The 121,998-nt window shown below is 32.0% G+C and overlaps 3 protein-coding genes across 12 annotated transcripts; 2 read left to right on the top strand and 1 right to left on the bottom strand.

Annotated features, from left to right (window-relative positions):
* Window positions 1–2,613: 2,613 nt before the first annotated feature.
* On the top strand, window positions 2,614–7,547 carry LOC134685110 (uncharacterized protein DDB_G0287625-like). Its single transcript, XM_063544555.1, has 3 exons — window positions 2,614–2,841; window positions 4,812–6,190; window positions 7,123–7,547. The coding sequence occupies exons 1-2, from the start codon at window positions 2,790–2,792 to the stop codon at window positions 6,185–6,187; spliced, it is 1,428 nt and encodes a 475-aa protein (XP_063400625.1). The 5' UTR covers window positions 2,614–2,789; the 3' UTR covers window positions 6,188–6,190; window positions 7,123–7,547.
* Window positions 7,548–12,479: 4,932 nt separating this feature from the next.
* LOC134685109 (glucose-induced degradation protein 8 homolog) lies at window positions 12,480–24,768 on the bottom strand. 2 transcript variants are annotated; one of them, XM_063544554.1, is made up of 5 exons: window positions 24,732–24,768; window positions 21,925–22,067; window positions 20,371–20,567; window positions 15,990–16,187; window positions 12,480–14,499 (listed from the first exon to the last, which is right to left on the bottom strand). In XM_063544554.1, the coding sequence occupies exons 2-5, from the start codon at window positions 22,049–22,051 to the stop codon at window positions 14,332–14,334; spliced, it is 690 nt and encodes a 229-aa protein (XP_063400624.1). In that variant the 5' UTR covers window positions 22,052–22,067; window positions 24,732–24,768; the 3' UTR covers window positions 12,480–14,331. The 2 variants fall into 2 exon arrangements, with proteins under 2 accessions (XP_063400624.1, XP_063400622.1); XM_063544552.1 differs by lacking the exon at window positions 24,732–24,768 and adding an exon at window positions 24,541–24,677.
* LOC134685107 (rho GTPase-activating protein 39-like) lies at window positions 24,639–118,966 on the top strand. Of its 9 annotated transcripts, XM_063544545.1 has the most exons (16): window positions 24,716–24,896; window positions 30,935–31,111; window positions 45,786–45,887; window positions 72,020–72,158; window positions 80,341–80,433; window positions 87,271–87,354; window positions 91,673–93,089; window positions 96,569–96,840; window positions 105,269–105,427; window positions 108,165–108,237; window positions 109,017–109,164; window positions 109,544–109,703; window positions 111,257–111,370; window positions 111,803–111,960; window positions 114,183–114,444; window positions 115,223–118,966. In XM_063544545.1, the coding sequence occupies exons 2-16, from the start codon at window positions 31,068–31,070 to the stop codon at window positions 115,415–115,417; spliced, it is 3,420 nt and encodes a 1,139-aa protein (XP_063400615.1). In that variant the 5' UTR covers window positions 24,716–24,896; window positions 30,935–31,067; the 3' UTR covers window positions 115,418–118,966. The 9 variants fall into 9 exon arrangements, with proteins under 9 accessions (XP_063400617.1, XP_063400615.1, XP_063400614.1 ...); XM_063544547.1 differs by lacking the exon at window positions 30,935–31,111 and having other exon boundaries at window positions 24,639–24,896; XM_063544544.1 differs by lacking the exons at window positions 24,716–24,896; window positions 30,935–31,111 and adding an exon at window positions 36,579–37,757 and having other exon boundaries at window positions 109,544–109,679.
* Window positions 118,967–121,998: the final 3,032 nt, after the last annotated feature.

The raw sequence follows: 121,998 nt of genomic DNA, 5'->3' as shown, positions 1-121,998 counted from the left end.
AGCAGAGGGTAACTGCTTAGAAATTGATAATTTGGAAGTTGAATTTGTCACATATATTAGTGTGAAGTCGTCCATCTTCGTGTCAATATTGAGGAAAAGATCAAGGTATGATTCAGTCCTTTTAGTATCAGTAGTATTCTTAATTTCAAGTTCACTAGGATATATGAGATGATAAAACTGACTGAAATGTGGGTTAGTTAGTGATAAGACATCATCCATATATCTGATAGTAAAATTTGAGTATTTTGCAATGGTGCTTTTTCATTTAGTCTTTTATGTGGTTCTGATTGAATTACTGTTCCTACGAATACAAAATCAAGTCGACCAGAAGGGGTGCACAATTAGCATCCATTGAAATACCGACTGTCTGTTGAATTATCATAAACTCAACAACAACAAAATGTCGATGCCTTTTGATAATAAAATCAATCTTCACAAAATAAGAATTATTATAATCCAAACAAGAAATTTGTATTTACGATTCCCACTTGTTATAGAAACATTTCTGTTAAATGAGATCTTAAAGTATATCTTTTCATTGAGCATATGGAATAGTAGTGTAGAGCGTAGAAAAATCAAAGGTCTGTATGTAGCTGCAAAATTACAGAGATTGTGATCTAAGATTGAGCCGTAGATCTTTGGAATTTTTGAGAATCCACATTTGATTGACACAGTTGCATGGTTGAATATATCTCATTACAATATTCTTCAAGGCCATCTTTCACTGTAGATAGAATATATAGTAGTCATCACTTTAGGAAGATGTTTATCATCCTTGGTGATCCAGCTATGTATCGTTCTCTTTAAGAAGTTTTGGGAAGTTTTATTATACAGTATAATGACGGATGTTTTTGGGGTTGTTTTTTTAATTTATTTTTTTAATGTTTATATCATATGAAGGAAGGATAGATTGGTGATTTTGTTCAATTTCATCCTTTGTAAATAATGTTAAAGAATATGTAGGATTACCAGTTGGGATGTTTATTCCAACATCTTTTGTGAGACATTGCAAATAAAGATTTTTACATACGAAGACAATATTATTAGAGGCTTTATCTGCTGGAACTACGACATACATGTCATGCAAAGAGGATAGAGCATCCACAACCTCCGGGTTTTTGAATGGGTTGGTATAACACAAACATATTGTCGGGAAAGGTTTTTGATTTATTCACCACGCTATAATTTCTTATATTGCTTTTGTACAATAGTTGGCCGATTTCAGAATAAAAAGCAATATAATATTGATACATTTCCCCCCTAGATGGAGCATTGATGATTTTGTCTATTATTTAAATGTTGGGATAACATATTATCGGGAAAGGTTTTTGTTGCATTCATCACGCTGTAATTTCTTATATTGGTTTTGTAAGAAATAAAGTTTGACCATTGCATAATTTACTATTATAATATTGCAAATATTACACCAACTTGAATTATGTTGTGTCAAAGTAATAATAATATATATGCGTTACATAAACAAATTACATTTTTTAAAACCAGATTAAGCAACATCAACACCTTTCTTTATGGCAGCATATCAGAACTTTACATAATTTATATTTCAATTTTCTTATATCATCATCCATTTGTTTTTATAAAAAAAAAGCAGTAGGTAATGGATTTCATTGGTGCACTCCGATACAAGGATTTAAATGAACCATATTTGTTTCAGTTTTCAGTAGATAATATCAAGATAATGTCATGTATTTGTTGATTATATTTATAGTTTGAATAAAGAATAAAAAGTATTAATGGCTATAGCTATCAAAGATAATACTGGTAGTGATAAAGTGATACGGGAAGACATTTTCATGGTAATCAAACTTCAAACTTTTTAGCTACCACTACTGAGGGATTTATAATGTGTAATGACTGAACAACGCGTTAATATTACATTGTCATGTAGTTGTTACATATTGATGTGCACATTTACTGGTGCAAAGTTAGATTTACAGTATTCTGTGTGCATCCTGTTTACCAGGCCACTATTCCCTTTAACTGGTCGTACACATAGATAATGTATAGAGAAAAGAGAAAAGGTCGGAAAGCATTTTTGTTAGGCTGAGAATTTTATTAAGAGTTCATATATGAGATTTTACAAAAAAGCTAGTGATATTTCAATATTTCAGATATTTTTAGTATCTTTGTAACCAGTTTTGTCGAAAAAAATATTATTATTATTATTATTATTATTATTATTATTATTATTATTATTATTATTATTATTATTATTATTATTATTGAAGAAAATGATGAAAAAAAGGGAAAAAAATGTACCAAAAAAATTCGTTAGAAGTAATTACCGGACAACACTGGCAAGTTTACTGCTATCATTTTAATAAATCAAAAACCACAAATAACTTAGATAATCGATAATGACTGCATGACAAAATAAAAGAACGACAGGTATTTTATTGGCATATAATCATGATATATAATTGCATAACCTGCATCCATACTAATGTTATTCTCACCTTTTACAGGTAATTGTGCATACCAATATGTAACAACTATCATAAAATGCAATATTGACATGCTTGTTTCAGACATAAAACATTCTAATGACTATATCATACTGTATATTTATTACAAAATAATTGCTCGTAAATACTTCACAAAACGTCATCAGTGACCATTTCTTGTATCTTACCAAATATAATATTTTCGATTGTCTTGCCAGCATGCTCGTCACATAGTAAAGTTCTGTTTTGATTTTCTATTATATGATGAAAATAATAATTAATTTATGTGATTTAATTTTAAAAGATACATAAATTAATTAAAAGATGATTGGAGTTCTATATGCTGTATTGTTCGTTTTGATTGCAGATGTAAAAAGTAAGTTTTTATGTATTTCAATTTCAATTTTATATACACTTTATTATTTTGTCAGCACTCAAATGATTATTCTTACGTTTTTATTAAATATCATTGTTTAGTTATCCGTACAAATGATTTTCAGTAGTCCACAATTCTAGACAACTTAGTCAAACAAAAAATATATACATTCTTAAAAGATATCATACCCTGTCGGATTCTTTTTAGAATTTTTTAATCGATGGATTGTATTATGATACATTACTTGTCATGAGCATTAACTTGTAATAATATAAAATGAAAATTTGTGGTATAATTGTAAACGAGAAAACTCTACACCCTAGGTCATGCGTGTGATCTTTAACAATGAGCAAAACCCATTAGATATAGTCATCTACAAAAGGCCACTTACATGACAAAACTGTGTGCTGCTTTTGTACTTATTTTGTTCTTGATGGAACATTCTGACTTTCGGTTACAATGTGTATTTCATTAACCCCCAACAAAATGTATAATGATACTTGTAGAATTTTCTATTGTAATCTTTTATGAACAAAAATTGCTTAAATGGAAAAATAATAAAGAAAATAGCCAATCTTGTTGTGTATTGTATAATCGCATGCATTCCTGATATTTTAAGGATGTTCGCTTATTTCTGGACTTTTCCCTTAAATAAGAAATCCTCGGGTTTTATCCTTGTAGTTCAATTAAAAAAAATCCACGCTAACCCCTATTTTTCAATTTATAATTTTATTACATATAGTATATAAAGCCCTATTTAAAAATGTTATAAAATTCTTGTTATTTATTCATAAATTTTTTTTTAAAGAAAAAGGGTGCCAATGTTAAATGTTTGAAAGGTCTAGAGAGTTATTTCCCACCAAATTTTCAATGGCTTATCTCGAAAACAAGCACATGGACCCTTATTTTTTTATTTTTTTAGTTTCTTTATTTATATACTATTATTTTATTTTTCAGTCTTTTCAAAAACTTGTTACATTGAAACAGAGTATAACAATGAGTATTAAATTTCTTTACAGAAAAATATACTGCATTAAAATAACTTGATCGGGGGACCTTGGTAGCCACGTGGTTTAAGTAGTTCTACAACTGTTATCACTAGCCATTTAACAATGAGGCTGTGAGTTCAATCCCTGCTAGTGCGGATGCACTTGATTCCAATCTTTATTGACTAGGATTATCAGTTTTTCTATCGAAGGTCTGTGGTTTTCTCAGGGCACTCCGGCTTCTTCATAAATAAAAACTGGCCGCCATGAAAGTCCAAAAGTGGCGTATTAACACCAACAATCAGATCAACAAATCATTTGATCTGTCTTGTTATAAATGGCCACGTCACTCGTCCACAGTAACAATGCGATGATCATAATATTACCAAATCCAACAAATATATATATATATAAAAAATGACACAGAAATTAATAAATATAGGTCATAGTACGGCCTTCAACGATGAACAAAATCACTGACAGCTAGAAAACTACCAACAAATCAAAGGTTAAATAGGTTTGTTAAAAACATGTTTTGAGTTAAGTCTGTCAATTGATATTTTATCGTGTGTTTTTCTATGTTGTGATGTTATGCTATTGTTTCAGAAAAAGGGAGAAGGTTTGGATCCATTAAAACGTTTAATCCCGCTGCAAATGTTTGCACCTGTCCTAAGTCAGGAATCTGATGTACAGTAGTTGTCGTTTGTTTATGTAATATATACGTGTTTCTCGTTTTGTTTATATAGATTAGACCGTTGGTTTTCCCGTTTGAATGGTTTTACACTAGTAATTTTGGGGTCCTTTATAGCTTGTTGTTCGGTGTGAGCCAAGGCTCCGTGTTGAAGGCCGTACTTTAGCCTATAATGGTTTACTTTTTAAATTGTTACTTGGATGGAGAGTTGTCTCATTGGCACTCACACCATATCTTCCTATATCTATTACCATGTTTTTGTAATTTTTACTATGTCTTCCTTTGATTTTCAGCACAAGGCACGCAGAGTAGGAACCTTCTATTTGTGAACAGACACGAACCAACTAAAGATGGAACTTTACAGACAAAAACCCAACAAACAGTAGTGGTATCTCCAGAAGTAGTGATCTCTAAAAGACCTAGTGGCAAAATTTCTCCGGCAGATATCAATACTCTAAATCTTCCATCTCAGTTCGAAAGCGCTTTTTTGCCTGTAGGGTTCCTTTCAAACCCTACTTTAAATAATGCAATTGGACCAACTGTTATAAGTCCCATATCAACTACCAGTCAATCCATCAACAGTCTTATTGCATCAGTTAACAAACACACAACCCTATTAACGAAATCTATTCAAACTGATTTGCAAAGGCAGACGAATGCTTTAACTGGTTTGATAAAAGCTTCAGCCGAGAAAAAGATGAACTCCGTGTTGTCAGATGTTTTCGGTGGATTTCAAGGTGAAAGGAACGACAAAACCATACCTGTAACTAATTCACTTTTCAGTGGATTTCAAGGTGAAAGAAACGACAAAAACATACCTGTAACTAATTTACTTTCACTTTCAAATACTAACATTCAACCATTCAAAAATCGACATCAAAATGTCAACCAAATAGGAAACTTAGGAAGACGTATACCTCTGGTTCTTCGAAATTCGAACGATTTGGTTCAGCAATCACAATTTGTAAGAACACCACCTCGTCCCGAGTCTTTTAGACCCATAGTCGTATCTAGACAACCAGCGTTGACAGTATCGCGATCTAGAGAACCGGCGTTGACAGCATCGCGATTTAGAGAACTAGCATTGATAGGATCGCGATCTAGAGAACTAGCATTAATAGGATCGCAATCTAGAGAACCGGCGTTGACAGCAGCACGACCTTTAGTTCTAGCTCCAACAAGGTTTTCAACAAACCAAAGAAACACTGACATCAGGACAAGGACACGACAGGCCATGGATACAACTGACACTAGGTCAAGGACACGACAGACCATTGATACATCTAACACACGAACAAGAATACCGTTAAATCCGTCACGGCCAAGATCTGAAACGCAATTGCAACAGTTACAACTCAGAAGACAGTCTATGGTTACTAGAAACAGATTAGCGCAATTACAAGTAACAAGGCAGCAAATAGCACGGGGACAGAATACACCCATTCAACGTCAACGGGCACAGACAAGACCAGTAACAAGACAAATGGTCCAGACGCAACAATCTCGTCGATGCCCCTCGCAGGATGATTGCAGACCAATAGTTCCAGCCACGTGCAGACGAACATCGTATATAACAGACGACAATGGAAGGCGGTTATGCAGAGGTTGTGATGAGGACAGCTGTGCATTTGCAGGATTTGAAACAAGATGGGGTCATGGATTTGGTTGAATGGTGCGTTGATTTTTAAATTTAATCCAAACTAAAATATATAATACAAATAAAATATGATTTGCTCATATACAAAGAAGATGTGATACGGTTGTCAATGAGACAACTCTCCACGATAGACCAGACGACACCGACAAATACCGGTATTGTCTTTATAGTTTGATTGTTTTACAACAATAGCTCTCGTTTTGAGATTTTGGCTTCCTATAGAGTAAACCTATGAACATTTGAAAATGATATAATGTTTAAGAATTGAATGCTTCTTTTTGTAAATTTATTGGGGTGTAAAAGCGTTGACCGAAGTACATTTTGTATGAAGCGCGGAAGCGCTTCATACTAAAAATGTACGCACGGTCAACGCTTTTACAACCCTATAAAGTTACAAAAAGAAACATTCAATACTTATAATTTCATTTTTCAGCTATGATCGTGAAAACACGAATTTTATATTTTTTGTATGTTATTCACCTGTGCACTTTATTGTGGGACCACGTGTTATCTTGAATGAAAAGTTTTATTGAGTGATGCAATTGCTTACGGAATAACAAGTGATGTGCAGTTAGCCAATCAAAATAAAGTATTATAATGAAACATACATCTAATGTAATTATAATTTAATGCAAGTGAAGTTTTTCAAAATACAAATTCGAACGATTTTCTTCCTCTTCTATAAAAATAGGTAGATGCGATATGTTTGCTCATGAAACAACTTTGATGAGTTTTGTTTTCTTTCAGATTGTATAAATGACTATTTTTTCGTGGCCTTTTTATGTACATTGAGGTTTAAATTGCTATGCATAATTCGTGCCATACACCTATTTAGAAACATCCATTTCTAAAAAAAAAACAATTTAAGGAACTAATGTTGTGATAATTAAAGTATTTAATGAAAATAGATAAAATATTGATATAATGATAATGGTATTTCATTTCAGATTACTTATTCTATTGGATGATAGCAAGACGCTTCCTGCTGCAGACAAAGAAAAAGGGGGAAATATTGTCTTTGTTGATTATTTCGTCTGTTTAAAGATGAAACGGTGCTGAGTAAATTATATTTTTATACGACATATGTGAACAAATATATATATTTACTATTATAACTTTTTTTCAATTTTCCCAGTTCAAATCTTTGCGAGAAATAATTCATACATTTATCAACTCGTTGGTCAAATAAAAAGATGTCCGTTTGATGTTTTAGTGAAGAGACAGGAGGATTTGAACACGAATATGCTGGCCTGGCAAGGACTGAAACTGAATAACCTTGCCAAAACAAGAATGAAAATGATAGTTTCCTCAACAGAATACACGATATTAGATGTGTACAAAAAAGAAAATAAATGGAATGAACAGGAAAAAATTTGTAAGGGTTCCGCGGAACCCAGTGTCTCGCCTACTTTTGCTGTTTATCACACACTCAACAAATATATTGATGAAAAACATAGGCCTCTCGATACTGTCTTTTAATTGTCAGAAGCTTCTGTCCAAGTTTGGTAAAAATCCAGGATAGTTTAAGAATCTTTAAAATGTTTAAAAAACACTGTAATTGCAGACTGTATGTAATGTTAACTGGAAGAAAAACTAAGACCATTTATAAGTAAAATACAGAAAAATTGAAATTTTCACAAATTTTACGTCGGGATACTATCTCATGAACATAAACAAGCTTCTGTCCAGATTTGGTACAAATCAAAGATAGTTTAGAAAGTAATTTAATTTTTTAAAACTTTAAACACTGAGTGAATGTAATGTTTCCTGGCAGAAAAAAAACTAAATCCGTTTATAAGTAAAATACGGAAAAATGAAATTTTATTTTTACAAAATTTACCTCTGGATACTATCTTATGAACATAAATAAGCTTTTGTCCAAGTTTGGTAGAAATCCAATATAGTTCAAGAAAGTTATTAAAATTTCAAAAACTTTAACCACAAAGTGAATATTTGTGGACGCCACCGACGACGCTATGTAGGATCTACGGGGCGCCGAATGGGACTCTTGTGGTTTTGTACTCAAAATTCAATTTTGTACTGACAAAAGTGACTTTTGTTCAACAAAAATTAGTTCAGTTTAACAAAATTTGTATCATACTACAAATTTAAAATTTTGTCATACAAAATTATCTATCAGCGGACAAAAGTCACTTTTGTCATGACAAAATTCATTTTTGTTACACAGACTTGACTTTTGTTACCTAATTTAAAAATTGGGCGACAAAAGTCAACTTTGTATTCAAATTAGTTAAGTTTGGTTTCTGTGAACTAATTTGCATACAAAATCGACTTTTGTTACACAAAATTGACTTTTGTGAGACAAAATTGACAAAATTGACTTTAGTCTCAACAAAATTGACTTTTGTGAGACAAAATTGACTTTTGTGCGACAAAATTGACAAAATTGACTTTTGTCTCAACAAAATTGACTTTTGTCTCAACAAAATTGACTTTTGTCTCAACAAAATTGACAAAATTGACTTTTGTCTCAACAAAATTGACAAAATTGACTTTTGTCTCAACAAAATTAACAAAATTGACTTTTGTCTCAACAAAATTGACAAATTGACTTTTGTCTCAACAAAATTGACAAAATTGACTTTTGTCTCAACAAAATTGACAAAATTGAATTTCGTCTCAACAAAATTGATTTTTGTCTCACAAAAATGAATTTTGTCTCACGAAAGTCAATTTTGTCTCTTAAAAGTCAATTTTGTTGTTACAAAAATGAATTTTGTCGTCACAAAATTCACTTTTGTCTCAACAAAATTCACTTTTGTCTCAACAAAATTCACTTTTGTCTCAACAAAATTGACAAAATTGACTTTTGTCTCAACAAAATTGACAAAATTCACTTTTGTCTCAACAAAATTGACAAAATACACTTTTGTCTCAACAAAATTGACTTTTGTCTCAACAAAATTGACAAAATTGACTTTTGTCTCAACAAAATTGACAAAATTGACTTTTGTCTCAACAAAATTAACAAAATTGACTTTTGTCTCAACAAAATTGACAAAATTGAATTTTGTCTCACAAAAGTCAATTTTGTCTCACAAAAGTCAATTTTGTCTCACAAAAGTCAATTTTGTCTCACAAAAGGTAATTTTGTCTCACAAAAGGTAATTTTGTCTCACAAAAGGTAATTTTGTCTCACAAAAGTCAATTTTGTCTGACAAAATTGAATCTTACCTCACACAATTGACTTTTGTGATTTAATTTCCATATCAGGTAACAAAAGTCAATTTTGTATGCAAATATGTTTATATTTACATACCTTTTAGACAAAATTGACTTTTGTCATGACAAATATGAATTTTGTCTACAAAACTGAATTTTGTCATGACAAAAATGAATTTTGTCTACACAAATGAATTTTGTCATCACAAAATTGAAGTTCTCACAAAACAAGTCTGTAGCACATAGTTTTGTAAGACAAAAATGATTTTGTTATGACAGAATTGAATTTTGTACAAAACCACAAGAGTCCCATTCGGCGCCCCGTAGGATCGCTATGTCTCGCTTTTTTTTTACTAAAGTCGAAGGCTCGACAAAAACATATCACAAACATAAACATAGAGGTATATTCAATATCTTGGGTTTGATAGTATATTACGATTTTGTACAGCTTGGTTTTGATGGTGTTTTACTTCTATATAAAATTGAGAATGGAAATGGGGAATGTGTCAAAGAGACAACAACCCGACCAAATGGAAAAACAACAGCAGAAGGTCACCAACAGGTCTTCAATGTAGCGAGAAATTCCCGCACCCGGAGGCGTCCTTCAGCTGGCCCCTAAACAAATATATACTAGTTCAGTGATAATGAACACCATACTAATTTCCAAATTGTACACAAGAAACTAAAATTAAAATAATACAAGACTAACAAAGGCCAGAGACTCCTGACCTGGGACAGGCGCAAAAATACGGCGGGGTTAAACATGTTTGTGAGATCTCAACCCTCCCCCTATACCTCTAACCAATGTAGAAAAATAAACGCATAACAATATTTTAGTAAATGCTTACCATGAAGTTTGTGGCCTAAAATAATCAAAATTGTCAAATTTGATTTATATTTCAAGTTTTTACTTTTTGACGTCTATATTACTAACTTGGAAAAACGTTTAAAGATTTTAAAAATATGCTGTCAATTTAAGCCTGATTCGAGAGTCACAATTGATTCTTTTGTAGACAAAACGCGCGTCTGGCGCAAATACAAAATTTTATGCCTTGTTTCTATGGTAAGTTTATTAATTAGCAGATGTTTGTTGATTCAGCTGGATCATCAGCATATATACCGTTATACAAGTTTCTCCCTAGACAAACAAGCAATCATACCCCATCTTATTTTAATAGCCTAGGAATAATTTCAATTGGCCTAGTGGCTTCAACAGAGATTAAAAACTTTTAGAGAAAGACAATGAAGATGACGGATAGATGAATGGCACATTTCAAATAGAATAAATAGTTCACACTAGTGCTGTGGGTCATCTAATCTAAACGCATAAACATTTGTAATTATTTAATGCACAATTATAGTTATTCAATATAAGAAAATCAAACATATTGAAGGTTGATGATCATGATAGATCCATGGCTGTTAAATGTTCAGTGGCAAATTAAATGCATATTTAGGACAAGAACATGTTAATGCGAAACGAATATGAAGCCTGCTTTGTATAAGACCTACACCCTGAAATAATAAAGTTATAACATCCCAGTTTACAAAGTGATAGTCAGCATTAAAACATGTCACCCTACCAAGAAACATTGGTCTAACTCCGATCATGAAACCAGTCTTTATAGCTGACTATGCTGTATGGGCTTAGCTCATTGTTGAAGGCTGTTCGTTGACCTATAGTTGTTAGTTTCTGTGTCATTTGGTCTCTTGTGTAGTGTTGTCTCATTGGCAATAATAACACATCTTCTTTTTTATATGCAGTGATCTTACTAATGATTAAATTGAGAAAGGAAATGGGGAATGTGTCTTAGAAACAACAACCCGACCACAGAGCAGACAACAGCCGAAGGCCACCAATGGGTCTTCAATGTAACGAGAATGATGCTTGATAGGCCAAGATTGAGCAAATGCCTGTTTCAAAAGTTTGGGTTTTACTCAACCAAGAATTAAATCAACAACCTTCTGCACAAGAGGCAGCCATGCATATGAGATCTCTGAATCAGTATGTGGAACCTTAGGTTAACTAAGTGTGCTCAAGCTGAAATTTTTTGCCTGTTTTACTGATGATTGAATTGTTATGTTGAAATCTCAAAATCTCAACAAATGATTCTATTTTCTAGTATTTTATGTGAATTATAAAATTGAGAATGGAAATGGGGAATGAATCAAAGAGACAACAACCCGACCAAATAAAAAACAACAGCAGAAGGTCACCAACAGGTCTTCAATGTAGCAAGAAATTCCCGCACCTGGAGGTGCCCTATAGTTGGCCCCTAAACAAATATATACTAGTCCAGTGATAATGAACGCCATACTAATTTCTAAATTGTACACAAGAAACTAAAATTAAAATAATACAAGACTAACAAAGGCCAGAGGCTCCTGACTTGGGACAGGCGCAAAAATGCAGCAGGGTTAAACATGTTTGTGAGATCTCAACCCTCCCCCTATACCTCTTACAATGTAGAAAAGTAAAAACTGTTCCTGTTAGAATTGTTTTACATTAGTCATTTTGTTGGCACTTTTATATAGATGCTGTTTGGTTGTGTGAGCCAAGTCTCCTTGTTGAAGATCGAACTTAGGCGTGAGCCAAGGCTCTGTGTTGAACATCTTACATAGGCCTATAATAGTTTACTTTTATAAATTGTGACTTGGATGGAGAGTGGTCTTATTGGCACTCATACCACATTTTCCAATATCAATGCACACCTTACAATCATTCAATACATCAAAAATAGTGGTCCTATTGCTTATAGTATCCCAGAAAAAGACAAAATCACAAACCAACTAAGAATTATTTAATGAATCATGATCTTTATGCCAAGATAAGATGAAACCTGCCAGTCTGACATGTATCAATCTTTACATACACCAAATATAGTTAACCTATTGCTTATAGTATTGGAGGTACAGTTACTAACACGTTACATTAACCTTGATCACTAATCCAAGAAAGGAAAATGAGGTCAGGTGAACTACACATGACGGGTGTGTAGATGTTTAAATTAACCCATTAACCATATTCCTAGATCACATAACTACTGACGCTCCTTTATGATATACAGATTTCATTTCTCTGGCATTGTTGAAGGACTAAACATACATTAAAAATATTAAAACAAATAAATTATGTTTATTATCACATAATATTTACAGGTTAACAAAGCAAAAGATAATATTGTACACATTTCTATCATTTTGCCAAAAAACAAACCTATTTAACAAGTAGAGTCTATTAAAATCAAAATATACATGTATCATACTTTAACTGCCTGCCAGATAAATAGAATGCCTAATTTCAGAATTGGACATTAGATTTGACACAAAATAGTTCCACTCTACATAGTCTTATGTCTGCACCTAAAGGAATGATACATCTAATAAAACAATTCAACTTTAATAATCTGACAGAAGTTTTTGCATTATCCAAGGGATCAGTAAAAAATATATGACAGATAAATAATTTAAAATAACAGAGATAATTGATTGATTAATTGGTGTTTTACACCATTTTCAGCACTTTTGGCAGTTTCGTGGTGGCTTTTATTATGAGGCAGGCATTACCTGTGAATGAGGACGAAGTCTGTATCATTTAAAAAAAAATCAAACATGTTAACAAGAGAAACGGAAATACTGTAACGTTTTCAATTTTGGTTCTGTTGTTAGGGATTTTACTTGTGACGTTATTTAAGTTATGACGTCATATTCAATGTAAACAAAGAAACGTTGTTCTGGATTTTTTTTTCATTTTTTTTTCTATTGAATTTTCTACTGTAATACTTTGTCCCCATATTTTTAGTGAAGAAAGCCATAGTGACTTAACACAACTTTTATGAATTTTGGGTCCTAAATGCTCTTCAACTTTGTACTTGTTTGGTTTTACAACTATTTTGATCGACCTTCTGTAGGAAATCTGAATACTGTAGCAGAGATGATATTTGATATCTTCCCTTTGAAAAATTAAGCTCATTGTCCAAAAATTCCTTTATACCTTGCTTTAAAATGCTAAGCTAACTTTGAAAATTATTTTTCCAATTCTTCTTTATATTTCAATATAAAGCATATCTGAATTCAGTAAGAACATAATGAAAGTCATGGACAAAATATTACTGGATGATCAATCTGAAATAAAAATAAATGATCTGGATCTGTAACAGCCCAAATTATTACTGATGACAATCCATGGGAGATTACTCAACATACATATTTATTATAGGGGCAAATGAATTAGCTTTGCACAAGATACTAGAATTGTTTTTCCCTACACAGAGACAGTAACTGGCTTTAATACAGTAATAATGGGAGTTAAACATGCCCAAATTATGACATATTCAGACAGTTCAAACAGATAACATTATGCATATGGAACAGTAACACAATCACCAATAATTACATGATAGAGACAAACACACTGAGGGTGTTAATAGCATTTAAAAAGTTATCAGGATCAAATTTAACATACATGTAAGTGGAAGATTTATTTTATAAACCAAATAATGCAAACTCTATTATTTGTGTTGAACAACTGACTGATCTTAAATTGTAAGACTACCCAGTAGTTTGCACAATACAAGCAAAAATCATAAAAATATCAAATACAAATTATATCAAATAAACTTCAGTGTGACATCATAATTGATGTCCAGACATTAAACTTATAACAAGGGGACACAACTTGCGCTATTATTTTTTTTATATAAAATCAAACATTATATATACTAATGATCTTTTTCTAATTATTTAAGGAAACACACATCCCTAAATTAGTAAAATTAATCAACTCTCCAATGTCAATGTAGGAAGGTAGATGTCTAAAATCCAATAAACACAACATACGCAAAAATCAGAATAATCAATAACAATTCATTTTTATGTTTGCTGACAACACTCTGTGAAACTGATGTGAATATCTGATACTGATGTGATGACGATAATATACTGGCACATGGACAAATATTTTGTGTAACATTTCATGACTTTGGTTCCTCAAATGATCCATGTGAAATGTCTGACATCCTTGGGTATTTGATTTTTTTCTTGTCAAGTTCTTCTTGTGACCACAATAAAAGTTTGACAAGATTTGCCAACTTTGGAGTAGAGTCCATTTCCAATATGGCTGCATTTAATTCACTTGCCACCTGCAAACAGAAATATAAAGCATTTGGAAATTAGTATGGCGTTCATTATCTCTGAACTAGTATATATTTGTTTAGAGGCCAGCTGAAGGAAGCCTCCGGGTGCGGGAATTTCTATCTACATTGAAGACCTGTTGGTGACCTTCTACTGTTGTTTCTTCTATGGTCGGGTTGTTGTCTCTTTGACACTTTCCCCATTTCCATTCTCAATTTTATTAGTATAAATTAAATCTTTACATGTATTTTTGTCCCAATTCACAAGTCTATCCTTGTCTAAGTACAGTGTATGAGAATTGCAGTTTGGTTGGTTTAAGAAAGATGCTCCTTAGAAAACTGGCTCCCAGTTTTGAGTATTTTTTTAATCAGAAATGCAACAAAACCAATGTTGTTTTTTTTAAAAGACAAGAGCTTATGTTTTATGTCTGTTTTCTTTATCAGATTTGTTTGTAAGAAACATATTAAAAAGGCTTTCACAAAATAACATCCAGAAATATAAAATGTTTCTTTTAATATGGATCCTCAAAATAAACTATATGCTTAATATGTCCATACAACTATTTTATAAATTGCACTTGAAGTTGGTCAGTAAGGAATACTATTTTACTTTTAATACATTAACATTGGGTTTAACAATTTCCTAGGTACATCTGAAAGCACCATGAGCTGTTTGATTCGATTTTGATTTTTAGTGTTTTAACACCACTTTTATGCACTGCATTTAGGCTATTTCATGGCGGCCAGCTTTTATTGGTGGAGGAAGCCAGAGTTCCCAGAGAAAACTGACAATCCTAGTCAATTACGATTGGAGTCAAGGGCACCCGCACAAGGGGGGTTCAAACTCACAACCTCAGTGTTGACTGGCTAGCTTTACAGTGGTAATTACTATGGCCACCAAGGCCCCTCCATAGGATGTTTGAGAAATATTAGCATAACTTAATTTATTACATTTTTCTTCATACTTTTGTGGTCATAACCTTAAGGATATTAGCTGCTCAGTTTCAAAATCTATAACTTTTCATAACACTAGTATGTATTGATAGGGAATAAATTGAGGAATCCAAAGAGCAAAAAAAATTAGGGGTCAATGTGCTTGTTTTCGAGATATTAGCCATTGTAATTTTGGCGGGAAAATGTTCTATCTTGATTTTTCATAGCTTTATATGGACCAGTTAAATTTCTCAAATACTCTAAAAACATAAATAAAATTTTATAAGACTTTTACAAATGACTTATAATTGTACACGTAAAAGTTTTATAAAAAGAAAAATGGGGTTCATGGGCAAATTTTTTTAAGGCATTCAAATGGTTAAAACCAGAGGATTTCGAAAATTTGACAAAAATTCCAAAACATGACAAGCAGACATCCTTAAACCACTACATTTAAGTTTAGTAATCTACTTTAAAAACATTGATCAAGTTACCTTTTGTCTTTGAGATGGATGTTACAGTTCACCAAAGGGAGATAACTACTTTAAAAACATTGATCAAGTTACCTTTTGTCTTTGTGATGGATGTAACAGTTCACCAAAGGGAGATAACTCAGGGTTTTCAAACGCTAATAAAGCTAATGTTCTTTCTAATTCTGACAATATTTCAGGGTTTTCATCTCCTCTCTCTGCCAGATGTGTCTGTGCATAGTCTAAGGCTGACTCTATATTCTTCTCTCTTATAAGCTCTATTAAATGTTGTTGCTGTAATAAACAATAGAATTAAATGAACATTTTTTAGCATTTTCAATTTTTACTTTCAATTTTTCATCATCTACTGTGGACTGACTTAATTTTGATATGTGTCAATATATTTATGCTTAAAATGGGCTTATATTACTTAAGGGTGCAATCAACAGTTTTTTTCTATGACGTCATATTTTGAGGAACCATGCATAAGTGACCCTTAGTGGTGGACTGATTAATAAAGATACTTGTATAAAACTAGATATCACTGGAATCAGAATGTTCTCTAGTTTATAATGAAATAAAAATAAAGTGTTCTTTTAATAGTATAAAAAAGTTTTATCCAGAGAAACTGGGAAAAACATTGCCTGATTTAAGCTTAAAAAACCTGAAATCAGGTCATGTGCACACCCCTGAAGACATGATACCTGCATATTTTTCATAATCAAAATTGTATGAATTTCATAGATTTTTACCTGGTCTTTCAAAAAATTCATGCTTCAGGCTACGTTCGCCTGCTCCGAAAAGAGCTACAATGGCTGCAAATAAGTTTTCACTTTTCACTGCCAAAAAAACAGACTGTTTACAGTGTTGTCTCCCCTCAAAACATGTATATTTAATCTAATTTTTTAAATTATTTTAATCATTCAACCTGCTTTAATTGAAGTAAATTAACATATTTTTACAACCAAATACAAAAAACATGATCATTTTTCACCAATTATGTTGATAAAAAGGGACTTCCCTCCATGTCTATTTTTAGTCAGGAATAACCCCTAGTTTTTTATACGAAATTGTTAATAGCACCCTAAAGCGTGAGGCTTGCAAAGCTCTTTAAATAACTAAAATTTAACTGTCGAGAGTGGAGAAATATCATAATAGACGAGTTATAGTGTAGGAAACAGTCTGTTTCTCTAAAGATTTTTATCCTTCTTTTTCAAAGATTTTCAGAAATTTGTGTTCTTTATATGCGACGTCATCAGTCATTGCCACCTACTTTTATGGCGTCACAAAAGGAAAATTCAGAAGAAAACAAAACATTAAGACGTCATAATCAAATTTTGACTAATCAATTGCCGAGAACAGATTTTTCACTAGTGAGGAGAAATATTTTTCTCACACCGGTCAGGAAATGTGCAAATAGTACAAAAATTAGAGAAATAGGATTGTCTTATTAATTGCTTTTAAAAACTGTGAGAACTCTAAGATCTGTTATGTCGTTTGTGTTTTTGTTAATTCATTTCAACCTGATAGGTTAAGTTTTTTCAACATATATGTATAGTTTGTTCTTATCTTGTGCTGTAATACAATTGTCCAAGTTACAGGAGGGTTGGTACGCCCACAAACATGTTTAAACCAACAATATTCTGTACATGCCTGTCCCAAGTGATGAACTTGTAATTCAGTGTTTGTTATTTGTTGCTGTATATATTATATTGGTTTTTCATTTTTGTTTTGTACAAAAAAAAATTAAGAATTCTAATTTTCAATGCTTTTGTCAAAGTAATTTTCCCTGATTTGATGCAAATTATTATATTAGATTTATAACATACTAAAACTTAGATCAAAACTACATATTGGAAATGTCAAAGAAATAAAATATCACATCTGCACAAAAGATTTGACTCAAAATTTTATATAACATTTTTTACATTCTATAAATATATCAAAATTACATTAAGGAAATGTCAGAAAAATAAAACATCACATTTTCACAAAACGAAGTGTTTTCTCGTCTCCTCTTTTCGTACCAAACAAAATACTAATTTCACTTAATGATTTTATTAAATAACTCACAATATAATGTTAACTGGAACCATTCAAGGAAATTGATGTAAAATTAGGTTAAGAAGAGACAATGATTAAATATACACATTAGACAACAGTATTTTTGAATATTTGGTACCATTATTTTTTTTTAATTTCAAATAATAAGCACTTTTACCCCTACTCTGCATCATGAGATTGGGTAAAAGGTATTAAAGAAATGCTACAGTGTAAATATGTAACAGTTTGAAAAAAGAAATGTATCCTCAACTATAAACCTCAATTCTAATGCAATTTCGTTTGTAAGGATAATTTCTATTGGACATTGACAAATATTTTGAAGGGGTAAATTCCACTTTCTACCAGTCCGCAACTAAGAAGGCCACCATTTTGAATTCTTTTTTTTTTTTGGTATGTAATTTCTCACTGATAAACATGAAAGGCACATTATGAGCCTCAAAATCATCTTTTTGTCAACATTGAAACCATTCTGATTCGTACAAAAGTGTAAAAAGTCTAGTGTGTATGTTTGACACCATTCTGATGCGTACAAAAGTGTAAATATGTCTAGTGTGTATGTTTGACACCATTCTGATGCGTACAAAAGTGTAAATACGTCTAGTGTGTATGGTTGATACCATTCTGATGCGTACAAAAGTGTAAATACGTCTAGTGTGTATGTTTGACACCATTCTGATGCGTACAAAAGTGTAAATACGTCAAGTGTGTATGGTTGACACCATTCTGATGCGTACAAAAGTGTAAATACGTCTAGTGTGTATGGTTGACACCATTCTGATGCGTACAAAAGTGTAAATACGTCTAGTGTGTATGTTTGACACCATTCTGATGCGTACAAAAGTGTAAATATGTCTAGTGTGTATGTTTGATACCATTCTGATGCGTACAAAAGTGTAAATACGTCTAGTGTGTATGGTTGACACCATTCTGATGCGTACAAAAGTGTAAATACGTCTAGTGTGTATGTTTGACACCATTCTGATGCGTACAAAAGTGTAAATACGTCTAGTGTGTATGTTTGACACCATTCTGATGCGTACAAAAGTGTAAATACGTCTAGTGTGTATGTTTGACACCATTCTGATGCGTACAAAAGTGTAAATACGTCAAGTGTGTATGGTTGACACCATTCTGATGCGTACAAAAGTGTAAATACGTCTAGTGTGTATGGTTGACACCATTCTGATGCGTACAAAAGTGTAAATACGTCTAGTGTGTATGTTTGACACCATTCTGATGCGTACAAAAGTGTAAATATGTCTAGTGTGTATGTTTGATACCATTCTGATGCGTACAAAAGTGAAAATACGTCTAGTGTGTATGGTTGACACCATTCTGATGCGTACAAAAGTGTAAATACGTCTAGTGTGTATGTTTGACACCATTCTGATGCGTACAAAAGTGTAAATACGTCTAGTGTGTATGTTTGACACCATTCTGATGCGTACAAAAGTGTAAATACGTCTAGTGTGTATGTTTGACACCATTTTGATGCGTACGAAAGTGTAAATACGTCTAGTGTGTATGTTTGACACCATTTTGATGTGTACAAAAGTGTAAATACGTCTCGTGTGTATGGTTGACACCATTCTGATGCGTACGAAAGTGTAAATACGTCTAGTGTGTATGTTTGACATCGTCAGTATACATATGACATCACATTGTTTAGATGCTAAAGACAATGCATTAGTTTCACTGACTTTTTCATTTCTGTCATTTAAGCCAAAATATTCATCAAATGGTATTAATTTTAATATGCTGCATTAGAATGTAGATAAATGTTTTGTATTGTAAGCTTGACCTTTGCAACACTTGATTTTACTGTAGCAAATATCCATTTACCTAGCTCCGCTACACATCACTAGGTAAACTCATTTTACAACAGTAATATCTACATTTTACAAAGGCCAAGATCAAAATACAATTAAGTCATCTCCTAAGTTTAAGGATGCACTCTACATTGTCTGTTACACTCTGTTCACACTAGCATTTTTTAAATCAATCTAAATTTGAATCGATCTTAATAAAACCAATTAGCATTGACATCATCTTAAATCCTACACAATCCCTATCTGTATAATCCGAACTATTGCAATCAAACTAGAAGTGACTACATGTAAAATTGCAATTAATCTGACCTTATTATCTGGGAAATTGTAAACCATTGTATAAAAAGAAATAATGTGCTGATACACATGCTGGCAACAAAAATAATGGAGGAAGTTATTGTTTCACTTGAATTACAATTTCAAATGTTGATACTATTGTTTGTAAAGATTTTGTTCCTTTTAAAACCGTTTATTCAAACGTTAATGTTTTTGATTGTTTAAGACCAATAGATGTAATTTGTAATATTTGTCTTTCATGTATTCTTATTCTACGATACTCATTAATTACATCATTACACAATTACCTGCAAATGAAAATATAGATATCTGTCATTATCTAATAACTCAGGGTGGATATTATTAACTAATGAAATTGCATCTTCAATTTTGCCATTTTGTATTGCATCCCTGATTTTGATTCGTTCATCCATCTGGTCAAGATCTGCTGTTGGCTGAACTCCTGATTCCATTCGGAACTTCTCTGCAGCTTCTTTAAAACCCTCTGAAAATAAGAGAAACATAAAAATGTCCTTCAATAAAGATATCCTATTTTGAATCATTTTGATAACAACTACATTTATAAGTTTAGTGTTACAGACATTCTATTTCCATTTCAAAAATGCTTTTTCTACATGATACTGCAAGAAACTATTAGATTTTGTTTGTTTGTTACTAAAGTTAGACATGTGTATTTCATGTATAAACTATATTTGCCTTTGTAGACAACACTACTTACATGACAGTATAACATCTGCCTAACAACCATAACATATTTTTAATAATTCTACTATTTTCCATAGCAATTCAAATTTTATTAAGTATTTGAAAGCAGTATTATATGTTTGCACATATACATAATAAATTGCCCTAAAATTGAATTGTTTTAGGGATCACTGAAAAGTGGTTATTTCTAAATCACCAGTCTGTTATAGTTTTCTTTGATGTGTTTTAATCTGTATACTGTTGTTTGAGTAAAATTGTCTTTTGAGCTTTTTCTGTTTTAGCCATGGTGTTGTGAGTTAATTTTCAAACTTAGAGATTGAACATCCCTTTGGTATCTATCGCCTCTCTATTTTTAAGGAGAATGAGACCTTTATTTCATTGAAATTTTCATCAGCTTTTGGCACTCCAGCTTCCTTTGTCAATAAAAAAATTGCCAACATAAAACAGCACATTTGTACTGAAAGTGGCATTAAACACCAATCAAACAATCAATTGAATGTAAGTATTCTCTGAAATCAAATTATTACTTTCTTTATATGTTCATGTAAGTGTCTTCTATTGACAAAATATGTGCTTTTTTCAACTGATTTTAATTTAACATCATTTAATGTTTGTATTTTATTACTTTACTTATCAAAATAAATGAGAAAGATGGAGATCAGATCATCTTCTAAAAAAGTCATAATTTCCTGCGTCTGTCACTAGTTAGGAACTTAAGTCAGTTGTTGCCTCCAATTCATTCCTTATGATTTTTGTCCTTTTAGATAGTTTAGTGGCAACAGAAAATCTTTTACTAAGTCTGTCTTGTTTATTTACAACTTTTTTCAGATTTCCAGCCAATTTGTTCTTGACAAATTGGGTGAACATTCGTCTTTGTAGAAAACCATATGTTAACTTGTTTGTGTCTTGGCTTTTTTTGTGTTGTTGATTGCTGTCACATTAAAAATGTTAAATTCGCCACAAGAAAACAAATTAACAGTAAATATTTGCTTGATTTGTCATGTACAAATATGCGTACATATATCTAAATTATCTATGAATAAATGAGTAGTACAATTTCATCATACGTTGTACTATAAACAGAGGTCCCTTATTATACAAAAATATGTTTCCTTAGCAATACTTTAATGAAGTACCTGTGACTAAATAATTCATTATAAGTTTATTCATGTCTCCTCTTGTTACTTGAACTCCCTGGAGACGTTCTAACCATTCATCTTTAGGAATTTCTTCCAGTTTTTCTGCTGCTGCACCAAAATTCATCTTACGGGTAACATACCTGTAGAAATAAATCATATTTTCTATCATTTATGAAAAGAAATGTAGAAGACAAATAAGAAGTTTATCTACAAATTGTTTGTGCATGTTAAAAATTGTAAAATAATTATTGGCAATCATTTTATACCATAACCATTTTGTATCATAACAAAAACTCTTTCATATTATAATTAATTTCTATATTACCATTTTTGTACCTTATGGGAGGTTATAATATTATGTAAACCATTTTGTACCAAATGAGTGATTATCATGATTATTATGTATACCATTTTTTACCGTCTGAGAGATTATTCTGTATACCATTTTTTACCATATGGGAGATTATAATGTAAACCATTTCATACCATACGGAACATTATATTGGTTACCATTTCATACCATACATCCCTATGGGAGATTATAATGTATACCAATTTGTACCATATGGAAGATTATAATATGGTACTGTTGTATGTTATTTTTTTTTTAGATATATTCAAATTTCAGAACAGAAGGTAAGTTTTCTTTCGTAAACCAAAAAAAAATTGTTTCGAGATGAAAGGTAAATCATTGTACGAAATGGTAATTTTGGGTACAAAACTACTAGATACCATCATGATAATAATGATTCCTCTGATCATTTTGTTTAATAATGTATTTTTGATATATATCTAAATTTTTAATTATGGTTTTTGATAACTAAGAAACACCAGGTTCCAACCTAAATTCAGGCTCATACAATCTACAGTTGGTAAATAAAAATTTATAACAAATTGTTATAATACAAGTTGCTGACAGTAAGTAAGTAAGTAAGTAAGTAAGTAATTTTTATAGGTTTAAAATCCAAAATTACAGGATTGATACCAAGCCAATACAAATTTGTTATACACAAACATACAAACATATATATCATACCAAATTTATAAACATTATATGAGGAGGTGGTACCACAAAGTTATTTAGTGCTTAATAAAGCATTTCTAGAAATGTACATGTTGCTAATAAATTTAACAATAATTCTAATTATATCAGTCTTAACACACGTATACAAAAATTTAAATCTTGCTTCATTAGTCATACTGAAAAAAGGGCACTATGTCACTAATTTTTGAAAACAGTTGGTCTCTAATTATATTTAGTTTTGTACATTTTAAGGTGAAATGAAATTCATCTTCTTCTTCTAAGAGACACAAAGGACAAATTCTTTCTTCTACAGGTGTTTTAGTGTGACACCCTTGTTCAATTCTAAGAACACTATTACTAATACGAATTTTAGCAAAATGCCCTATTACTTTTCTGTCTATATTCAACAATAAATAGGTTTCCAATTTATAATTTTCTTTAAGCTGTCTATTTGTTCTCAGCTTATTACCATGTACTGATTTATTATCACAAAATATATTTTCTTTCCAATAATTAAGATATCTATCATTAAGTTTGCCAGTAGACATTTAAATAAAATGGTTCTGAAAAAGCTACAGAATTAAGATAAATTCTGAAAATTGGTGTTGGTACCCTTGAAGATTATTTGATAATATCTTTATCATGCTGAAGTATAAAAGTCTTGTACCCTCTTTTTGTCAAGTATAATTAAAAACAATTAATTCATATACATGTATTTCATGTTTAGAACAAAATGAAAAGTAATACTACCAAATCTGAAAAATGACTGTGCCTAAAATTACTATAACTGAAGTCGTACTTATGTTGCAGAGACCTCTTGATTGATTGATTGTTAGTTGCTTAACATCCATTGGAAAATATTTCATGCATGTTGAGGACAAGAACAAATTAACAATAAATACAATAGGTAGGTCTTGCAATAATAGAGGCCATCAGGGTTGATGGTCGCAGAAATTTGGACTGCCAAGGGAAAATGAGGGTATATTGGATAAGGACAGAAATATTGCTTTGCAACAGGCAACATCAAGACCCCTCAAAGAGTTGTTGTAAGGGTTCTGAACGTGCATAGAGCGTGGCACTCTCTCAAACGAGACATCAAATATAACGTCCCAATTCTGACCAGACATGGCTGAAAAATTGATACATCCAGCACAGCCAAACAAACAACCTACTTTGGCAGGCGTTTTACTGCTGATTCGGGAGAAGACCAGGTGACCATATTTCATTTCCCCAGTCACCCTGAGAGGTCTTGAAAGCATGTTTTGTTTATATTATTATCAAAGTGACAAAAAAAAGCCGCTCTCATCTTCTAGGTCCCAATGGGTAAATGCTGTATAAGACATTATGCATAGAAGATATACATCTCACTGTTTATTCAAACAAGGTTTAATGAGTTAAAAAAATAAATAAAGTTGTTTTTCTTTGCCTTTGGGTGCATGCCTTTGACATAAATTCATGTGTTAACTTTATCAGTAGAACTGATTTGACATAAAGAGTATAATGATTTTTAGGTGTTCTTTGGAAAAACAAGTAATGTTAAACTAAATTTACAAAGGGAAAGAAAACAAATCAAAGTATAAAGAAGTCACCAGTTCATGCTCATTGTTTTGAAGAAACCGGAAGTTTACTATAGAACCGGAAATAAACAAATATTGGTCTGTTGAACCGGTTTTTGTCGTGACAATCAGGACAAACTCTCATGTCTGTATATAATTCACGTATAAGAGAGCCTGATTGCAAGATTTAAGACTTGAATACTTAAGATAACAAGGATTTTAACCTCGTTATTCTTCGCAGTGCTCCGTGACAACGCCTCGGAAAAAACAAGATGGCGCATATTTGTACATAAATTCTGATTGAACTGTCAAATGTGATGTTGACCTGGAAATTTACAGTGATGGAGACAAGTTAATTGTATTTTAATTTAAGCCAAAATGGCAGAAAGGTAAAAATTTCAAGACAGAAATTAACAAAATAGAGAGAAAGAAATTAGAAACAAGCATAAATGAAAATCAGTTTTATTGATCAAGCACCTGCTCTGCAGCTGCAACTATTTGTAATTGCATATATATCACAAGATGATACATGTATATTCAAATTGATTTGTCATTATACAAATGAAGACAAGTACTTATTTTCCTTTGTCAACACACTGTGTAACACATTTATATGAGGTAGTCATCCTCAATCAGTAGTTGAACTCCTGAGGTTACAATTTGTTGCTGAACCGTTTCATTTCAGAGGGTAGGAATGCCCTTTACCGTTAGTCGTCAAACACAGTCATTTGCAGCTTCTATTAGCTTCAATTTTGGTTGAAATATACCATATTCGTCAAAACTTACCTTGATTTGTCAAAATATGCTATCCTTGATTCATCAACTCTCTAGCTTACATGCATGTAACTGTTGCTGAACCATTTCAGAATGTAGGAATGGACTTGAGTGGCTTTACTGTTTAAAACACCAAATGTTAATGTCAAAATCAGTCTATTTTGTATCGTCTTAATGAAGGCGTACTGTTTTCAAATACTCGTGCACCTAAAATTACAGTTAACAGCATTTGGCACGATTGTTTACCATTGAAATTTACTGTTCATGAAGCTATTGTACTCCTGTATCATGTACATGTTTATATGCAATACAACCATCTTTTTAGTTTATGTACTTTGTCCATATTAGGGAACCTGCTTTAAACATTGACAACATACATTGACAACATACAACAGTGACAATTTCTTTTCCTTTGTACATGAGGAGTAAGACATTTTGATTGTTACATAAAAAATTTACAGGAAATTCTGTGCTTAACAGTGATGTCCATCTATGGTAGACAAATACATGTAGCTATAAGGTATATTAAATAGTACCTGCATCTTTCTTAACCCTTGGCTAGCGAAGATGCTTTGAACCATCAATACTCACATATTCACATACAACTAATATATAAATTTTTGTATTGGTTCCAAGATCTTAATATTTCAATAGTATTCTTAGTATAATAAGATTAATTTTTTGGTTTTTAAGGAATCAATCAGCTTACTTTCGATTTTTACATGTTTTAAAAGCCAAATTAAATTTGGAAGTTTGAAGTTAAAATTATCAATAACATTTTAGATAAGATAAGATAAGAAAACTTTATTTTGATTCGGCATGAGTACAAATAAGCAACACAAGCTCTAAGGAGCTTTTGACCGAATATAAAAATATATAAATAACATAAAAACAGTGCATTTTTTTTGTACATAAAAAAGTGACAGGGATCACAATGAACTGTTAAGGCCTGTTGTGCGCCATGCTAAATTCCTAGTGCCATACTGAATTTCCCAGCGCCACGTTTATTTTTTTGTCTGCCGCACCTGAAAATTCAATAGATTGAAGTTAAATTCTGGATATTCCTAATCCAATTATCATGTCAGTGGCAATTAAGAAATATAATTAGTGTTAAAAGGTGTGAACACTAGTACTGCCACAAGGGATGTATATTGACAGTTGATTGCATTATTATTGACATTGTCTTGGGTGGTTGAACAAGGTACATGTAATATTCAATGAATGATCATGACCCAGTTTGATAATTTTTTACATGTACATTTTTGTATCAAATAGCAGGAAATCTTAGAAACTTTCAATTTATTAATTACCTGAGGTAAACCATGAATATTAAATCAGTGATACATGCAGTTTCATAAGCATTATCAAGTCTCATTCACAATTTCCCAGGGAGATTGTACAATGTATATGGGCCAGCCTTATCATCATGGTTCATTGACTTAAAACTTTTCTTCTGCACGTTTCCACACTTTATCTTAAGTTTGCCTCATCCAAATTTTATCAAACTGCATGTAGTACACAATGCTTAGACTTCAAACGTAACTTGCAGACAAGTTATAATGTGTGCAGAGAATCACTTACTGTTCTAAAGTTATGCCCCTTTATAACTTAGAAAAATTGAAAACTTTTTTGTTTCTGCAGTTACTTAAGGTTGCCTTATCCCAATGTTATGATACACACAATACTAAAAACCACATCTTGCAGACAGAGTTTAAATTTGGGCAGCGAGTCATTTTCTGTTCTTGAGTTATGCCCCTTTTTAACTTGAAAAATTGCAAAGTTTGAGCAAGGGCAGTTGTGTCTTCAGACGCAATTTTATTTATTTTCCCAATAGTCAATAAGTTTGTATGTACATATATATATATATACTGATTATGATTTTTTTTCTTGTTTATGATTAGTTGAATTAACTTCCAATTGCAAACAGTGCATAAAATGTATATATATTATATATGTATTCATTGTGTCATCAATAGATATAGGAAGATGTGGTGTGTCTGGAAATGTTTAAACATCTATATAGTTGATCGAGACAGAGATTTAAAGAAACACATATTATTGTATGATGTATTTTTATGCAATACATTATAAGAATTTAAATCAGATTGTATAGACATACATAAGATGTTTGATATTGACTTTCGGTGGCTAAAAATGATATTGATCTGTAATGCTGATGGTTAGAGTAATGTCCATTTTGTGTTGGCATTTTATTAACTGCACTGCACCTGTTTCTAACTATTTGCAACCAAAACAAAACATCACAAATATTTGTTCAATAAATCTCATTAATAATTGTCAGATAAACGAGAAACAGGAAAGAATAAATTTCTTCCTGTTTCTAAGCTTTACAAATGCATTTTCTTTAAAAACATTAAATTATTCTTTTCAATTAAAAAAGGTTAAAAGCAGGTATTTCTTGGTATTAATTTTGGAAAAGATGGCTAACCCCTGTCCCGTTAAGCAGTTCCAATGTTGTAATGGAGCTCATCATTTGACTTATAAGTTATAGTTTATATATTCTTCTTTTCTCCTGGTTCCTCAAACTGTCGGCTGCTGTTGTCAGATGAGTACCTTTGGACTTTAAATCTTTCTCCTATCCAATGATGACTTAGTGATTTTAAAATGGCTTATTTGAAGCTTATCAAAATAAATGAAATTTGAGTAGTGATGGGTGTTAAAAATTCATATGAAAAGTGTGGGATTAGCTCCTTGCGATGTGTGGAAGGAACTTTTTCTGGATTAATAAAGAACTGGGCTTTTATTTTTGCAAGAATTCCTGATTGGTTCATGTATAGTATTCACATTACTGAACCAACAATTTTGAATAACTGTCAAGGTTTTTTTAGTGTTTTATGCAAAAGGAATAAATTATATAACACAAGTTTTGGAAGTCCGCTGAAAAAAATAAAAGGTACAAGAATGAGTTAGAAAAGATATACATTAAGTAAGAAACTGTGTCGAAATTAATCCAATTTGAAATTTAAAAAATATGAGACATTTGTTATACTCTCTTGACATGCTTGAGCTGGTGAAACACTAGCATTTAGTTTAATTGAATTCACTACAAAGAAAAAGCTATAAAATAGTCAATTTCTGTTTATTACTCACTTATAACACAAATTACTTCCCTTTGTCAATACATGTACAAAATTGGCTTATTCCCATGCTAAGCATGATCCATATTAGTTGAAAGTGATATAAAGGTGTTTTAACCAAATTTAGTGAAAAATAACTACCGGTAATAAAAGTGTTAAGCTTCTTATTACAGGGTCTATGATGTGAATTTGTAAATCTTCTATTGAGTTTTTCAATCCAAAGTTATTATTTATTTGAGGTGGTACAGGTCTTTTTCTGTTAAGTATGGATCAGTTGTCATGGTAGAACACCTATATAGATACTAGGGCATGATTTTATAACTTATGCACTTAAATTGGATCCCAGTTGAAGACAGTAATTTCATTGTGAACAAATAGTAACGTTATTACCTAATCTTTAACTCTTTTTCTTTGTAATTTTTTATGGACAAGGCAAACTTGTCTCAATTAAGAGTTGACAGTTTTTTTGAGAGGTATGATTTGAAAAACAAATATTGTTTATACATCCATACCAACGTACTTTAAATTGACGTTAAGAACTCATCTACTTCAGTCATATTTATTAAAAGTTATGTCATGTGACTTTAAGATAGGGAAATATTATATAAGAAAGTGAACATCCAGGTGTCTTCACACCTACAACATTCTGATATTTAATTTTGTTGTTTTAGAGATGAACAGAAATATAGGAATTTCATCAAACATGGTATAAAGATAACAGATTTAGTAGTTTTAAATCTAACATAAATTGTAACTCAATTATATATACTTCCCCAGTTGAAAAGATTTGACCGTTTTGAAACAGATTTGTTTGTGGAGGTGAAGCTATTATGATAAACTCATTTGAAAAGAATGAAAGCATTATATAGTTTGCTTGTGCATGAAATTTTTTATGAATTCATTTTGAAGCCATTCATTTCTGTTTGTTTTATGGCATAAAATGGATGTCCATGTCTTTCTTGGTCTGTGTGACATGTTCTAATTGATACTTATTGATTTTGTAGAAGAAATATAAATTGTTTGGTATAGTTTATTGGTATTTCATTATCTGAAGAAATATATGATCATTTGTATCTAAAATCTACAAGTTATTAACATTATACTTTGTATTTATCATGGTTATCTTAAAGGAAAACTGATGCTTATTGTTATGTTAGGAAATAGAGAAACATAATGGTATTGAGTGGGATGAAATGTACAAAATATAGCATACATTTCTTTATTAGCTCATTAACTTCCTTTTGGATTGTTAAATGTCTGTTGTAAAAATTGGTTAAACAAAAAGTCATATAATCTGTTTTGATTTTAGCTCAAGCCTGTCTGAAAAATTATATTAAGGTAAATATCATACATGTATACGCTGGAAGACTTGTATGTAAACAAACTAACAACTATATATGCAGATTTGTGATAAAAAGGAATATTTATATATAAACAGATTTCAATTTTCAAAAGAACTATATTGATTTAAATTGTGAGATTATCTATGTGTGTAAATGATATATAGCAAAACCAGGTTTGTAGTCCACCAAATTTATAACTTACAATGATAAACTTAGTCTCCACTTTATACTAATTATACTATTATAACCAGAATTGACTGTCAATCATGTAGTGTAATGTAAAATCAATTTAAATGTCCAATGCTTCCTCTTAGTCTTAGACAGGTTATCTAAAAAATTGTACAAAAAAACCTCTGATACATTTGTGCAAGGTTTCTTTAAAGAAATATTTTATCAAATATAGTATCTTTGGACTTGTCATATCTGCGTATTGTATTGAAAATACACGAGACCCCATAAATTACCAGTTTTGCACAACGACAACCTTCAATAAAAAAGGCATTGTCTGTAGAAATGTATACAATTGACTCTTGAATCTTTTTCTCTATAGCTATTTTGTCCCAAACTTTTGTATATATCAAAGAAACTTTGCTTTGATTGTAAATCTTCATCTTGACATTTATTTGACTAGTGACCTATAAGTATAGCTGACACATATCATGCTTACAATGAGATGGTAGAAATTTTACTATGATACTTTTTTTTGTATCTTTGTTTTGTAAGTAATGTCAAAGATCAGTAGAGCTATTGTTATTATTGTTTTTTTCCTGTATAAAGTAGGAAGTGATTGGTTCACTTATTTCAATTATCCCGGCCAATTAACTGTGTCAGTTCTTATTTTCTTGTGTTGATTTTCTCTATTTGTAATTATTTAAAACACGCAATCGTCTTACAACTATAGCGTTAACAATCAACAGTGTAGCAATTTTAAAATCCCAAAGATATTTAACTTTCATTTACTTTGTACAAATAATTTGATGTTTAAAGTAATGACAATACACCGTTTGTGTAATACTTGGCCAATAGATTTATGAATATTTGAATAACAAATAAGGCAGCTCGTTTAGTATGTTTATGAGTTAAAACTGTCAAACTGAAATCAATCTTTTTAAATCCTGATTATCCTACTTTTGTCAATTAAATAGAGTTTATTTTACCTATAGGTTTGTAGTTTGGTGGTCATATATAAAGGATGAATGGAATCTATTTTAGGACAGGTGTATAATGAAGTTATTGAAATGTGGAAAATCGGCTGAGGAAAGGCTGCGATAAGATTTTCAGATTATTGTTGGGAGGTTAAAAAAAGGATTTGCTGAAACCTGTATATAGAACCGGAAGTGACAATATGTTACAACTTCATATAGCAGTTTATAAACATAACCATTATGAGTAAGTGTGTCACTATGTTAACCATAGTCATCAATATTTACATACTTAAGAGTGCTGTTATGACATTTTATATTCATAACTTATGTGCAGAATGTTTTTAAATAAGTCGGAATTTTAATAAAATGTATTGTTGTTACTGGCTTAATCAATAGTACACTCATAGTAGTTACAGTTTTATGGACATTTATTAAACCCTGTGAAATTGAGTATTTTGAATGAATATTGTATTTAAGTCCTAGTGAAACTTGAAAAATATTGACCACCTGAGATAACTTACATGACTATGTACTTTGATTGACTGACAGTAATTTGTACATGTCAACTGGTTTAACTTTAAGTGCATTTGAATATATTTTAAGATGCTATACATGTAAATTGTACCTTGTACACTTACACATATTTATTTTCTTTAAACTCTATTAAGCTGTAAAGCTAACCAAAACAAACAAAAAATGATTGAAAAGAGTTCCAATTTAAGGGGTCTGTACATGTATGGTCAGTCTGCTAAAGGTTAGTCAATTGAAAAATTGAGAAAAAAACTTGTGGGATAATGTAAATTGCAGCTGTACACTTACAAATATTCAGTTTTTGTAATCATTATTTACAGCTAAAGTTTACTGAAACAAAACAAAATGATTAAAAGAGTTTCAATTTGAGGGGTCTATAATTGTTATATGCTAAAGGTTAGTCAATTGAAAAATTGAAAAAAAAACTTGATTGTGGGATAATAATGATGATAAACCAGTTCAGCCTCTGGTCATTGATAAAGTTTAAGATCTCCTGTCTACACTATAATTATCTTACATCTACAAATGTACATGTCAAATACCCCAATAGATAATATATCACTGGTCAACATCTTTTAGGACAAAAGCATGTCATACATGTTTTATGAAAATTTAAAAGTGTTTTTTTATTCAAATTAATGATAATTTTAATTTATGAAACTGTTTTACCAATTACCAATAGGAGAAAAAGGGAGGGACGAAACTGGGGTCCTGTTCCTGTAGTAACCCCACTGTTTTGGTATGGTTTAGATTTTTAGAATGTTTATCCTTACATAGGTATTACAAAGGTAGAATGTAACCTTTTCCCGTATTGTTTGGGTTTCGTAAAATTGAGAAAATATTATCTTTGATCTGAGCTGAAATCTGACGCTCAGATTAATGCTATGTTTACTATTAATGGGTGTGACTTTGGCTGTGAAAAAACTTTTCTTCTTTTTCGTATAACAAGTAATAGGAACTTTACAAGGGTTTTCAAAAGTCATGGGAACTTTGTTGACCTTATTATATATTTTTGATAGTTTTCCCGTACTTACAGGACTTATATTTGTATGTTTTTGAGCTGGAAAATGTGGCCTATTCCAGCGTTTAAGTTAAATGTCCAATAACCTTGTATAAAGTACATTTGTAAGTGGACCCCTAACAGTTTACAACCAACCTCAACTGGTTCAGACTATGTTACACATGCACAGGAGCATAGACTAGGGGAAAATTGTATTGATTTCCTAAATATTGCCCATCATGATGATCATTTCCTTCAGTAATAATAAGACATTTCTGACCGATATTTGAATGGACATTGTTTAACGTCCTACAATCTTTGGCGTTAAAGTAAATTTAGGAACTACCATACATACATGCAACTTGTATATAGAAAAGAGTCCTGAATATAGTAAATCTTGTCAAACAATTAAATATTGTATCCATTATTTTCTAATCAAATGGTGTTTACAGCACTTGATATTATTCATACATGTATAAATACTTGGCAGACATATTAAGTTAGTCTAGTCAGTGTGGATTAAGCTTAAGGCTGTCATTAATATATTACGTAAAGTTGAAAATTCAGTTCTTATTGTACAACAGAACCTTCGAAAAAATCCCACAATGGCAGACATAAAATCTTTGTATCACATGTTCTGGACCTTATATTCTGTAATTGTCAATTTCTGTTAGCTTACACTGAATATTACAGATGTCATGCTTCATACAATCATAGTAAATATTTCATTCTTTGTGACTATTATACTTCAACATCTAAATACATATGAGGGTTGATGTTACTTTACATCTACATGAACATAACTCAATTATCAAGATAAAAAGAACAAAGAAATTAGGACAAGTTTTTTTTCATTCTCTTTGTGTATTGTTTTACCTAGTTGTTAGTCAAGAGATTCTTAAGATATTTTTGTAACTTTTGTTTGATATTCTAGAGCATAAAACTTAGGATTTCTACATCTCATATTAAGAGTTACAAATACCAGATAATTATCTTGGTAGGGTTAATGACTGAGTATTGTTACGTCTAATTATTGCATATAACAACAAAAAATTCAGTCAAATATCTGCATCAAATTCCTTGTAAACTACAAGATGTGTTTGTTTGGAAAAAGGAATAAATTCGAAAAGAAGCTAAAATATGCTCTCAAGAAATAAAGTATTAAGATTGTTTGAATATACACTTGAAAACTCTTGTAGCCAGTACAAAAATGTACTTCAAAGTAATCTGCCTACAGGAGTTTAATTGATATGAATATATTGATCATGTTGGTCATGTTGAGCAGGTGTGAAGAAGTAGGAGCTGACCTATATCCTGGTTTTATACATTGGTATGACATGGCATTTATATTTTTAAACCCACCAAAATGATGTTCTAAATTTTTTTTTGACAGGCAAGTACCTAAATCAGGCCCTGAGCTTTTAACTTTTCAGCCCATCTATCAGTTGGTCAGTCATCCTAGTTTAGGGGTGATAAATTAGACATATGGTATTTTATAATGAAGTGAAGATCACTATTGATTTTCAGGTCTTAAGGTCAAAGCTAAAGGTCATTGTTATTAAAAATTGACTGAAATAATTTCATTGATAATAACCTATAATAGTCATGTATAATGGGAGTAAGATCCATATTGATTTTTATGTTGCTTTATTTAGGTCAAGGTCATACATACTACAAATAGACCTTAGTTAGTGCAATGAAATGCTTTTATACTGGGTATCTAGAAAATGCACCAATAATCAGTTGCTGTATTATAAGTTTCTAGATTATTAGTAATGGAAGGAACCATTCCTTTTGATATTGATTTGAAGATCCCAGTTCATTTTGAGACCACTGTGTCTTCTGTAAAGGTCATAACATTTGCTGTTACTTTAAAAGAAAAAGGGGGTTTCTGCAATGATAACTCCAGGACATTCAGCAAGAATGGGGAACCAAACTTTTACTTGTGAACACATATTGTCATAAGGGATGAGAAACTCATATTAATTTTCAAACCATATTCGATGAAGTTTATTTATGAATTATAACAGCTGCTTGAATTTTTAAGTTAACCACTTTTTAATTTGGATCTGAATAAATTTGTAATTAAGATTATGATTAAATTAACTAAGATATGCATCCTACAAGGAAAAGCTAACTATGGTTAATACCTGTGGAGTGCCTATAGTGTGGTTTTCTTGCTTGTAAATATTTATGACTTTTCATAAAAGTAGTACAACATTTTTTTTGAATAACAACAATATTGATGTAATCAAAACTGACATGTATATTATTTCATAGCTTAAATAAGATAAAAATATGGGTTTAAATTTTCACTATGTCAGAAAAACAATAAATGTACAGAAAAAGTTTGTTTTGCACATAAAGAAGATATGTCTCCCGTTGATTAAGTCTTTGTTTCCTGGGGAAGGTTATATCATATGAGAACATCAACAAGACAGGAAGCTTGTTAAAATACCGTAGATATTGTAGAGAATGCACCTACATTTGTCGATCATTTGTTGTTGTATACAGTGGAAGAGGGGGATTAGGGATGCACAATAGTACTCCCTTCTCCAAAATATACAATTCAAGGTCGTCCTGCTATATATTTTTATTTGGAATATTTGGTGATGCTGGCAGATCTCTTCACTTATTTGTTCCAAATTTTGTAAGAGATTATATTATCTAAATTTAAAGACTCACAAGATCATGGAGATGATCAATTTTTTATTTTTTATATGCCCACATAATTTTTGCAGCAGTATAATGGTATAACTTGTCATCTGTTTCCTGTCCAAAGACATTTGGTTTCCAGACATTAATAACTTGTGTACATATGAGTGAAAGGATCTCTACGAAATTGTAGCACACTAGGCTCCACGCCTCAAAATGAAGGTTAGGATTGATTTTAAGGGTAATGGCCCAAACTGTTTACTAATGAATTAGGGGCAAAAAAAAAAACGAGGATTTTTCTTGTTTCAGGGCAGCTACTTATGTTAAGGAAAAATCAGGTCAAAACAATACTTTTCTAATACTTTCTATAATTTAAAAAAATTAAAATCTTGACCTGAAATCCATTGGAGTTTAAATTCAAAAATTGAACTATTGTGTTTCTTTGTAAACTGTATTTAGATTTTTATACGACCGCAAAATTTGAAAAATTTTCATCGTATACGTTGGCGTCGTGAATTGCTCAAAGAGAAAACAAAAATTTTAAGTTCATTAGAACACATTCATTCTGTGTCAGAAACCTGTGCTGTGTCAACTATTTAATCACAAGCCAAATTTAGAGCTGGATTCAGCTTGAATGTTGTGTCCATACTTGCCCCAACTGTTCAGGGTTCAACCTCTGCGGTCGTATAAAGCTGCGCCCTACAGAGCATCTGGTTATTTCTGGCCCCATTTTCAAATTACTCCTTATTATTTCATATTAAGGTCCACAGTGTTCAAATTCAACTTTGATTATGATAAAAATTGAATATGTTAGGTTTTTTTATATGCTGAATCTAACCATGTAATTAGATCTTTGATTTTGGGACTTGTTTTCTAGTAGTTCCTGAGAACAAAATGAAGGCCAAGACCAGAGCAAACAATTGAATTCATGTAGGCCCCTTCTTATATTTTGAATTCAAATTTTATATTTTCAACATTATAATTTTTCTATTTGATATATATATAGATAATAATTTGAAACAGGGATTAAGGCAATTTTTTTTTTATCGTAATGTCATTCGATGTCACTTCTAAACAACAATCCTTTTTCAAGGAAATGTTTTATAAAGAATTTGCTAAATGAAGTTAATCAAATAACAAACATATCGTTTAATTAAATTGTGGATTTTCAATTTCCGTTTCACTTCTCTTTATGAGTACAGGGACACACATGCAGACAATTTCCCTGTTATTGTTCATTATGTTTTCTATTTAAATAAGTAAGAGGTTAATTAAGATATTATATTTCCATGATAAAAAGGCAGTTTTGTGGATCTAAATAAAGCCAGTACAGGCAATGATTTCATAGATATAATTAACAATCTTTGATCTAGCTAAGATAATGCTTCTGTGAAAATCTCAGACTTATCATCACCTATTATAAAGATTTATGAGTTTGTCTTCAGCCATTCAATGTTTATTAGAACATTTACGTTTTTCGATGTAGCTAACCTGTTTGAATGAGTAAATAGGAAACTTGTTTGTTTTTAGGCTAGACCTTATGTTCGAAGTCAGTTGAGAAAGGATTATTGATAAACTGATGAAGTTTTGTTGGGTTAAGACAAATTAGTGGATTTGTTAATGATTAATTAAATGTAGGATTTATCTGAAGCATGTATTGGTATTCTGCAGTGAGCAGACATTTTTTATTAGAGATTGATTTAAATAATTGACATGCGAAGGATTGATGAAGATTGAGATGTAATGATGGTTATATAAAGGTGGTCAGATGTTTTATTTTCTGAGTTAAAAATCTCAAATTGTGGAAGATTTATTATTATTCAACAACAAATTGTTTTACAAAGACAGATGGTCTTTCTCATTAAAAATGGATTTATTTTTCATAGATAAGTACACGTAATAATCCTGCCAATATTTTAATGTAAACTTTCAGTGTACTGTATGATTGACTGCAGAAATCGTAGAAAATATTTTGGAATTCGTTGTTTCAGTTGAAAAATTCAATTAATTATTAAGTGTAACATTATTTGTATGATTCTGCCAGAGTGGAGGCCTTTTTACATAGAAAAACATATCTGGCGTGATTGAAAGCTGACTTCCTATAGATATACAAACTGCCAAGGCATCACAGAAATCATATAAGTTTACATCACTGGCTCTGTACAGGTGGTTATAGTTGTCCAATAGTAGGTGTTTATCTGTACAACATATGTGGTAGAAGTAATGAAAAACAATAACAATTTACTCTTTTTGTGGATGAGTACATTCCCTTATCCACAAGCACTCTATGGATATTCTTGTTGATATAGTGGGTTTCATTCTAAAAGCAGATTTTCACAGGATTATGTTTTGATTGCTTCCTAATTATAAAATAAGGATTATTGAGTTTCTGGAATTCATTGCACGTATAAACAATGATGCAATGCTTTGATTGAAATCAGGGGGTTCATGCAAAAAAAGTTTGTGGCTGTTCAGTTTACAAAGAAAGAATTAACTGGTGTAAAGCATGGCTACAGGCCATTACATTGACAGTGAAACAAACATTTAGATATTGTTTATGACCAGTTCTGAATTACCATGTTAATTACAATTCCATTCTTCCATGTGCTGTGAAAATTAGACAAGGATTTACCATGGACCGTTACTATGAGTGGAACCATTATGTATCTCTTGTCAGACTCAGGTGTCACTCACCTTCAAACAAGTATGTATAGAGGGTTCTTACATCTGGAAGAATAGGGGGAGGGTAATGAGTTTAATGAGGTTTCACTCACCTTCAAACAAGTATGTATAGAGGTTTCTTACATCTGGAAGAATAGGGGGAGGGTAATGAGTTTAATGAGGTTTCACTCACCTTCAAACAAGTATGTATAGAGGATTCTTACATCTGGAAGAATAGGGGGAGGGTAATGAGTTTAATGAGGTTTCACTCACCTTCAAACAAGTATGTATAGAGGATTCTTACATCTGGAAGAATAGGGGGAGGGTAATGAGTTTAATGAGGTTTCACTCACCTTCAAACAAGTATGTATAGAGGTTTCTTACATCTGGAAAAAAGGGAGGAGGGTAGTGAGTTAAATAAGGTGTCACTCACCTTCAAAAAGTATGTATAGAGGTTTCTTACATCTGGAAGAATAGGTAAAATGGTAGTTAAATGAGGTGTTACTCACCTTCAACCAAGTATGTCAGGCCCGTAGCCAGGAATTTCTAGGGGGGGGGGGGGGTCGTTGGACTCACAAACTCAACTTTAACAGTCACAATTCGAACAGAACATTGACTTTAACCGTGCTTATTTGTTTTCAAAGGGGGGGGGGGGGGGGGTGTTGTCCGAACCCCCCTGGCTACGGGTATGTTTCTTACATTTGGAAGAATAGGGGGAGGGTAGTGAGTTAAATGAGGTGTCACTCACCTTCAAACAAGTATGTATTAAGTTTCTTACATTTGGAAAAATAGGGGAATGGTAGTTAAATGAGGTGTGACAGTCTCAGTGTCACTCACCCTGACACAAGTATGTATAGAGGTTTCTTACATCTGGAAGAAAGGGGAGGGTAGTGAGTTAAATGAGATATTACTCACCTTCAAACAAGTATGTGCAGGTTTCTTAAATCTGGAAGAATGGGAGGAGGGTTCCCGGTTGTCAGACTCTGGAGTCGCTCACCTTGAAACAAGTATGAATTAGATGTCTTACATCTTACATCATTGTTAACTTTCCATTTCTATGTAGCAACATTCCAACAGCGCCTGCATACATAGTATAAATCGTGCATCTCCCAGTTTACAAGATATTTCAGGGCAGTGATGGATCCAGAAGGGGGGATCTTGGGTTTGGACCCCCTAGTATTTATTTAAGACGATTAGTGTATTTGAATGGGGACTGTTAGTTTAAACATATTTTATTGTTCAAAACAAAAGGATTGGACACAAGTTTTTCAACTTAGTCCCGTCTTCTCCATATGGGGACTGTTACAGGGACATATGGTTGAAAACCCCCTGTTTTTGGTCTCCATCTTTAGATTTTATCTTGTGTTTGTGTGCTATTGCTTGTCTATTGGTCTTTTCATTTTTGACCATGGGGATGTCAGTTTATTTTTAATTTATGAGTTTGACAGCCCCTTCTGGTGTCTTTTGCCTCTCTTTCACTCAATTATGTAATGTGAATTTATAACTATTGGGTTAGGTGCCAATTTTAGTGATTTAATGAATGTAGTGAAGCAATTTCAAATTTAAACACTCATTGAAGGATAAATTTCCCAAAGGCCGGTATGGAAAGTTGCAAAATTATGAAATCAGAAGAGCATGTGACAGTGGAAGTTCAGTTTACATGTGGTTGCTACCAATTGACAGGAGGAGTTAGAACAGCAACTATTACATGTATTAAATAATCTTCAAGAATGGAATCTTAATTCTAAGGTTGCTCATTTAAATTGTCAATACATCAGTTGCTAGGTTAATGTTACTGTTTGACTTAAGCAAGTGCAAAATGATTACAGAATTATTGGATTTGTAATTTGAAAAATAATTAAATGTATTAACACAGATAACACTTGATTGATGAAAAATTAATAATCTCCATTCTAGATTGACTTGCAGTTTCTGACACCACATCTAATGTCAATAGACTCTTAGTGGATTATATAGCTGTAGAGGTTAGAGTTTATGCTTGATTGTGTTCTTGACATGGAGAATCTATTACTCCCACTGGAGGACGATTATATTGACATCTAGCATGATACTTTAATAGGAATTGTATAAGCAGTCTGTAAGTCAGGCTCTTCTGTTATGTTGGCTTCTAGCTTTGACTTCTTTATACAGGTGTCTTTATATTGAATGAAATGACTTCTTTATACAGGTGTCTTTATATTGAATGAAATGACTTCTTTATACAGGTGTCTTTATATTGAATGAAATATTGTGTGGATATATTAGGCAAACTGAAAACTAGAATATGTGTATGACGTGTCATCTCTTTAGAATGATATAAAAAGGCAGTGACTGCTAAGAAATAAAAAAGACACCAGGGAAAAACTGAATTACAGTTACTGTGAAAGTATTTCAATTCGTGGGTATCAATTTTCGTGGTTTGAGCAATATTTACATGTTCGTGGGTTTTTAAATTCGTGGATTTTAGTTTTCTTGAAAGAAAAAAAAACATTATACAAAAGAAGGTTACAAATTGTCTTGATTGAAGGAAATTACAAAGTAAACATTGACCTGAAAATCGTAGTGATAACACTAATTATCCTACGATAAAAAGATCAACAGACTAAGGACCATCAAAGGTGTTAATGAGGCCAAAAACATGTCACCTTAAGAAAACAGTTACATAAACAAATGCCATAAACGTAAACTGAATTGTCAAATATTTCTTATCAAAATCAAGCACAGCATGACATTATAATTTCCCATATGTACGAGAACAATGAGTATATAAAATGAACACTTTATCATACTAGCATATCAATACCGGAAATCTGACTTTTATTGATCAAAATATTTTTTTTGAGAATTAAAAGATCAAAAGTTGTGCAGTTTAGGTTATTAAAGATTAAATGGGTATAATCTTGCATGCGGTTGTAGTTCTGTGACTTCCATTAAAGTATTCTCAGTTTTGGCGTTATTCAATATATTCTCTAGATCATAACAGTATTCAAACATTCCGATGGGAATCTGTCCGTGTCTTGATTTGGACAATGGTTGTTTTATTTCGTTGGACACTTAAATTCGTGGATAAAGTCATCCACGAAAACCACGAAAATTGGTACCCCACGAATAAAAGTACTTTCACAGTATATCATATTCACATATATATTTCAATGTATGTATCTATACTATTAAACGAGAAGACCTCATTTTTGGTGTCGCTTCTCTTCTTTCCACAATAAATTAATCATCATGCCTCTGTGTCCTATGGGTACAGTGCATAATCGCATTTGTCATCCATTCATATGATTATTCGAATTGAGTTATTTTTGGTAAAAAACGAGAAAAAAGACGTCCGGATATGTTTCCGTCATTGGGCAAATTTTTAAGTCAGATTAGACTTCCGGTTTGAATTTTTCTGTATACTTCAAGTTGAACATACATTAATACTACGAATACAGTGTATTTTCTGTCTTATATCCGTCATTAGACGAAATTTAAGTCAAATTAGAACCCCGGTTTGCGTTTTTCTTTTTACTTTGAAACAAATACATATACTACGAATACAGTGTATTTTTCTGTCTGATATAATTTTCAAGTTTACTATCCACGGCAGTCACAGGGTTTATTTAATAGAGAGGGTCTGAATAAGCAATCAATGACCGCTGTGGATCAATTATTAAACTGAATATTGACTGTAAAAAGAAAATTCACTTTCGGGACGTCTGGAACGGGTGTTTTTAAGATCGAAATTTCAGGATTGACCATGTCGTGATCCGGGATTTCTTTTTTCGAATATCGGGATGTCGAGATATTTAATTTGTATCATAAATTCAGATCCTCAGGATTTCATGTTTTTGAGCCCGGGATATTGGGATCAGGGACCCTCCGCAGTGGCGGATCCAGAAATTTTTATACGCAGTTGACTACCTTAGAGGGGCCCGCTCCGGTCATGCTTCAGTGATTCCCTATATAAGCAACCAATTATTTTCCAGAAATTGGTGGGGGAGCGGGCCCCCTAAATCCGCCCAGTCCCGACCCCCCCCCCTTAATGAAAGTTAATTATATACTATTATATTTATATTAAAATTATTCATGTCTCATTAAAATTAATATAGAACAAACAAAAAAAGATGATTTTTTTGTGGAAAAAGGAGGAGCCGGGTTAGAAAAACAATTATCCTGTCCCAAATTACCTATGACTTTTGATACCTTTTCTGAAATTCTCAAGTCACTAAATGTTTTACAAAAAAAGAAGATGTGGTATGAATGCCAATGATACAGCTCTCCACAAGAGACCAAAATGACACCGAAATTAACATTTAAAGGTCACCTTACGGCCTTCAACAATAAGCAAAAGCCGATACTGCATAGTCTGATATAAAAGGCCCCGAAATCACAATGTAAAACAATTCAAATGAGAAAACTAACAGCTTTATTTATGTAAAAAAAATGAACGAAAAACAAATATCACTGAACCACTGAATTACAGGCTCCTGACTGGAATGTTCATAATACATGTATACTAAATGTATGTTCATAATGAAATTAATAGAAAACAAAAAATGGGAATTTTTGAAATAAAGGAGGAGGGTTAAAAAAACATTTTCCTGTCCCCAAGTACCTTTTAGTACTTTTGATACTTTTTCTGAAATTCTCAAGTCATTAAATCTTTTACAAAACTCTTTCTACAACACTTTACATCCTTTCAAATACGCTCTGAATGCCCGCGATTTCGCGGGTGTGTTCTAGTAATCATAATGTCCAGCAGCAAATTAAAATTAATGCATATTCAGTACGATTGAAATTAAAAGCTTCTAACATAAAAAATAATTGTTTCTGTCTGAAATTGTGGGGCCTGTGTGAGATTATGAAAGAAGAAAATTTGAGATTATTAAAATTATTATATAACTGGAATTGAATGGGAGGGATTATCAAATAATATAATACATGTAATAATATGCTTATCCCTTGGGCATGATGATGAACATATATTAGGGTAAAAGCCTTATATCCATGTAAAAGATAGACCATATCTATGTATTGTTCCCTTAACAATATTTACATAATAAAAAGTCAAAAGAAGTGTGTATATTTTACCAAGACACAGCAAGCTTATAGTTTTACCAAGACACAACAAGCATATAGTTTTATCAATGACACAACAAGCATATAGTTTTAACAAGACACAACAAGCATATAGTTTTATCAATGACACAACAAGCATATAGTTTTACCAAGACACAATAACCATATAGTTTTACCAAGACACAACAAGCATATGATTTTACCAAGACACACCAATTCAAGCATATAGTTTTTTTCAAGACAAAACAAGCATGTAGTTTTTTCAAGACAAAACAAGCATATAGTTTTATCAAGACACAACAAGCATGTAGTTTTACCAAGACACAACAAGCATATAGTTTTACCAAGACACAACAACCATATAGGTTCACCAAGACACAACAAGCATATGATTTTACCAAGACACAACAATTCAAGCATATAGTTTTACCAAGACACAACAATTCAAGCATATAGTTTTACCAAGACACAACAATTCAAGCATACAGTTTTACCAAGACACAACAATTCAAGCATATAGTTTTTTTCAAGACAAAACAAGCATGTAGTTTTTTCAAGACAAAACAAGCATATAGTTTTACCAAGACACAACAAGCATGTAGTTTTACCAAGACACAACAAGCATATAGTTTTACCAAGACACAAGCATATAGTTTTACCTAGACAAAACAAGCAAATAGTTTTATCGAGACAAAACAAGCATAATAGTTTTACCAAGACACAACAAGCATATAATTTTATCAAGACACAACAAGCATATAGTTTTACCAAGACACAAGCATATAGTTTTACCTAGACAAAACAAGCAAATAGTTTTATCGAGACAAAACAAGCATAATAGTTTTACCAAGACACAACAAGCATATAATTTTATCAAGACACAACAAGCATATAGTTTTACCAAGACACAAGCATATAGTTTTACCAAGACAAAACAATCAAATAGTTTTATCGAGGCAAAACAAGCGTAATAGTTTTACCAATACAATACAAGTTGTATGCCATATAGTTTTACCAATACATTAACAGTACAATCATATTATTGTCTATATACAGAATCCTATCATTGTAAAATGAATGTAAAAGTATTTTTCTATATTTTGACTGTTTGACCACACAGAAATACACAATTAACTATTGAGATACCTATGATATGATTGACCACTTAACGTGAAGTGATGATCTGTCTTTTAATGAAGAGGTATTTCCTAATCAGCTTAGGATGTTAATACTTTGAAGCCGCATGAAACATCTTACACAATACTTATTAAACAAGCTATCATCTTGTGATGAATATACAATACTTATTGAACAAGCTATCATGTTGTAATGAATATAAGTGTTACAGTAAATCTTCAGCACGATCTAAAGAGTGGCTAACAAAGTTAAGTTGAAGCTTTACTAGTCCACTATATACTACACTATCTATTTATAATTGTAATTAAAACCTTTTGATCTGTTACTTTGTGCTGTAATGCATGCACATTGAAAGTGTTTTCTTATTGGGTTCTCCTAAACCATCAAGTCTAATATTTTTAAGATAATTGTTGTAAATGGGGGTACCTCCATGACGAATGACGATAATAAATTCTTGCAATTTGATGTTCACGCTAATGTTTGGTGCATGACAATAAAATGTACACTTTTTTAGACACATGGACAAGAAAAAAAAATAGGCTGATTTTGACGAATCACGTCAAATTTTTTCCAAAAATATTTTAGGTAAATAATTATTTTTAAAGATCTCTGACTTATCACTATAAAGATATTTTGACAAATTACTGTAAAAAAATTAACTTATTTGACACTAACGGTAGCCAAAAATGATAGTAAAGAGCATTCCTAACGTCTTGTATTATTTAGTTGCAAACAGTCATGTCTGTTACAGTTCTCATGTCTCACATCACCAAATGTATCACAGATTTCATGTGATATAAAAATAAGGAGATACAGTAAGCAGTTTGTCCCTCTTTTGAGTTCACTTATATTTAAAAAGATAACAATTAAAAATGTTGTTGATTAATTTCTTCATTGTCGAGCCTGCAACCCACAAAATTGCCTGTCATAATGACAGTTAAATTTACTCCTAAATTAGAATGTGATAGATGAGCTATTCTCATCTTTCATCAATAGTATTGGTTCCCTGCAATGAACATGATGAAGAGAAATTAGATTTATAAAACTCTAGAACACTTCAAAATGAAATATTTACATGTTTATAAGCTAGTTTAGATGGATGAATGTTGGAAGTAAAGAGATATTTTAAGTAGTTACTTTGAAGAATTATAAATAAATGCAAGCAGTAGGCTCATAAATCAATGAGACAGCAATCCAACATTATTATAAATGATATAATATTGGTTGATTGATTGGTCTGGTTTAACAGTCCATTTCAGCACTCTTGGTTATTATTCATAGCCAGTTTTCAATGCTAAAAGAAGCTGAAGTACCTAAAGGGATACACAGACCTTCACTATTAAAAACTCAAAAGATTTCTAGAGGGCAACATATATAGGACTTATTATAAGACAATTACATCTACTTAAAACATCTCAAAATAAATAATTAAAAGGCCTTCAACATGGAATTGAAAGCTGAGATACCTCAAGCCCCAATGCAAGTTAAAAATGTCCCCCAGTTGGTTTAAGATGACTGGAGAGGAATTCCTCACTTAATAAGTTTTCGATAATACTTGATCTGTGCATTTAAGAAGACAAATTGTTTTGTAACAGTGTCTTGTAAAATAGTCCTGTTTCATGTATGTATAGTTAATCCACATCTTTTAAACTAGAACAAATATTGGTATTTCAAATAAAGATACAACTCAATCAAATAGGAATTGGCAATCATACCACATCTTCTTTTCTTATATTTAATCAGCTGTCAAGGCAGCTCATAAAATATAGTAAAATATGGCAGGTATCAAGGAATTTCATTAATAAACTATGCTTTGAATTAGACAAAAACATTTGAATAACCATAAAATATTTTATTCTTTTTTCAGATGGGAGTGGGTGGAGATCATCGAACCCCGTACAAAGGAACATATGTATGCTAACCTCACCACTGGAGAATGTGTATGGGACCCCCCTCCTGGAGTGAAAATGTAAGTACTCTTTCTTTGAAAAATGATGTCAAAAACACAAAAGGATACATTACTAGTGTAATGGAATGGCTTCTGCCTTGAAAAATTAACACAAATCAGAGAAACAGGAATATAGGAAATCTAAAAATAGACTGAGGAGTCAGGATTTATTGAGCATTTAAGAAGTTTTAATGTCAGTAGGTGATCATGATAAGGTTTCAAAATTATCTCACAATTGCCAAATATCTTGAACATTCAATAATTTTATCAGACATATCAGACAGCCTTGTAAATATCTGACAGTTTTGAAATCTTCAAATTACAATAAAATAAGCTGAGTAAAAGGACTGAGTATAAGTACATTAGGATAGTCAAATCAATAGTCAGTGCCTTTTTGGTGAAAGTTGATAAAAGATAACACATGGCCAGCTCTAGATCTGACTAAACTTGTGAACACATTCAATGATTGAATTAAAAACCAGTCACGACTAAGCCACATACATTGTAGGTTCAACATTGCAGACAAGAAGACATTTAGTGTTTGGTAGAGTTTTGGGGATGTGTCACATTTCATATAAAAATAAGAAGATATTGTATTATACTGTATATTTTAATTATTACTTATGAATATTAATTATTTGAAGTATATATAGAAACACTTCAGATATAAAGCTTATAAAAATTGACCAACCAATGTAGAGGAGAGTTAATGAGTTTCAATAAAACTACCATAACTTGTATCAAGGGATTCTTTTTATTAATGCAAAAATACAACAGAGGAACATTGCAATGATTAAAAGTCTGGTTTCATTTTACTAGTACAAATTACTAGGAAAACAATGTTGTTTGTGAAAAAACCCCATTTTTTTATATACATGTAGTTATCAGATTTTGTAGGTAGTATTAAAGACGACACATATTTGAATACTGGACAAGAAATTATTTTTCCTTTCAAATGAAACAATAGAATTAGGTACCCTATGAAACAATAGAATTAGGTACCCTATGACATAGCCATTGTTATCCCCCCACCTTAGCGAAGGGGGCATTAAGTTTTATTTTTCTCTAGTTTAATTATTAAATCTTCTTTCTCAATTCTTATCTCATCTCTTAATCTAACACTTTCAACAGAAATGCCCTTATATCATTAATCACATAGAACTCAGATTGACATATTTATACATTATTGGAACAAAATCAGTATTTATTGCTAGCCATCCACTCTACTATTTAATAAGTTGGATGTTATGTAATACAAATGAAGACAAAGTACTTTTGTATAAATAATGAAGAAGTTTCCTGTACTGTTTTTATCTAGTCTGTTTTGAATTGAAAATGGAAATTATATAATGGATAGCAGAACAACTCTTAGGGAAAATCTTTAATTTTATTGTAAATCGTTAAAGGATGCTTAGAAATTTTTTAATTTAGTTTGTAAGGCAGGTTTAACTGGTGGAACTGAGTTTGTTTTTGAACTTTCCAAAGAATTTCACAAAGCGATCGGCACTTTGCCAGAAACAAATCAATAGAATGCTTTATTACAGATTTCTGTGGGTGAATATAGAACTGAAGTCATTCTGCTGAACTGAAGTCTTATTAATTTGTTGATAATAGACAAAATATGCAGAAAATTTGCTGCACATTTTGATGCAGTTGTTTTATCTGGAGTTCATTTATTATTCATTTATAAATATTATTACACTATATTTTAAATAATTGAGATAATTATCAATACATGTATTGTAATTGCCAAACTTTTACTTGTTGAAAGTAATTAAAGTTGGCAACATATTTTGTGGTCTTATTTTGCTTTAAATTGAAGCATTTCAAAATAATTGTTTAAATAATTGATATGTGTTTTCAAATCTGCATTGACTGTAAGAATTTTCATATATTATGCATTTTCATTCATATGATGATGCCAATAGATTTAAATGAGTTTATTTGGAACGATTGATTTAAAGGGAATGTAGTTTTAAGTTTGTGTTTTTGTTCTTGCCAATCAACCAACATGGCCACCATGCCAAAAAATTAAAGGCTATGTGCCATGGTTGATGATAGAACGTGAGGGAAATTTAAAGTCGTAATCTTTCATGCATAACCTCTATTTTGTCTTTAATTATACATTTGACATGAAACATTTATGTATAAGATTACATTTTTGGTACCAAATTGGTACACTAACAGAAGAGCATATTAGGGTTTCTTAATAGGGCTCACAGAAAAGTGGTACTATTGCAGCAATGCTCATTTCTGTTCAAAAAGGAAAAGAGTGCCTTGAACTTTGTACCTTCATGATAATAGATGTGAAATTAATGCAGCTTTGCAGTATACACTAATACCTGTCTTTAAAGCATGCATTTAGACAAAATAGATAAGTATACAACAACTTATTATGCACTGCACCTGCAGTTTGCAATTTCCACAGAAGATAAACATGACAGTGATGTATTTTTTTCCTTGACACATTCATGTAGAGTTTTGTTGTTAAAAGTCTTTCACCTGAACCATTTCCAATCTAATATATAACTATTGCTTCTTGTTTTAAATGGCATCTTTATAGTTATCAGTAGAGAATGAATTGATTAGCCTTCTGTAAAAGTGTTTTATAGTTAACTGAAGGGTATGGGCTTTGGTCATTGTTGAAGGCTGTACACTGACCTATAGTTGTTAATTTCTGTGTCATTTGATCTCTAATGTGGAGAGTTGTCTCATTGGCAATCATACCACATCTTTTTTTTTATAAATTTTAATACTGGTACAAATGGGAGTACATCACAGTTGCTCAATCCTTGGTTTTCTCATTAACCAATATTTGGTGCTCAGTCTTGTTCATTTTTGCTAAGGTTAATTCTATCTTTGTTCAACTTATGGTTTTTACTGCCTGTTGGAGTCTTATTACTTTCTTTTTAAAGAGCTGCTCTACAAGAAAAAAATCTGTGTTCATGAAATTGTACAATTTGATTCCTTAATTCAGCACAATTGACATCAATTAAATCATAATAAAGCACATTCTGCCTGTAGGCTGTCATACATTGTATTTTGTAAGAGAACTTTCCTTCGTTGACATCAAGTTACAGAAGTAGACTTTATATTATAAACTATTGAAAGGTTGGAAAGAGGATAGCCTAGAATTACAGACTAATGACATTTTTGTGCAGATAATTCGTTTTTAGGCATCATGTTGAATCTGATTTACATTCTAAAAGTTTTTAAATCACGGAAAATTGCATTTTAAATTGAATTGCATCACTAGGGATTAAGATTTTAAAGGGTATCACTAGACATGTTCCATATTGAGTTTCCAGTTTGTCATGCATTGTCATGCATTGTCAGAAGAGGTTAGACAAGTTAGACACATGACATTCTATCATGAAAAATATACAACACGATTCTACAGAAAATGGTAAATTTATGAGTAAAAAGATAGAATTGTGCTGTCTAGAGTACATTAGGTTAGTCAATTTACAATAGTTTTAAAATAAAAATAGAAAGAGATTTAATAGGCACATCATTTACAGCTAATTTCCTAAAGATGTAGAACAAAACTTTGGTTGGCTTTCTTGCTTTGTTTGTATTACTGTTTGTTCAAGCTTTGTAAATCAGATTGACATCTTTAAACAATTTATATAGGCATAGTTTTACCTGTATATATCATATTTGAATTTAATTGGGCATTATTCTAATGATTGTACAATATACAAACAAAGCAAGCAAGCTAACCAAAGTTTTGTTCTACATGCATTAGGAAATTAGCTGTAATCAGTTTCAGCCACTCTCTAAATGGCTTGTATTCGGCATGTATGTAGCAAGGCAAACATTCCCTCTTTCAGAGTTCTCAATTTCCCCCCCCCCCCCCTGGTGGTCCATGAAGAAAATTTGCTGGTTCTCATGTTCGTCAATTCAGATTTTTTTTATGTGAATGAGAATCAAGGATACTGAAATGGTTTACATGCATTGTCCTGCCTGTTTTTTCAGTAGAAAACATGTTTAGGAATCTGTTGTTGATGAGACTGACTGACTATCTTGTCTGTATCTATTATGAAGGAATCTGTCACAAACTGTCTATCTAAAGCTACCAGATTGACCTGTGATTAGGTGTTAATTAGTTTCCTCCAGGTGTGTTATAGTAGGGTTAAACTGATGATAAGTATTATATTATTAACCATTATTGATTGTTTATATATACACAGTTTTGTGTTCCAAATCTTGGCAGAGGTAAACCATTACATATTTGAGGTTAATCACTTTATGTTTACTGCTTGTTTACTGGTTTGACTCTCAGTAATTATAATGAAATGAATTTATAATTGCTACATGTCTGTTGTTGTTTTGCTGGATATGTTTTGAACTGTCTGTCCAAGTATGATGATTGTTAAAAATAATGGAAACCGCTAGAGTTCAATACCATTGATTTTGTTAGATAATGGTACATGTTCAAGGCTGGAAGAGCTAAATGTATCTGCCCTTTCCAACTTCTTAAAATCATGCCAGATTTTATAATCTTAAATACCAAGCAAATTCATACGATTAAACTTTATGAATATGAAGTTCTGACATTTGTCAAATCTTATGTCTAAAAAAACTTACTTTTTTTCTTGCTCAGGATAACTAAAAGAAATAGAGAAAAATAAGTTTTGTATAAGTCTGTAGGCATGTTATTGACTTTAATCATGGTGAGGGGAAAAAAATCAATAAAGAATGTATGGTATACCAACAAAATTTGAGGATTAAACTATTTAATATTACCCAAGGATGGTTTCATATGACAGACTTCAACAATTCATCTGTGATCTCAGGAGAGCATGACCTTGACAAGTAGAAAATGTCTTTATCAAAAGAACGATTTGAGCAGACTTAGCTAGTTATTCTTGTAAAGCAGAGAATATTTTTTAACATCACCACGATTTTGCATCTTATATCAGCAAAACTGGAAGATAAGTATACAGCTGTCACTATCTCTATACCGACCTGTCACAGACTTATAACAATGAAAATGTGGTATGATGCCAATGAGACAACTCTCCACAAGAGACCAAATGACACAGAAGTAAACAGCTATAGGTCACCGTATGGTCATCAACAAGAGCAAAGCCCATACCACATAATGAAAACTAATGTTTTAATGAATGAACAAAAATATTAACAAAGGACAAGCACTGAATTACAGGCTTCTGACTTTGGACAGACACATACATACAGAAAGTGGTGGGATTAAACATGTTAGCAGAATCCAAACTCTCCCACTAATCTGAGACAGTGGTGAAAAAAATACAACATCATTAAAGAACAAATGTTAATAAGGGCCTAACTGACATCAGCTGAATACATATAGAAATACATCTAACAAAAACATAGAGTGGATGTGACTTGTACCTACTCTCTTTTGATATCAATAATATAACTCTAAATTTAAAAAATAGAGTAAGTGGTAAAAATCCTCTTTAGCTTAGATGAATGTCTGTTTGTAGATGTTTTGTTCCTCTTCTGTATATCATGTTCAGCATAGAATTATAAGTACTACACCTGTGGTTTTCGGTACAAGTTCTCACAGTCTTGAAGATTGTATTGAATGTTGTAGCCACTTATTATGTTGTACTAAGTGAACTTCTTGAACAAGTTGACTTAAACAGACTTTACGATACCAAATGCATAAAATGTAAGCAGTTTCATGATTTGCATTCATCAGTTGTTCAATCTCTTTCGGCCTATCAAATACCCAGTTCCCCCTTTTGATATCATTAATACAATATAACTTTCTAGGAATTTCTTAAATAGAATTGAGTGATGAATGAATGTTTGTAGTTGTTTTCAAAGATTGTATTGACTGTGGTTACCACTTATTGCTTTGTACTTCTTGAACTTCTGAAGCTTCCACTACAAGACTTAAACAGACTTAACAGTACCATTGCATAGAATAGTAACAGTGCAAAAACCTCTTTAATCTAATACCATTGTCCCTCCATTTGATATTAATACTTTTGATGAAAAAAATAATGCAGGGGTTAAACTTCCCTCCCATTCATTATGTTCAGCATAAATAAATGTCTGTTTGTTAGATGTTATTTGTCTTGAAGATTGTATTGAATGTGGTTGCTACTTATTGCTTTGTACTACTTGAACTTTTTCCACAACAGACTTAAACAGAAATTACAATACCATTTTGTTAATTAAGTGAATCAAATCATAAAAACACATGATAACTTGTAACAACATCTGCTGTTGGGTGAATCTATATGTGTCTGTATACAGACTCTTTAGAATATAGAGAAAATAATTAAATGGATGTCTATTGATTGTAAAAATAATCTGAAATTCTCTTGATACATCAAAATGGTTTTTATATGTAATTTTAGCATGATAGTGGTTTGGCACCTTTGTAAATGGTAAAATGGTAAGAATTGTGTCATACAGGTGTTTTAATGTTAATTGAGAGATCAGATGCTTTTTTCAGTGAAAGGTGAAAGTTAGTTTAGCAAAAGCTTCATAATTTAGGGGGTCCTGTTCAGTAAAAATGAACTGTTTCTAAGCAAGACAACTTAGGGTAATATATTTTTGTTTTCAAATTAGTGGAATATCACAGACGTTTATCATGTTTTGACTGTTAATAAAGATGTGATCAAAACTATTCTGACAACCTTCATGGGCATGGCTAAGCATTAAAAGTGTTTCAACCAAGTTTTACAAGGTTTTGTAAAATACTTGATGTTCTCAAGTATACCTAACCATTGACTGAACTAAAAAAATGATGAGGGCAGCAGTGTTGTGTTCAAAGTAACTGCAAACATTAGATGTGTTTAACCCTTTTGCCATTACTTCAGACAGCTGGCAATGAGTCCAATCTACCGTTCAGCTTACCTCTTTGATATTATCTTCATAAACCCATCAAACTATTAGGTAAACAACAGAGGAAATTTGAATTGGCCATTACAGAATTTATCAGTTTTATAAAGAGAATTTATTAGAGTAGATTTAATATATAGGCAACCCATTTATGTTATATATTGTGTTTTAGCTTGCAAGTTTTTATTTGACAGATTCATTCAACTAGTATACCAAATGTAACAGATTCTGTTTAATGCATACATGAATTTCTAACCATTCTGGCATTCAGTAGCTTCATTAGGCCAGAAACTACAAAGCTGATAACTTTATTCATTGATGAAGTTAATTGAATTTGTGAATGACCCAGATACATTAACCTGATTGTAACAATACTATATATTGACCATAAACAACAAAACCACAGTCAAATCTCTACTGTAATGAGAAAAAAGTTGGGAAGTCCACAAATTAAAATCTGTAAAGCTATTCACCCTGCTGTATTGAGTCATTATAAAGATATTTTACCTGATTTTATATATATTGATCAGTCATTGGTTTATTTCTGTCCTAAAATATGTTAGACAATGGGGATAAAAACTTGGATAAAAAATCAATGCAAATTATGCTCACAGTAGAGTTTTATTGATCAGGGTCAAAATTCCATGTCATCAAAGTGTTTTTTGCATGATTATTCTATATTCTTTTTCGATGTAGTGATAAGTTTGATTGATCACAAATGCTCAATCTATTCCAAATTCTTAATTGGATAGTACTTAATTCGATATGTTGATTGAAAATGATTGAGTCAAATTTTTATATTATTCAAACTATTTTATCATATATCTTGAATGCTCGATTAAAAAAAGTTCTTTCCAAGTATGTTTCTCAATTTGTTTACATATTTAGTTGCTTGACTGTGTTTTCCTGTTTCATCTCGACAATGAAAGGGAGGTAACTCTAATAACTAGATGGGAAATAACTCTGTTTGTCTTAGTGGAAATATAGTAATCTGGTATTTCTGAAAAATAATCATAAGAAGTTTACTCTGTTGATTTCATTGTTCATGAACTAATGTAAATAATCATGAATAGGAAATTGAATATAGTTTTAATATCTGATGCTGTAGAACTAATATTTTGAGTAATATATTGATTTTCAAATACACAAATTGTGATTAACTGTTTAGCATGTTATTTTGTTTCAATCAATCGTTTTGGTTTTTTTTTCTCTTTAAATTTGATTCTAGTGAATCATTTTGATACTAAAATGTTACTCATACATGTATATGCTAAAAGAAAGTCAAATATATTTTACTGCAATTTAGAATTTCTTCATGTTTAGGAATGGAACCTAGAGGCCATATTGGTTAAGGCCCAAATACACTAGAGTGTTACATATTGGTTGAATGTGTTTAGACCTCTTTTTCTTGTCACTCCTGTTTATTGCATATATAAGGGAGACACTCATTACTTTTCCAATGTTGTCAATACTTAATATTTAGTTTTCTGATGCAGCTTGTTTACAGAATGAAGCTTCTTGTACACAATTGCTAATATATTCATCAAAAGCGCTAATATAAGATTAAGAAGTTGTGGTATGATTGCCAATTAGGCATCTACCTACCAGAGACCCAATAACATAACTGTATGTTTTGTTTACTCTGAAGCTGATCGTGCTTCAGATTTTTTTATTTTTTTTTTAAGAATCAGCTGTCAGCAAAAGATTCAATCATACATTGCTGACTTTAATTTAGAATAACAAATGTTTTTTCAGATTATAAATTTAAAAATTTGCACTTTTATGAGTTTTATGTCTGTTGATACTTTGTGTTAGGTAACATCTGAACATCTCATTCTAAAAATGATTGTGAGAACTAAGTTAGGTTTCATTAAAAACTTTCCCTTCAAAACGCTACAGTCTATCAACTTGTTGTTTTCTATTTTGATTCAAAGCAGGAATAACATTGATGTGTTCAAACAGTTTTGTGATCATTTTCTATACAGTGATGTGTGAGAATCTTTCCTTTGATTGTCTCTTTAAATGTTGTGTTTAGTTGTCTTTGCCATGCATCCATTTTTATGTCAGATTAAAAAACTTTAGAAAAAAATGAAACCTTCATTAGATGATTAATTGATCCATCAATGTTATGGAAAGAACTTTCCTTGAATATTGACAATCTTTGACCCTGCATTCTCTCACACAATGTGTCCACCAGTTTATTTAGGAAATGATGGTATTTCAAGTACATTGGAGTATCTTTAAAAAAAAAAGAAGACTTTTTGCAAAAAAAACCACAAAAACAACGTTGTGCAGAATATCCACTCTCATTGCATCTAAGAGTGGATGGGGCAATATTGCATTCCCCTTGTCAGTCTGGTCATCTGTTTTGGTAGGTTTGTCCAACAAAATTTCTGTCACTTTTTTTCCAGATTCTACAGAACAGACTTACTTCATATTTTGTCAGCAGTTTGAAAGATGAGGCAGATGCATACTACTTGTTTTTGAATGCATAGAATTTTTCAGTATGTTGAATCAACTGAATTTTCTCCGTCACACTTTTTTCAAGTTATATTGATCAGAATTACTTCAGGTTTAGTCAGCAACATGGCAGATATGAGTTATAACGTATGAGTGCTTTCTCAATTTGCTAAATGCATACTTCCTGTTTTCTAATACAACACATGCATTCTTGTTAAAATTTCAAGAAACTCTTATTAGGTATGGGTCATTCTGGTAGACAAAGTTTTGCACAAAGAAATTATGAGACCTGAAATATAAACAGCCTCATCTTAATTCTTGTGCTGATCAAGGATTTTGAAAAAGGGACCCCCCCTGACATTAGCCATAATGTTTAGCGTTGTACTTGCGAAAAAACTATATATTTATCATATATGAAACTCCATAAGGGACGACGATGTAGGATAGAAAACTTAAATCAAATAGTTTGGGGGTAGGGGTTAAAATTCTACAAGTTTTGTATATCTAAAATAGATTTTTACATATATCCCTATTGGTAAATAAATTTTTCACAAATTAAGTTAGGGAGGGGGGGGCTGAGTGAAAAAACTATGTGAATTAAGTTTTTATCCTACATTGAACTTTTGATGTTGTCCCTTAGGGGAGGGGGCTCCTGAAATCTGTCTTTGCAATGGTTTTCACTGGAGAATATGCATAGATGTCTGATGCTGATTTAGCCGAACTATTACGGACTGACACAACATTAGTCATATTCTAGTGTGAGATAAGTAGTTACTACCTTTTTATAATTAGTGTCAAGATTCAACAAGATTATTTTTCTCTGTGTTTACTAATAAACAGCTGTTCTTTTCATTATATTGTCCTTAAGAGATTAATTACCTGATGTTCTCACATGATATAAGACTGTTGATCAGGTAAATAGGTTAATTGATGCTCTAGCAGCTTAATTTATGGAAACTGTGTCTAGGTTGTATGGATCCCTTAAAAGACTAGTTCATAAGATATGACTAATACCTGTAGTACTGTCAGTCTTTCTTAACTTTGTCCCATATTTGCCACTGAATGGTTCACTGAGCAAATACTCAAAGAATCAACCAATCAAATAACTCAATTTGAAGTTTTAACCTAATATTTTGTACTCTTGAGTACTGAGTCAAGTATTACGTCTGACCAGTCTGGCTTGCAGTCATAAAACTTTAAAGCATGATTTTCATACTTTGACTCAGAAATTGACCAATCAGTTGTGGTGTTTTGAGCACAAATTTTGTACTCGATACAGAGTACAATATTATAACTGGCAAATAAAAGGTACTCTAGTCTGAATACAAAAATTGTGCTCTAAACACCTGAAAATCCCTCTCCACTTTGCCGGTGTTAGTACTGCCTTGTAGCGGCATTAATTAGCCTAATCTTTTATCTACAAGGGTGACTTTTAGGTTCAAGAGATATGGCTGTCTCTTAACATGGGTCAGCCATTTATGGTCCCCTTCAGACTATTATCATTTCCTCAAGACCATACTCACAAATGATGTCAAGGGAGAGCAAAAATTCAGTCCCTGAGATTTTCATCCCGGAATGGAAAAAGAACCAGGAACGTTCGTGTTAGTAGTCTGATGCACTAACCACTACACCACGGCTCTCTATAAAATAATAATAGTGACCAATCGATTGATTTTACTAAAACATAATTACTTGTATTGCAAACTTCTTCACTTTTCCAACAAAATCAATGCCAAAATTCAATTGATAAAACTTGTATCCATGAAAATTGTTGAGTATATAAAAATTTATCAATCTCATCTCGCTCACTTTTGATAACATTACAATCCTTAATTTAAAAACATTTGAAATTTATAAATTACATGTGTTAAAGAACTGATTTTGAAAAGTAACAGGAAATTTGCAGACTTCATAATTATCAGCTCTTGTCTCATTTACCATGTGTTATATATTGCAAAACTTCATAAGTGATTTTTCTTTTGATCATCTAAATTATATACAGGTGAATACTATTTGTATATCTGAGTCAATTATCTCACATTAATTCATAAATTTATAGGTTCTAAGGAAGGTATGGGGAAGAGGGCTTCATCTCAAAGATACCTTTCTGTAGCTGATGAATTACAAATATTATTTAATCACTGAAGTGTTGTCTGTGTAAACTATGTTTTTTATTGAGTACAAGCCAAGTTAGATTTAGATCTCCCATGAAGATCTATCAACAGATATTAATAATTTATTTTTTCCTATCATCAATGAATCTTTTTATAAGATCCTTAAGATTGAACATTTTCATCCTGCATAAACTTTTGTCAAAAAATACCTTGTTTAATGCCTATTTTCTTCCATGTTCTATGAACCATAATCTTTTAACTAAACATACTTGTTGTTTGAAGTGGTATGTTTTCATGGGAACATGGAAATTTCTTTCTGCTACATGTTTTTCATGTTTCTTGAAATTCACTTCACATTGTAATTTTGAACATGTTATTGTCTTGTTACCTAAACTGGAATAGGATCCCTGGGAATAAGTTACAAGATACCAGTCCAGGTAAAACACCAATGAAATCTCTTTAAGGATAAATCTACCATTTTTAAATGGAATTTTGAACCAAGAAGAAAATTATGTAAAGATGGCTTAGATTTGTAGCATATTTAAAGGGTAGTCATTAAACTTTCAACTCTGTGAAATTTTATGAGATTCTGAAATATATTATGGGTGGATGATTGTTTTATTATTTTTGATTTTATCAAGGAAGTTAATAAAACTATTACAGTTAATTTCGTCTAAAATAAACAGTGTTTTTCTCTTAAATGTCAGTCATGGGCCTTGAAGAATTCTCCAAGAAACCATGAAGTGGGCTACTAGTATGAAAAAGTTATTGAAATTTTTAGGTCTAACATCAGGGAAAAAAATCTGCCAAATTGCATTGAAGTAATAGGTTAAATAAATTGGTCCTTGTTCCAACTACTCATCCAAGGTGGACAACTCTTACCAATTGTTAAATTATTATTTAAAAGTACTTTTAGACGCCATTTAGAGTTTGAATGGCTTGTTATACAATTCATGCATACAAGATAGAGATGTTTTATTTAAAAATATTTATATAATGCAGATAAAACATGCCACATTTCTGTTCATGCCAATAATAAACTAAATGATTTGTGATGTAATATTCATAGCAGGATTTTGTTCTTCGCTGATAAAATAACCTAATGGGATTCCATGTGGAAGATTTCTACAATGTATTATAAACAACTGTAAATATGAAAATAGGAAGATGTGGTAAGATTGCCAATGAGACAACTCTGCACCAGAGACCAAATGATGTAATCGTTTTAACAACTATAGGTCACTGTATGGACCTTTAACAATAAGCAAAACCCATACTGCGTAATAAGCCTTAAAAGGCCCTAAAATGATAAATGTAAAACAGTTCAAAAAAGGAAACTAATGACTTACTGGGATGGGGGTATGTGAATTTTTTATAAGTTTTCTTAAATAGTTCATTGAAAAATTTTAAACTACACCCAAGTTCTTCTATTCACCATATTTACTGTATCAATGTTTCATTTACAAGAATGGTTTGACGTGGACAGATTTCTCTATAAAACTATGACCTTGATTTTATGCTTAGTCCACTTTGGTAGTGTTTCAGAGTGTTGATTCACATTATAGATAGCAGTGAGGTTTTTGTTAACAAGATGGAAATAGAAGAACAAATGGTCAGTTTACAGTAAATGTTAATTATGATATTTGAGTAAGTGGAGAAATTAATGTTCTGGTCAATATTAATGTGTTACACTGGGCAGCCATCAGTACCTAATTTGTCACCTTGGACACTGGTCAGTTATTGGATTAGGACAAACGTTAACAGATTGTCATATTGAATTAATAGATGCTATTTAAGTGAAGTTGATAGTGATAGTCTTTGTAAATTTACAGATACAGCTGTGTTATTTAAACTGCTTTTCTCTCAATATAGAAATGAAGAGATGTTGATTGATAGCAAATGAGACAACTATATACAAGAGTCCAAACAAAAGCAGATGAAAGCAACAATAGTGACATAGGTCATTGTATGGTCTTCAACTATGAGCAAAACCATTACTGCAAAGTCAAGGCCCTGACAAATGTGAAACAATTCAAATGAAAAAGCAAAAGAGAAAAATTATTTCAAAGCCACACACACACTGACACAGGTCCTTGCAGTGCTAGAATTATATGGGTGCCACTTTTTGAATCTGCCACTGCAAATCAACAATATTTCTAAATCCATGCTCAAATTAAACACAAAAATTCAAAATACATGTATGCAGCTTTAGATAATATTCAGTTGTACTCAATGACATCTTCTTTAATACACCCAATGTATTAGCCTAATTTAATTATAGAAATTGTAATATTATCTTAATATTCCCTGTGTTACTAATGATGATCCTTTCCTAAGGCTATCTGACATGGGTTATATGATATCTAGTAACATGTAACACGATACTTTATGACAATAATACATATTAATGTAATATTTAATATCTTGTCTTCTGATCCCTGATGATTGACATTGAGAAATGTAAGCGTGTCCATTTGGCCGGAAATATGAAATAACGGAATAACCAAATCCTGCCTCTTGTTGATTGTCTCATTTGCATATTCTGTCTTCAAATCCACATTTGGATATCAGATTTTGTTGGTGAATTGTCAAATGGAATTTCCAAGATGAATTAAGAAAATTGCAGTTTTGTGTGATATTTTGATAGAATAATGGAATTGTATCTGGTTAGACATGTGGCTTTGAGACAGTTATAGTGAGTAGAAAGACAATTTTGATAATTAGATATTTTTACTGCTCACTTCACATGCAATATCATAATTAACATTATAGTTTCTATTCTTTTCATGTAAAGTGGGGGTCATAATTGATATAGAAATATTCATTACTGTTAATAATGAAGTATGAACTACTGATAAAATCACATGTAAATATGTATATTACAGTGACTTGATTGTAAGTGTTTCTATCCACCTTGCAGTTCATTCAAAATTCTGTTATAATTGCAATTTGTTTTATCAAATTAAACTGTTAAACTGGTCAAATTTTTACTATTTATTGTAGAAGAACCACTTCAAGTTCAATGTGAGAATAAAGCATTATTTACATACCTATTAGTTCACTGATTAAGATTTCTAATTTCTATTCATAATATTGTAGTATTGTGCAGTTAAAAAGATATTGCACATAAAAGATAGTCCCTTGAAGATTTTGAAAAAGAGCAGGCTTTAATACTGCTACAAGGCAGCAAAGCGGAAAGGGATTGATATAAGTTGTAATAACTTGTTTCCCAATCCACTATAAATAAAAATGTTTAAACTAAAGGTATTGGCATAATACATGCCTCTTTAATTTGGAACCAGAGCTTTAATTTTGAAACTGTCTTGAACTTAATGGCTTAATTGAAACGTTTTTCTGATGAGATATGATAGCAACTATTTATATGAAATAGTTTCAAAATTGTTTCCAGAATCAATGATGAAGAAAAATATTGAATGATTTAAAAGCTTTCAAATAAATTTCTGGTAAAACTTAATTGTATGAATTAGTATTACACATGTTGCCAACTAATGATTAATTATGTGTTTATGTTATGTCACTAATATTTGAAATTTTACTTTTGGATAGAAAATTGTTTAATATGAAAATAAAACAGTGGAACTAGCCATCAGGCAATGTTTACATATATTTTTTTGTTTACCCATTTTCCCAGTTGTTTATATTCATTTGATCAGATTGTGTTTTATTTTCAAATAAAAGGCAGGAAAAGACATTATATTATCATGTGAAGATAGAATCAGTTATATAATGTGTTCATCATAACATCCACATAGAGAATACTTTGTGTTGTATTTTAATTTAATGGCATCATGATTCTCTGCAGGGTTTGATCATATTTCTGTAAATGACAAACAAATCAAAGTGATGGAACCAAGCTTTTCACTTTACTTTGAAGCAGTGGAGTCTGTGAACATTGTCTGTGTTGAGGAAATTAGATTTCAGTGATTTGAGAACGGTTCTAGTTCTGTTGTATTGTGGTTTGGTAATGGGTATTCATGATTGTTTTGAACCTAATTAAGGTTTTCAAACTACACTGGAATTCACTCTATAACCTAGTTTTGTCAAATATTTACTAAGAAAAAATAATGGTTTCAAAAAAGCTTAATTTAGCTCTTTTATAAGAAATAGCAACATCTGAAATAAAAAAAAAGATGTGGTTTTGTTTTAACAACTTTTCTAAGACCAAACAAAGCAAAGGGAAAGCAAATTTGTTCTTTGGTTACCATTTTTTTTTAAAATCAAATACAAATGATTAAACATTCAAAAAAGCAACCAATGACTGGACAGCTATACAGATTATAGTATGAAGCATAATTTCATTTGTCTGAATAGTATGCTTACAAATTAAAAGCATTTATAGAGGTTTGAAAAAAAAATTGTGTTTATTTAGACAGTAGAGGTTCCAATTTAGATGTTTGGACTTCAGTGGTCTTTTGGTTCAGTTATTGTTTATGCACTACTCACTCACTGAGGTCTAGTCAGTGTTTTAATGGTCTTTTACAATATGAGTATTACAAAATTCTTATACCTTTGTTGGTCATTTGGTCCATTAATTGGTGACATTTTACTTAAGCCACATGTCTGATGGACTTTGGAAATGACGGCTAGAGCACTACTTGAAACCATTCTTGTATTTCACAGCAGATCTTCTAATGTCTTGACTTCTAGATCAGTTTCCAACTTGTTAGTATATATTCAGTAAGCTGGGTATATTCCAACTTCCACTCAGTAAAAAATGTGTATTCTATCATGTTTAACAACTTTGATCCAATAAACAAAATTGATGAATCTTGTTAGGATGAAAAAGATTGAACTGTTTACACATTAGTAGTAATAGCATCAGTGAGGCATCCCTCAAACGAAATACAAAAAAAAGTGAGAAAAGATGGATAAGTGACAAACATGTCTATAGATAAAATTGCTGAAGATTTAAAACAAATTGTTATTCTGATTCATTACAGTGTTATACAAGTCATCTAAAATGAATCCTTCTTCTGTTTTTCTAGATTCCTACACATTTTTTGTATTTTTGTCAAAAACTATAGGAATTAACGAGAAACTTAGAAAGCAAAAAAGATCTGCAAATATGTGTCATACTTGTTTAAGGACTTTTTTGCCATTAAATGATGTTGGTTTTTTTTGTCTCAAAAAGTTGATAAGATTTTAGGTTTATTATAAACATTTAACAGTAAAAATTGTCATCATTTCAAGATATACTAAAATCCAATAAAAGAAAATCTACAAATAAGCAAACTGATTGCAATAAAGCCCCAAAAAAAAATATCAAAATGGTATATGTTTTACCAGATGATTGATTTATGCTCTGGGGGCCTCTTGTTAGGTATTGTAAACTTTCAAAATCACCAATACTGTAATATGTTTGCAATATCTAAGTACAAAGATTACAAATATTTGTTATACATTTTTTGTTTTTCTATACAAAAACAATATGTTTATTGGTCCTTCACAGTTTATAATTGTAGGCTCTTATACATATCTATAAAACTAGCCCAGACTATAAGAGGTACTTATTTGGAGGTTAAACTACAGGAAGGAGACAGTTTTAATTAGATTTCAAGAGATGTGTGACTCAGATATGAAAACTAATTACTAGTGCAGTATGAAATCTACCCCCTCCAAATAAAAGTTAAGTAATTATAGAATTAATGATAGATACTTGTTGAAAGGTATTCCTTCAAATATATTTCACATGTTTGTGATTATTACGCAATTGTTTGAGAGCATTTTGAGCAGATAGGGAATTTGATGAAACTGAAGACATGTGTACATACAGACTTAAGTGTTTTACTCCCCTACCAATAATCATAAAATGTAAAATAAAAGCAGACTTACTGGTAATTTACAGACAAAATATTGGCAGTAAGATTGAAGATTTTATGATACAGCAGATATTGAAATTTAACTATGGGTAATTGTTTTTGATGCATGTAGAACATTTAATGTCTTACACCTGTTTTATCTAAAAATTTAATTCTTTTATTTGTTTGTTTAGGAACTTAAAATTATGTAATATTAGAGTAATTTGCATTTCTTTGGGTTTTTTGGACTTTTTTGTAACATTTTGTTAATGGTAGTGAAAAAGGAAAAATGCACTTTATTTTAATTTTGCTGTCCTAAGTGCTTTTATTGAATAACTTTCATCAGGGTAACTCATTCCCTATTCCAGGGGCGGATGCAGGAATTTTCGAAAGGGGGGGTGCTAACCCAGGGCAAAGGAGGGGTGCAAAACATATGTCCAATACAAATGCATTGATCGGCCCAAATAAAAGGGGGGTTCGCACCCCCGGAACCCCCCTCTGGATCCGCCACTGCATTCCCCATACTGTGTAGTATTTCTATGAAATTAGTTACTTTGTTTTTCATTAAGAGGGGATAATTTATAATATTGGCTCTCAAGAACTTATTCTGGACTGATTTAGGAGACTTTCGACAGGGGCGTATCCAGCCAATTTTAAAAGGGGGAGGGTTGTAACTATATGTCCCAATTCAAATGCATTGATCATCCAACAAAGGGGGTTTGCAAACCCTGGAACCGCCCTGGATCAGCCACTGTTTGATATCATTACAAATGAAAAATAGGATTATGAATATTCCATGGGAAAATGATATTGCATATGCTGATGAGTGCACAATCTATGAACCAGTACAGGAAACAAAATATTGGATTAAAAAAATACATCTTTAGAGTCTGATTGATCTCTTTTACTCATTCAGTTATTTTATTAATGTTTGTTTTAGGTAAGATTTCCTCTTCTCATAGTAATGACTCATTCAGGTGTACAGAATCATCTATTTGTTGTTCCTGATTCTGTAACATATGTCATTAGAATTGATACCCTTTTCTTCTTCACAAAGAATTTTTGGAGTAACACTTTCTTAAAAAATAAAAGATACAATATACTGTCATGTCTTTATCTCTTTTAGAAACTTTGGGTTAATACTTGTTTTTATCAGCTGAAAGGTTGTTAAGAAATTCAAACACCTCAGATCATATCTAAGAGAAGTTTTGTGGTATGATTTACATTTGTTTGTCTTGCCTGAGTTAAGACAGGACTCTACTGTTTTCAAGCCCTAGTTCCTGAAACAGTATAACTTATATGATTCATAATAGAAATAGATGAACATTTTGGTCACATCACCCAGCAGCTGTTTAGAAGCCTGATTGGCTGCACTTAAGATTTGTTTTAATCAGTTCATTATCTGAAAGTGTTATATACACTCGGCTGCTGTGAACGTTACTTTTTATCTTTATTCGATAAAGATGTGATAACTTGCTTATTTGTGGACTTTGTTTCAGGGCTGTAATATGGAATAACAAAAAGAGATACAATGTTCTTCATTTTTTGTATAAAGATGAAAATATGGAATCATAAGAACTAATTTAAGATTTTGATAAAAGGATTTTTTACGCAAAGCTATAAAAGTAAAATTAGACTGTGAACATTTCAGAATTGAAAAAAAATGTGCTGTTTAAATGAATTTTATTTATGGTTGACTGTTGAAATCATGTCTGGAATTGTGTAACATTTTGGAAGGATAATGTGCATTGATGAAAGATTGACAAGTTGTTTTTACAATTGACAAGCGATCACATTTCGGCAAACAACAAATACACTGATGCTACATCTCTGTCGAAATCAATAGTTTTAATTCTGCATGCTCAGAGATTTTGGACAGTTTTGGAAAGTTTGCTCAATTAGGGATTATGGAACTGTCACTGATTAGAAATTGTGTGTGAGATTCAAATGCTCTTGACAACTGTAGAAGATTCAGTCTGTAATTTGTTTGAGGAAGACGAGGATGACGGACAAAGAAAACAGTAAAAAAAGGAAATTCCATTAGGCTATGCAAATTGATTGATTTGGACTTTTTCATGTGTTGAATGGGAAATTGTTGGTTAAATGAATGATTACTACAGTCTGAACTTCGACATCAAATGCTTCATGCTTAAAAATTCATTGGAAATCAATAGAAAGAATTAGCCTGACAAATAATTAATCCATCAGAATTTATAAATTGATTTGTATGAAACACTTGTTTAAAACAAAAAATTATCATATTTATAAAGAAAGAATTTAAAATTGTGCTTTTGGGCAAGATAAAATAAGTTTCACTACAATATTGGAATATTTCTAATAAAATTACTAATAAATTATGCATTTAAGCTGAAGGACTGGACACATGGCGATGAAAAATCTTCTCATTTCCTATGAACGATTCTATTGATCAGGGTCAAGATAATTGATATATTTTATATCACAATTAGGGTTTACAGGATAAAATATTGAGTCTACTGAGGAATTAGAACTAGGAATAAAACTGGGCAAGGAATTAATGTTTCTAACATTGGATTAAGATACTTTATAATATTCTGTATCATCATCGTTAAGATTACAGGAGAGGTGATTGCATCTTTCAGTGCAGATAGTACAGGACGTGATATTTTCAGTAAATTGTGAAAAAAAGATTTCGTGCAGATAGAACTTCAGCTGTAAAGGTCTGTTTATTGATAGTAGGAAGGTGATAGACTTTCTGACGATTTTAGCTGAACAATTATTGGTATAGGAAAAATCTTTCTTGAGCTATGGTCAGGGCAGTGTTTTGAAAAGATATTATCATTGTATGGATATTATAGAACTTTTGTTTGCCTCCAGCTCAGGAGAGAATGTAATAAATCATTGAACAGTCTCAAAATTTCATTCTAAAGTGTTAAGTGTTGCACAACTTGGGGAATTTCTGTGGTGAAAATATAAGGTGCTCAATGCATCCCTCTCAGATGTTCGGCTCAAGTATGGCCAACCAACAGATGTACATGTATATGTTTACATCGGAGACGGTGGAATACTCTAGTTGTCAGGCTAGTTGTCAGGTGGATTTCTATTACAGGTATGTGGATTATAATGAATACAATAGAATTTAGTGATGTTGTAGTTGAACTAATTTTATACTCCCAGTTGCAATATTTTCTAGAATCCTATATAAATAAGTGAATTCAGGAGCCTGTAATTAAGTGGTTGTCGTTTGTTTATGTGTTACATATTTGTTTTTCGTTCATTTTTTTACATAGATAAGGCTGTCAGTTTTCTGGTTTGAATTGTTTTACATTATGTCTTATCAGGGCCTTTTATAGCTGACTATGTGGTATGGGCTTTGCTCATTGTTAAAGGCCATACAGTGACCTATAGTTGTTAATGTTTGTGTCATTTTGGTCTGTTATGGATAGTTGTCTCATTGGCATTCATACCACATCTTCTTTTTTATATTAGTCTTCAATTGCTTTATTTGCTCTGATTTGTATGCTAAAAACAATGCTCCTAAACCTTTACAACTGGATCTAAGACATATAATAACAAAGGAGTGCTTATTTTATGTATCTAAGTTTCTCATGATTTTTATTTTGCAAACAACAAAAGCAACAGAAGGCAAGATATAGGTGTTGTATTTCCAGAGTTTTTGTCATTGTTGGTGCCATAAACAATTGTAATTTTTCTTAAATTATTCTGATAGCAACAACTTGTGATAGATCAAAGATATTTTCTATAAAGTGGCATCACTATTAGTTCATATCTATTTGATGACTATTTCGAGACCCTGCTTCTTTATGTCATCCCAGTGACTTTCAAATGATATCTTATTTTCAATATTAAGTTTTGTGCTTCAGTTACTACTTGTGATAGACAATGCTATTTTCTATAGAGTTGTCTGACCATCATTACATCTCAGTTTGACTTCATTTTGACCTCTTTGTCATGGTCCCACAACTTTGAATTAATAAGCAATGTTGCTGTCCATCAGATTTTCATTTTCTGATTCTTTTAGTGACATGCAAACATATCTCTGTGTCAACATATTTTCACTGTACCTTTAATAGCATTAACCCTGCTCTTGCTTTACTGAATGGTTGACGATGACCATTATTCCAGGAAGAGATTTTGAGGGAATGATTAAAGAACCTGATGATGTCTGTCAGAAAACTTGTTTCTTCACGATTAATCTGTAGAAGAGTTTATATGTAACGGAAATGGAGTCATGTCCTCAGCATGAGTTGTGTTGTAGTAAAGTGCCCACTAATTATTCTCTTATAATATATATGTTATATGAATTAATACTATCAGTAAAAAAGAGATTATTGCCTTTCCCATGAAATTTTATAATGTACTTTTGTAAGATTAGTTTGACTGAATTGCTGAACTCACTATTTAGATATACTGTAACCTGTTTTACTAAGCATTTTATGAACCCCCTGTAGTGGAGGGGACGCTGAGTTTTACCCTCGTTCCCCTGTACCTATGTACGTCCCAAAATTGGTTTCCATTCTAACTTTATTCTGCCTCAACCAAATGCTATGAAACTTATACATAATGTGTATTACCACCAAAACACAGATAAGTTAGAATATTGGTGGCATCACTTTTATCATTCTTCAGTTAGGCCTTTTTAAAAATAGAAAAATTGCTAAATATTTCCTTTCAGTTCTATAACTTTAGTTTGCCTCAACCAAGTGTAATGAAACTTATACACTATGCTTAATACTGCATAACACAAATCATGTTTGAATTTTGGTGGTGTCACTATAACCATTCTAGTGTTGTGCCCCTTTACAAATGGAAAAAAATCCTTACTTTTTAGTTCCTGTTTTCTTAAACTTCAGTTCGCCTCAACCAAAAGTTATGAAACTTGTACATTAAGCTTTCTACTGCAAAGCACAAATCAAGTTTGAATTCTGGTGGGGTTTCTATTACCCTTTATTACATTTATATATGCAAGTGGGGGCATCATCTGTGTCACATGGACACATTCCCTATTTATTTTCTTCTAAATCTACAGGTATATTCTTTTAAAAATTGAAATGTATAGCATCAAAAGTAATTAACCTAGATTTCTAAGAGAAAGCATTCTAAGCTTGCTTCAAAGTTACTTCATTTTCTGCTTACTAGCAGTGACAGGAATTTATATCAGTATTTTCAATACTTTTGTATGATTTGGTGGAATTTTCAAACAAATTCTTTATTAAGAAATTTGCTGCTGCACCATCCCAAACTCACCATGTTGTTCATTTCATCAATTGATACTAACAACAAAAATGCATGAATTAAGACAGTTGTATGCAATAAATATGTTTGTTCTCTGTGTTATTATACAGATGCACATTATGTACAACAAAGTCTTCATTCTTCACATTGTATTCAGGTGATGGATGACAGAACTGATAGCTTATGACTAGCTATCATATGTATGTGTTTGATTTCATGTAAAATATTGTCTGTTTAGTACTTAACCTATTACAACTAGGTCATATAGTATGAACCTTAACCGACCTTGATGGGGACATCAAATTTTCAGTACTGAGTTTTTTTATGACCCACCTACAATAGTAGAGGGGCATTATGTTTTCTGGTCTGTGCGTCTGTTCATCCGTCCGTCTGTCTGTCTGTTTGTCCGTTCGTCTGTCTATCCTGCTTCACGTTAAAGTTTTTGGTCAAGGTAGTTTTTGATGAAGCTGAAGTCCAATCAACTTGAAACTTAGTACACATGTTCCTTATGATATGATCTTTCTAATTTTACAGCCAATTTTTTACCCAATTTCACAGTCCATTGAACATGTAAAATAATAGCGCGAGTGGGGCATCCGTGTACTTTGGACACATTCTTGTTTAAATTATAAGGTACTAGAATTTATAAAATTTAACACCTCATTAAATATTAGTTTTGGATACATGTCAAATTGTAAATCCAATGAATTAAAAAAAAAAATGTTTCAACATCAACATAGACAATACCATAAAAGAATTTGTTTTCGTATTGATATTTTTTGAAGGATGTTTCGAATTTTAGCTAAATTTTGTCATTTTGTCATGAAAATTGGAATCCAGCAAATGATACATACCTTAAGATAGAAATACCTTTCTCCATCCATCTGCAGATTATATTGTTCATATTACAGTAAATACTTATATTAATTACTGTCAGATTACTTTGACCATGAGACAAAGCTATTTGTACGATTGTAATGTGAAAAGTATGGCAGAAATAAGATTCTGTAAGTATAATAGAGAGATTTATAATGGATAATGTCTTGTCATATACAAATAATCTATCAATTAGGTATATGATGAGAATAGGAACAGATTTGATTGCTTATTAAATGACCTCATTATTAAAAGGAATACACAGGCAATAGTACTTGTTATATACAGGACAGTACTTGTAACAATACAAAGTAAGGCCTGTGTTTAAGACGATTCATTATTTATGTTCAATTTGGTCCATGGGGGGTACATGCTATTCTTGGAGTCCTGTAATCAGCTTCACTTTGTGGAAAATAAAAATCACATGTTTTATGTGAGAGTTATCTTTCTTAGACTGTAATTATGTAGATATCAGAACAGTGTTTTAAAGTGCATTAGTAATTTGGTAGACATTTTCTGGAAAATTAACAGCAAAATAGTTCTCAGTAGAATACTTAAAATATTCAACTTAGTATAATGAAGATAAATGGTAAAAATGATGCGTTCTGGGATTAATAAATCTGATAGATATACTTTGATTAAACACATCGAAAACATGGTAATAAAAAATATATCCATCAAAATTTCTCATTATTAAATCAAGACTTCTTATATCAATTGGCAAAGTGTAAAATATTGCAATTACCATGGGTGTATATTTTAGAAGCTTCAGTCAGATTTTTGTTATAAAGTGATATGTTTTACAGTACGCCTAAATGTTTCATTTCCTTTCTGTTATTAAATTTCGAGAGAGAAATTCAGAAGAAAATTGTCAAATCAACATCTATTAGTGAACACTGATTGAATTTAGTAGGAAGAACGAAGAAGGATTTATAATACATTTGCCTGTAGCGAGAACGATTTAGTACGTTTTTATCCATTTCTGCAGAACTACCGTATCTAATTTAGGTACTTGTCAGAATGATGTGGTACAATTAAGATAAACAGGAACATAATTTACTTTGTAGGTATGCCCATATCCTGTAGAAAATTCAATATCTGTCTCAATTATCATCTAATCTTTATTTATTATTCAAGCTTCCAAGGATGAGTGAAAAAGTGACTTGAATAAACAAAATGGATATTGTAGTGCATTATAGGTGGAAAATGTTTTGCTACATTTTCATTGAATTGTGCTAAAAATTTCAGAGAAATGTATCAGTTTTTATTGCATTTTAAATGGAAAAAAAAACAGTTTTATAATGAATTGAATTATCCAAGAAACCCCAACTTCTGTATTTTTAAATTTGCTCATTTTAAGAATTAATATTGAAAACATTGAGTGATTACAAGGTAAGGGGCCAAAATATTGAGTTAACTTTGCGGTTAACATGGCGTCTATTTAAAAGACTGGGGAACTGTAAAGATTATGACTGATCTGAAATAACAAATACTGTACGAATTAGCTGAACGAATTATTCAGTTTCTGCAAAAATGTAATAGGGAAATTGTTACATGACGTAGACAGATATGAAAAAGAAATTAGCCAAGAGAAAAAAGAGAGAAAGAGTATTAATTAAGAACTAAGTTGCATAATCTGACTGTCACATCTGACGTAGTCATATATATAATATTTACAGTTTCCATTTTTTATCCGTAACTTTGTTTTGAAGCATGCATGAGGCGACTTTGAAGACATGCTCCTCATCAAGTATCAATTACTTATAAGATAAATCACAGACAATTTCCTCAGACAGTGAGAATATTTCCTTGTAGTCAGAAAAAACTGCCATAACATCTGTTTTGTAATGAAGAAAACAGCTGATTCCACACCCAGCCATGTTGATGCTGATGTCATTTTCACCTGTCTATCATTTTATCAGATGCATTGATTTGTGGGAATTAATAATTTATTAGGCTGCTTGTTCTTTAGACATGCATTATATTGCATTGTAATATATTTGATTTTTTAGGCCTAATCTTTTAAATTATAAAAAACAAATGAACTCTGTGTGTCTCAGCTATCAGATCAATACAAGATTTTCCAATGATTTATTTTTCTTTGTTGCTGAACAAACAAAAAAATGGAATTCCCAATGCACTCAGTCATTTTAATGTTGAAAAAGTAAACATTTACAAATCAATTTTGAATAAATGCAAAGCATTAAACACCTTATTTTAAATATTCGTTATGCAATTTTAAAATGACTGTCTGGCTTAGGATTTTTCCTTATACATTTTCTAGATTTAAAGTCATTTCTTTTTAAAAAAAAAATCTGGGTTTAAAATGTGACAAAAACATGTAGTCTAGCTTTTTAGGCCTGAAAAAATTACATTTCATTTTGATACTTTTCACCAGATCTTTAAAAGACAAAATTGAATGAAGGAATAAAAGCTGATGAATCTGTATGCAAGTTGACAATTTGTTAAAAATAATATAAACACTTTCAGACTTTCCAGAATGCTTTTATTATGTTGAAAAAATACACATCACTATAAATATTTTACTAATTATAATGTCCCTCAATAACATATGATATCATTAGTATTTTAACAATCTCATAACAGTTATCAAAGGTACCAGGATTATAATTTAGTACGCCAGACATGCGTTTCGTCTACATAAGACTCATCAGTGACGCTCATATCAAAATATTTATAAAGCCAAACAAGTACAAAGTTGAAGAGCATTGAGGATCCAAAATTCCAAAAAGTTGTGCCAAATACGGCTAAGGTAATCTAACCAAATTCTTTTTTCTCTTTTTAGTAAGAAGACAGATAACAACCAGTGGTGGGAATTGTTTGATCCAAATACATCCAGATTTTATTACTACAATGCTTCAAGTCAGAAGACTGTATGGCACAGACCTACTAACTGTGATATTATACCCCTAGCCAAGTTACAGGTAAGGTCCAAGTCAGAAGACTGTATGGCACAGACCTACTAACTGTGATATTATACCCCTAGCCAAGTTACAGGTAAGGTCCAAGTCAGAAGACTGTATGGCACAGACCTACTAACTGTGATATTATACCCCTAGCCAAGTTACAGGTAAGATCCAAGTCAGAAGACTGTATGGCACAGACCTACTAACTGTGATATTATACCCCTAGCCCAGTTACAGGTAAGGTTCAAGTCAGAAGACTGTATGACACAGACCTACTAACTGTGATATTATACCCCTAGCCAAGTTACAGGTAAGGTCCAAGTCAGAAGACTGTATGGCACAGACCTACTAACTGTGATATTATACCCCTAGCCCAGTTACAGGTAAGGTTCAAGTCAGAAGACTGTATGACACAGACCTACTAACTGTGATATTATACCCCTAGCCAAATTACAGGTAAGGTCCAAGTCAGAAGACTGTATGGCACAGACCTACTAACTGTGATATTATACCCCTAGCCAAGTTACAGGTGAGGTCCAAGTCAGAAGACTGTATGGCACAGACCTACTAACTGTGATATTATTCCCCTAGCCAAGTTACAGGTAAGGTCCAAGTCAGAAGACTGTATGGCACAGACCTACTAACTGTTATATTATACCCCTAGCCAAGTTACAGGTAAGGTCCAAGTCAGAAGACTGTATGGCACAGACCTACTAACTGTGATATTATACCCCTAGCCAAGTTACAGGTAAGACTCAAGTCAGAAGACTGTATGACACAGACCTACTAACTGTGATATTATACCCCTAGCCAAGTTACAGGTAAGGTCCAAGTCAGAAGACTGTATGACACAGACCTACTAACTGTGATATTATACCCCTAGCCAAGTTACAGGTAAGGTCCAAGTCAGAAGACTGTATGGCACAGACCTACTAACTGTGGTATTATACCCCTAGCCAAGTTACAGGTAAGGTCCAAGTCAGAAGACTGTATGGCACAGACCTACTAACTGTGATATTATACCCCTAGCCAAGTTACAGGTAAGGTCCAAGTCAGAAGACTGTATGGCACAGACCTACTAACTGTGATATTATACCCCTAGCCAAGTTACAGGTAAGGTCCAAGTCAGAAGACTGTATGGCACAGACCTACTAACTGTGTTATTATACACCTAGCCAAGTTACAGGTAAGGTCCAAGTCAGAAGACTGTATGGCACAGACCTACTAACTGTGATATTATACCCCTAGCCAAGTTACAGGTAAGGTCCAAGTCAGAAGACTGTATGGCACAGACCTACTAACTGTGATATTATACCCCTAGCCAAGTTACAGGTAAGGTCCAAGTCAGAAGACTGTATGGCACAGACCTACTAACTGTGATATTATACCCCTAGCCAAGTTACAGGTAAGGTCCAAGTCAGAAGACTGTATGGCACAGACCTACTAACTGTGATATTATACCCCTAGCCAAGTTACAGGTAAGGTCCAAGTCAGAAGACTGTATGGCACAGACCTACTAACTGTGATATTATACCCCTAGCCAAGTTACAGGTAAGGTTCAAGTCAGAAGACTGTATGGCACAGACCTACTAACTGTGATATTATATCCCTAGCCAAGTTACAGGTAAGGTCCAAGTCAGAAGACTGTATGGCACAGACCTACTAACTGTGATGTTATACCCCTAGCCAAGTTACAGGTAAGGTCCAAGTCAGAAGACTATGGCACAGACCTACATACTGTGATGTTATACCCCTAGCCAAGTTACAGGTAAGGTTCAGGTCAGAAGACTGTATGGCACAGACCTACTAACTATGATATTATACCCCTAGCCAAGTTACAGGTAAGGTCCAAGTCAGAAGACTGTTTGGCACAGACCTACTAACTGTGATATTATACCCCTAGCAAAGTTACAGGTAAGGTCCAAGTCAGAAGACTGTATGGCACAGACCTACTAACTGTGTTATTATACCCCTAGCCAAGTTACAGGTAAGGTCCAAGTCAGAAGACTGTATGGCACAGACCTACTAACTGTGATATTATACCCCTAGCCAAGTTACAGGTAAGGTCCAAGTCAGAAGACTGTGTGGCACAGACCTACTAACTGTGTTATTATACCCCTAGCCAAGTTACAGGTAAGGTCCAAGTCAGAAGACTGTATGGCACAGACCTACTAACTGTGATATTATACCCCTAGCCAAGTTACAGGTAAGACTCAAGTCAGAAGACTGTATGGCACAGACCTACTAACTGTGATATTATACCCCTAGCCAAGTTACAGGTAAGGTCCAAGTCAGAAGACTGTATGGCACAGACCTACTAACTGTGATGTTATACCCCTAGCCAAGTTACAGGTAAGACTCAAGTCAGAAGACTGTATGGCACAGACCTACTAACTGTGATATTATACCCCTAGCCAAGTTACAGGTAAGGTCCAAGTCAGAAGACTGTATGGCACAGACCTACTAACTGTGATATTATACCCCTAGCCAAGTTACAGGTAAGGTCCAAGTCAGAAGACTGTATGGCACAGACCTACTAACTGTGATATTATACCCCTAGCCAAGTTACAGGTAAGACTCAAGTCAGAAGACTATGGCACAGACCTACTAACTGTGATATTATACCCCTAGCCAAGTTACAGGTAAGACTCAAGTCAGAAGACTGTATGGCACAGACCTACTAACTGTGATATTATACCCCTAGCCAAGTTACAGGTAAGGTCCAAGTCAGAAGACTGTATGGCACAGACCTACTAACTGTGATATTATACCCCTAGCCCAGTTACAGGTAAGGTTCAAGTCAGAAGACTGTATGACACAGACCTACTAACTGTGATATTATACCCCTAGCCAAGTTACAGGTAAGCTTCAAGTCAGAAGACTATGGCACAGACCTACTAACTGTGATATTATTCCCCTAGCCAAGTTACAGGTAAGGTCCAAGTCAGAAGACTATGGCACAGACCTACTAACTGTGATATTATTGCCCTAGCCAAGTTACAGGTAAGGTCCAAGTCAGAAGACTGTATGGCACAGACCTACTAACTGTGATATTATACCCCTAGCCAAGTTACAGGTAAGGTCCAAGTCAGAAGATTGTATGGCACAGACCTACTAACTGTGATATTATTCCCCTAGCCAAGTTACAGGTAAGGTCCAAGTCAGAAGACTATGGCACAGACCTACTAACTGTGATATTATACCCCTAGCCAAGTTACAGGTAAGGTCCAAGTCAGAAGACTATGGCACAGACCTACTAACTGTGATATTATACCCCTAGCCAAGTTACAGGTAAGGTTCAAGTCAGAAGACTGTATGGCACAGACCTACTAACTGTGATATTATTCCCCTAGCCAAGTTACAGGTAAGGTCCAAGTCAGAAGACTGTATGGCACAGACCTACTAACTGTGATATTATACCCCTAGCCAAGTTACAGGTAAGGTCCAAGTCAGAAGACTGTATGGCACAGACCTACTAACTGTGATATTATACCCCTAGCCAAGTTACAGGTAAGGTCCAAGTCAGAAGACTGTGTGGCACAGACCTAATAACTGTTATATTATACCCCTAGCCAAGTTACAGGTAAGGTCCAAGTCAGAAGACTGTATGGCACAGACCTACTAACTGTGATATTATACCCCTAGCCAAGTTACAGGTAAGACTCAAGTCAGAAGACTGTATGGCACAGACCTACTAACTGTGATATTATACCCCTAGCCAAGTTACAGGTAAGGTCCAAGTCAGAAGACTGTATGGCACAGACCTACTAACTGTGATATTATACCCCTAGCCAAGTTACAGGTAAGACTCAAGTCAGAAGACTATGGCACAGACCTACTAACTGTGATATTATACCCCTAGCCAAGTTACAGGTAAGACTCAAGTCAGAAGACTGTATGGCACAGACCTACTAACTGTGATATTATACCCCTAGCCAAGTTACAGGTAAGGTCCAAGTCAGAAGACTGTATGGCACAGACCTACTAACTGTGATATTATACCCCTAGCCCAGTTACAGGTAAGGTTCAAGTCAGAAGACTGTATGACACAGACCTACTAACTGTGATATTATACCCCTAGCCAAGTTACAGGTAAGCTTCAAGTCAGAAGACTATGGCACAGACCTACTAACTGTGATATTATTCCCCTAGCCAAGTTACAGGTAAGGTCCAAGTCAGAAGACTATGGCACAGACCTACTAACTGTGATATTATTGCCCTAGCCAAGTTACAGGTAAGGTCCAAGTCAGAAGACTGTATGGCACAGACCTACTAACTGTGATATTATACCCCTAGCCAAGTTACAGGTAAGGTCCAAGTCAGAAGATTGTATGGCACAGACCTACTAACTGTGATATTATTCCCCTAGCCAAGTTACAGGTAAGGTCCAAGTCAGAAGACTATGGCACAGACCTACTAACTGTGATATTATACCCCTAGCCAAGTTACAGGTAAGGTCCAAGTCAGAAGACTATGGCACAGACCTACTAACTGTGATATTATACCCCTAGCCAAGTTACAGGTAAGGTTCAAGTCAGAAGACTGTATGGCACAGACCTACTAACTGTGATATTATTCCCCTAGCCAAGTTACAGGTAAGGTCCAAGTCAGAAGACTGTATGGCACAGACCTACTAACTGTGATATTATACCCCTAGCCAAGTTACAGGTAAGGTCCAAGTCAGAAGACTGTATGGCACAGACCTACTAACTGTGATATTATACCCCTAGCCAAGTTACAGGTAAGGTCCAAGTCAGAAGACTGTGTGGCACAGACCTAATAACTGTTATATTATACCCCTAGCCAAGTTACAGGTAAGGTCCAAGTCAGAAGACTGTATGGCACAGACCTACTAACTGTGATATTATACCCCTAGCCAAGTTACAGGTAAGACTCAAGTCAGAAGACTGTATGGCACAGACCTACTAACTGTGATATTATACCCCTAGCCAAGTTACAGGTAAGGTCCAAGTCAGAAGACTGTATTGCACAGACCTACTAACTGTGATATTATACCCCTAGCCCAGTTACAGGTAAGGTTCAAGTCAGAAGACTGTATGACACAGACCTACTAACTGTGATATTATACCCCTAGCCAAGTTACAGGTAAGGTCCAAGTCAGAAGACTGTATGGCACAGACCTACTAACTGTGATATTATACCCCTAGCCAAGTTACAGGTAAGGTCCAAGTCAGAAGACTGTATGGCACAGACCTACTAACTGTGATGTTATACCCCTAGCCAAGTTACAGGTAAGGTTCAAGTCAGAAGACTGTATGGCACAGACCTACTAACTGTGATATTATACCCCTAGCCAAGTTACAGGTAAGGTCCAAGTCAGAAGACTGTATGGCACAGACCTACTAACTGTGTTATTATACCCCTAGCCAAGTTACAGGTAAGGTTCAAGTCAGAAGACTGTATGGCACAGACCTACTAACTGTGATGTTATACCCCTAGCCAAGTTACAGGTAAGGTTCAAGTCAGAAGACTGTATGGCACAGACCTACTAACTGTGATATTATACCCCTAGCCAAGTAACAGGTAAGGTCCAAAATCAAAAAGGTAGTTTTGCACAGACCATTATGACCCTTGACAAATTACAGATCAGATCAAGGTCAGCCAGAAACTGGCATAGACCTAAAAGCTTTGACATCTTGCACTTTTGCTAAGTCACAAGTAAGATCAAGTTCAGGAGATTGTCTGGCACAGGCCAATGAATTGTGATAGCACCCTCTTTGCTAACATGGTACAATGTTTACCAAAAAGACACTGCACTTGTTTATGCCCACGCTGTAGTTTTACCCTGGTATGTATTTGGTATCTGTTCCCTAACTTTAGTTTGCCTCTCAACCAAATTTAATGAAACTAATTCACAATGAATACAAATAAAATTGAGAATGGAAACGGGGAATGTGTCAAAGAGACAACAACCCAAACAAAGAGCAGATAACGGCCAAAGGCCACCAATAGGTCTTCAATGCAGTGAGAAAGGAAACACAGATCAAATTCGAGTTTGTTGACCTTGAATTTTGTTTGATGTTGCCTGTTTTATAGAACCTGGCTACTGTGGTAAATATTATATGGTACATTTACGTGATGATGTAATATGCTTTGAGTTCTGCAATCTCACAAAGCTCTTAATTTATGAAATGTCTTTAGCAATTAACATTTAACTTTATCTAAAAACACATAAAAAGATGTGTTGAAACTATAAAATATGCCGATTAATGATCTCAGTTAAGCTGTTAAAATTTAAGTTTATTGAAAGTGAAATATCAACTTGTTATCACAAATTTATTCATCAGTCTGCAATGGTAGATTTGATGTTAAAATGCATGTTAGAAAATAAATAGGATAATAAACAGGAAAATTTAGGAATAGTACACAGTCAGATCTGAATAATAAAAATATGTGCTTTATAAAGATGATTCAACCATTCATTATATTTCACAGTTAGGTGATGATATAACTTAAGATCATGTCCAATAAAATATCTTAAGCTGGAATAAGTTTCTTCAAATGACATATATTATATTTTTCAAGCGAAAAGAATCTTTGACTTCACTTAAAAATATATCCAGATACAGTAAAGGGTAGTCTTGGAACACATGCCTAATGAGAAGGCTTTGTTAAGATTGGAATAAGGATTGAAGCCACATGAAATATCATAAATTATATGTCTGAAGTGTTATGCCATTTTAGTGAGATTTTACCTGTGCATTAAATGTTTAGACATCATAGCAAAGTCTAGTATTAGTTTTTGCCTTTAAGTTATCTCCCCTTCATTGATAAAAATAAGATAATTTACAAAATAGCTATGGTTAATGATGGACCTTGAATTCCTGAAGATAAATGATAATGTTGCCTTTTAAGACAGGAAGTAATACAATACAAGATTTATTGTGATCAATAATTAGGTTGTGGTTAGGTATGAGTCATCATCGGGTATAATACTGCAGATTTCTATAGTTTTTTGTTTGCTTTTCACCTTAGACCTTGGTGATTTGTTGACAAATATGCTCATTGATATTATAATCCTGTTGCACACTATAATAGGGAAATTGAAAGGGGGACTTGAACAGGAAATTATTAATTTTTCGGTAAATTTAAATCGATCTGTAATAATTCTTTTTAAATATTCATGAAAAAAATCCAATATCTCGTTATGTCAGCTACACAAATGCTATATGGTTTAATGTACAAGAAGGAAACAAAATGCAATGTAATTATCTAAAGTCCTTTTTGCCTCACTTAGTACCCCTGTATAATAACAGTACTTTATGCACACCTTGTGGGTAGAGAGATGTAATGATATCTGTAATATTAGATAGTGGTTTTCTCTATAAACACCTGTTCAATGGATGATAAACGGAGTAGAAGATTTAGGTTACTACTATGGAATAAGATGTGTCCAGGATTGTGCTGCTGCTATTTATTTGTAAATATTTCAATCATTTTCTTAAGTTATATTCATAGCAAGGTACAGTAGCAGTGATTAGGAGGAAAGTTTTAGACAGTGGTCTCAGATTCATACAAAATAGATAGATAGATTTGTTTGATTGATGACTGTGTAAAGTCTAGTGGCAAATGTTTACATATTTAGAAAGAGAACATTATTAAGTGATATGCATATTAATCCTGCTTTGTACTAGATGGACAGACTTTAACGTGATAGTTCACAATGCAACAGTCTGCAGGAAGACATATCAACCTACCAGGAAACATTATTTTCTTTTTCTGAGTCAACTGGTCTTTACTTTCTCTACTAAATGTCTTTGTTTTGACCTGACAGGGTAGGAAGACACAATTTTCTGCACTCTTAGGCAAGCATGATCCCAGACACAACCTAGGTGGTAGATTCTCTGACTTTGGGTCTGTCCACTCAAGTCAATGGGGAGTCAATATCATGTTACTGTATAGTTATAACTTCTGAGATTTGAATAATTTTAATAGATGTCCATTATCTTATGCATCCCAAGCACTGCTACACATGTATAGCTAAGGTTACAGGAAAACTGTGTATATGGTTTCTAATCTTTTACAGTTAATATTAACTTTTATGTATGCTTCAAGAACTTATTCCTGTAGACCGTCACTCTTCATAGACCCTAAATCAATCTATAATTTATCACCAGTATTGTGTGCAGATTAACAATATTTTCTATATTTTTAGACATTTGCATACTTTTATTTGTAGACCTTGAAACAGAACACAGAAGTTAGGAATGAGGATTTGGACAGATTATCCTCCAAACGAGAAATATCTACACAAACTCCAGTGGCACAAACAGTAAGTACATGTATTAACATCTGTTATTATAGTTAAACTTTGGCTTTTCCTGGATGAATATTCAGTTCCATTCCTGTATATTCTGAAAGTACTGTATGCTGAGACTGTATGTCAGGAAATATCTACCAGTAGATGATTATATTGATATTATATAGTGAGTCAATGTATTTTAATTGCAAACAAGGTAATATAAATTACCATAATGAACAACCGATAAAAAATTCTCTAATATAAGAATTGTTTCTTTGCTTTTTTGGAAGGTAGGTCCAATTCTTAGTAAACAATATAAATTAATGCTTCTTCAGTTCCTTTTCTCAGTATAACTTAATTATGTATTTGGAAATAAGATTTAACATTAAACTGTACTTCTGCAATACTTCAAAAACAATAGTTTGGTATATTTTTTCAGGATAATGAATTGATAAGAAAAAAAACCAGGATTAATAATAAGATATTTGTTTTGTCAAATTATTGTCTGTTGGGAAATGAATTATTTGTGTTCAGTGTTTAAGTAAGGATAAGTTTGGGAAATCTATTAAAATCAAAATTATCAGCTAAAAGTTGACTTATTTTAGTTCTAATTCAGAATATGGGGACTATGACAGAAAAAATGTTAGAAAATAAATAAATTTCATACTAGAGTACACCTTTGAAACAAGCCAACAAGAGTTATTTCCCTTGCACTGTAAATATGTTGGCAAGCAACTCCATGCCAACTAAATAAAATGGCAAACAATAAAATAAAACGCAAAGTCTGCAAGATAATTTTCTAAGATAAGATTTTATGTTTATTATCTTTCAAAGTTGGTAATTTCACAGTTTCTTGAAAGCTTGAACAAATAAATTTTCTAGATGTTTTTTACTTAAAATTGGAAACATTTCACTGAAGTGATAAGTACTTTGATTTTACAAGATTATCAACTTTTTATCTCATTATTTATATCAGCAATTTAATATTGTAATGCTGATTTGATATTCAGAAAAACAATCATGCTGAAGTTCATTGATTGAGATTATAAAAGGGGGTTGTTAAGATTTCAAAAACTAGTTTGACCCCACAGTATGTTTATGAGTCTGTACTAGGTCAGTAACCTTGTAAGTGGTTGTTTTGCATCATTTTTGTCGAGCCTGCAACTTTTGTTGCAGAAAGCTCGACATAGGGATATTGATCTGGCGGCGGTGGCTACGGCGGCGGCGTTAGCTAACTTCTTAAAAGCTTTATATTTTAGAAGGTAGAAGACCTGGATGGTTCATACTTTATATATAGATGCCTCATGTTATGAACTTTCCGTCAGTCACATGTCCAATGTCCTTGACCTCATTTTCATGGTTCAATGACTACTTGAAAAAAAAGTTAAGATTTTTTGTAATGTTAAATTCTCTCTTATTATAAGTAATTGGATAACTATATTTGGTATGTGCATACCTTGCAAGGTCCTCATGCCCGTCACCGGCCGTCAGACAGTTTTCACTTGACCTCGACCTCATTTCATGGATCAGTGAACAAGGTTAAGTTTTGGTGGTCAAGTCCATATCTCAGATACTATTTTAAAGCAAAAGGTCTAGTATATTCGGTGAATGAAATGATTGTAAGGTGTACATGTCCAACTGGCAGGTGTCATCTGACCTTGACCTCATTTTCATGGTTCAGTGGTTATAGTTATGTTTTTGTGTTTTGGTCTGTTTTTCTTATACTATATGCAATAGGTCTACTATATTTGGTGTATGGAATGATTGTAAGGTGTACATGTCTAGCTGACAGGTGTCATCTGACCTTGACCTCATTTTCATGGTTCAGTGGTCAAAGTTATGTTTTTGAGTTTTGCTCTATTTTTCTTATGCTTTATGCATTTGGTCAACTATATTTGGTGTATGGAAATATTTCATGATCTATATGTCTGTTAAGCAGATTTTATTTGACCTTGACCTCATTTTCATGGTCCATTGCTAAGTGGTAAGTGTTTGGGTTTTGGTCTGTTTTTATTAATTTATAAGCAATAAGTTAACTATATTTGTTGTATTGAAGAATTGTTAGCTGTGCATGTCTGCCTGGCATGGTTCATCTGACCTTGACCTCATTTTCATGGTTCATTGTTCAATGTTTTGTTTTCTTGGTTAATGTTGAGTTTATGTGAGTTTATATCAACATAATATCAATGATAAGTAAAGAAGGCAGACATTTCAGCGGGTGCACTCTTGTTATCTTAAGTGTGATTTTTTACAAGTGGGAAAATTTGAGGTTGATGGCAAATCTTTGATTGTCTTTGTTTAATTCATTTACATCTTTTCTTGAACTTTATGTAATTTAATACTTGACACAAGTCTACTCTGTTGAAAACCTCCTGCTGTTGAACTCTAGGTGGCTTTTTGTTTTTTTTGTGTGTCTATGGGTTGCTGTCTCCTTGACATGTACCTCTGAGTATAATTTAATTTCAATGTTTTTTTTTATATGATTAGGAATTTAACATTATATTACAATTCTGTGAACAGTATTTAGGAGGTAGTCCGTAGTGTGTTACAGACAGATTTCTTTCAATTGAATTTATTGACCCTTATGGAACTTGTTAGTAAATGGTTCAATTAGAAAAAAAATTATAGTGATGGTCCTGAAAAAACCCCACCAGGTAACCATTTAACCACCATATTTTTCCAACAAAAGTTCCATTGGATGGAGCACTAGACCATTTAAAGAGTTCACATAGCTTCTTAAGATTGTATGTGTAAACAGAAGTCAGGTTGACAGACTACGGTAAAAACTTTGTCCACCTTTTTCCTCACATTTGAGATCTTAACATGCAATGAGCATTGATGCTTTGATACAGAAATATATGTTAAAAACTTAGGTTTTACCATAGACTTTTAAGAAATAGATAGGTCCAGAAATATATGTTAAAAGCTTGGGTTTTACCATAGACTTTTAAGAAATAGATAGAACAATGTCTTTTTTTTTTACATTCCTGATCTAATCAAACTAAATGTCAGATATGTCCCTTCATGCGTACTTAAAGATTATTGTTAACAATAGAAACATAAAATAGATTAGATATTTTTGTCATGTACAGATTGAATCTTAATAAATGGATAACAAATGCATAACAGTTTCCTTTTAAAGCAAAGGATTACTATACAGATTTTTTTTCTTGGAATGGGTTAGACAGTTAGTTGGAATAGAATTTTTTGTAACTTACGCCAATATGTGATTATGCTTCACCAGAAGTAAGATACAATTGCTGAAAGACCCCTCATTAAATTATTGAAATCTATCTTTTTGCATTAACCTTTATAAACATCTTGGTTTAAATCAATTGCACAATTATGCTATTGGTGTATATTAAATATATATTAAACCTATATGTAGGGGCAGGTTAACATTGAATTGGCTATGATAGTTTTAACAGTCTTTGAATATTCTGACAAAATACTTAAATCATATTTTTTTGGAGAGCTGAATTAACAAATTCCAGATAATGTGGACTAATGATTTAGCATTTGCTGGGAAGGAATTTTTGTGGATTCTTTGACAATTAACATTTGTAAGGTACATGCTATTTTATGGATTTCATGCCTATTAGTATTAAAACCATAATTTTAATTGGTCTACATTGTACAAATTCCTGTAGGCTGGTATGCAGAACTTTTTCCATAGGTATAAGTGGTGTTCCATATTTCATTTCTGCACAAATTAGTAAAAATTTCATAGCAGTTCCAGTGTTAATTAAGAAATGTCAGCATTGAATAACAGCATTAGAATAGACTTCTGATTGTCATGCAGCAAAAAAAGATGGTTTGAAATGCAGTTGGAAAAAAAACCCTCTTATATGTTTCATTTATGGGGAAAGACATTTTTTAAAAGGCTTCTTTGCAAACAAACTTAGATTGGTATAATCATCCAAGCCTCAAAAGATTTAATTCCCAATACCAGCTGCATCTTGGGATTCAAAAGTTGCCAGGAAAAGTAAAAAAGTAAATATACTCTTGTAACCTATATAAAAACATTGTTTGAATTAGAAGTATTGTCCTCATGTGATATTTATGAATTATAAATGATTTACAATAAATGTAAATTATATAGTACACATGTATAGGAATACAGATCGTATGATTCATACAAATATTTCAGGGCGTTACATGCAAATAAAGTTTGGTTGATGTGACAAAGTTTTGAAATTAATGTTTGTACATGTTAAATTCATTATGTCATATCATTATGTTTGCTCCTTGCTGCTGTTGTATAGTATATGTCAGTTGGAAACTAGCTGTTGGGAGGGAAATGATGATTGGTAAATTTATAGTTTGTTGAAATGAAAATGGCTATAACAGATGGGTAAATATAGAATAGGCCTACATTTCTTGTTTCTCGCTCACTGATTCAATAGGTGTTCCATAAGAGTGAAAGGTTGAAATTATAATTAGCAATAATTTGTTTAATGCATACTTTGGTAGGGACCATTCTTACAAACTATGGTAAATCATTACATTGATTTTGAGGTCACCATGTCAAAGATCAAGGTAGTAGTTACTTTAAAAAGACCGAAAGTGGTTTCTGGATGCTAAATCGAATGAAAAATATGAGGAAAAAGATTTCTATGAATGTTATGTTACTATTCATAAGGTCAAGGTCAAGGTTACTAAAACGTGACAGACTATTGTACAGAAAAAGGGGTTTTAGGATGCATTATATGAGATTACAATCTTGCATGGATATGTGGTCACATATAATAAGAGGTCTAAGGGGAAGATCATTATTAATTTTCAAGTCACTTGGACTAAGATCAAGGTAATATAAGAAAATATATTTGTGTTAGACAATATAACTGTTTGAAATCATGATTTATGAGAGGGGAGGCCCCGGGCTCTTGTGAGCTTACTCACTAAAGCTCTTTAATGTTTTAGGAATGTTTTTTCATGGTAGAAATAATGATAAATGATGATCAGACAAAAATGCTACTGTTAGAATGAATTGTTGTATTTTAATTTATGACAAATGATCTTCTTTTCAACAAAAAGCAACCTAGCATAGCAGATTATGATTCATATAAATTGTATACATCTAACTGTAATCAAAAGGTCACAAATTATAATCATAGGTAATTTATAGTAAAACTCATTACACTTTTGATGTTTATGCTAATAGATAAACCACAAAAATTATATAAGCATCTATCTATTGAGTAAAACAACCTGTCATATATGATATACATCAAATTAACATAAACATATGGGCAGTTAATACAAAGGGATACTAGAGGTATCAGAAAGGCAGATGTGATCAGGGATAACACAGGAATTAATTTATCTGATCACTGCTTGATTAGTGATCTACTAGGTTTTGACAAGTATCCATCCCCCAGGGGGAGGTTATCAGAAGAATGGATAGTTACATGTGGTATCTTACATGTAGTAAAGACAGATGTTTATGTGTGATAAAATACTCTATTCTTTTAAGACGTCATTCAGACAAAAAATTAGGAGGTGAAAAGTGCGGAATTGTTTCAATAATGAGATAGAAGTTACTGATTACATTCCTGTTATGTGTATTGGCTTGACATTAGAAGTTTTTTGTGTAATAAATAATTACTTAGTGTTATTTATGTTTGCATTCTTCACTCTAACAAGTGTCTGAAGTTAAGTTTGGTTTGGGAAAAAACATTGAAATGGATTGAATATGGATCAAATTATTGGAAGTTAGAAGTGAGGAGTCGTGACACGGTTCACATGAGCTAATTGTGTCTGAATTTTATAAAGGATATATTGATAGTAATCTAAGAACTGGATTGTATATCAGATAGAAGATCATTGTGTTAGAATAAGATTTTTTGTTGATTTGTATAATTTTTCTTACTTAAATTGTTTAAGGTGTGATTCAAATGTTTAAAAGTCAATAAGAGTTTCATATTTAAAAGTGTTTGTATAAAAAGGAAGAAGTTTTTAATTCTATTGTAAAAGTGCTCGACATTGACAAATACTTTGAATAATATAAATATAAGATAATAAGAAATTCTATAGTGCATATTATATAACAAATTCAAACATTTATAATAATTTAAACCGTTTATGAGCTTGTGTACAGTTAACATGTTATAATAGTGCATGTTTTTCAAGGACATGTTTGCTTTAACACGGGACATTGTTGTAAATTCCGGAGGAAAGGATAAGGAAGGATGTATTAATAATTTGTGAAGTACTACAGATATGTGGATTATAAAGTCAACATAGTCAACTTATACAGAAACAAGAAACTTTATCATTTATCTAGTACGACCCAGCTACCGCTGGAGTCAAAGTATCATGTGACTTGTAAATACGATAACTGACGAGACATATTTAAAAAGGAAATAAGAGAAGATCATGAAACTTTCATATATTAGCATTTAAAAAATGATGTAGATATTATTTAATTTGAAGAAGAGTTATGCCGAGTTGAGATTATGATTACTTGATAGTTCAAGTGGATATTATCTGTGTAGTAGAATATACAAGGGAGACTACTGAGTAAAAACATGCCTTTAACTGTAACTGTTATTAGCATACATACCTAAATTGGATATAAATGACTGTTATTACTAATTGGATATTTATGACATTAGGAACATATATTTATAGAATGGAAATTTTATTGAAGTTTTTGGCACCTTACATTTGATTATATATTTAAAATCTATGCAGTGTGGGGAAGTTAATACGACTAGTGTTATTTGCGTCCACATGAGGGATTACATACAGGTGATGGGAGTTGGTGATTTTACTACAAGGAATACATTATATCTGGAATTAACAATTAGCCTCTTTCTCATATTAGCTCCTTTATTTTACATTTTATATGTTTTCTGTTTAAAGAGACGAGAACATCCCAAGAATATACGAACTGGTTCCATCAAAAGTGGAGGAGCACCACAAACAAGTCCCAATGTCTCACGCAAGGTAAGTTTTCATACTCTGATTATTGTTTCCTGTTTCTTGTTTTATATAGAATAGACCTTTGGTTTTCCCATTTGAATGGTTTTATACTAGTAATATTTGGGGCCCTTTATAGCTTGCTGTTCAGTGTATGTCAAGGCTCCAGGTTGAAGGCTGTACCTTGACCTATAATGGTTTACTTTTATAAATTGTTATAACTTGGATGGAGAGTTGTCTCATTGGCACTCATAGTCATACCACTTTGTCTTATATCTATATTCATTGCTTTTTGTAGATATAGTCTTCTGTGTTCTTATTTACAAACATAGCAAACTTCACAGTCTTCTGTGTTCTCTTATTAAAAACATGCCAAACTTCACATTGGGTTATATCCCTTGATTCATACATTCAGACATCTGAATGGGACCTAAGTCTTATATTGTCCTTTGCATTACTGGACTTTTGACCTGTGAATTAAACTTAATAGTCCCTTGTCCATGCAATACCAAACCCTAATTAGATCTTATACAGATAATGAACAAAATAGTTGAAGCTATACATAAACATTTACAAAGTTTATGCTAATTTATGCAAATGTGCTATACTTTATTACTGCTGAATTATGGATTGTCAAAGTAGGTCACAAGAATTGAACTAGATGAAGATTGGTCTATATATATGTTTCCGAAGTTTGGTAGACTATTATTTGAATTAAAAAGTTTTTGGCCATTTTCTGAACATGACATAAATTCAGAATTCTGAAAACTAGGGTCTGAAACAATACTCAGTAATTTAATGGATCTCACATTTTTATCATGTTGTTTGGATTTCAATGACGAGTTGAAAATTATTTGCGTATTATTCAAAACCACAACAAAACAATAAGGAAGAAATTATATTTGCAAAAATAAAATCCCTCTTAAATGTCACAATGTTTTCCTTTTCCCTATTATCTTTGAAGTTTTAAATAATTATTATGAAAAAGAAAACAAATTGTACATAAGGTATATACATATCCAACTGATATATGAGAAACACTTAATTGTCACTGGTCAACTCAAGGTTGCACAAATAATTTTTACTTTTGAACTTTAACACTACAGAGGTCACTGATCTTTGATTTAAAGGTCAATTATGATTACTCAGTGGGACCTTGGTTTATCTTTTCAATTACCCTGTTAATGTTTAATTGATGACTTCTATGGTAACGTATTGCTGGGCAGAATATTACTTATTAACCACTTATAATATTAGAATTCTGCATCTCGTCAAAAGATCAAAACTTACACAAAGCTGTAAATTTTCTGTTTATTGGCTCTAAAATGACAAGATAACAACTTACATTGACTTAAGTATAAATGAAGGCAAGGTATAAATAAATTACTCATTATTATTTTGACTGAAAAAATATAGTTGTTTTACCTGAGTGTCCCTGTTCTTACAGGATCTTGTTCTGTAGTTAGTTCAAATCCTGATGTTCTTGTCTGAACTTGTAAATAAAAAAGACTTGTCTAAAAAAACACTTCACATGTCCAGTTTTAAAAAAGAGTTTTGTTGTCCTCCATTGCATGATGATATACATAATATATACTTGAAGTTTTCTCCCTCTGTCTGTCCTTCAATCTGAAACACAACCATACTTAGAAAGAAGTCGACATCAGCTATCTTGCCTAGTCCCCCTTCAGCTAGTTACTTTTTAATGCTTTGAATGATACAATATAGCTTGACAGTATTGCTTCCCACCACCAAAGGGTATGGTACATATGAGAATGGCCTATCTATCTGCTAGATTAGGTCACAAACAAAGTTTCATATATTGCCCTAGTACAGATACATTTTAAAAATTGTGTCCTCTTTAGAATTTTTGTATGCCATTAGAGATATTAATGATACTTGGTATAATTGTTGCCCACTACACTGCTTTACTTATACTGTTAATGAAATCTTTACACTAAATCCAAAGGATATGATCTGATTGATACTTAAAATTGAGAATGGAAGAGTAAATACTTAATTATTTGTTTTCATCGGCTTTGAATTATGGCATTTATTAACTGCAAGCACTTTGAGATTGGTTCTTTTTGTCTAATTTCTTAATGTTAGTTATTATGTACTTAATGCTAATCTGGCGAGTTGAGATAATTGCAGAGAGTTGGGGTTCACAAATTTTGAGCTTTGTGCTATTGGTTTAATTGAACTTTGTAGAAAGCATGTTTTGAAAAACCCTACATTTACAATATCTGATTATTTTCCTGCCCCATTGCAAGAATTTCTTTCCCAACCACAGAAATTTCCTTGTTCGTTGGGCCTTTCCTGTCTTAGTAAGTTAATAACTCAAGTAAGTAATGATATGTAATATATTACTAACAATACAAAATAAGTACATTTGGCAGAAAAGTGTGTTTATTGATTGTAGTTAATGACATAATACATTGTAATTAAGATAATATGTATATTACAGGTTGTTTTATCAGGCGTATCGTAATCAACATCAACAAATGATGATAATTTATAAAAAAAATACATAAGCACTTGTCAAGCGGCCAAATCATGTACTGTTACCCCTAACTGGCTAGTTAGACTAATGTTATTAATGTAATAGACAGTGGGTGAAAGTCTTGGCATCATATCCATCTAATTACATTATCTGTCTGAGTGTTCTAAATTATCGAATTTATATTTTTTATATTTCACTTTATTTGAAGTTTTATTGTAATGATATAATATAAGAATATGGACATGTAGTATAATTGCCAATGAAACCACTATCCACCAAAATTAAGATGTTAGCAGTAGAAGTTTATATTGTTGTTCATAGTTTTTAAAGAATTCATTTCCAACGATTAGAAAAAAACACAAGTACTTTTAGAAAGCTGAAAATTTATCACTAGACCTTGTTAGCTCATAGCCTATAAGATAAGAAATTGCCCGTCACTGAATGTTTAATTTATACTCAGAAGGTCATTTTTGTGGTAAAAATGATTTTATATCTTAACTGATTTTATTATAATTGGTTGGTATGGCAACAGATTTAATATCTATAATTATGAAATATAAGATGTTCGTTTAAGGACATGCCAGGTTTATAGCTTAAAGAAGTAAATCACATATCAGGACATTGTATGCTGATGATGTACACCTTATTAGAGATTTAATACTCTAGTTATTTAAATCTTAAGAAAAGTAAATACTTCATGGTCTATTTAAACAAGGAAATAAGAAAATATGTGTGAAATTTATAAAAAAGTAGCTTTGTAAAACAAACAAAACAGTAGAAATTTAAATGTGAACGATGAAAATAATGTCTTGGTATGGAGAAACTTCGGATGTTGTTATGCGGAAGTCACAAATGGTAAGCAAAAAACTTCTGTCAGAAATTCCTGATAAAGTACAGAATTATGTCATCCTTATGACACTACTACATAAAGTTATCCATGTATATATTTCTGACTCTTTATCAAAATAAGGAGATGTTGTGTAATTGAGACAATTGATTTCGCATAAAGTGGTTTAAGCAATTATACTTATAGGCCTTTACCAATGAGAAAACCTGATTGTCAGCTGGAAAACTGTATTTATTCTCATACAAAATTGAGTAGCATTATGTGAATAATCTGCAGAAACAAAGATATAGATCCTTGCAATTTGTCCACAAAAAAAGGTTTATGTCATTAAAGCACATCTTATTCAATATTCCAAAGATTTCCTTGTATGAATTGGAAGTCTATAAAGCTAGAGAAAAATAAAAAATGTATAATACTAACATAAAAGGCAGTAAACTGGCTTCCTTCTTCCTTGCTTCCTTAATTACTGATTGTCATTAGAGGACTGTAATACATTAGAATAAATAAGTTATCTTTGATTTTGAATTATTAATCAAAATGCATTTGCTTCCATTGAAAGTTGCCCAGTGGCTTACAAAGTGCACATGTCTTTTAAGTTAGTGTCTGTCACTTAAATCAAGTTTTGTCTGTTATTTTGTAGTTATATCTATTTATGTAATTAAGAACTTATCCCAGTTTTGTAAATGTGCTGACATCATTAATCATACTGATTGGCAATTCTTTCAGACCTGTTATCATGGTTATCCACAGAATAAAAACAATAAAGAAAAAGGAATATGCACACTCTCAATATTCCATAAGGAAATATTCAAAATTAAAAGGATATTATGAGGATTTGAGGTATTTCAAATAACTATAGGTAGTTGTATTTTACCCCCAAAAAATGGAGACAAAAAAATGATCAAGCTGCATTGTATTGAACTTTTCACTTATACATGGCTTCCATCCAATTATTTAGCTATAAATTGATATTTACTTTGTTCTTATTTCTATTTCAGCAAAGATTTTCCCGACAGGATTCCAATTCGTCTCAAAGTAGTTCTAGTCGACATGATAGCTTTAAGGAGGTAAATGGTGAGAATGTCAGAAGACGCAGCAGTCAGTCATCTCAATCAACTCAAGCAGGGTATTCATCATCCAGTCCACCGGTGCCCTCGTCAGTACTGAGACGGGAATCATCCACAGACATGTCTCCACGAGGATACGATTCTCCAAGGTCAGGTCGTGCTCACTCAATGCAACGATCTGTTTCAGAAGTTACACCCAGTGCACTTCCTGTTAGATCAAATAGCTACCGTTTTACAAATTATGGTCGAGATGATTCGCAACCACATTACGCAAAGATCCGTGCACATGATGACTCTGACTTATCATATTCAAACAGATCTAAACGTCATGGAAGTGACTACGGAAGCCGTTCAGACTCTTACAGTTCACCTAATCCTGAGATGTATAGCTCAGCCTTCGGTTATTCTACAAACCAAAACAGTGTTCCCCAAGAATTACATGATAGGTTATATAGTCCAGTCTTAACTACAAATAAAGACCAAGAATGTATAGCATTCAGTCAAGACATAGTGGCACAACAAGGACATGCAAGTCCTATTCCACAAAAACAGAAACTAAGATCATTTCCACGTACTAATCCATCTTTTGTAGGTGTTCCAAAACGTAATGGAAGTACAACCTACAAAAGATTAAATGTAGAACAACAGCCTGTGTCATATGAACCTACCTCTGTTCCTGACCCAGGGACATTTGGAACGTCAGACATTGTAATAGCACCGGGGGATTATGTTGGAGGACATTATTATCATCCACATGAGAGATCTGACAGTGATACTTCACATTCATCAACTAGGGCAGTGCGACATGAGCGAGCGGACAGTCAGACTTCATTCTCATCTCGTAATAGGGATTTATCAGACTCACAATCGTCACAAGGATCATTGCGAGATATGCATTCTTCCCATGGGTCTTTGCGTCTGCAACAATTACAGAGTGAAATGAAAGGATTTAACGATAGTATTTCATCTAGAGGTTCACATAAAAGTGCTGGTGACATTGACATTGTTCATGTGAAAAGTGGCAGTCAATTGTCACATGACTCAAGAGTTTCGGATGATTCGGAACCTGATTATGCAAATGTACCAACACAAAGTGAACGGACGCCTAGTTTTCCTACAAACTTAAATGACGCAACAAATTTTAAAGAGGTATTAAAAGACAACCAAAATATTGTAAATTATCCGGAAGACTTTCAGCCGAACACTAACAGGCATTCAAGGGAAAAAGTGATATTAAACTACCCACATGACTTTCAGATTGATCCTAGTATGTTAAATGAACAGTATGGTCACTTGATGAATAGAGGTCATAGGTCAGCTCCAGTTTTTGAGAATTTCCCTGGAGAAGGTATGTTATTAATATTGTTATCATTATGATCGTTATTATCAACAAAGATATTGTACTTGATCAATGGAATGTCTTATGCCATAGCATCTGTAGGAATAACATCTAAAGATCTGTGAGGGGAATAATTATTAATCTCTTCATGATGAATGATTATATTGTCTACATAATTATATTCTATAGAGTATCATAACCTAACCTTTTTCTAATCAGGAGAGGTATATAGGTATTATTTTGTGTTTGTATTCATTCTCGATTTTTTTCTTTTTGCTCTTAGCATGATTTTGGAATACAATTTGTTTTTTTAGAAATTTTCAATCATAGTGCATTTTAAAGCCAAAGTTTTGTTAGGTTAGTGGTTGGTTTAGTTGGAAAGGTGGGGGGGGGAGGGGGGGGGGGGGTAGTTCAAAGGAGATGAGGTAGTTTAAATTTTCTTATACATTACTCAAGAAGTGAGCATATAATAATAGGGTTTTGCTTGGATTACTGAGTTAACTTTTTTCCTGTCTCAACAGTGTTTGCCCACAAATGGGCTTAACATAAGCAGCCTTTGAAGGTTTATAAACACTAGTAATAAAATTAATTTGCAAAGTTATGTTAACTGTCTTTTGCTGTTTTCACGATAATTCTATGCTAATTTATTCAAATGCTACATCTTCCCATCTAATCTTTATGTTTGGTAGATTGCAATACAAAACCTTAAGTGTCATTTCCTATTGATGTTTGTATAATTTGTATGTATGGTTATTGATTTGCTTTTCTCCAAACTCATGAAAACATCACTAATGTCTAGACAAATTGTATATTATTTATTACTGTAATATTACAACTTGTCAAAAAATAGGCAGAAATTGGCTAAATACAAAAGAATATCAAAGTAAGAAATTGGTTTCTTAGCATAGCTTGTTTCAGTGATTGTTGCTTTACCCAAGAATTCTGTCTGTGCTTTTTACTGTTCAATACATTACATAAGATGAAAATTTTTGTTATCGTGAGTGCAAACATTGCATATCGTGATCGATTGACTTTATCTTATAAAACAAGTTATGTCTAGTAAGTGGTGTTTTTACTTTACATCAATTATCTTCTGTGCCGTGTAATTGTATCCCTGGTATATTCAAAGAATCAAACTGAAAGTAATGTATCCAGATCATATTTTCTCTTTTTACAGTTTTAATGGTATTTTTGGACTGAGAGTAATCACTCCTTGTTTTTAGTGATTCCCTATAGTGAACGTTTTTATTTTTAAGTGGCTGTACTGTACAAGGATTAGCTTTCTGTTGATTCACAGACGATATGACTTTTTTCTGTTTTAATGGTATTTTTAGACAGGGAGTAATTACTCCTTATTTCCAATGATACCTCACAGTGAATGTTTTATTTTTAACTGATTGTACTGTGTAAATATTAGCTCTGTTTTGTGACACAGACCAGGCTCTTTACCGTTTTAATGGTATATTTGGACAGAGAGTAATCACTCCTAGTTTCTAGTGATTCCCTGATCGTTTTATTTTAAACTGATTGTACTGTAGAAGTATTAGCTCTTTATTAATACACAGACGATAGGCTAGTGTAGATAATACTCCTGAAGGCCAGTGTTGACCATATCTTTGTTGGGATTATGATAAACCACACAAAAATGCAATATTGCAGATATGGTTGATAGATATCGTTTATACTTGAGATAGTGCTAACTGTAAAGTGTTTGTAGAAACGTTTTCAAAGTATTGAAACCAATATGTATAATGCAAAGGAAATTCATTGGGGAAAATACAATGTTATTAGTGTTAGGCTTAGAAGGAAATAAGTAAATAGTTCTAAGGAATAACTCTGATGTATTTGTAAGTATTCCAGCTGTCAGAAGATGTATATCGAAAAAGTGGATCTTAAAAACAAAATTATCAAATTAAAAGGCATAATTTGATAAATTTAAAAAGACCACATGCATGCCCAAAGATTCTTTACAAAAGTAAACAAACATTTTATTCATCATTATTTTTATAACAAAATTCAAACAGATAATAGTTTTCTTCATTTTACTTACATGCTAATATAAAATAGAGAAATATGGTATGAAAACCTATTATGAGACAACTGTCCACCAAAATCCAAATAAAGTAGATGTAAACCATGATAGGGCACAATACGGCCTTAAACAATGAGCAAAATCCATACTTCTAAGTCAGCTGTGTAAGGCCCTTACAAAAGTAGTGTATAGCATGATTTCAAATAACACCATAATTCAACAACAATTTATAAACTGTAAATTTCGGTTTATAATGAGTTTCTAATTAAAAAATGGATGTAAAGACACATTAACAAATAAATAGATATTTATAGAAACTGACCTATGTTAAACACAGTAATAAATTGTGCAGCAGTATAATGTGAAAAAGTGCATTTTATGTTAAGTCAATACTGATAAGAATAGATCAATTGCAATTGGACAAACCTTGTTGCAGTTGTTCTACAAATAAGGACCAGTATTGATTTGGATCAATTCTGCTTATTATAAACAACAAGAACCAAGTGTGGAGAACTAATTGTTAGTAGATTGCTTTTTAAGTGCAGAGAGATAAATTCAAAATTACAGGTAATTCTTTGATGATACTTTCCTTTTTTTCTGGAACATTTCAGGCATTTTCCAAAGTATATAAATATATCCAGGAAATATATATATTACTCAGTGAAGCCCCTTTCATTTTCTCAAATATTAAGTATTGATACATCCACATCAAAACTAAAAATATCTTATCTCAAGTGAAAACATCAGTTGTAAGTGACAAAAAATCTAAAAATAGCTGAGTGGACAATTAATCATTAGGGAATTTCCTCATTTAGGATATATTTATCACCTGTTATCTCGTGTTATCATTAAACTTACACCTTTTTATGAAGTAATCAGTTAATTAAAGACAATAATAATGTTGTTATCAACATCATGAGAGTATTAACAAGTTTGACAATCTGTATGAAATCAGGTAAGAGTCGTACCATATTTTGAAGGTTATTATTTTGTGATACGGGTAAATAATGATATTGTTTCTGTACCACAGGCATTTTTGTGATGTTAAAATAAAGATGTTGTGTCTAAAGGACAGCCAATTTGTGTAACTTGAAAATAACAATATTGTTGCTGAACCATAGACAATTTGGATGTTTGAAAATAATGATATTGAGGTGGAACCACAGACATTTTGTGATGCTGGAAAATACCAATATTTTGTTTTTGATTAGCCGAAAATTTGTGATACTGGAATATAGCAATCTTTTCTCTGAACTGCATACATATTGTGCTTCCCGAAAAATAACGATATCTTGTCTGAACCACAGACAAAGCAGAGCATGCAAGGAAGGGTATTTTCAATCTCAATATTTGGTCAAATTAGTAAGTTTCCATATGCATAAATGTTTCATGTGTATTTAGGAGATCAACCAGATAGTGTTGTGATAATATTTTCCATGTTTTTATTCTGTTTCAGTTGAACTGAACCAAAGTTTTGAGGATGTTGAGGATGCTAGTAACATGTATTCTGTCAACGATTCACCGCCAGGATTCGATCTATCCCATCATACATCATTAAAAAGGAAGAAGCCAGAAAAAGGCGATTCCCTAACAGGAAGTCCAGCCATGGAGAAAAGTCATTCAATGCAAGCTGATATGATGCAACAAAGACCGGCTTCAATGGTTGTCCCATATCAGACAGAAACTAATGTATCAATAAGTCCCAGTATAGGATCTCTAAACAGACAGGTTGGTATAAGATTCATCATCTAGTCCCAGTATAGGATCTCTAAACAGACAGGTTGGTATAAGATTCATCATCTAGTCCCAGTATAGGATCTCTAAACAGACAGGTTGGTATAAGATTCATCATCTAGTCCCATATTAGACAGAAACTAATGTGTCAATTAGTCCCAGTATAGGATCCTTAAACAGACAGGTTGGTATAAGATTCATCATCTAGTCCCATATTAGACAGAAACTAATGTGTCAATTAGTCCCAGTATAGGATCTCTAAACAGACAGGTTGGTATAAGATTCATCATCTAGTCCCATATTAGACAGAAACTAATGTGTCAATTAGTCCCAGTATAGGATCTCTAAACAGACAGGTTGGTATAAGATTCATGATCTAGTCCCATATTAGACAGAAACTAATGTGTCAATTAGTCCCAGTATAGGATCTCTAAACAGACAGGTTGGTATAAGATTCATCATCTAGTCCCATATTAGACAGAAACTAATGTGTCAATTAGTCCCAGTATAGGATCTCTAAACAGACAGGTTGGTATAAGATTCATCATCTAGTCCCATATTAGACAGAAACTAATGTGTCAATTAGTCCCAGTATAGGATCTCTAAACAGACAGGTTGGTATAAGATTCATCATCTAGTCCCATATTAGACAGAAACTAATGTGTCAATTAGTCCCAGTATAGGATCTCTAAACAGACAGGTTATCATAAGATTCATCATCTAGTCCCATATTAGACAGAAACTAATGTGCCTATTAGTCCCAGTATAGGATCTCTAAACAGACAGGTTATTATAAGATTCATCATCTAGTCCCATATTAGACAGAAACTAATGTGTCTATTAGTCCCAGTATAGGACTTTAAACAGACAGGTTGGTATAAGATTCATGATCTAGTCCCAGTATAGGATCTCTAAACAGACAGGTTGGTATAAGATTCATGATCTAGTCCCATATTAGACAGAAACTAATGTGTCAATTAGTCCCAGTATAGGATCTCTAAACAGACAGGTTGGTATAAGATTCATCATCTAGTCCCATATTAGACAGAAACTAATGTGTCAATTAGTCCCAGTATAGGATCTCTAAACAGACAGGTTATTATAAGATTCATCATCTAGTCCCAGAATCAGACAGAAACTAATGTGTCTATTAGTCCCAGTATAGGACTTTAAACAGACAGGTTGGTATAAGATTCATGATCTAGTCCCAGTATAGGATCTCCAAACAGACAGGTTATTATAAGATTCATCATCTAGTCCCAGAATCAGACAGAAAACTAATGTGTCAATTAGTCCCAGGATAGGATCTCTAAACAGATAGGTTGGTATAAGATTCATGATCTAGTCCCAGAATCAGACAGAAAACTAATGTGTCAATTAGTCCCAGGATAGGATCTCTAAACAGACAGGTTAGGCCAACCTTAAAAATATGTTTGTTTGCAGTTTTCCGACTGTACCTTCAGACTGAAGGGTCGGTAGGTAGGAAAAATATTTTATTTTATCAGCCAAAATACAGTTTAAACAACCAAGTTTCTTGTGAAGAAAAAAAAACATTTTAAAACAACAATCACTGGACATGCTGAAAACCAACATCAAATGAACAGGCATTTTCAGATAAAAAACTTTTTAACCAAAACTTTAACACAGTGTCATCCAATTTAAATAAAATATGGTGTTATTATTAAATACTGGAACACTTATAAACAAGGAATGTCATGACTGGAACTGTTTTAAAGAAATATATTCAGACATGTATGCTTCTTGACTAGAATGTTTTCATGAGTAGAGTCTGAGACTACTATAACACAGTGTTATAGTAGTCTCAGGTAGAGTATTTTCATCAGAAAAAATGTATATATTATAGATTTATAAGACAATTATTAAAGAGTGTATTTTTAATAAAAAAAAAATAACCATTGAATCTTCCTCAATTGAAAAAAAGGCAACTTGAAAAAAAAGTATTAAGACATCCGACTGTTTTCATATTTCTAACAATATTTAATTATATGTGATAAGGTTATATTTTTGCCAGGCTTTAATGAAAACCAAAGAAATCTAAAGTTTGGGGTGAAATCCATAGCACCCCATTAAAAGTAAATGGTCTGTACTGAAATGTTTTTAATGCATAAAAAAAATTGGCAGCATAGCTCCTAATGACATGTTTTAATTGAATTCACACAGGCCACACAGTTTGGGTATATTTATATTTAATATTGTAAGAAAGAGAATAATTGCAATGAGTGGGGCAGCCCCCCTTATCCTAAAGGAGCATACTCATTGCAATCGAAGATAGATTTAATATAGAGAGAGTATATTTATTTTTCAAGCTAACCATTCATTTTCTCTACATCTTTGTGTAGTTAGGGTTGCTTCTTATTGATTTGGCATGATCTATACCCATTAACATTTCAAATGAGCCCTTCCTCCGTACAGGCGTGTTTACAGATATCCATGAAGATTTAAGGTTCATGTGGACCCTATGGCTAAAATGGCCGTATTTTCACCTCAAAATTTACTCTGAGTACAGACAAACCTGCGCATCTGTAAAAAAATTCAGGAATAGCATGCCCTAGATAAATGAATTTTAAGTATGTTTAATGTTTAAGAAAAAAAACAAACTTACCAGCATTTTGCCGTGCACTTTTTTTCATTCCTCCAGAAGGTGCCAAAATAAACTAAGTTGGGAAACAGGTTTGAGAACTTCCCCACAGGTAAAAATTAAAGTGGGCATTTTTAATTGACATGGACATTAGATTGACAATAGATACCTGACAATAATTGGTTATTTAAACTGTGTACCTGAGTGGACCATATCAAGGTAAACTCAACTGTTTGTTAATTTTATCATCTTCTGCAGAGCCGAAAAAAAGTGTACGGCAAAATCCAATTAAGTTATGAATTTTCTAAATCATACAATGCATTTGAATTTTATTTATCTAGGGCATGCTATGCCTTAAAACATTTCCAGAGGTACAGGTTTGCCTGTACTCAGAGAAAATTTTAAGGTGAAAATACGGCCAGTTAAGCCATAGGGTCCACATGAACCTTAAGTCACGGAGGAGTGGTTTCATCTTTGTCGTCTTCACAACGATTTGTAGAAAATATGCCATACTTCAAGCTGCTGTCGAATTATTCAACCACTGAAATTGGTTCCGTAAACTGATAAAGTCAGGCTCCCCAGATTCTGAACCAAAGTTGTTTGAGACAGAAATTATGGTTATCGTGTCAGTTATGAATATCCGCTGCATCATCGTCAATGATAATATCATCACACATCATTACATGTGCCTGAATCTGTATAAACAGTTTACTAATAAACTTTTTTGTTTGTTATTTGTCTTAAAATTGACACAAGACGACAGCGTAAAATACTCCTCCGTGACTTCATGGATACCTGTAAACAATTTCCATGTGCTTTATCATTAAATGGTCACATGAACGCTTGACGGGAAGCTAAGAAAAAACGAACTTGAAATGCGTAATTGACCCAGACTTTAAATCATTTCCGGAAAGGACACAAAGTTCCGGATCGAGTCAATAGTGGTATTAAAAAAAATTTCTTCAAATTTAAAGCAATAAAATTTTCACAGTCGGGAGGTTTTTCAAGGGTCGGTCGGTAAACTGCAAACAAACAATATTTTAATTTAAGCCTTATTATAAGATTCATCATCTAGTCCCAGAATCAGACAGAAACTAATGTGCCTATTAGTCCCAGTATACGACTTTAAACAGACAGGTTGGTATAAGATTCCTGATCTAGTCCCAGTATAGGATCTCTAAACAGACAGCTTATTATAAGATTCATCATCTAGTCCCATATCAGACAGAAACTAATGTGTCGATTAGTCCCAGTATAGGATCTCTAAACAGACAGGTTGGTATAAGATTCATCATCTAGTCCCATATTAGACAGAAACTAATGTGTCAATTAGTCCCGGTATAGGATCTCTAAACAGACAGGTTATTATAAGATTCATCATCTAGTCCCATATTAGACAGAAAACTAATGTGTCAATTAGTCCCAGTATAGGATCACTAAACAGACAGGTTATTATAAGATTCATCATCTAGTCCCATATTAGACAGAAAACTAATGTGTCAATTAGTCCCAGTATAGGATCTCTAAACAGACAGGTTATTATAAGATTCATCATCTAGTCCCAGAATCAGACAGAAACTAATGTGCCTATTAGTCCCAGTATACGACTTTAAACAGACAGGTTGGTATAAGATTCCTGATCTAGTCCCAGTATAGGATCTCCAAACAGACAGGTTATTATAAGATTCATCATCTAGTCCCAGAATCAGACAGAAACTAATGTGTCTATTAGTCCCAGTATAGGACTTTAAACAGTCAGGTTGGTATAAGATTCATGATCTAGTCCAAGTATAGGATCTCCAAACAGACAGGTTGGTATAAGATTCATCATCTAGTCCCATATTAGACAGAAAACTAATGTGTCAATTAGTCCCAGTATAGGATCTCTAAACAGACAGGTTATTATAAGATTCATCATCTAGTCCCATATTAGACAGAAAACTAATGTGTCAATTAGTCCCAGTATAGGATCTCTAAACAGACAGGTTGGTATAAGATTCATCATCTAGTCCCATATTAGACAGAAACTAATGTGTCAATTAGTCCCAGTATAGGATCTCTAAACAGACAGGTTATTATAAGATTCATCATCTAGTCTCATATTAGACAGAAAACTAATGTGTCAATTAGTCCCAGTATAGGATCTCTAAACAGACAGGTTGGTATAAGATTCATCATCTAGTCCCATATTAGACAAAAAACTAATGTGTCAATTAGTCCCAGTATAGGATCTCTAAACAGACAGGTTATTATAAGATTCATCATCTAGTCCCATATCAGACAGAAACTAATGTGTCATTTAGTCCCAGTATAGGATCTCTAAACAGACAGGTTGGTATAAGATTCATCATCTAGTCCCATATTAGACAGAAACTAATGTGTCAATTAGTCCCAGTATAGGATCTCTAAACAGACAGGTTATTATAAGATTCATTATTTAGTCCCATATTAGACAGAAAATTAATGTGTCAATTAGTCCCAGTTAGGATCTCTAAACAGACAGGTTATTATAAGATTCATCATCTAGTCCCAGAATCAGACAGAAACTAATGTGCCTATTAGTCCCAGTATACGAATTTAAACAGACAGGTTGGTATAAGATTCCTGATCTAGTCCCAGTATAGGATCTCCAAACAGACAGGTTATTATAAGATTCATCATCTAGTCCCAGAATCAGACAGAAACTAATGTGTCTATTAGTCCCAGTATAGGACTTTAAACAGTCAGGTTGGTATAAGATTCATGATCTAGTCCAAGTATAGGATCTCCAAACAGACAGGTTATTATAAGATTCATCATCTAGTCCCAGAATCAGACAGAAACTAATGTGTCTATTAGTCCCAGTATAGGACTTTAAACAGTCAGGTTGGTATAAGATTCATCATCTAGTCCCATATTAGACAGAAAACTAATGTGTCAATTAGTCCCAGTATAGGATCTCTAAACAGACAGGTTAGGATAAGATTCATCATCTAGTCCCATATTAGACAGAAAACTAATGTGTCAATTAGTCCCAGTATAGGATCTCTAAACAGACAGGTTGGTATAAGATTCATCATCTAGTCCCATATTAGACAGAAACTAATGTGTCAATTAGTCCCAGTATAGGATCTCTAAACAGACAGGTTATTATAAGATTCATCATCTAGTCTCATATTAGACAGAAAACTAATGTGTCAATTAGTCCCAGTATAGGATCTCTAAACAGACAGGTTGGTATAAGATTCATCATCTAGTCCCATATTAGACAAAAAACTAATGTGTCAATTAGTCCCAGTATAGGATCTCTAAACAGACAGGTTATTATAAGATTCATCATCTAGTCCCATATCAGACAGAAACTAATGTGTCATTTAGTCCCAGTATAGGATCTCTAAACAGACAGGTTGGTATAAGATTCATCATCTAGTCCCATATTAGACAGAAACTAATGTGTCAATTAGTCCCAGTATAGGATCTCTAAACAGACAGGTTATTATAAGATTCATCATCTAGTCCCATATTAGACAGAAAATTAATGTGTCAATTAGTCCCAGTTAGGATCTCTAAACAGACAGGTTATTATAAGATTCATCATCTAGTCCCAGAATCAGACAGAAACTAATGTGTCTATTAGTCCCAGTATAGGACTTTAAACAGACAGGTTGGTATAAGATTCATGATCTAGTCCCAGTATAGGATCTCCAAACAGACAGGTTGGTATAAGATTCATCATCTAGTCCCATATTAGACAGAAACTAATGTGTCAATTAGTCCCAGTATAGGATCTCTAAACAGACAGGTTATTATAAGATTCATCATCTAGTCCCATATTAGACAGAAAACTAATGTGTCAATTAGTCCCAGTTAGGATCTCTAAACAGACAGGTTATTATAAGATTCATCATCTAGTCCCAGAATCAGACAGAAACTAATGTGCCTATTAGTCCCAGTATACGACTTTAAACAGACAGGTTGGTATAAGATTCCTGATCTAGTCGCAGTATAGGATCTCTAAACAGACAGGTTATTATAAGATTCATCATCTAGTCCCAGAATCAGACAGAAACTAATGTGTCTATTAGTCCCAGTATAGGACTTTAAACAGACAGGTTGGTATAAGATTCATGATCTAGTCCCAGTATAGGATCTCCAAACAGACAGGTTGGTATAAGATTCATGATCTAGTCCCATATTAGACAGAAAGTAATGTGTCTATTAGTCCCAGTAAAGGATCTCTAAACAGACAGGTTAGGATAAGATTCATCATCTAGTCAAATTTATAGCATCACGGTTTTGATCATTTTAGAAGTCAGAGGATCTTGTAAATGAGATGTCTGGTCGCAAGGTCATAAATTGCATTTGACCAATTTAAAGTCACAGACATGTGTAAGACATTGCTTGTTATATTGCATTTCACACCAAGTGAACAACCCATTTCACCATTTTTGTCGAGCCTGCAACTTTTGTTGCAGAAAGCTCGACATAGGGATAGAGATCTGGTGGCGGCGGCGGCGTTAGCTCTTTTCTTAAAAGCTTTATATTTTAGAAGGGGGAAGACTTGGATCTTCATACTTTGTATATAGATGCTTCATGTTACGCAGTTTCCATTAGTCACATGACCAAAGTCCTTGACCTCATTTTCATGGTTCAGTGACCACTTGAAAAAAAAGTTCAGATTTTTTGTAATGTTGAATTCTCTCTTATTATATAAGTAATAGGATAACTATATTTGATATGTGCGTACCTTGCAAGGTCCTCATGTCTGTCAGACAGTTTTCACTTGACCTCGACCTTATTTCATGGATTAGTGAACAAGGTTAAGTTTTGGTGTTCAAGTCCATATCCCAGATACTATAAGCAATAGGGCTTGTATATTCAGAGTATGGAAGGACTGTAAGGTGTACATGTCCAACTGGCAGGTGTCATCTGATCTTGACCTCATTTTCATGGTTCAGTGTTTTGGTGTGTTTTTCTCATACTAAATGCAACAGGTCTTCTATATTTGTTGTATGGAATGATTGTAAGGTGTACATGTCTAGAGGGCAGATGTCATGTGACCTTGACCTCATTTTCATGGTTCAGTGGTCTAAGTTAAGTTTTTGAGTTTTGGTCTTTTTATCTAATACTATATGCCATTGGTCAACTATATTTGGTGTATGGAAATATTTTTTTTATCTTTAAGTCAGTCGCCCAGGTTTTATTTTACCGTGACCTCATTTTCATGGTTCATTGCACAGTGTTAAGTTTTGGTGTTTTGGTCTATTTTTCTTCAACTGTAAGTAATAGGTCAACTATATATGTTGTATAGAAGCATTGTTAGCTGTACATGTCTGCCTGGCATGGTTCATCTGACCTTGACCTCATTTTCAAGGTTCATTGGTCTTTGTTTAGTTATCTTGATTAATGTTAAGTTTATGTGACAGTTGTAATAAAGCTTTATACTTAGGACTATCAACATAATATCAATGATTAGTACAGAAGGCGAGACATTTCAGCGTGTGCACTCTTGTGTTACAATTTGATGAAATTAAATGCGTAAAAGTCATACATCAAAAAAGCAATAGAACAAACAAAAACAAATCTGATCAAATTCTAGAAACCGTATCATGATTTATGTAATATAAGATTCTTTAAGCATACTGTCATAGCTTTTGAAATAATAGAATTACTAAAACCACTGTCATGACTTTTGAGGTATTTTATACTATGAAAAAATGTTAATTACAGAATAATTATTAGTTTATTATAAGAAATTGGCATATAAGGAAGGTATCCCTGTAATCTAAATTTGTCATGAAATATATTTAAATTTTGTTACAATATAAAATATTATAATTTCAGAATCGTGCAGGAACAGCACCACCTATTAGATCTGCAAGTCCCTTGTCACAGAAACAGAAACTTCATTCAGAAACAGACATAGAGAACTATATGAACAGACATAAAAAGGGACTGTTCGGAAAGAAAATCTCATACGAAGCCATGCTGGTTTGGCAAAAGGTAAAATAAATCTGTTAGCAAAACATAGTTCAGTGAAGAATTGGAGCGAACCTTTTTCCACACCTTCCGAAGCATTTTACACTCACCTTGGGGGGGGAAACATGTTTTTATGATAGAAATAGTAAAAATATTACAAAATGTTCTTACACCTTTCATCATTATTATATATGTAAGAAAATATATCAAATCAGAAAGGTTCCTCAATTTTACCACATTAGCCATTTTCCGCATACCACACATACATTTGCTTTTTAGAATCTAATGAACTTTGAGTTATATTTTAAAAAAGTATAAAAAATAATGTGATGATTGGTTGAAGACTTCCTAAACATATCAAAATTCAACCAATGATGTAACAAGATTTAATTATGGGTTTCTGTTCTCTAACTTAAGTTTGCTGCAACCGAATGTTATGAAACTTGTACACATTACTTTTACCACAAAACTCAGATCAAACACGAATTTGGGTAGCATTACTTTTGTTGTTTGGTTGTTAATTAATGTCCCTATATAACTTTATATGCAAGCAGGGCATCATCTGTGTCCCATACACATTCCCCATTTATTTATACATATATTAAAGTTATTTTTGGATCATTTCAAGCAATCAAATTTGATATCAAGATAACAATATGGATAATAATTGTATTTCAGTGTAATGGGAATCACATGACCTAATGAATTAAATACCTGATATTTAAGACTGCTTTAAAAATTATACATATTTTATTGTATTAAAGTGAAGTAGTCATTTACATTACATAGTTTTATATTTATAGAAGATATTAAAGGGGCACTAGCTGTCAAATTCATGGTCACCAATTTGACTCAAACTCTCATATTTGATTAATAACAATGTAAAACATTTATCCAATCTATCAAACGTTTAAAATAAACAGTTTACAGAGCATGGGGTAGATGATATTTAGGTTCGTTTCGTGTGTATTTAAATCCAGATGCCATCTAATTAACTATCGATTTGACCTCAGATGACCATATAAGCGATGTAAACACAAATAAAGATATGAATAGGTTAAACCAGCACGTGCAATTGGATCTTTATAGGTCTGTTTGATTTGAATTTTTAGATTTAAAATATAAGTTTCTCATTGTTTTCAACCGTATAAGAATGGTTTATGTGGATCGAATTAGTAATCAAATGATTTACCGTAGTTTCACTTTCATTGTTGACATTTTTTTCTTTAAATAACCAGTTCACGTACAATGCATGCGTTGTCAGTCTCTAGCTAGGGGGTTAAATTGAAGTTCACATGAATACCGGTTAGAATGATGATGACGTATTTACTTGCAAGTGAATCAGTCAAAAATTATGTATAATCGCTTATTTCAACAAAATTAAAGCAAATTGATTGCTTAAAGCAAATTATTATTTCATTATTCCGATTTAGTTAATGATTAATCTAAAAAAAATCATACTTTATTTTTTTATATATATCGTAGCTAGTGCTCCTTTAAAGGGCTGAAATACATGTTTAAAACAGGATATGTTTTCATTGACGTAAAATATTTTATATTGTTATTTTGTATTTTAATCCCATGATTAGAAGATGCATATCATATATCAATGGCTAGTTTGAAGAATTTAAATGAAGGAGGGGAAAATAAGGGTTTTTAAAATATTTTTTTGTTGAATTCTTGAAAAAAATATTCTTTTAGTACTGAATTGTCAACCACAATGAAATACAGTTTTTCTCCAGATGGGTATATATATAAAGAATTTTAAGTTTAAAAAAAAATTATAGTCCATTACTAAAAAATCTGTTCCTTTATCTGTTTGAAAAAGAGCCTTTTATTTTATAAAAAATAGAAAAAATAACCTTATTGTGCCCTAATAGATTGATCAATAGTTTCTTCCTCATCTATGTTTTGTTTTACATATTGCGAATATACACAACAGGAAGTTCATAGATATCATCATTCATTTGTTTAATCAAGCATAAATTAATTGAATTTTGAAAGTTCGATTGTCACTTCGTTTTTGGAAAATGTGATATAATTAGCATCGGTTGTCTGCGATGGGAAATGTCTGTGACTGTTTGTTTGTTGAATATGAACCATTGGATGAAACTGAGGCTGTAGTTTATATCAATTTGAATCAAAGACATGTATTTCAGTCGGTTAGTATAATGTTTCCTGTTTTCTTTATGGAGTTGGTTTTTTTAAAGAATTATTCAACTGTGAAACTAATTCTACTATTGATAAGTCTTACATTGCAAGGGAGTAGTTCTTGACAAGATGAAATTTTAAACGTGGGCTAGAATTGTTTCTTGGCTTTAAAGATTCTCTGGCCAGTTTATCTTTGGATAGATGAATCCTACTTTATCCAAGCTAGATGCCTCCTAAAATATACCTTATGTATATTTATGATCTGGTCATGACATAAGGATGCTTCTCAAGTGAGATTTCTATATATTTTTGGTTGTTTTGGAAAACAAATTATTATGGTTGTTCTTGTGTGTGATGGAGAATTGGAGGCACTCAAATTAACTAATTGTCTGTGGTTATGAGTTATAGTTTCCATAGGATTTTGTCAGAATTATAAGTAAAATAATAATTTTATATTACAAATTGTTAGGGTCTTAAAAATGCTTCCCATGCCCCCTTTCCCCTGTTTTTAATTCTTAAACAGTCCTTACAGTGTTGTATAAAACCTATTTTAAAAAATATTCAAAATGTATTATTTTTGAAAAAATTCAATGCATGTGTTTATTTTTAGGATCTGATACAAAAGCCTATACTTAGGACAGAAGATAAAGGAGTCAAGAAAGATGCCTGTGAAGTATTTAGACATATCCTTTTTGTAGAACTATATAAAAAGGGGGGGTATCAGCATCATCATTTTTATGATGGATTTTGTTTATTTATACTTTTACAGTGATGCGGACTTCAAAACATACTTTAAGCTTTTACCAATTAAAATTGAGAATGGAAATGGGGAATGTGTCAAAGTGACAACAACCCGACCAAAGAGCAAACAACAGCCGAAGACATCAACTTTGAGTTCTGTTTATGCTTAACATTGATTTTTGTTAGTACATGTAAACATATATATTAAATACTAATATCCATTAATAGATGAATTATTTACAAGATATTGCTATCCATAGACCACAGAATAAGTCAATTTTATTTTACACATACATATGAGTAAACCTGTCGCCAGTAAACTTAATTTGTGACCATCAAATCACCAATTGATGCCGTCCGAGTTTTTAAAACAATACAGTTAGTTTATCTCCTAAATGAAATAGGTAAATAAGTATAACAGAAGCAATTAAAGATCTGCAGTTAAAATCCATTTTTCCAAAAACACAAAATATTAAGATAGGACATACAACAACTAAACAACTATTGACAAAGTTCAACCTGTGAACTGCACTTAAAGATACTGAACTATTTTTCAAGTTCTTTATTCACAGGAGACGTTTGGTGTGACTTTTTTTTTTTAAATGCTGAAGTGATTTTTCAAGTTGACAAGGACTTATATAATACAGTGTGTATGTGAATTATATCCTATGAGATGATTTATTGCATAATAATGAAGAGAAAATTTCCTTAACTTTTGTACTGATACAAGTGTATATGGCTGATAGAAAGGGCAAGGGGACACAAATCAGTAATGCCCAGGAAATTATCATCAAAGGCTGGCACTGTGTTGCACTCAGGGATGAAATCTATATGCAACTCTGTAAACAAACAACAGACAATCCTAAATTGTAAGTATTTAATATTGAATACTTTATAAAGTTAGGCTAATATTTAATATTCATTTGACACATGATAATAATAAACAAAAAAATATGTGTAATAAATTACCATGCTCAAGATAGTTTTATACCTAGCTCATCTATTCACAATTATAAGAATGCTTATTTCTGCATAGTACCTGTAAATATAAATAGAGAATGGAAATTGGGAATGTGTCAAAGAGACAACAACTGGATCATGAACAGAAAACAATGGGTCTTCAACACAACAACAAAAATTGACACCAGGAGGTGGGCTTCAGCTGGCCCTTAAACAAAAATGTGTACTAATGTCTATGTTATGTTGTATGGAGAAAGGAACTGGAAATATTTATGTTGTTTATTTCAGAGAAAGTTTGCAGAAAGGCTGGGAATTAATGGCAGTTTGTTTAAACTTTTTTCCTCCAACTGTAAAATTTAAAACTTATTTAGAGGGTTATATTTCACGATACATGGATACCGATGACGATCTCCCCGATCTGATTGTAAGTCAGGCTGATGGAATGCTGGTAATTATAACATTCTACTTACTAACATCAACCCCATGGAGAAAGTGTGTCTCAAAATGAGGTCCATCTACATTAAAACAAACAACAAATATCAAAATTACAATAAAAACATTTCCTGAAACAGGATGAAAGTAAAAACATAAGTACACATGCACTTTCTGTGTATATTTAAAAAAAATAGATAAATATTATTAAATCTATGTGCTAACTTTCATTTTGCTTTTATAAATTTGATCTAATTCATACTCTTCAGATCAATGTTTCAGCTTCAAATTGACACTGTCATGAAAACTTTGGATGTATTATTATTTGTGGGATACCAGTTTTGGATGATTGCAAAAAGCAAACCATAAATTTGAATGTTGAACAAAGAACAAATATTTATAAATTGTCTGGCTGGCAAAACCATTATATCAAATATCCATGAAAATTCAATTTTTCTTAAAACTATTGAAAGTTGTACCCTGCAAAATAAAGAATCCTAAGTAAGTTAATTATTCAAATTCATAAAGAGAAATGCTGGTCTAATGAATATAAATCACTAAAGCTTGTTATGTTTACTTTTATTTTTTTCCCATAAAAAATTGTTTCCTCAAGTGCAGTACACGTCTTTCCACTTCACATCTAAATAGTTATTTCCTTTTTGTTATATCAAATTTGTCAGAAAATAAAACATTTTGAGACATGGTGCATGTTTTCTCTATATCCTTTTACACCTTAAAGATTTTACAAAATATATATATGCTGTCTGTTCCAAATAATGTTTTCACTGAAAAAGAAAATAAATGGCATTTAGTAGAACAGTTGAAAGATTTAACTGCATGTGACATTATTTTGATGGTGTGGTAGATTTAGATTTTATATGTAGAGAGCATGTTTAGCTATCTTATAACATAATTGAAAAGTTATCTAGCAACAAAGCTTGTTAAGACTATATTTATAGATGTTAGTAGATCTATGAAGATGTGGTATGAGTGCCAATGAGACAATTCTCCATCCAAGTCAAAGTTTATAAAAGTAAACCATTATAGGTCAGAGTTGGGTCTTCAACACAGAGCCTTGGATTGGAATTGTCAAATTATATAGTCAATTTCTTTTCAGTCTCCTTTAAACATTCCTGCAATACCACATTATTTGAGGTTTATTATATCTTTAAAAAAGCTGTGGTATGATTGCCAATGAGACAACTATCCACAAAAGACCAAAATGACACAAGCATTAACAACTATATGTCACCGTACGGCCTTCAACAATGAGCAAAGCCCATACTGCATAGTCAGCTATAAAAGGCCCCAATAAGACAATATAAAACATTTCAAACAAGAAAACTACTATCACCAGCTGTATTGCTTGACATTTTGTTTGAACATTTGTTTTGTTTTTCTATATCAAATAAGCTACCAATCACAGCTATAGACAATCACTGGTTTTAATCCCTGACAGACAATTCAAACCATATTTGGTGTTACTAATTCCAGTCTAGGCATTGTATAAAAGCACCAACAAATGTTAGAAATTTTAGTTACACCAATTTATTGTTTAATTATTTACAGATACCAATCAGTCATTTTGCAAAACAATGTAATAAACGTTTAGAGAAAATGGTACAAAGTGGACCAAAGAAAGGACAAAGGAAGCCTAACATTGATGAAATAGAACAAGCTAAGGTAGAGATTATGTCTTATAGAGAACTATTGCATTATGAGTTATTTACATGGAACTATAATCATTTGATCAGTCATTTAGTATAGCACTTTTGGAAATTTAGCAGAAAGTCACAATTTGTTAAAGTAAACCATTATAGGTCAAAGTATGGTCATCAACCCGGAGCCTTGGCTGGCACTGAACAGCTATAAAGTGTTGCATAGTCTTCAACGATTGTTGTGTACTGTAGTAAGCTTCAACAACTCTTTGAAATTATAATTCCTACCTAAATAAGCAACTGTTTATATATAGAACAATTGCCATTTATTGTATTACACTTTAAATTTACTATACAAATAGAACTAACTACCAGAAAATTCCAAGATTTGGTATAGCATGACTTTTATTAAAAGATTATTTACAAAACTGTATACATGTATACATGTATATTTCAGAAATCAATATTTAATCCATCTATGTTTGGAAGTACCTTAGAAGAAATTCTAGCCCTGCAATGTGAAAGATTTCCAGACAGAAAGTTACCATGGTTACAGACAACACTGTCAGAGGAAGTTTTGAGGTTAAATGGTGCTCAAACTGAAGGAATATTTAGGTACAAAAAATAAAGTAATACAATATAACATTGTTCAGTAAATACTGAAAGAGTACAATCAGTTAAGACTGAAAGAGTACAATCAGTAAATACTGAAAGAGTACAATCAGTAAAGACTGAAAAAGTACAATCAGTAAATACTGAAAGAGTACAATCAGTAAAGACTGAAAGAGTACAATCAGTAAAGACTGAAAGAGTACAATCAGTAAAGACTGAAAGAGTACAATCAGTAAATACTGAAAGAGTACAATCAGTTAAGACTGAAAGAGTACAATCAGTAAAGACTGAAAGAGTACAATCAGTAAAGACTGAAAGAGTACAATCAAAAAAATCTTTAAGGAAAATCTAAATCAATTCAGATGTGAGTGTATATGTATGTATGACAAAAGAATTTTGAAGTACGACGTGCTTTTATTTTGTCAGAATTGTTCAACAATAACAAAAACTCATATTAATCTGTAACTCGTTGTTATACAACTTCATAGGGAAAAGTAAGGCTAGTGTCCGTGGGCACAAAGAAAAGTTCTTCACAGATGATTTATATAAAATAACATACGTAAGAAGAACTTAGTGAATCTGTCTCTTACAATGGGGATATAAAAATTCACAAGACAGTTACAGATAAAACTGATTCAAAACAAAGATTTATTCCTACAACAAGCTATATTGACTGAAGGATTACATAAAACATGCAGTAGAACTTTTATTTTAGATTCTATAGAAAGATGGGGATTGTACAAACACACTTTTTACATTTAAATTCTCATGATTCTGGAGACAGAAATTTAAACAATTAATGGATCAACCCACACATAGTTATTTGCATTACTTCTGTGAAAAAAATAATTTCCTTTGTTTCATGAATTTTAAAACATGATGTAACTGAGTCTATAATGCAAATAAAAAGATAAAGCTATCTTAAAAATTTAAACAAATGCAGTAATCATGTTTTTCATCAGGAGGAAGTTCATAAAGGATTTTTTAAATCAGAAACTTTGTACGTGTGAGAAGGAAAATAACCAATATTCTTTTGTTATACATTATACTTTTTCGAAAGAAAAAACAGTCACAATATATTCCAAACATTCAATTTCTGAAGTATTTAAAGCTTAATGACAAAAAATTTACTGATTGCATTCCTGAATTAATATTTAATCTAAGATGACTAAATGCATAATCCAAGATCCTTCTAATGTCAATTCGATCGATGAAAAATCATTCTGAAGGATTAAAGTAGATATTTCTTTGAAAATATTTAAATTAAAGAAAAAAATATACGAATCCTAGATTAAAAGTACATAGAAGTACATGTACTGATTAAACAGACATTTTAATGGAGAGTTGTCTCATTGGCACTCACACCACATCTTCCTAATTTTAATTTATTAATGAAGTTAAGAGGAAATAAAGATATCCTAGGCTTGATTGATAAAAATATTGCATCCAAAGCTAGCAAATCTTATAATAACTGCATTTTCTTTTTTTTTTCTTTAGAACTTATGTAATATGCACATACCCAACTGGAATTATCTGCCCCACCTCCAACACCACCACCACCAAACCTTAATTTTGTTCTCTGAATGGGCATCAAATATATTAGCCACTTGTTATTAGCAAACAACAACCACTATACATGAACCTTTATTTAAAAAAAATACTGAGACACTATCTTTTTATTAATAAAGTTTGTAAACTTCTCACCTCATACTTAATAGTTGTTTTTTCTGGGAAACTTTGCTTTAATGATAGAACTGGGTTCCAGTGGTTATCAAATTTACATGTAATGAATTATCTGCTATATTGAGAAATATTTTAGAGGTCTTTTATAAAAAAAAATATGAAGAGATGTAGTTTGATATCCAAAGAGACAATTAACCATCACAGACAAAATTTCATAGAAGTGAACAATTAAAGGTCAATGTACAGCCTTCAACAACGAGAAAAAAAACCACACCGTTAACACATTTATTCAATTGACCATTAAGTAACAAATTGTTTAGCACTTTACAATGAATATCTGTCCTGATAGGAATGTGATAATGATACTGAGTACTTATCAAGGTTAGATAATTGTTAATTTAGTTATGTAACTGCTGCAAGAAATTATGAAACATTAATCACCACCAGGCACTGTTAATTATGTGTATTCCTACTATCCACTTTTTAGTAATAATATGATGTAAATTCTCAAGGTAATGATGTTGTATAATTGTATATTACAGAGTTCCAGGTGATATTGATGAAGTTAATGCATTAAAGATTAAATGTGATCAATGGATAATCCCCTCAGACTGTCCTGATCCACACATTCCTGCTTCCTTATTAAAACTATGGTACAGAGAACTTCAGGAGCCATTAATTCCTCCAGAATTCTATGAAGAATGTATAGAAAACTTTCAGAATCCAGAAGAAGCTATAGAAGTTGTTAATAAACTTCCAGATATAAATAGATTAGTGCTAGCATACCTTATACGATTTCTACAGGTAAGTGGAGATAACTCTGAAGAAGAAGTTAGTAAATTTTCAAATATTAATACTAAGATTAGTATTTGCGTACCTTATAAGATTTGTAAATACAGTTGGAGATAACTCTGTAAATTAATGAAGTGCAAAGAGTCCCACAACACAAAAGTATTACCCTTTTATTACGTTTAAATTTTAGTTTCAAGGTTGTATCCAGGTCATGTCTCAAAAATGTTGCATAGAAGATGAGAACAAAATTAAAAATCTTTTGTATATTAACTTCTGTCTAAATTCTTTGGCAAAATAGAGAGATCACTATTATATACCATTAACAGTATAAAAAGCATAAAAAATCACTGTTACACACCAAAAAGGCGTAAAATCATGTGACTGACTTGGTTCATGCACTATTAGAAACTTGTAATATTATAAACCAGATGTTGTACATAGCAACACAACTTATTTAAACTTTCAACATATTCATGTGCCAGTCCAAAATAGGAACCTTGTCAGTGGTTGTCCTTTGTTTAAATAAATGTTTTAGTCACTTGCATCGCTATCTGAAGAATTTTGAGCTGGTCTTCCATAGTTAATAGTTAATTTATTAGCTTCTTTATGGACTTTTGGACAATTGAGAGATTTAGACATATTGATTAGACAGGTGTTTATAACTTAAGACTGTGTTGACCTCTAGATGACCTTGATATTTTTGGTTTTGTTATTGTTTATGTTAATACTAGGAATTTTCCTGTAATTTTTGTGCATCATAAAATAAATATATTTATTTTGTATTTTCAAGGTATTTGCTGCTGAAGACAATTCAAAAGTAACGAAAATGGACGTTAATAATTTAGCTATGGTCATGGCACCAAATTGTTTACGATGTGAAAGTTTAGAACCACAAGTGATATTTGAGAACACAAGAAAGGAAATGGGTTTTATCAGAACATTAATCCAAAATTTAGACACAAGCTTTATGGAGGGGATTGTGTAATAATTAAACACTGAAGAAACATGTTCATTGTGTGAAAAATTCCTGGGGATGAGCGTCTGCATGTACCAAGGGGTTTAGCTAACAATGGTTAAGCAACCTCTACCCTTTTTGTTAGAGACGAGTATATTATAGATACTGTAAAATGATCTATGGCAAAAAGGGAATTACACATATAATTATTTCGTGATAAAGACAAATTCCTCAAAGAATGTGAAAATTCTAACTGAATATTTTCCACAACAAATTGCATCAATTTGATAATTATGGCAATAGTGCTTCTTTCTGTAATATTTAGTTGCCTTGTCAATTAATTTATTCTTTAAAAAGTAATGCAAAATTACCATTAATTGTAACAAAAAGTGTTTAATGCTAAATAATATATTCTTCCATATGCTGTAATAAATGGAGAAAACAAAACTTTTTTGAAACACAAATACTGCAAGAGAGTGAGACTTTGATACTTATTCTGTCTTCACACTTGGCCACATGGAGACTTTGATACTTATTCTGTCTTCACATTTGGCCACATGCCTTTTAGCCTAGGCTCAAATCCCAATGAGCCTGTAAGATTTAACTATTGCAAGCTAATAGAATCCATACAAAAATTTCCAAATAATGAGCATCAGGCCTGTGGCTGCAAAAAAAATATTGTGCATGTGTATTGTCAGATCATTGTCACACATCTGCTTTGTAAGGTTTATGAATTTTATATGTAAATTAATCTTCTACAAATCATGTATAAATGCTGTTTATTTTATGTCTGTAAGATATGTACATACAATGGTAGATTAGTATTTTGTCAATTTTCTGATCACCACAAATATAAGTATTTTTGTTGTATATGTCCTATTTCATAATTTAAGGAATATTTTGTTATTTGTATACCATATCATTCACAAGTAAACAGCTACAAATGATGCATTGCTATATTTATTTGCATGAAGCTGAATGTCTAAATGTAATAAATAGATTTTTGTGTGAGTTTGAAATAAAAGGCATCCAGTTTTAATTAGATCTGAATATTTTTTCCAATCATCAATAGTACAAATATTGTTTCATTATACATTAGTTTAATCATCTTTGTGGACATCACCTTGTACTTGTTTTATTCAGCTCCAATAAAAAGAAATTGTCACAATGCAAAGCTTTTGTTACATCTATATAGAAAAAACTTAAGAATGAGATCTCCATCCTTATGTATGCCTCGGCCATTCTATACATGGGAAACTTGATAAGAATAAATAGGGCAATATTTAAACTTGCTATGAAAGGGAAAGTGAGCAAAAAGTAAAATTGAAATCTTTCTATTGATGACATTTAAGAAAGTAAGATTTTTGAAGCCACCATCATAAAGTAAGAGTTTATCAAAGTACAATGTTTAGTTTCATCCAGAATAAGAGTCTCATTATAAAACATAAAAAGTCAATTCTACCAGATTTTACATCTTTCGTCTCTGTCTCAATGTCAAAACTATTTTCTTTCTGATAGATTTTTGTTTATACTTCTGGACAGCAATATTATATGGTGCTTACTCACATGTTAATGTCAGGTCAGTGTTGTTTTTGTTTTGTTAATGTGTCAACAATTGCATTTAGTTTTTGTTAAGAAAAGGGCATTGGTGACATGGAAATAGGTAAAAAGGGGAGGTAATTAATTGTTTGACCTATTTAAAATTGGCCAGTGAATTTTATTCTGAAATAAGCAACTTGATTGTTCTTCTAGAATTGAAGTATTTTAAAACCTTCCTTAGATAATTTTCTGAATATGAAGATACAAATAAAATAGATTATATGTATACACAATAAATCCTTTCATCCCATATATTAGTTAAATTGGTCCAATATGGGCCTGAAACATTAAAAGATTTAAATATATATGTATGAAAGATGTACAATTATTTTGTGTGTTATATATTTATGTACATAGCACAGTGTAATATAGACAAAGGAAATCTCTTATAATGTAAACCTGTTATAATTTGGACAGCTACTGTCTTGTTTTAGTATTTTATGTTTATTATGACTGTGATCAGGAGGAATTACCTCCCTTTAATAACTTACAGATGTATTTATGCTTTATGGCTTTATTAGAATAGTCCTAAAAGTTCAGGGTCACTGAATAGTCCTTGTAGTTTTGGGTCACTGAATAGTCCTTGAAGTTCAAGGTCACTGATTTTACATCAAGCATTTGTCTTCAGAGAATCAATTCAATTGTATCCCCTGTGATAAAGTAGCAGACGCAGGATTGGGGCATACTGTTGTCAGCAGCAGCAACAGTTGTGGAAGTTTCACACATATATCTTTGACAAGTTATTACTGATTATGATGTGTAGGGTTATAAAAATTTACTTGTAGCTACATCAAGAAATGTATATTTGAAAAAATTAAGAATTAAATTTATTCAGAACAATTTTTTTTTTTACTTAAGAACAATTAAACCAGCATAATCAAATTAGTTTCAATATTTTAAAAAATTGAATTAAAAAGAAATGATGTTTTTCACAGTCAAAAGACATTGTCATACCCTGAACTTGAAGGTCTTGTTGCTTTGCAGCTTTAATCAAAATGTGCGGGTATAATTCACATTAACTTTGAAATTTATATTTATCCTACTGCTACAAACAGGTTAATAATTTCAATTTAAACATCACAGACATTCTATTCGAGAAGATTTTGTGATTTTTGAATAATTTTTGCTGATATTCTATCTACTATTGTATGCTTTTAAAAAAAACCAGTTTTGTTCAACTAAACTGATAGTTTATTTACAAATTATTGAGAAATTGATCAGTATTAAATGCATGACATCTTGTATACATGGAATGTAAGAATGTATGGTTTTAAATCCTTAAAAAAGAGAACATTCCAAACTGTTACACTAAGAAAATAAACACCAATTATATTACACCAAATATAAATTACATATTTATAATCGGAAAAAATGACAGGAACCTATCATGTATTGAAATCAGTTTAAAGGTTGAGTTTTGTTTAGTTGTAAAATTAATCAAATATTAGTATGTATTCCTTACATCATGTTTTCATTTTTACTAGTTTTGCAATTTTCATAAATCTTTTAAAATGATGCAATAAAAAAATGAATACAACAAAACTAGTACTAAAAAACCTGGTTTGACTGTAAGAACGTATGTTTTTTTAGATGACAGGTATTCTATTTACCTGATGAATTGAAAATATTTTTTGATAAAAAAAAAGCAGTATTTACCATCAACTTCACAACATTTCAACAGCGTCAGAAGATTTCATATACATTTTTATTGACTATAAGTCTTCCCTTGAACACAGTAAAAGAACTAATTTTCAAGGTCAAACAGTTTTTTCAAGAACTTTAAGTAATTAAGTATATACAGTCTATAGTACTATGACCAATGTCTAGTTGACATATCAGGATTATGTGTATTAAGTGTAGTAGCTATATTTGTTTTGTGAATGTATGTAATTGTTAAGAAGAACAAAGAAATTTTTATTTACAAGAAATCTTACATATTCTTATTGAGCCTATGATATTAAATAAACAAATACAATTTTATTGTTTTGTCTTTGTGTTTAACAGATTTTACACAACCTAGATTGTTTTTAAGGTGTTGAATTTCTTGATTGTTATAAAGACTTTTATCTACATAGATGGAAAGAAATCTTTGAAGTTGCCTTTTCTTTTATTTCCATAAATTTTCTGTGCCTGTCAATCATATAAATGCTGAGATCAGGTCTTGTTCTGTACATGGAAGATTCAAAAGATTATTTGTTCATTGAACATAGAAAATATCATGGTTGACTTTTCAGAGGAGAAGGATTTGTTCAGTTCAGAGAAAAACATTTAGTTTGGTACTTGTGTTAGTATTACTAGGACAAAAATGCCACACATACAATAATACCATTTAAACAATTACCACTATATATTACTACTATAAATGGTGTTCCCTTATTATATGCTACTTTTATATGTCCATCTAGTGCAGTGAAATTGGCAGTGTATAACATAACAAAAAACATTAATTGTTGAAATGCCCATCTAGTACAGTACGGTTGGTAGCATACACATTAATTTGATAATTCTGACAATATATAATACTGTAATATCTTTTAAAGATATTATTACATGTATATCTTGTCAGAAACAGAAATAAAATTTTATTCATACATAATAGCAAGCAGAAACCTTATTTGTCCTCATGCTTCAAAGGTTTAACAAATAAGTCTGATATCTAAAACTGTGTCATCTTTAAGATTTAGTAATAAATTTTATATTTTATTCATTGAACATCTTATAACAGGAACTCAAATGATTTCAAAGGTTATTTAAGCACATATACTCATTCAAACAATATAACAGTAGATTAAAGCGCTTATGACAATAAAAGAGGAGCAAAAAATTATCTTGTGCTTTAAATCCTCCATTGAGATTTTGAAGAGTTGGCAGGTAGGATTATTGGTTTGTTCAACTAGAAATAACAGTTTAAAAATATTCTTTACTGTTTATACTACAGGATAACTTGAAAAGAAGATATGTGTTGATAACCTAGTGCATTGATTTTTATGTTGCATTTTATGAATAGTGTAAAGCCAGACACAGGTGTTTCTTTCCATTAGGGTATTGTTATAGACATTAAATATGAAAATAAGAAGATGTGGTATGATTGCCAATGAGACAAACCTACATAAAAGACCAAATGAGACAGAAGTTATCGACTTTAGGTCACTGTACTGCTTTCAATAATGTGCAAAGCCCATACTGCATATCTAATATATGTATACATGTAGTCAGTTTTAATTAAACAGCCTGAAATGACAAATGAAACACAAGAAAACAAGAAAACTAACGGCTTAAATTATGAACTCAAAGATGAAAGAAAAACAAGTATGTTACACAGAAAAAAACAAAAACCTGACTTGGGACAGGCACATATACAAAATGTGGCTGGATTTTTGTTCACTTATCTTCAGCTAAGGCCAATAAAAGAAGATGTCTTACTCGTGATAAAACATTCTAATGCATTGATTGGGTAACGTCACTTTCTTACATGGCATCAATTGACAATTGATGCTATGGGATGTACGTGCAAGCGCAGATGGCATACAACAGATTTTTAATACATGTTTAAAAGTTGTTTTTTTTCAGTTTCATTAGAATGGAGATATCAATATTGTATTTTAAGCTCCGACGGCATCAATTTGGGATTTGATGGTCGCAAATACTGTTACTGTCTCCGCTAACGTGTCGCCAGTAAACTTAATTTGTGGCCATCAAATCCCCAATTGATGCCGTCGGAGCTTAATATACAATAAAGTTATCTCCTAATTGACATGTTTATGTAAAGATATTCGTTTGTTTCAGCATCCTTGCATCTAAGCTGCATGCAGTATATGAGGCTGTCCTTAAAAAAATTGAAAATTGAACTTACTGGTTACATGTAGGTGTAATATGAATAAGTATTAAAGTATGCTGTATGCATGATGTGTCGCTGAATAAGCATCATCATACTTCAGTTTTTAAGAAATACAAGGTTTTCAAAATTTTGGACCCAATTGCAATTGTTTTTATATCAAAGCAAACTTTTCAACTGGTCATAAGTTTTTTACAACTGCTGGAAAACAACAGTGCAAGGTGATAAGATAAAACATACTTACAATCCTTCAAAACTTTAATTCCACTTCATTGCTACACATGTATTATGAATACATAGCTAAATATTTCTGTGCATATTCATTGTAATTGTAAATAATCATTGGAAAGGTGAGAGGTAGTAATTATTACAGTATTTAGTTTTAAATTTCTAACCGTTTTGGTTTGATTAAACAAATTGCAATTGGGTCAAAATTTTGAATGCACTGCAATAGGGGGAAAACATCACTTAGTCATAGTATTATGTATGTATCCTGATTAATTGTGATTAAGTATATCTATAATAACCAATTGACATGAGATATGTTACTACATCAGTATTTATTCACCTCTGTTTAAATGTAAACACTAGTCTAAACCTCATGTCTTTCCTTATTTGGACTTGTGGATACCGTAGTCGTTTAATTGACAATCATACCTTAACTGCCTATCTTATATTAGATAAACTTTTAAGGGATTGCCATTGCCATATACATAAAGCAGGGCTGCCAAGTCTCTAACACACATTTAGCGTGACACTCATGCATGTTCATGCTTTTTTGGTTGCATTTTCCTTTGATCTATTGTTTTTTCTCATTGAACTTTTCAATTTTGGCCAAATCTCAGGCATTTGCTTCATGAAAAGTTGACAGAACTGCATACAGGTCACTATGCCTCTGACTATGAATGTTGGTTTTGAATTCATATCCTTCCCTGTGTAATGATTCTTCTTTGGAACAGTATTCAAAATTTATGATATTGGAACTTTGAAGGTTAGTGTCATCTTTAAGATTTAGTAATAAGGTAAATTGATCAAGAATATGGTCATGCATGAAACTGTGTATATATTTTACAGACATAATTTCTGACTTTTTTAAAAGGATACCAGTAAATTATGTTTTTTTAACACTTTTTTAATATCAAAGTATGATACCTTAAATTCAAATTTAAAAAAAAAA

This window comes from Mytilus trossulus, chromosome 9 (genome assembly GCF_036588685.1).
Source record: "Mytilus trossulus isolate FHL-02 chromosome 9, PNRI_Mtr1.1.1.hap1, whole genome shotgun sequence".
NCBI classification, from domain to species: domain Eukaryota; kingdom Metazoa; phylum Mollusca; class Bivalvia; order Mytilida; family Mytilidae; genus Mytilus; species Mytilus trossulus.
The sequence above is the reverse complement of the archived record's forward strand: the minus strand, read 5'-3'. Positions and strand labels throughout refer to the sequence as shown.

Coding starts and splice junctions, on each gene's coding strand:
- LOC134685110 (XM_063544555.1), top strand. CDS start 2,790: ATGATTGGAGTTCTATATGCTGTATTGTTCGTTTTGATTGCAGATGTA. Junction 2,842..4,811: donor TTTGATTGCAGATGTAAAAA/GTAAGTTTTTAT, acceptor TTTGATTTTCAG/CACAAGGCACGCAGAGTAGG.
- LOC134685109 (XM_063544552.1), bottom strand. Junction 20,568..21,924: donor AATGAATTATTTAGTCACAG/GTACTTCATTAA, acceptor TCTTATTTTCAG/AGGGTTTTAAAGAAGCTGCA. Junction 16,188..20,370: donor ATCTATATTTTCATTTGCAG/GTAATTGTGTAA, acceptor TGTTTATTACAG/CAACAACATTTAATAGAGCT.
- LOC134685107 (XM_063544543.1), top strand. CDS start 37,687: ATGGACCGTTACTATGAGTGGAACCATTATGTATCTCTTGTCAGACTC. Junction 105,428..108,164: donor CCATGCTGGTTTGGCAAAAG/GTAAAATAAATC, acceptor GTTTATTTTTAG/GATCTGATACAAAAGCCTAT. Junction 109,704..111,256: donor GTCAGGCTGATGGAATGCTG/GTAATTATAACA, acceptor AATTATTTACAG/ATACCAATCAGTCATTTTGC.